Source organism: Pempheris klunzingeri, chromosome 20, assembly GCF_042242105.1.
Source record: "Pempheris klunzingeri isolate RE-2024b chromosome 20, fPemKlu1.hap1, whole genome shotgun sequence".
Lineage (NCBI taxonomy): Eukaryota > Metazoa > Chordata > Actinopteri > Acropomatiformes > Pempheridae > Pempheris > Pempheris klunzingeri.
The window spans coordinates 13783799-13898803 of record NC_092031.1 but is presented as its reverse complement, the minus strand read 5'-3'; the positions used below and the strand labels follow the sequence as shown (position 1 = coordinate 13898803).

The window sequence follows — 115005 nt, the reverse complement described above, 5'->3', positions numbered from 1 at the left end:
GAGCCCTAAATGCAACACCTGCTCCTGTAGCACTAAAGATCACTGAGTGCCAAATGCAAATACCACACTGCTACTATAATCCCAACACCAATGATGTTGCAGTAAATTCCTAATAGACGCAGCCGCAATGCTGCATTCTCTCATGATATAATTTCCCAGTGGAGGATTTACAGCTGCGAGGCGAAATGTGTGAAGTCAGAAACTTGCACCCATAATATGAAACTGGCCTCTCAACAGCCTAATTTCTTTATTTTTCTCTCGCTCTCTTTTTTTTTTTATTGTGACTGAAATTTTACTATGATAATAATTTGTGGCTTTGTTCTGGCTAGCTGCTTGGCTGAGGCCTGTGGGGAGTCGGGAAGCAGTCCAGCCCCCAGCAGGCCTTTAGTGCTGCTGGGCTCCCAGTAGTTGCAGGCAGGGTAGGACATGACCAAAATGATGGGGTTGGACAGCAGCTCCGCACCACGCTCAACCCACCAAACGCTCTGTTTATAATTTGACTGCAGCTCACATGTGATTCAGCTGAGATGGAAGGTGAAATCTATATCAAACTGCACTGTAGCACATGGCGACTCTATTAGATTTGACTGAAAATACAGCCTTGGTGGTAGGATATCCACTCTTCTCTCCTCCCACTGTGTTTTCCTCCACCTGTGGATTTACTCTGCTTGAGAGTGAGTCAATAGAGGCTGAAACATGGAGACAGGGTTGCTCTTTGAGCCTGCGGTCACCATTTTCTCCCCACTCCCACATTATATCCACATGCACCTTGTGAGTTTTGCTGAGTCTGCAGCCTGCACCACAATCCCGCCCTCTTTTTGGCTGCTTCATGTTTGTCTTATTTTGTAAACCCTGACATTCAGTTAGAAATAATATGAGTGACGTGTGGGCCGAGTAGTTTTGCTTCACATAAAACTGAAATCAAACATCCTTTTGGATGGAGAGTCTTTTCTTCTGTCTCCTTCAGGTCAGCTACTGGAAATATCCATTCACATTTGTTTTTAGAGTGATCACATATATTTAGTGAATACTGCTCTTGTATCAAAGCATCCGTCCAAGTGCTTTTTATTATAACTGTGTTATTAGATATCTATAAATCTTAATGCACTGTTGCTATTCTCTACTTAAAGTTACTGTACACAGTTATCTTCTAATTTGGCAAACTTATTTGTTGAAACTCGGACTGAGGAGTGTTGAATGATCAGTAAGGTTTGTAGTTGTGCCTCCAGAAACATGCCAGAGTCAGCATGGCAGCATGTGAACGTAACCTAGTGCATGGACACGGTGTAAATAGCCCATCAGTCTGTAAACACTTTAATAAATTATATTTAAGTGTCTTTGATTGAAATTCTGCCAGTCGATAAAATGTGAAATTAAAGGAGCAAAATTGCAAAGATCAGAAATTTGTCACTCGGTGAGACTTATTAATTTTTCATTAGTCGGTACAGAGGAAAGTGATGCTCTAGTACACTTTTTAAAATAAGAAACTGACCTGTTGGTCGTTTATTCGATTAATTACACACAGTCTATCTATTAAACTCGGCGAATCGTTTCATTATTGGAATTATTGTGAAACTAACGGAAATTTAAACTTTATTTTTGGCGACAATTACCCACATTAAGTTTATAAACGAAACAATGCCAAATCTCATTTTATTTGAGTTATTAACACCAGACTAAGGCTAATAAGGCTAATAGGTGTAACTCTTATTTACATCATATATGCTCCTGCATTGGCCAATAAACATACCAATTCCCTTTAGATCACATCCATAAAAGATAATTATCGAACATTCTCTCTTGAACTAAATTGTCACAATAAAACAAAGATTTTACTCTGGAAAATAAAATATTTTCTTTCTAGCTAAACGCACCATGAATCATTAAATATCCAACAGCAGGTATGTTTTCAGTAAAATATGAAGTCTGCGTTTTAACACATTTTCTTTGATGGTATAAATGACCCGCTGTATTCTAAGATACAGATAAAGTTTTAAAAAGTCCCATTTTCTCCACATGACAGGTTATTTCTGAATTTATGGAAGGAGGCGTCTGCTGGCTGCAGAGCGGCATCCTGTGGGCTATCATATGTTAATGAAGGTAATGGTGGAGCTCCAGTGACAGCTGGCTGCTGAGGACCAATCAGAGGGCTCACAGATGGAAGGCAGTATGTTTGAGGCTCCGCAGGCAGGAGGTGTTTGAAGAACCATGTCAGCTCCTCCAATGATGTAAAGAAGGATCCCTTTCGCTTTTATACGATTTTTTGCTTCCTAAACAGCCGTGAACATGCACACTGTAACTTATCACAGCCGAAAACTTTTTTTCACCAGCAAAGCTTTGGACTTGACTGTGGATTTGTTCCAGGTTTTCCTCGTTGCCCGACAGAACTCATGAAACCCTCTTCAGAGCGACGGGTTTATGGACTCTCGTATTAGCTAATGATGTCTATGGGTTTCATGCCTGACAGTCTGAATGCCTCAGATCCCTCCAAATCGGCCTTTCTAGAGTTTGGCCACGGACATCCGGCACACCAGCAGCACTCCCCCGGACTCTCTCACATTTACCCTGTTCATGGAGCGCTGCACGCTGCTGGGCATTCTCAGCACGAAAGTCCTTTTCCCGGCAGCGCGTCCTATGGGCGCTCTTTGGGCTACGCCTACCCCGGCGCGGTGAACGCTCATCCCCCGTCTGCTTACATGTCCTACCAGCACAGCAATCACAGCAACAGCAGCAGTCTGGCCCACAGCAGATTAGAGCAGACAGGTATGTGAGAAAGTCAAACCGAGCTGGACTGAATAGTTGTATCATTAATGGCCATAACATTCTGATTTGCCATCATTTTTTATGCGCAATTACGCATCAGGCGTCAATTTCCATGATAATGATGATATTTGCCTCACGAGAAAAACAGCTAACTTGACGGTTTAGTAACTTAACAAAAATATTCATTTAACTGTCATATATATATATATATATATATATATATATATATATATATATATATATATATATATATACACACACATATAGTCCTGTGTTGAAAGTTTATTTAAGGAAGAGACGTCAGCAGGTATGTTCTGACTCAATCCCAAATGTCCAAACAAGGCCCAGCATGCACCCACCTCTTCTCAGGGATGCTCCCTCTTTACCACTCATGTTATATAATGAAGGCAGATGGTGCCATTAATTTTATTGACCATAATTTTCTGTGGGAAAGTCCAATTATGGCCCATGTTGCCTTGGCCTACCTCAGGAACTCGTTTTTTAGCCTCGCTGTTGGTGCACATTAACAAAACGATTCCAGAAAAGAGCGCTTTCATCCTTTCATCTCTTCTTGGAGTTCTCCTGTTTCCCTCTTTAAAAGTGATTCCTCTTGCATGCTTTCATGTCCAAGTGTTAAGGTAACATAATGATCCGGTTGTTGTCAGTGCCAAGTGAATCCCTCACTAAAACATTACTCCTAAGGTACAGACGACTTCATTTACCCAAACTATAAGCAGACCATTTATGGCCATGGGCCATAATATGACAGTTAAAAACAGGCCGTGTCACCTTTATGTTTACAGCATGCAGTGAAGGACTTGTCAGTTATATGACACTATATTTCCTGTACTCATATCTTTAAAACTGAACCTTCCATTGTCTGAGGTGGTTAGATGTGTTATTCCAGGAGATCTGGGAAAAATCTGCTCAAATGTTGGCCAAGAGAAAAGTTATAAATCAAAACTCTTCTTTATTTCATCAAAATGTTTGTTCTCTGTTCAATCCATAAGATCGCGAGAAGTCCACGGTGACTGAGAGCAGGGACCTTCGTCTAAATGGCAAGGGGAAGAAAATCCGGAAGCCTCGGACTATCTACTCCAGCCTGCAGCTGCAGGCTCTGCACCAGCGCTTCCAGCAGACCCAGTACCTGGCTCTACCGGAGCGCGCCGACCTGGCGGCCAAACTGGGCCTCACCCAGACTCAGGTGGGCCTCGGGATAGAACTCACTTTATGAGCTTGTTATTTATTAAGATAATAAAGAAAAGGTGTGCCTGATATATTTGCTTGTCAGCAAAACCTTCGATCCTGAAATATCAGGCCTGTAATATTCATCATTTAGTGGCTTATTACATAAAACCATTTAGCTGATATTTTATATTTTAAAGTCTTGAATTTATCCAATTTTTAAGCAAATGTTGGTGAGAGAAAGGGGGAAACGTAGGAAACCTCCTCTCTGCTGTATTATTAAGGATCACGGCGCTTCTGGAGATGAAAGGAAAAACCAAACTCATGTGATTTGTAACTCGATCCTTTAATGCATGCCTTATTTACTATACTTAATTTGGTGCCTGCATTTCCTGCGTTAGCCCTGGTCATTGAAGTGCTCTTCGTGAATTAAGCATGACCCCAGTTACAAAATTATAAAGAGAGAAAAAAAACTCAAAACGTTGCAGATCTGCAGAATTAGGGATTGTCAGCTGTTTTGGAATAGCTTATTATAATAAACTCCTTAGGAAATTAAACCAGTCACTAAGGTTAAATTGAATTTATTCTTTTAGTTACTTGGTTTATTTTTCTTTTTTTTTTTTTTTGCATATGCAAGAGCTCAATAACGCAAAAGCTTGTCATTATAGTGCGTCTGCGTAAAAGTGTGAAATATTGAAACGGGCAGTATACATGGGAATAATTTCACGTGCATCTTTAAACATATTTTGGAGACAAACAGGTGCACGTGGAGCTGTCATGTATCATTCTGAAATGGGACACAAATGAGGTCTCCTGGTGTCCTCTCTCTCTCTCTCTCTCTCCCTTTTGTTCTCTCTCCACTTTCATCAAGAAAACGACGAGTTTGCAGTTTCAAAATAACAGATAAACAGATGAATCATCTGTCATTATCCGAGCGGCCTCCTGCTCGTTTTTTTCCCCTAATCCCTCAACTTCCATCCCCCAGTTGTTTGGTGCCTCTCGTGCCGCTGTTGCTTAGATGTTTATAGGGTGATTCACTGGGCCTTTTGATGCAATTTATGAATATTCACAGCATTGTTCTCGTGTATAAATAGCCGTATTATATGGAATCAGCAGAAATGTCAGTGACCTACCACAGCGCTCTTTGGGCTGTTTTTACTTCACAATATTTTTGGTCTCGGCTTGTTGCCGTCATGCACCACTGGAATCATAAAACGGCGAACAATCAGAGAGCTCAGTTTTAATGGATTACAAGTGCCACCCAACGGTACGGCTGAATGGCTAACAATGGGCCAGTAGTACGCCTGGGATTTACAAAAACAACACAGAAAAGCTGAGTTTTCCCTTTTATTGTTCCCAAATGTTCACTTCAGGCCAATTCTGAAAAGTGTATTGACTTTAATTGGGGGAAATGTGCTAATAAAAAGCCCCTCGCAGTATTATGTCCTTTATATTCCTGCTGATTGTTAACCGCAGTGACAATTATGTGCATTTTCCCCTTTTAGGTGAAAATATGGTTTCAGAATAAGCGCTCCAAGTATAAAAAGATCATGAAGCATGGCAGCGGATCAGAGGGAGAACATCTCCACAGCACCAGCTCCATCTCCCCCTGCTCGCCCGGGTTGCCCCAGCTTTGGGAGGTCTCCATGGCGAACAAAGGAGCCCCAATGCACCCAAACAATTACATGAACACTTTTGGTCACTGGTATCCAAACCATCAGGACGCGATGCCCAGGCCTCAGATGATGTGAGTGGATTGCTTTTGGTGCCGAGCAGGCCAGGTGCTCGGGGCCTGTATGTGAGGCGCACTTCAGATTACACTGAACTTTTCTCCAAGGCCTCTTCTCAGAACTGCTTAAACGTGTTTAAAAGTGTGTTTAACACAATTTACGTGTATTTCGTGTGCGTTTTCAATTTAATTCTAACTGCAACAAAAATCAGACCAGGCCTTGAAAATATATTTTTTATATTTGTTACAATGTCACTGCAACTTCTGGTGCAACTCAGTGAAACGTGGACTTCTAGTGTGCAGTTTAACCAGAAACTCTGGATAAAGGGATTTTTTTTAAAAACTCAATTGTGTGCGTGGGTCTGCTTTATTAGAAAAGAGTTTCAGCCGCACGATCCAACGAATGCAAATGAGCAAAATGCAAATAAATAGCTGTTGAATTGACGTTATTATGATTAATTTCTTGTGTGAAGTTTCGTTTGCCGTTTAACTGTGGATTTTTTGAAAGCAAATAGGTGAACGTGTGATTATATTCATCACACTGCTTAGAGATGTGTACATTAATGGCAACTGTGGCAACTTTGCTTATTAGCAAAGGTTTGTAAAGGCCTCACTGGTCTGTATCTGGGATACCAGCTGTCTGTTGTCCAACAACAACACAAGACCATAACAGCAGCACTTCTGCGCTGCGATGGACGAAGACCTGCACATTTGCATGGATTTCCACTGTCATGTTTTCTCAAAACGCGCGGGGATTGATTCCTTTAGAAAATAAAATATTGGATCCTCAGGCTTTCATCTTATTCGCCGTTAATCTTAATTGTAAAATGAATAATGATTTAGCCCAATTACTTTAAATTACAGCCACCAGAATTTTCCATCCTTAAAGGAAAAAAAATGTTTCCAGCATGGCGAACTGAAGGGATGCGGGGTGGCATCTTTACGCACGGTGGTTGTGTTCAGTGTAACTTTTACGCACAGACAAACTGGCCATGGTGACACATACCTTTCAAATCTAAATAAATGTGAAAATCAGCATTGCAACAGGAAGACTATTTGAATTTTTAGAATAACCGAGTTTGAATATCTGGGTTACATTTTCTGCTTTCTCTAAAATATGCTCACTTTTATTCGTCGAAGAAAAACCCTTTTTTCTTCAGTTTTTAAAGAAGATCTGAGGAACGTTCGAGGCAACATCCCTCTGTTTTTTCCACCAGAAAGGGACGCGTACCGTGAGGAGAAGAGACAGGACGTGCACGCCAGCATTTTAAAGATATTTTCCTCCACTCTCGTCTCGATTGCAAAAGAAACTCGCCGTTGTCATGATGGAATGACAAATGACAATGCCTTTCCTCTAATAAACTGCGCCTGATTTATAGTCGTTTACACTGATTTGCACATTCTGGCGCTAACACTGTCTAAACACGGAGAATTGGTTATTTATATCTTTGCAAACCCTGCAGCAATCTGGCCTGATGGTATGAATTAAATGAAGGGGTTAAGCTCTGATTAATGAAGCCGAATGGTGCGTTAAAGAAACATCAAGTGACTTCTTTTTTATCTTTTTCATTCGTCACCCTGCTGCCTCGGCTGTCTGGCAAACATTAGACACAATTTGTCTGATGTCACACACACAGGGGGATTAGAAAAATAACCAACCAATCATACAATCAGTTTTTGTGGAGACATTTTCTCCAGATATTACTGGTATGCCTGGGAATTACATCCATCAAAATACAAAATATTTCTGTTGCAGGTGTTGCTCCTCGTGTGTGATGTCATTTTAAAGGGTCATGACACGTATCTTCTCCGTGTTTTCACACCTCAAGCTTCAGCAGAGGCTCTTTAGCACAATGCATGCAAAAGGATAGTTTTAATAAATTAATAAAATGAATTAACTGAGCTTTAATTATGCACATTTCTCACTGAATTTTTCTGTAAGTTTAAGATAAAAACTGTTTAATTATAGTAAGCCTCTCTGGATACTCACACATGTTATTGTATTCAGAAATAACATACCGCCTCCTAACTACATTGGAGCTGCTATGATCACCACCCCAGCAAAGCACTCAGTCATACAGGCCACATACAGCCCTGTCTTACCTTAGTCAGAGGAGTGCAGCCTTGTTCGGGAGGTCTAAAGCCTGCAGTGATGTTTCTCTGAAGAACAAAGCCACATCACAGTCCTGTGTTTTCACTCCTCTGAGCTGATTTTCTCACATAACGACAAGCATTGTGTTACATTAACATCTCCTTCTTTATATATACATACACCCTCGTGCCCTTTCCCTCATTCCCGATGATTATGTGCCTTGTTAAACATGCGGGCCCTGGGAAAGAAGATGCGAGAATTGCTCAACCAAGTGACAGGACATCAGGGAAAATTATAGGCAATTTCACATCTCCAGATTAGAATAATGGCTTGTGGAGTTGGACAGACAGAGTAGGACCTTTCAAATGGAGGCCAATTATCATGCAGGCAGATTGAAGGGAAAGTGAAAAGGCTCCTCGTGTAATAGACAAGCCAAGAGGAGGGGACAGAAGGCAGGGAGATGGGTTGAAGGGTGATGATAAAGGCAAGTCTGACTGTATCCGTGCTGTGGATGGCCCAAGCTATTAGATACAAGGTGTCTGATGGGTTTTAATTGCAGCATAGCAGTAAGAGGGAAAATAGCTTGTTATTAAATCCCAGTCACTTTGAATGGATGAATGGCAAAGCAGGTCTCTGGGGTGATTATTGTTATTAACTTGAGTGATCTGACATCTCGTGTAATTGTGAGCAGCTTCCCTGTTAGAGAGAATGAATGCATGATTTGGTTTCATCTGAAAGAAGGCTTGTCTTAGTTTAGGGCATGATGCACACACACTGTGGGGGGATTAAAGGATGGAATACAGTTTGGCAGGCAGAAAGGCATGAGCACACACACACACACACACACACACACATGCAGATTCAAAACACTAGATTTAGACATGCCAGACACACACAAAATGTATAAAAAACCAGAAAATACAACTTATTGTCTTTGTTTTCTATTCTTTAGCAGCATTTACAGGCTTTAATGCCTGTTTTTCATTGATTCTCATGACCGGAAGCAACGTTTTCATCTTGCAGGTCAAGGTGAGCACAGAGCCCTCACCACAGGGAAGTTTTTATCAGGATGTGAGGAGCGGCTGTGAAGCATCAGCACACAGCCTGGTCCGGCCCTGGCCTGAGGTCAGCCAGGGTTCACGAGTCCACAGCTGCCAAGGATGCCATTCTCCCGTCATTTCATCCCAGTTTACAGCAAAATGGAGAGAGTGAGTGATCCTAATGCAGCTGAGGCTCGGCCCAGGCCTAAGGACTAAGTGTTGGACAGCTGCTGGAAGTCTTTCCATGGATGCGCTTCAATTCCCGACCTCCATCTCAACCCATATCGCTGCACCCCAGAGACAAGTGCCGACACTGCACTGTTGACTGCTGCAGTTGAGGAGAGGGGGTGGAGAGGGGCTTTAGAGGCCCGGGCAGCGGCTCTATTTACGGTGCTGTGATGTTGTGCCATGCAGGATCACATTCAAGTTCAACAGTTCACCTCCATGGCTACTTAAACTTGTTAATGTTTGGAGATGACATATATGGACATGTCTGACAGCCCACACACACAAGTGCAGCCTGTAGTGAACACACGTTTGTCTTCAGCACAAATGTTTCCCCTGACAACCGCAGCCAAGGGCCACACATGCTGAGGGAAGCACTGAGGGGAGGTCACATGTACTCTTGATGATATTTCATTGATATTAAAAGGCAATAGTAATCATGTTGCTTTTGTCAAATCAGCACAGTGCACTGAAATGATGAGTGATGCCATAGACAACTGGTGTTGAATTCAGAGGTGTTTTTTTGTGGCAAAACATTGTAAGAAAGTGTGTGAATTATAGAAGAAAACATGTACAGTTCTATTTAAAATAAACAAAATGTCACAGGTGTCAAAGAAACCAAGACGTGAACTAAAAACCTTTATGGTTATTGTGACAAAGAGAGAAAAAAAATCAATTTGACTTTGGTCCAAAGGTTTTTTCAGTGTAAATCTCACATTATTGGAATCATTAATATAAATGTAATAACAATTTCAAATGACAGATGAAAAAAATTAATATTAGTTCGTATTTATTTATATGGATTGTAAAATGATGCCTTGACGTCCCTAAAACATGTCAACCTTTCCAGTGCTGCCATGTAGGTTTGTACATAGAATAATAATAATAAAGTAAAATAGCTCAAGGCAGGCTCTAGACAAATAAGCATGAAAAAGATAGTCACACAAAGGAATTCTGTAATTATAGAAATACATGTTTTTCATGATATAGTATGTAAATGCATGTAGGTACTTCTACCAAAAGGATGTGATAATTATATTTGATTCTAATGTGAACAAATCTCTGTCCAGTACTACGTTGAATAAACATTATTAAAACATTAATAAAGTGACATTCCCTTATTCCAATATATTTTGTCTTGATGCATGTAAATCCATAAACAAGGGAAATTATCCACTTTAAGAAAAATAAAATTCAGGGAACACTGTGAGGCTTAAGATGAATATTTTTTAATCCACATTTGACGCTGCAGTCTTCTAACATGATTGTTGTGACACAATTTTTTTTATATCATGTAATAGTTTCCTACAGTAACACCTAGAGTCCTAAACCATCCCTGTCACTTGGGGCGGTAGGAAACGTTATTTCACCGGATACGTGGGTGCATTTTGTCTCAGTGCAGAATGGCGTCTTGGTGGTCCATGTGGATAAGATCGCCATTAGCGGTTTCCTCATCGTGTAATTGTTTGTGCAGCATATTTAATAATGAATGGTTTCTGTGGGAAACGTTCTTGTCCACTGGTGTGAGTTATCAGTGGCGAAGACGCAGTAAGTGAAGTAGTGTTTGTCTGACTGTCTCATCATCGGAGTAGTTTTCATGCTTCTATTAGTTAATTAATATCACTGTGCTCAATTTCCCTGGTTTCACATGTGCCTAACCGCTCCCAGTAGGCTGTTTGATCACCCTGGATGTCCGTTTTCAATACAAGCGTGTATGTAGAACCATAAATTGTGGGACATCTCCTTAAACTTTGGGTTAAAGCGCGTCATCACATGAATGGCCACTGAGCTCGGGTGTAAAAATCCTGTTTATCAGCAGTGTTGGGTCATTCTTCAGGAGCGCTGTCTCACCAAACGCAATAGAATGAAATCCATTCTGTAAAGTGAAAATCAAATGTTTTTTTTAAACCTTCACCATTTAGTAGCTTCTCTATCCACCCTGCTGCGCGTGTGCGCGCGCGCCTGAGATCCCCCTGGGCATCAGACTTGCTTTCACCACCCACCACCCACGCTCTCTCTCTCTCTCTCTCTCTCTCTCTCTCTCTCTCTCGGTGAGCAACGAAGTGAATTCTCACTTGTTATCTGGCAACAGAATAGTAATAAAACCGAGTGACTCCAACATGTCTGCTTGTGTGTCGCCTCCTGCTGCAGTGCTTTGCACGCAGCTCAATAATGGTGAATCAGTCAATTCACCATTATGGTCCTCTAACTGTCTGAGTCAGTGTAATAAATTACATTGTAGATCACGCGATTAACCAAATATCTTGCAAGGACAAAACAGTTAGATATCTGGACAAAAGTCAGTTCAAAATTACTAGTGCATGTAATGGACACGCTGCCACTTCCACAAGAATCCTCTGCCCAGTGTGACATGGCACAGACACAGAATGTTATTCTGTCAAACGGAAGAGTTATTATTTAGACCAAAAGATGAGTTGGTTATAACTACATGTTCATTATGAGCATTTAAGAAGTCTGTAACTGTTTTTGTGGAGTCGCAGCTTCAAGATTCTGAATAAATCTGTTAAATAAAAGTAAAGTTATCTAGATTCAAGGTGAGTGATCTAAAATAATTTATTTGTGTCATAACAAATGTTCACACAGGTGAAACCGACTCGTAGCGAGGACATTTTGACCTTATAGGCCCAACATTTAATTATCTACACCTTTGTCCTGCGTCCCAAAGAAGGCCTGTTCATAAAGGGGCTAGACACACAACATGCAAGTAACACCTTTATTCAATTGACAGGAAGGCAATAAGTGAACTAATTACATGAATATGAAAATGGGGTTGGAAGCACCACAGTGCAGTCGTTCCGTTTCAAACAAATATGATCATAGTGGTTCTGCATATAAACACATATTTACAGCCTTCGACGGTTTGTACAAATCCATATAAATATGACCTGAGTTTTTCTGACGCGCTCTCTACAAACCCACATGCCTGATTTGAATGTAGCGTGGATCAACTGCACAGTTTTGTCAATATTCGGTTTGTGGTAAGGTTACTTGTTTTTAAAAAAAAAAAAAAAAACAACTTTGCATATTCATTTACAAAAGAAGTTAGGGAAATACAACAGAAGCGATAAATAATTTAAAAAAAACCACGCCAGATGTCCGTTAAATATGCTGCTACAAGTGATCAGAAATCCCTTATGTGCTTTGTGAATGGAAACCCAGTTCTGAAACGTTCTTGGTCATCCAGAAACCAAAAGCAATGTTTCACTTCAGGTCTGCTCCCGGTCCCGCTCGACCTTTGCTCCGCAGAGTCTTTGTGGAGAGACCTCGTTTGAAGAAAAAAAAACTGAGGGGATAAATCTGCTCTTGAGTCATTGCTAATAAACAGCTCCCACGCTTTGCTGCGGGACTGGGTGGTGCACGGTGCCCGGGTGCTGTAGGTGTGATCCCTGCTGGTACCAATGGTTGTTATAATCCTCCAGGTATGGCGGCGACGAGCTGTGCGTGGGCTGCGGGCCCTGAGGCCTGCTGATCGGGGTGTTCTGAGGGGTGCTGTTCTCCCACACTGCGGGGGAAGGCGGGGAATTGCAGGCCATGGAGTCGCTGGCGTTAGGACTGTGCTCCAGGGGAACCTCGCCGTTTTTGTACAGTTTCTTGAACTTGGACCTCCGGTTTTGGAACCAGATCTTGACCTGGAAGAATAAGTGTGAACATTAACTGTAATGCAACAGAGAATTCAAAGATACAGTGCCATAAAAATATGCATAATAATATGTATAACGTCTCATAAATGTTGCCTTGCATGTAAACTAAACAAAAGCACCGTTTGTAATATTTTACTGAGAGAAAACAGAGCAGTTATTTGTTTAACTTGTACCTAAATAAGGTTTATCAAACAGAGAGGCACACAAATCCAATGGCTGCTGTGCGTAATTACGCACCGATGGATAATTACAGAGCAAATTATTGGCCATATGGAGAACCCCCGGCTCTCGTGATTTTAATGGTAATGATTAAACAGAAAATATGAGGTGTTACACCGGGTCAGGAAGCTTACCTGCGTCTGAGTGAGGCCAAGCTGAGCAGCCAGCTCCGCTCTCTCGGGCAGAGCGAGGTACTGCGCCTTCTGGAAGCGCCTCTGCAGCGCTGCGAGCTGGTAGCTGGAGTAGATCGTCCTCGGCTTGCGGATCTTTTTCGGTTTTCCATTAACCATGCGGACCTCGGGCTCTGGCTCTTCTTTCACTAAAAACCACAATAAAATACTTCAGTAAAACAGAACTTTAAGGGAAAACTTTGAGCAGTCATAAAGTGTGAAACATTGAGCATGATGAGATAAAAAAGTGGGACCAACACGACAGCATGCAGTTATGATATTATATGGAAATTCTGCCTGCGTAAAACTACGTGTGACTATTTTATATTTATAAATATTTTTTCATGTCATTATGGCACAAAATTGCTTCAAAGTTGAAAACTAAAATATGGCAACAAAAAACACAAATGTCACAAAAAAAGGGGGGAAAAGAAAAAAAACTAGATCGTTTAGACAGGATCATTTTAATTTGTTGAATTTCCAATTTTGGCAGGCCAGTGCTGACATATTAAAATTGATGGGGTGAATATTATTAGCTTTATTCAAACCATCATTGTTTTATGGCCAGATGTTAATGGCTGGCTCATTCTCAAACAGTCTGTTAACGCACGACATGAACAGCAGCCGGCAGATCAACCACTGAGCAAGTGTTTTTCCTTTTCTTTTCCTTTTTTTTTTTAAACCTACAAATGCACAGTAAATCATATGGGAGACCGAATATTACACCGGCCTTGTGAGGTAAAACGTATGGAGACACGTACAGAAAGCATGAGCCATGTCACAATGTGTATTTATTGTCTCCATTTCTAGCAGAGAGGTTTCCCCAAAAAAACTAAAGGAAAAGATCACAAGAAAACGCACAAAATAAACATGAATATATATCATAAAAAAGCACAAAACAGCCGACGATACAGTATGGCGAGTGTTTTCCTATTCAACCAGGGCTCTTTTAAAACACTACCCCACGCACACTGGACGTAAACACTGTAAAATAACCGGGGTGATTATTTCAACATTTACCTGAGCTCGGAGGTGAGGCCTGCAGGTGATCTCTGTTGTAATGTCCGTACTGTCTGTAGCTATTTGTGTAGGAGTATTCAGATTTGGTGGCGTACGCTCCGGCGGCTCCCATTCCGTTCAGATTAAACTGATGATGGTAAGAGTTCATGGGTTGTCCGTACGCTTGACTCTGATAATATTCGTGTTGGCCGTGGGCTGTCTGTCCGCTGTAGTAGCCCATGTCCGTCACTGAAGACTCGGGCAGAGTAGGGGAGTCCTTGGAGTTCGGGTGGCAACTCATAGATCCTGGTAGATCGGTCAAAATGCACGCAATCTTCTTCTCATACGTCTGCCCGGCGCTCATGGTGAAAGCAGCCCTCCAGAGTAGAGAAAAGTCCACTGGCGGATTATTTCGTCGTGGAGTGCGTAAAGCAAACTCGCAGTAAAGAATTGGCGTGTGCGCGCTCTTTGAACGCACGGCTTTGGAGAGCCTGTAGTCCACTGAAACTCTCCCAGCTGCAGAAACTTGGTTGTGGAACCGCTCAGCCTCTGTGACACAGAGTTATAGAGAGCTGGGCTGGAAGCTGCCTTCCCATTGGCTCTACTGTTTTCCCCCCTTTTTGCGCTCCAGGCGAAGTCGTGGTGAAACCCAGCCTTCAGCCAAGGGCGCCTATGCACGCATACCTCAGTGCCCTGAGTGTTTTTTTTTTTTCCTTTAGATTTGCATTTACCTGTTCTCTGGATGAACATGCAGCTCTGTGGGCCTCCAGGGACCGTCTGTCCAAAAACAACACTACATATAGGCTAAGTCTAGTTTTCCTCAGCAACTGCATCATCTGCAGGGTGGCACCAAGGTGTTTCAACACAATAGCAGCCAGGACTCTTTTTCTAAAGCTTAATCCTGCAGCCAGACCGGCCCCTTGATGTTTTTATGCAATGTTTTCTTAACAGTGCCTAGAGATCACACTTAATTCAGCCCATTGAAAGGCTGCCAGCCAGCCTCCCACAGGCTCACCATTGTCATTCAAAGGTGCTGGCGGACAGTGAACTTAACGTGAAACAGATGGAACAGATAGGTAAAATACTCGTTCAACTGATAGCGCCTGCGGGTGAATTCCTCTTCACTGTCCGTGTTGTGTGTGTGCGTCCGTGTGTATAGATGCAAATCCGATCAACACTGTTAGAAAATGGAGGTGAAGGGCTGTAGCCACACAACAGACAACATGGGAGGCAGAACAGTCCGCAGGAAGTAGTCTCGTTATGATTTCTTCAGAGGAAAGTTCTGCTGAGGAAATATTGGGAAATATTGTTTCGTTTGGTATTAAAACTGGGAAAAGTTTCACTCTGTTCGTTTTGTCTGCAGCCAATGTGCCGTCAACTGAAAACACGGTGCACAGCGCCCCCTGCTGTCACCATCCGCACGTGGAACTTCATTTTTCTGTTTGAAAAAAAAATTTATAAATGCAGCTTCACACAGTTAGAGATGAACAAAACAGTGTTTTAACAGCTAGCGCCAATATTTCCAATGTTAATTTACCATTTCTCACAGATCTCAGTGTCAAGGTTTTAAATTACACTTCTGATAAAATACATTTCAGCTTTAGCCTCTCATGTCTGATAGACTACCGCCCTCCTTTGGCACGTTTCTGTAGTACTGCCATGTAGTTTTAAAGGGTCAGTTCATCCAAATTATCTAAATTTAAATACGATTTAAAGGAAATCCACTTATTTCTAGCAGTAACTGTAGACAGCCACATAGATTCAGTTTTGCCTTATATGATAGAATCTTAAACTGTAGAATTAACAAGAAAAAAAGTATGTGAAATATATTGAAACTTCAAGTTACATTACATTTATTTAGCTGACGCTTTAATCCAAAACCACTTACAATAAATTCACTCAATCCTGTGGATACCACCCAAAAATAGCAACAATCACACAGGTATATTTGCCCAAATTTAAGTCTGTTTCTGGTCAACATGTTTTGACTTTTGACTTTGACTTAAGGCTGAAACATATAATCTGAGACCTGAGCAGAAGTGAGTAGACATGTACCTCTCATGTGACTCAACAACAGCAATAACAGGTCACTCAGGAAGAGTAACCTGTTGAGTCACGTGATTCCTGGAGCTGTGATCAAGTTTCCTCTGTTGCCTTTTGGGGGCGCTGACTCATAAACTTAAATTGTGCAGTTTTGAGCCACTGCGGCCCGTGGTCCAATTTTCATTGGCCTGCAGGAAATTCTAAAATTGTATTGTAACACGGCCCACACATGAAACTTGGGCTGGACTGTATTGTACTTCTTAGTCTCACCGCTAGGTGGAGTAACTGTCTTGAACGAGGCAGCTTCTCTATAAAATGAGTAATAGAAGAAGAAATGTGCTACAGGTGACCCAAAATGGCAGAATTAAGGAAACGTAAGAGAGCAAGTTAGTGTAGAAAGTTTCAGACGTGGTGTGCGATGAGAGCACAGCTAATAACTAATGGTGATCACTTTTGTATTACGGAGGAGCTGCTTGATCTTAGAAGTCTAAACAGCACCACGACGGGTGAGGATGTTTTTGAAGCTGTGCCAGATGCAGTTGGCATGATGGGACTTAAATGGGACGAGCTGTGTGGAGGTACGACGGATGGGGCTCCAGCTGGGACAGGCAAGAGCAAAGGACTGGCCTCTATGGTGTCTGCCGAGGGGCAAGAAAGTGGAGGTAAGGCTGTTGATTCGAGCACCAGGGCTCTAGCACAGACTATTTCAAGCTTCCGTCTCAGATGCTGATGCTTTTCTGTATGTGGCCCTCAGTGAAAAAAGTTTGGACACCCCTGCCTTAGAGCATATTTAATGTCTATGAGAGAGGCCCTGCATGTCTTAAGTTGTTAATTTGCACTTTAAACTGCTGCAAAACAGTCATGGAAGATTATGATGAAGATGATGTGACACAAGATAAATGAGGAAATAGAGACACATTCAGTCAATGTGCAGGAAGATACACACAACCCTCTCCTGCATGTGGACATCCAAATTAGGCACTGATCACAGCACAGAAATGTTTCAAATGTATGGGTAGAATAAACACACACATTGAAAAATACAAGTGTTAGAACAAAAGATATGTAATATAACAATCTGCTTTACATATTTAAAAGGGCTACTAGAAAGCCACAAAATATCTCACCAAGGAACAATCTACCTGAGTATGTTCAGTCCTGCCAGTCCTCTGTGAATCATATTGTAGTATCACAAAAGATCCAGTAGATGGTGTGTATGTCTTACATTTCTGAGTGGTGCTAATTTAAAAAGACTGTACAATATATACACACACACACAAAAACACACACCTCATACAAATATGGTGAAAATGTACAAAACAGGTAAGGTTAGAGGTAAGTTAAGGAAGCCAGCTTGAGCAGTTTGAGCAGTTTCAGGTCAGTGCCAGGGTCTGAGCATCTCTTTAAATAAAGAGCATTCTGGTACCAACACCTGACTCCTCACTGAGTCTAAACGCCCTGTCTGTGCTCTAAATTGGACTTTTCTCTTAACACTTAACACTTTTGTGTTAAGTTTCTGGGGACTGTTTCCCTTCTTTTCTCCTTCTTCATCAAGGCTGGACCCATAAGGTCCTTGGAGACACTGTACTTGATGTAATGCTAGTAGTATCTGTTATGGGATTTCATAGTCTGCCCATTAATACTAGAAGAATTCCATTCTTGTGTCTACAGATGAGCTCTCAAGTAGGCTCCGTTTAGGAAATTACTATGAATTACAGCTACTCCCTCATTGTTTCTTTCCAATTTCTGTTTTTCTTCTCTCCATGTTATTGCAGAGACCAGACCCCCTAATCTGCAGACTTGGTCTTTGATCCACAAAATGTCATTCCAGACACCAGACAGTGAAGAGACACCCGAGCTCCAACCTGTATGCATAAATTGGTAGACAGTGTGGTTTACAGTCTGATGTATTTGCCCCTCCGTAAGGTCTAAATGTCTGAAGTCTTTAGCTCAAATCATTTTCTGTCGGAGAACAAGTCATTTATCTTCAGGTGAAAATCTATCCTGCGCAAATGAACTCAACACACCTCTTTGTGAGGCAGCCAATCAAACCCTCAAAACACAGCAACATGAGACAGCTTTCAGGGGCATGTTTTGTACTATTCTAACGTAGTGTGTAAAAGTGGAACAGCTGGCTTGGTTCCAACACAGGACAAAAGCTCAGGCCTTGTACAGAGAAACCCGGCATGGCAATTACCAGCTAACTAGGGTTTGGTCTCATCGCTGTCGAGGTAAAAAAAAAAAAAAACCTTACCTTTTGTACTGCACATTACAAATGAACAATTTTCCCTTCAGAGGAAGTAATTTTCTTCCCATTTCCAACTTCTCAAATGTTCCTGAGAGCCATCAGTGTGATTACAGGAGCCCCTTTGGGCCAAAAAGAGCAAGACTTATGGTAGTGACCCTCAGGCATGATGTAAGGGAATCAGAGGTATACCAGTCTAGAGAATTTCTCAAGGCCTTGACAAGGCCGGAGTTATCAACCAAACCATATTCAAGGTTCACTTTAAGTACAAGGTGTTCCTCTCTCTGTATCGCTCCTTGCAGCGTTCTCCCTCACACTGTACACAGTATTATGAAGCCCTCAAGGCAAATATTGTTCTCTTTATTTTTTTCCTTGTGCTCAGGTGAAGATATTTCTGTAAGCACACGACTTATGCAAGTTGATATACATAGAAATACAGATGGTGCAGAAAGGTGATTGTTGTAGGACAAACATGCAGAAAGGCCTACGTACCTGCAAGACTTAACAAAGGGAAACACATTTATGTATACATCTACTACATGCTGCTCTTCATTTTCACTGTAAGGACTTCTACTGCAACACTGAGTGCTGTATTTAACCCCCTACATACGTGAACATCTCAAAGGGATGCCCATAATGTGCATACAACCTACACTGCAGAGGATGTTTAGATCGTAATTATGAGGGGGCCGGTGACATCACAAAAACAAACTCTGCTCATTGCTTCCTACGCCCCCGCACCCATCAATGCAATTTAATCTCCCTTTGAAAACTTCAAGGAAGCAGCGTGGAGCTCCTCGAGATAATGAAGCGCCACTGGCTAGTTTGTGCTGATCTGATTGAATGCTGGGCTCGCTGGGGGAGTCAGGACACTCTCATGAGTGGGAGAACTGGAAGTCTATTAACTGCTAACTCTCTCTTTCTCTCCCCCTCTCTTGCTCTCCCTCCTTCCTCCTCCCTGATTAGAGATAAAAAGAGAAAATGGCAGTGAGTCAAGGACTTTGAGCCATCTGTGTAATGTAGACCTGTGTGTCCAGACAGGGAAAGTCACCTGATGCTCTTTACCTCTATGCCTCTTTCATGAGTAAACTCCTGTCAGTCTTTTCCCTAAATGTTTCCAGATATCTATTAAGTACCTGATCTGAAAAATGCATTATCCAAACACTGACTTAACATCTACAATATAATAGCAGAGAGTGAAACTCAAAGCCATCAGAAAACTACAGTAATTGGCTTTTCTCCGAGACTGGCCAACAGTTCGGCGCTCCCATCACTCCAAACTAAAAATACTCGGCTTGATCTGGGATTTCTTTGGAACAAATGATGGTTCCAGCCTCCCAGTGGCGTTGTAAGTTGGCTCAGCTACATGGGACTGAGGCCGTTCTCAGGCTGCTTCACACCAGCACAGTGCACGGTGTGTGTGTGTGTGTGTGTGTGTATGCGTGTGTGTGTGTTGTTGACTAAAGGGGACCAGAGGAAAGAGCCCAGGTAAGGCCGTGGTAATGTGTTCCCGAGGGTCCACAGCTGCCAAAGGAGTCAAAAAGCTAATGGAAGACACATGTGGCCAGATGTTAAAGGGCATGCCCCTTTCCTCAAAACATACACATTCACACATGCACACACGTGCACGTGAACATATCCAAAACACCTTCTGAAGCTAAATGCCCCCCTGCAGGACTGCTTCCGCCCACGCTGGCTCTCCTGTGAGCTGAAAAACACAGTGGGTCCGCTGCTTTCGGCCATCTGCTGCTCTCAATGGAGCACTAATGACATTTGTCTCTCTGTAGTCACGCTCAGCAGTTTACACACTTCCCTTACTTGAACCCTGTTACACGCATAGTATAGAAAATCTTTAATGTGAATGTGCAAGTTTGTCTGCTTGTTTTTGCTATCGTGTGCACCTTCTCTAGGTCTGAGATCATCTTTTTTTCTTCCTGTAACCATTGCACCAGCTCCCATTGTCCTTTCAGTTAAATGAGTTGAGTCTCACACTTAAATCACACAACTATGCAGTGCTGTGCAAAAGTTTTAGGCAGGTGGGAAGAAATGTTGTAAAATAAGAATGCTTAGAAAAATATAAAATTTTTCATTTTTATCAATTTACAAAATACAAAGCCAAATCAATATTTGGTGTGACCACCCTTTAAAACAGCATCAATTCTTCTTGGTACACTTGGTACACACATTTGCAATGTCATGATATATGTCAGAAAAACGTTGTAATCAGGCTTCCGGCTGTGGGCACGTACTTCAACAAGTATTTAATCTGTAGTATGTCTGAATGGAGGGATGTAAACAAACAACCTCCTGGATGGAGACAACAGGCCTCTGACCCAGGCAGCATTCCATGTCAATCAGCATTTTCAACAGTGCACTGCACTAATTGAGTGGCCCGGCCCTTCTAGGCCACGAGGAGAGCCAGACACACAGCGAGCTGGACGTTGGCAGCCTGTCAACCCACCAGTCTGTTCATTTATAGACATAGAAAGACACCATCAAAATCTGATGCATCCTCCATTCAAAGCCCTATTCTGGTTCTATCCTAAACTTTATCCGCTGTGGGTTTCTCTGAGTTGTTAGACATCTTTCCTTCCTTTGATCTCTTTCTCTCCTCTGCACATCCCGTGCTCCTCACTCCGTGCTCCTCACTCCACCCCAAGCGCCGTACAGAGGCATCCGTACAAGTGTCCCAGTGCTGGCAGCCTCAGCCTCGCTGACAAGAAAGCATCTATTCTCTGGATCCACTTTGGCAAGACTGGTGGAGTAAGAGCGGCCTGTAGAAACAGCTGTTCAGGGAGTGATCAAAAGCAAAAGAGAGACCTCTTTGATTACTACATCTTTGTTCGCCTTCCACTCAAACTTTCGTATTCACCCAGGCCACTCTCTGAGCGGGCTGCAAGCCAAGAGAATGTATAAGGTAGTAATAGTATGCTTATTGGAGTGAGAATATACTTAAATCTATTTGTGTTTTAAAGCCATCTGCTGCAGAAAAAAAAACCCATCATCTCCCAGTGATACTCATTAAAAACCATAACATTTGCAAATGTCTCCATCTCCCATGGCTCTAGCTGAGTCCCCACTATCCCACTGTTTATCCTGACCCCTCACCCCTTTGTTACCATCTCTCTTGGTACTTATCACTGAAGAGCGAATATGTAGCCTTGGTTACAATTATACTCTCCTTGAGACTGCTGTGTTGAAATGCCCTCTCCCAGGATTCTAGCAGGAAGCTCCACCCTGATCCAAGCATGTTTGTTTTGGCTCGGACTGAAACGCATGGAGGACTAGATAAAACTGTTTCCCTCTATCTGCTGATTAAATCTACCAAATCTGCAGGCAGGATGACACCAGTTTGCATCTTAAATTTCTAGCAAGGTTTTGTCAAAAGGGTCACAGTAGGTGTCAAGAGAAGTGGTTTTTAACACCAACTGTGTAAAAGTAGTTGTTAACAGCTGTAGAGTAGTGGATATGCATTTGTAAAAGAGTATAATAAGAGTGTGCAGAAGTGTCTGTATTTCCATGAAGTTAAGCTCAATCTCAACATTCAAATGTACAAGCCAGTATTTAAACTAACAACAAAATGATAAAATATTCAAATAGTTTTTACCACCGTAGCGCCCAGAGGCACATGTAAAGGTCGTGACGTGAAGCACCTTTGTGTCGGTGTTTGTCATAAACCAAATTCAAATGCCTTTGACTGGAAATCTTTTGTGAGGAGGAAAATCACAGAAAAGTCTGTAAGACATCCACCTAGTCATTTGGTGGGCTTGTTAACACAATGTAGAGAGCTGTCATTTCTCTGGGCATGCTTGAACACGGCAGATTTTGGGAGTTCCCGTTCTGCCCCCTTTTCCTCCTCAGCTTACACAAAAACTGCACCATGGTTTCTCAACTCCATCTCGTAAACTTGCAGTCATGCCCCTTAAATCAAATGTGGCAGGTTGAGTCAGTCAGGTCGTTCAGTCAGGTTGAAACACACAGTGCGTCAGTCTACAGCCGGTCTAACTCATCTGATCATGAGTAAGTTTCTGCATAAATATTTGGCTCCAGGAGGTGAGTGCCCTCCCCCCTACCTCCACTCCCTTGTCTCCCGTGTTGGCTTTTGTACTAGATCTGGTGTCCTCAGGGAAGTGATGACAACATAAAGTCTAGTGTAGGAAACAAAGAAAATACACCAGTGACAGTGACTCCCTACTAGGAGTACTTGTGATGCTGACGGTGCTTCTACAGTTGCCTGGGGGTACGTGTACAGAAGTGTGGAGTAGCTTGACTAATTTAAAAATAGAAGGAAAAAAAATACAAATTATGATCTCAATAGAATATATATACGAATACTGAGTCAACTGTAACATCTTTTCACCGGGTGCTGAGAGTGAATGAAAACTAGCAAGCAGAAAACTTGAAAAAGAACTAAATGTGATGGATGAATGGCTGAAATGACTAATGAATGAACAGTTCATTGAGTCAGCTTAAGGTAATAGGAAAAAAGATGAAATAGCCCAATTAATGGACATAATGGAGCAAGTAACCGTTGAATAGCTGAGGAGGCTGCCCCGTAGAATGCTCTCTGGTGGAGACAACATGACACAGGCTGCCCTTCATGCTAGAAAAGGGGTTGGAATGCATCATAACTTTCAGCTAGTGCCCCGTCGCATGCAACTGGTGCCCTTTTTATTTTAAATCTTTGAAATCTTGAATTGTGCATGCTCACATAACAATCACTGTTACCTTTGAGAACCTTTTCATCCTAACAATGGTTACCTCAGGTGCTGGAGGCTACTTGAAGACCACAACCACCCACAGTGCTGCAGGTCACAGTGTGAGGGACGGTGCCCCCAGACAGGCCTCTCTGTGTTTGCCTTGCTGCTGAGTCCCTGCCAGTGTCCCATGCTAATGAATGGACATTTAATGATCTGAGAGGGCCATTCAATTGAGTGGAAAATGCGCAGGTCTGTAGAGTGCAGCTCCACTTGTCGTAGGAAACAAAGGGCTCGGCACCGTATTCACACACACAGTAGAAAGGGATGGAGTGGATTCACACACTGGCTTGAGAGGAGGCTGAACACACACATACACACACTGTGTGCATGGCCCATGTAGTTTTCACAAGGCTTTAGCACAAATCTCTTACAATAAGAGCCCATCTACACAGGCTACACTGCTTTTTAAGACATTTCATCTATCCAATCAACTAAAAAGTCTGTCTAATGTGAATTATTGTACAGTTAAACAGTATCCACAGTGATTATCTCCTGCTTCTTCATCACAAAGTCACCTGAACACACAGACACAGACTTCTAGATTTACAATCTCACGAGTTTATTAACACTACAGCAGTTTTACTACCCATCAAATCTGGACCATCTGCCAACCTCAGCTCACTCACAACAAACAAAGAGCTTGGACCACAGGTTTGGCTTTCAAAAACCAACACACATGTGTTCAATATAAGCCCATCCTTTAATGTTCCAACATTCAGTTGCGGGTAGTCATAAACAAAATGGCACCATGTGGTTACGGAGGTCCCACTGCAAACAATCGATCAAAAGACAACAGGAAAAGAAATCCACAGAGTGTTTATAAGAAGTCTAAGGGATGACCAGTGAAGTTTGCGAGGGTAGGGCAACTAGACAGCCTATATGCTGCACAGACAGGAAGGAGGCTTTATGAGGAGCGTTGTAAATCATAGCAACTCGCTTTACCACAGCAGGGAGGACGAGCGATGTGGGAGCAAGCTAGCATTGTGCTTGCTGGTCAGATTTACTGCAGTTACCCACCAGATTGTGCCATTATTCAATGGTCTGTCTACCAGATTACATTAGACCTGGTCACAGCACCATGCATCAGATTTACTGCCCTGTGTATTCACCCATTATCCCGGGTGAAGAATAGTGGGGCACTTAATAATTGGATTAAGTGAATGTAGATAGGAATATAATTATCCAGTTTGTCAATGTGGCAATGTGACTTTCAGAGACAATTGGAAGCCAATAGTCCCTATCCTTTCATGATATTTCATCTCCAGAGATAAGGCTGTTGTGTTAACTACAATAAAGTGTGGCCATATATATGTGTGTGTGTTTTTCTGCTGTGGACACATAAAAAAGCACTTTCTGAAATAGACGACTGTTTGGGTCCCGGAGACAGATAACTGCTCCTTTGGTAAACATTGCAGACAATTGATGGTTTTGGCTTCACAAGGTGGTTAAGCATCAAGTTCTGAGTTAATGTGTCCCGTGAGAGGTGGGGAACATTTTGACTAAGGTGAAATGCGCTCCTGACCTTTTTGAGCCCCTGCAACACGCAATAACTAGTGCGGTCTGAAGGGGAAAAAAACACAGTGAGAGTCCTGTTATGACTGAGCTTTGGCTAAAGGTCAAGCTGGTGTCATTCCCCAGAGAGATAGCTCTTTCACCCACCTAAGCTGCACTGAATGAAGAAAAAATATGTAGTTTTAGGCAGTTTTTTTGTAGGTTATTGCTTCTCTGTCTTTCAGACTGAGAGCTCATGCCCAAGGTTATCAGTCCTCTGGGCACACAGCCAGATCAAACCCAGACTCCCCTCAAACATTTCTTTCTTTACTTATGACTCCGCACAGAATTATTCCTTTTAAACAAAAGTCTCTCCACGAAAAGAGAAAGGAATGCTGGATGGGTTGACTCCCCACTTAATGATTAAACATTACTGAGAGTGCACCTTTGTGCAACAAGTGGTTTAATTTCATTTTCAGCCTTAATAAATCATTAACTCAATCATACATTCCAATCACTGTTAATGCAACATTTCCAGAAAGAGGCAGAAAGGTTTGGAAGGGCGTGTGTTATTATTGTTTGTGTTTTTCTTTGCTACCAGTAATTTGTCTTCTTGCTTTAGAACACTTTAAAAGCTGAAAACTGGGCAGCAAGATGAATTAACTACTGAGTTCTAAGTGCATTTTTAGCGAGTTATAAATTCCACTAAGAAATCTAGGAAAGGAGTCTCACCTCGACATTTTAAACGTTCTGATACTGTGAGTTATTGTACAGTATATTGGTTTCAGGCATGACACCATATGGTTTGTACCAAAATAACTTCATAAAGCTACGGAACAAATGCTATTTGCTTTATTGATTGACACTACTCTCGCATTTATATGGCAAACTGCACCCAGCAGCCAGTTAGCCTAGCTTAGCATAAATATGAGACATGTGGTCTTCTCATCTAACTCCTAGCAAGATAGTAAGCTCATTTCCGAAAAAGCAAACTATTCTTTTAACACAAAGAAAGACAAACTGTGAAGGGTTCATTGTTATGCTGGGAATATTGTATTTATGACATGAGTTCATGTAACAGCTGTTTTGTTTCCACAACACGGAGACTATGTCCCGCTGTCTGCCATCGCTCTATCTGTCTGCCTGAAAGCTAAGCTGAAAAACAGGTGCCACTGGACAGTGGGAGAGTGCTCGGCGCCACGCCTTCCTCCTCAGGCTATACATTCCTACACTTAGCACGAACTGGAGAGCTGGAGAACAGCAAGACCTTGTGTGGGTCCCAAACCCCTGCTGCATTTCCTTCCTGCCACAGACACATGCAGACACGCAAGAGCCAAAAACTCAAGGAACATGCACATGTGGATGCTGACATACAGCCCACGCACTCAAACAAATGTGAGCATATATGCTCATAGATGTTTCCATACACACACACACACATACACACCCACAACACACGCAGTATGTTTATATTGTACACATGTATGAAAACATACAGAACCACCCCATAAATTAAGATTTAACAGGGGGAAAAGAAATGCTTAGCAACCCAAGAAGTCACAACACACAATTTTGGCGTTATTGTATGGGTATGTATCATATAACATCAGGCCAGTTGTTCCATATTAGATATATGGACTGAACACATGTGGTCCAATGGGGGCTGTGATAATGAACTTACAATAGAATGCAAAGTGGTATTTTGGAAGATAAATGATCGATGATTAAAATCACTTCAAATGCCATTTATTGTTACAGTGTATCATCACTCCCTTCATACCAAAAGTGATTGGTAGATAAGCCACAGTCAGTTGTTTCCCTGCTGTCGTGGAAAGATCTGTCTAATATGACTGGCCCCTCACTGTGGACTGCCCCCTTATTTCTACAAAACCGACTAATTTCTTTCTGAGCAAACAGAGGCTGAGAGCTGACTGGGTAATTCAGGCAAAAGCCTGGAGTATGGAACAAAATGACATACTATTAGATTTTGCCCATGTATTATTTATATTTTCTGTTCTGAAATCAGATTTCATTTGTGCCAGACGGTTAATGTTGCAGCAGGAAAAGATGGAGTTCATTGTCTTTCGTTTCCCCAGGGTTAATAATGAAAGTTGGTGGTATTTTTATACAGTTGAGTATTATTTGTGTTGTGTGTCTGCACATGTGCAGCCGTCAGGTATCTACATTAACATGTGTATGTATCTGTGCTCGATTCCAGCTTTACTGGACAGGACAGAGTAGATCATGTTTTATTCCTGTAAAAGGTCATCTGGACCCAGCAAGAGTCATGGCTGGACTTTAAACAGAGCTCACAGTTTTCCTCGACAGATGCTACCACCGCTCAGAACATACTGGCTTCATAGCAACTCCCAGCTCCATGGCAACAGCCGGCTCTGTCGTCGCCGTGCAGCGAGGACTCTGTGTGAGAGCGTGCTGTGTTTCATATTCAACCAATGTCCTGCTCTGTATGTTATGCTCGCCAGTCCAGCTAATGTGGATTAATATTCATGGAAATTCAACACAGGGCTGACTTCTAGTTATTTTGAGGCCACTGATATTTTGTTCATCTGGTTTATTTTCATGCTCACAAGGCCACACTGTCCTATTCTCACACTGGTTTCCTCAGTTCAACCCACTGCCTGAAGATTTTACACAAAACCTTTTGAGTGACTCCAGTAACAAGTCAGGGAGATAAGTGTAATGGGACCATTATGGAGCATGCTGATGCACCCAGTCTATTCATTTGCGCCGCTCTGGCTACAGCGATCTGCAATGTCCAGTCCATTTCTATTATCACACATTAAAATCAGGAAGTCCACATAGCATCCCATTCACTCACCCCATCCCATCAGCCCTCAGCACTGTTTCAAAGGATGCTTTGAGAAGACTCTGTGGTGCCGTTCGGGATACACAAGAGACCACAAAGCAGAAGGAAAGTTGAGGGAGAAGATGTTACAAGCATGTAGGCTTAACCTCCTCAATTAAATGGATATTATGAGGCAGAAAGAAAAACATAGGAGTAATGAGAAGAGGAGGAAGGGGGAATTCTGTTTTTTTCTGGGGAGGACGGAGGTGGGTTTGGTGAGGAAAAAACAGGAAACTGGGAGATAAATTGCAAATTACATTCCATGTGTCTTGTGTGGGCTAAGACTGGAGGGTTGTAAGGGTTGTAGAGCAGAGGACTCTAAGAGCCACAGCAACTGCATTCGGGTCTTTGTCCCCGTGCTTCACAGAGGCTGGTGTTGGCTTACAGTTGGGTCAGGGGAATACACATTTAAAGGCCGGAACTCATTTTTTCTCTCCACTGTAGTGCTGCGCAGGGACTGAAACTGAACTCGCTGCTCTCGAGAGAAAAGTTATCGGATACGGTTTTTGCGCTTACATTTTCATCACTAGGCCGCTGTAGCATGAATGTCCAGACAACCGTAACTGTGATTAACAGTTGGCTGTCAGTGTAATTACACACCTTATCTTTTTCTTTGAGTGAAGAGGAATGCAGTTTGTCAGTATCAGCTGTCCCATTTCCAGAGTGGCACTTTTCACATGTCAAAAGGGCGGGTCTAACACCCAGAGGGGTTAAGGATCAGGTGCTCTCCAACCTTTTCCCAAAACTGCATGGGAATCGATCATATAGAGCAAAATATAGGGGGAGGTCAGATTGCTTGTCTCTTGTGGTTTAAATTCCTCTCTGTCAATGTCAGGAGTCAGGGCAGTCAAGCAGGGTCTTTATTTGCATGATCACATGGATCTGTTCGGCGTCAGTGCTGTACCAGATGCATGTCTTGATAAGGCAACAACAGGATGTTGACACTGTATACACTGGCATGTTGTGCGCTCACCTTTGGGCTGAAAAGCCTTCACTTGCTGTATAATATGAACGTAAACACAAAGGTTAAACCTGGATTAACTCTTGAGACGGGGTATATCCGTCCGTTTAGGCCAGGGTTGTAAAATTTAGCAGTACTTGAGGTTTTTTTTGATGATTTTGTAATGATGTAGAGTGACAGACAGAGATAGATAAGACCTCCAACAGTAGATTATGAGGCAGATTTGCAATGTATTATACTTTGTGGAATGTACCTCAACCTGTTGATTTGCAGTGTGTCTTCAGTTTTGTTACATACATACTTCTTGTTTCCTGGAATCAAAAGGAAACTTACATTTGGTTTAGAACAGTATGTGGTTTCACTATTTGACACAGAGCATGCAAATTGAGGATCTGTGAACACGAACAGTACAGCAGACAGTATTGAAACAGTAACACCTGAACATGATTTGGGAAAGAACACCAGTTCCTTTAAATACAGGTGGTGCGTCTTAAGGTGCACAGAAAGTTTTCGCAGTCGGTCTGTGGAATGTGTGCAGTGAACTACATTCCCCATGGGGCATTATTTCACTGGGGATGGAGGAGAGATTACCTCTGGGTGAGAGAACCTCCTGGAGCATGAGGAGATGCAGAGTGGGAGCTCAGCTCATCAATTAGAGGAGGTCAGTGATGCCAGATCTCAGCCGGGAGTCGGCCAATAAAGCAGACACGATGAAAGATCGCGCATTGCAGCGGCGATACAAGCAAAGAGGGAGGAGATAGAGTTGGAGTTGGTCTCTTGACACCCGGGGGCTCCAGAGGAAGATGGTGTGTGTGTGTGTGTGGGGGGGGGGGGTCATGGAAGGGAAAGGATACTTTAAAAAACTCTGGCCTGTTCCATGAACTCTCTAAGGGGATTAAGGGTTTAATGAACTGCCTGTTGGATGCCAGAGGTTTGAGCGATAGGCAGTGGAGCAAGGCAAAGGGTGGCTGTCACAAGAGTGCTCATGTGAGGGTGGGCCATGCTTCTATTAGTGGGCTTGGAGGAGTTTTGACAGAGGGCCTGAATCTCATGATATAGTCCCTCCTACACAAAACACAAAATATCCCGGCATTTAATTTATACATTTAAACGCATTCAAAAGCTTTCGCCTACCCTTTCTTGCAGGTGATAGGTGCAAAAAAGCTACAGAAACAGACACAACATTCATAAAAGGGAAACGCTGTCATTTAATTGTAGATTGTAGATACAAAGAGGAGAAAGATTTTCTAAATTAAACCTGTAAAGTTGAAAACTTCACATCACCAAGTGCCACACCAGCCATGAAGGCGCTACTTCAGCATGCTATTTGTAATGTTCTCCTAAATCGTGCAATTGCAACTTTTAATTCTCGTCAGGCAGAGCAGGTGGAGAGCAAAACCTGTTGTGAGTGTGTGACAGAGAGAAACGGAGAGAGGGAGGGGGGAATGAAAGGCGAGAGACGGAGGTTTCACACAGCTCACCACAGCCTGCAGTGCGAAGAGTGCAGTTCCGTGCACTTGTATCAAACGGGTGTAGAGAGCAGAGAGGAAGGAAGGAAGGGCAGGGAGGAGGAGGGGGGCAGCAGTGGGAGACAGACACCGACACCTACACTGAGTGTGAGCAGCGACAGACGGCTCTCAATGGGGAGGTCTCTGTAAGGCGCAGCCTACCTGTTGGAGCTCATTGCGGGAGACCGCCTCGCCGGACCCACGCTGATCGTGGATCTGCGGGAAGCCCACTGCACTTGCGAGGGATGAACGGCCCAAACATGTCTCCGGGACTGTTGCTCTGCGCTGTGCTGGCTGTGTACCACGGGACGCAAACCTGCAGTGGATTTAATATAGATGAACGGTTTCCTGTGGTCAAAGAGGGGAAAACCAAAGGGAGCTTCTTTGGATTCTCAGTGGCTCTGCATCAACAGACGGAAGGCTCCAGAAAGTACCTGTGAGTTGTCATCTGTGCATGTCTGACAAAATACTCTTCGCTTCTTTCTCATTCAGAGGTTAAAATACTGTTCGCAATCAAACAGGCTACGCACCTGCCTTAGACCGGGAGGCGTAACGAAAAAACAACCATTTTATCCGCCTCAGAGACGCATAATGCGCTCACTTACTGCGCAAACCCGCGCTGGAGCTTCGGAGTCCACGCTATATATTGCGTTTAAACACCTGACCTGCGTTTATAGACTGCGCTTACTTGTTAAATGCGTCTAATGATTTCGTTCCCTTCGCCTGCACGTAAAGTAGTTCCTCTCATGGCAGCCACCTGTTGAAAGACACCGGAGCGGCTCGCATCTCTGAATGTAGTCAGGCCTACTCTCTGAGACACTTTGTGGAACATCAAGAATGCAGGTGAAAGGGGATTTGATGAAGATCTTGAGGGAGATCTGTGGTCACGTTAAAAAAAAAAAAAAAAAAAAAGAATAAATAAAAATCTGTTATGCATTTCAGTCTATTTTAAAAAGCCTTCTCTGACTGACATGAGGCCAAAACCTTCAATCATCTAGTTATTGCAGATGCAAATCTCCAACCATGTTTCAATCCTGTAGCTCAAAATGCATAAGTGACTGAATAAGACACGCTATAATTCCTGTTACATGCATTTCTCATGCTTTGAGAAGGCCTTGTGGTGAAGGAGCTCATCCAGGTGAGCCACCATCTGGGGAGTTTAACACACAAGCAGAGGTGCCTTTTTAAGCATATGGAAAAAATAGTAATACTATTGTATACTAAGTTATTTCTGACAGTTCATGGGTTCTTATGCTGGTCACTGCTGCCATTATTGGATGCACAGAAAGCTGTGGCATAGCTGCTCCACTTTCTTTCCACCCATCCCGGGGCTATTACATCAAGCACAAGTGGGTTTGTGTTTCGCAATAAAGGTTTTCATTGATGGCGCTTGCAGGTTGTTATTACCGAGACGTGAAGGCTCATGTGGAGCTGGTGAGTGTTTGGGAGGATTTACATAAAAGGACATGTTTTTAGTTTTAGTAATAGTTTATGTTCACGGATAAGAATGTGCGTGACGCACATTTCCTGTCTTCCTGTGTAGTTTCTTTAATAAAAGATCCTCAAACTGTATCATTGTTTAGTGTAAGATTTCCCTCTGCCAATTACAGTGTCGTCCTCATCCTTTCCGCATCCACGATCACACAGCATGCTCATAACTTGCTCTTATCTGTGTCCTTATTCTGCTTTGAAGTGTAATACAGGAAGAAGATTGCAAACCGGGGCCCACTTCCTCTGTGGTGTCACCAGCTGAGTGAGTCTGAATGTAAGCTTTATCAGCCTAATCTCTGTGAAGTGGCGGATTGATGTGCATCACAGAGATTTCCCCACTTCACAGAATGGATAGCACTGTCCAGCTGACACTTGATCGATGTGCCATCTTGCGCCTGTCCCCAGACAGATAGAGTCCCCGTCCACAGGCTGCAACCCAAGAAGGGGTCCACATGGCCGTGGTAATGGGACTGGAGGCCCGTAGGGACGACAGCGCTGTAAAAAGTCTCATCAGTCTGCTGCTAGCTGAGAGGTTTAAACAAATGTGTGCTCAGTTGACCATGATGTGCAAAAGATAAGCTTGTACAAAATACCTAAAACATAGTAAACTCAGCAGGGCCACGGTGAGGTGGGAGTGCAGGTTTAGGGTATGCTCTTTTTCCTTTTTAGTTTGGTCAATATAGGATTAATTTCAGGAAAGATGCTGCACACGAGCTTCTAAATTAACTTTAAAGGAACGGTGGAATACATTTTGGGAAATACACCTTTTCATTGTCTTGCTGAGAGTTCAGAGAGAGCGATATCGAACTTCTCATCAGGTAAAAAAGTAAAGAAACGTATTTCCCAAAACTATTCCTGTAAATTTCTAGAAGCGTAAGACCACGTAAGTGATTTGGATTGTCTGATATGTGGCTGCTGTATTTGCTTGCCTCGTGGTTTGTTTTGCTGTCTTATGTCAGTGACACTCTCGCCCTCGATGTGATAATCAAAGGGAGCGTTAACCAGAAGAAGAATCCATACTTGTTAGTTCATGAGAAAGATGCGTGTCTTCTTAAGAAATGTTTATTGTAATGAGCACCATGTCGACACGTCTCCTTTCTCAGGTGTCCTCTCTAACATCCCATCTGTAATCTGTGCAGCCCTGCAGTACGCAAACCCGGATGTGTACATGCTGTGATTGTGTAAAGACACATCACAATGTGCTGATGGTGTTTCCCACGTTTGACTAGAGCTGGTTTTACTGTCCTGTCTGTTCCCTGTCTGTGTTGTCTGGCTTCTTTTGTGGCCCCAGATCTGTCTCACCGCACCACAGAGCAGTTTGTTACATGTTCCCTCATTATTGGAGCAGCCAAGAGTCTGAATATTTGAAAAATGCAAGAACGAGGCGTATAAACCAGTCCTGACATGTGCAGTGTTTAAAGTGGCCATTTTTTTTTGCCTACGTATGAGTCAAACAGAGTCCGGGATAAAAGTCAAGACAGAGGGTTTCCACTCCCTGTTCTGCAATAAAGTTTTCCCTTAACCTCTTGAGATGCAGGCTATTATCTAATTAGTCTAAATCTAGCTGTGAAAAAAATGTATTTTATATTGATGGGGGTACATGGCCCATTAGTGGACCAACATTGCTTCGTCTTGGGGCTGCACCTGAATAATCTAAGAGCTACCTGAGGCCAATTTGTACGGGGTATTCACCTCCCCACTCCCCCCTTCTCTTTGAATCACCCATTTACGGTCTCAGAGAGATTTTTTTTCCTGAGAGAGCTTTTTTTGTTCTCTGTTATAGCAGGGAGGGGGGGACCGGGCGGTCAGCTGGCCACCTATTGGCTCTTCCAGTCCCCTGACTACATGGTATGCTTGGAATGTATCACCCCTCTCTGCACAGTCACAACCTGCCAGGTTTCAGGTTGAGACAAGACAGGAGTGTGAAGATGTTTCTGGGGACTATCTGGAAACACACACAAACTGTGTAACATCATTCTGTGCAGCCTTCAGCTGGTTGTTTCTGGGAATATCTGTGACTTGAGGAGAAGAATTAAAATCTGTCTCTGACTGGTGAATATTTAGTTGAAAAGCAGAAAAAAAGCGTGAAGCTATTCACAGACTGGTGTTTTTATACTCCAAGGCATTTCCATGTGCAGTATATTATTAATTATTGGTTTTTAATACCTAAGTCTATTGACCTACTGTGGCTTCAGTGAAGTCAGTGCACGTGTAAAACTCAAAAGTTAGATTGTTTTGGTATCATGTAACAGAAACAGGATGACCTCATGTGCTATATGATGTGCTGTAACTAATGTAAATGATGCAGGTGGGTATGTCTAACTTGGCTGTCTTCCAACATTCCCCCTCATAGAAATGCTTGTGGTCTTTGTGTCAGACGTTGGCCCATCAGAGCGCTATTGTCACGCCACACAGAAACACTTTCAGATAGCAGTCTGGTGTTCATACATCGATGACAAGAGAGCCAGCTGGAAGTGGATCTGTCCCTCTTTAAAGAAGCACTGCAAGTTTCATTTGACAGACATTTGATCTATTTATTTGCTGTCATGAAATCTGAAAGAATTGTCCAAATGTGCTATTTCATACAGATGTACTGTAGTTAGAGCTGCTTAAAAAGCATAATGCTGGAAGAACAGTGAGCTACATGAAATGCTTCCCTGGTCACATCGTAGCAATAAGGATGACGCTCATACAGTTTATTTTTGTAATGGTGTATTGTATGGATATTTATGTTTTACCACTTTCAGATGAAGCGCTAGGTTGTTGTTTTTTATTCATGGTTCTTTTTATTGGGAACTTTTGCTATTGAGAAGTAATATAAATAGGTTTTGGGTTGCCAGGTTGTAAAAGCTCAGTCGATTGGTCAGACCATTTGACCACTTACTTCTGAAAAAAATGACAATATGGACCAAAATCCATTTAATCCACTTGTTAATGCTTTTGACTTCAGACTTGATCTTTAAGAAGCCTTTAAAGACAAAATAACATTTTTTAACTGCAGAACTGATGGAAAAAGAATCAGAAAGAGAGAAACCCATGAGTGTGTGCTTTTGATTCTTGGCAACACAAAATTTGTACTAATGGTTTGTAGCTGATTAATGAAGTGCTGGTAAATGTTTTATGAACCATTACTAAATTCATCAGTTGCAGCTTGTGAACCTTAAAGCTTATAGATAAAAGTGGTACTCAACAAAAATCCCATGAAATCAAAAACAAGCTGAAAAAGTGTGGCAAAGAGCAAACAGAGAGACAATTCAGAGTGTGTTTTGAAACCAGTGTGTCTGTAGCTTAGAAGTTGGATTGGAAGTTATACAAAGTTCTAAGTCTAATTTACTGGATCCCAAGCTGAGCCACCACAACCGCACAAGACCTCACTGAAGTTAAGTTTGTCCATGGTGACTGGCTCTAATCTGTATGCTGTTTATTGGCTGTATCCAATCAGTTGGTAATGGCATGAGTTGCATTTTGTGCAGCAGCAGAATGAATGACGGCTTCTAATAACACGTTGAAATGGATCCCAGCGGGACCCCGTGCCTCCTGCTAATCTCCACAGAGGAGATTCTCTATGGTGAGGCTTTCATTGGAAATACCTGCAGTGAAGACTGTTTCTATCTTAACAAAAGTGTAAGAGATCCCCCTTTTCTCCCCTGGTCGTACAAATGCCCTCAAACAGCATGGAAAAGAAGCTGGTATAGCTGGGCCTCTGTGCTAATGAGCGCTACCTGGAGCTAGAAAAACTATATGCTTCAATGCCTTTCCCTCTTCATGCCATTTTTCATTGCTGAAAGTGAAATGCTCCTAAAGTATTGGTTTACACTTGGTATGTGTATGTGGAAGTCAGTATTTGCTGTGACCTGTCTCTCCTTAACAATTCAAAATGTATTGACGACATGTTATAAGATGCCTCTTATCATATTTGTTGTTAAATGTAAATCACTAAGAGTAGATGTAAGACAAATGTCTGCTCCAGTGGTTTTTCTTGGAAGTCTTTCAAGCCGCTGCAGGTAAAAACAGATGTGTCATGCACACACCTGCACTGCTTTTATATAAGCGGAGTAATATCTGAGTGAAAACTTGGCACTGCGCAGGCACGCTAACAGTGGTGCTGTCTGCTCCATTCTAGCTGTGAGGCAGTCCACCTGTAATCCCTTCTCCACACACACACACACACACACACACACCTCATACCTCACACAACCCCTCTCTCCCTCCTTTACATCCAGCTGGGGTCAAAGTGTTAATGGAAACCCTGTTACTGATACTGTGAGTCTCTTGTGGATTCTGCTATGGCAGCATGATGTGAGTGTGTGGGATAGATGTGTGCTGCTGTGTGATGTCGGGTCACTGAGAAACATGTGCCCAGGCCCAGTCCAGCTGTGTGAGTCTGCGTGCTTGGATGCATACATTTGTGTTGTGTATTTCTCCCTGTCAGTTTGGTAGATAGCATGTTTGTGTGCGTGTGTTAGTCATGTATAGCAGAGCTGTGCTGTTTGCATCTGTACACAGTGGGGGGAGGCAGTCTGACATCACTCATCATCGACAGCAGACACTGGGTGAGCATAGTTAGCAGACCAAGTTATAGGCGTAGGCCAAAATAACATTGGTGCTGCTGGAAAAGGTTTAATTAGTTGCTGATGAAAAGTGAGTTTGTTTATTATCAAGGGATGACCCGCCATGTTTGATTTGTCACACTGGCTCCAAATGAGTTTGCTTTCTTGTTACTGTTTCACTAATGGCAGATGTTGGTCTTCAAACAGGATGTTTGTCCAGCTGAGATACCCTGCCACCCTGTGTGTGTCTGTGAAGACCACGGGTGCAGACTGATATTTTATTTTATTTAACTCTGTCTAATTGCTCCATGCTATTCCCTCTTTTGATCAAAGGTAATGTTTGTGTGACTAAATCATCATTTATAACAGTGAAGCTGACATTTCATTTTTATGCATGCTCTGTCTCCTTCTGCTGTTTAAAATCTCTAGTCATCACCATCGGCAGCCACACTGTGAGAGACTTACAAGGCCGAGGATTTGACAGAGATGAGAGGGCAAGGCAAGAAAAGCTCTCTCGCTCTTCACTCAGTCAGTGAGCTCAGAGAAATGTGACGCTTTAAGGCTTTTAGAAACAAAAACAAAAAAGATGGAAATGGAGCAGTATTCTGACTATGGACTGCTGGCTTTGTGAAATTACTCTTGAAGCACAGCTGGCTGCAGTGGTGTGCACGTTGTTTGCTAGGTGTGCCCACTGTTTAGCACTAACTTCCTTTCACTGAGTGCATGTTTACTCTGTTAATAATTCCCCTATTTGACCGTTATCTTGAAGGATTCGTCTTAATATAAGAGGTATACTGTAGTCAAGTCCCTGTTGTAGGACTGTGGATTTTGAATGTAGCCCATTTAGTGTGCTGCTGTTTGTTAAGGTTAAGTTTTTGTGGTTGAATGACAGTTCAGTTATTGTTTCTTTACTTTACTTTACTTTTATGCATCATGTAATCATTCTGTCCATTTCAGTTCCAAATTCATTATATTGAGCAAACTGTTACTAGTTATACAAGTTCTTGTTTCACACTGATGAAGAGTTGGAATTGAAAAGTCCTGAGATGCACAGTTTCTGGGAGAGCAGGTCTGTGTGACCAACACTTTACTGCTTACAGCAGGTTGATCCATTGCTGTTTGTCCAGAGAAGACTCATCTGTTTGCCATGTTCTGTACATGCAGACACATCATCGGTTTGTTAACCACAAGGTGTGCTGTGGGTGTGCTACTGGACTGTGATCAGTCCGATAGCAATGTGCGTGCCCCCCCCCGCTGCTCGGTGAGAGTGTTTCCTGAAAGTGTAATTGTGCTATTGTCGGCCTAATACAGTGAAACGACACTGGCTGCTGAGCAGTAATAGGAATAAAAGACACACACATAGACTGACCCCTTATAGCCAGCGCAGTAACAGCGGACCACACTGTAACACACCAAGTCCATCATATCAGCCTTCCTCTCATCCGACGGTGAAGTCATTATATCCTTACAAGAGCATAAAGGATCTCAGCCTTGCTCTGGTCTTGTCCTCAAGCTTAATTCAATCTGAAAATTGAGTCGCTCCATTCAATATTATCTCCATTTATCTGCTTAGTGGGTCTAAGTGGCAATGTTTCCCTGGAATCAATATGAGTTGTCTGTAGTACTATAGCTTTATACCATCCTGAAAAGTACTGAGGATGCAGCATAGGTGAGTGTGTGTGGTGTTTGTGTATCTGTGAGTGTTTGTTAAAAGATTTGGGATTAAGGGTGAGGATTTATAGCATTTTGTGTGCCTGTTCCTTGCCTGTACTTGTTTGGTAATTTGGGGACCAGCTATCACAGTATATCGATGCAATTCAGTGGTGCACTGCAACGTTGGTGGTGACCGTGTGTGATGCTTTTTTTCACTCAGTAACTAACACAGAGTTTATCAAAATCACACAAAGCTCTTTTGTTCATGTTTTGCGTGTTTGTTTCACTTTTAGTCTTCAGCAAGCAGGCTCACGTCAAGTTACTTAGGAAAAACCCACTTTTTTATCCTATTATGGCAGCGATGCCAGAAACCTGAAGTAAAGGCTAATGTCTGTTCACCAACACAACACAACAACTCACACATATGGCCTTTCAGCTGAGGACCACCCTGTACAGCCACCTAAAGACAGCAGGTATGTGCTTCATGTGCTATTGTGAACATGGACTCCAGGTCAACGGCTAACCTGAACTAAATCCTGCTGTGTTCTTGTTCTCTTGTGTGCAAACTGATTGTTGTAGATGGAGACATCATCGGCACGATTCCCTAAAACCTTTGCCTCCTCTTCAAATCACTGAGCCTCCTCAATGCTGTTCATTTTCACCAATCCTCCCTTTGTACCGTCATTCAATAGTTACACCTGCATGTGTCTACTTGTCTCCAATGGGTCTGACAACAGTAGCCTCACGCATCACATTGTCAACTGCAGAAGAGTAAGATTTGTGGCTGCGCTGCATCATCTGTGGAACAGCTGGTTCATATAACTGTGTTGAATGCTGTTTTAAGAATCTTTTTTAAAGCGTGTATTTATTGCATATCTTTAAAAATGCTTCTTAAAAGAATTGCATGTCTAATTGTGAGAAAACATGCCCTGAGGTGCTCTAACATAAAGCCAAAGATTTCTTTCTTTTCCTTTGCTCTGAGGCCCACAGCCACACCCTATGACAAACAGGTTGCCCTAAGCCTTATCTGGACAGGTGATCCATCACTTGCGTAAAGCAGACACACTCAAAGCTATAATACTCGCCTCAATACTCTGAAAAAACACACCTAAATACACACTGTCCACAGAGGCCTAGAAGCCGAAAGTTCCCTCTTCGCCCTCGGTCACCCACTTTGACATTTAAGGTAAGGGCCAGCAGGGTGAGGAGTTGTGTGCCAGTTACAGACATATCACGTGTCTCATCACACTCCTGTTCACACTGGGCTCAGATGAAGATGAATGTTCTCTAAATGAGACATTTTGCTCTCCTGTAAACACGAATGACTGGCTCTGCACAATGTCTCTTCTTGTTAGTGTTGCAAAAGCGTATGAGATTGAGAGAAAATGTCATTCAAAAGGATTTAGTCATCTTGAATTGTGGCTTGAAACATCAGTGGCTTGATTTTAATTAACTTCCAGAGAAATACATGTGTTGCTCTGAGTGTCTTGCAGACAGATGTCTGTTTACCAAACTGTCAAAACCTCACAGTGTTTTCTCTTTTTTTCCTCCTGTGAGACAAGGAGCGATCACCCTTTTTCCTAGCCAGTCAGCTCTCCTCCTCCTTCTTCTGTGACTCCCTCGCTTTTTCAATACCTCCTCCCCCTCCTCTGTTTTATTGGTGCTGTCAGGAGCTTTGGTGGGCAGCCCTGATAAAGATAACTAGATAAGTTGACCTGTTTGTTTAACTTACCACCCCTGATATGAATATACAGCAGTTCATCCAACTGCCTTCGTCTGAGAGTTTCTTGCTCCAGATATCAAGAATGCAGCCGTGCTCACCTTGGCTGGGTGTGTTTGCTGCAGTAAATGTTTGGTTTAGCCAACCCATCTGATCACTTGTCAGGCAGAGGGGGCGAATTTCAACATGTCCTCAGAGGAGGAATGCAGCTGCCGATTGCCCCCCTTCTCTTCTCTACCCTTCCCTTCCCTGGACCCTTGACAGCCTGTTTATGAAAAGGTGATGAGCAGGGAGGGAGATAGGAGGAAAGCACACATTGTTGCAGTTGGAGCAGGAGTGGATATGAGGTGTGTTGTCATGGCTGAGTCAACTCTTGGTAGCTGAAGTTTTGATGATTTCTATATATGAGTTGAGACAACCTAAAAGATCCTTTAAATCCCCACACGTAAAGTGCCAGACGTGAGATCATTCATTTGAAGAGAGAGGTTTTCATCTGATAACCGTGATATGAAGGACTGGATAGTATTAAAGGATTTGTCTACCTGCCTGACAATTATTAATGATCCTATGTAAAGTGAAATTTAACCATTTAGCCAGTTAGCTTAGCTTAGCACAACGATCAGAAAAAGGGGGAAACCGCCAAAGTGGGTCTGTTCAAAGGTCACAAAATCCACCTACCAGCACCTCTAAAACTCTTTACTCACCATGATATATCTGTTTAGAAAGTATACAATTTGAGCAAATAAGCCTATTTCCTACAATGCCAAAACATTTTTTTTTAAATTAAAGTGTTACTTTCATCAATTGCAACATTATAAACCTGCTTTTAAAGGCTTGTCTGACCTGATGGCATCAATCAGCAGTGTCTAATTTCCACAACAAACACAGGTGACCCACGTGGCGCTGATGCGACAATAAGACAACAGAGAATATGCTGCATGAGTTTGCTGCAACAAGCTGCCAGCCAAGGTTACCCAAGCCTTCCTAAAGCATGTGGGATTAGCCCTGGACTCTGTGCCCCAGTTCTTCATAATGTTTTTCTGTGTGAGCAAAGTTCACACTACCTGGCCTCTAAGTGTTTTATAACAGTCTTGCCATTTCTAGACGCTTTGGCTTGGTTTTCCCACAAGAAAGGCTGACCTTGTAGGTGAGTGTTTAGAGACACTGTGTGCTGATTTAATGACTATGGATGTAGCAGAAAGCACATACCTACTTCCTCGTGTTCTTTTCTGTAGTGTGGGAGCACACACACACACACACACACACGCATACTGTAAATTACAGAATGGGCTTCCACACCCACAGTGGGACTCTGTGACCCTGATTCTCCACATATGTGTCAGCCCCACTAACTACTACAAACCTCTGTGGAATCTCAGATGCTGTCTACATTACTGAATGATTACCTGAACCAAGGCCTCTTCCTGTCAGTCCACTGGAAACCGCTGGCCCTCTGAGGCCATCTTGACTATTCCTGGTTGTCATCACTGTGGCAAGATAATTGATTCATTATTTCAATGCCCATCTGGTAGCAGAAAGATGAGATAATTATACCTTTCTATTTCAAATGACAGCTGGAGGATGTCTGTTTTTCATGCATCAGTGGAAAATATTCAGTGTAAAGGCAGAGGAGGCAATGTGGTCACTTTCATATAGTTCTGGCCCAAATCGCTTTTCAACTAGCTTGCGATGAAACTAGATAAGAGTAAAATTAATGCCACAGCTCCTGAAGTCGGATTAGAAATGCTGTCATTTCACAGATGGTCAAGTTTCAAATTTGTAATGTGGTAATACAATCTGAGATCAGCAGCAGAAACAAATTCACATGACTGACTTCATGCAAAGACAAACTTTTTGAGTCTGTTCATGTTCAGGTGACACATCAAAGAGAAAATATTTTTGTCTGGGCTCTTGAGATGTTCTCATGATTAGAAACCAAATCCTTATGGGGGCATTTTGTCTTGGTAAGAGTTTGTATAGATACAGAAAATTGTGGTGGAGTTCAAGAGCCTTGTGCCCAGTTTCAATGTGAGCTAGCAAGGCTCTATAAGAACAATATTTTGCAAAGTGTATGAAATATTTTTTCATGTTAGATATCCATGTTTAGACATCAAGTAGTTTAGTATGCCTCAGTGTCCTGGCATGTTTCCCCTCTGGCAGCACCGTGATCCTCAAGTTGGAGCAATGAATAGTTGACTCATGAAAGAGATTTTGATTTGAAGGCACAATGACCTCACTGTAAAGGTGTATTTCTAAGTCTACAGCCATTATCTGTATTTATTCTTACGTATCAGTGCGTGTAAGGGAGGTAGCTGCCCCACAGTTAATATGCCCACAAGCTTGACTAACACCTTGACTCACCATTTTCTACTTTCCACCATTCACCACTCCCAGTAACATGTCCGGGCTCCAACCAGCGGTGCATGAACACTTTCCGAAAGTTCAAATGAAAAGAAGCTTAAATTCTACACTTTGACCTCACCACGATATGCTTTTATTTCCCACGTAGTAAAGCAGGCCATGTGTCACACACACTGTACACAAGATTGTCGGCACCTTCTGCCTACAAAGTGGAGCTGATAAATCTTGTGCTGACAGTAAATAGTGTGTCCCAGCACGGAGACTTGAAGAGGAAGTAATCCCTCTACTTCAAAGTCCCGTGGTGTGTTAAAAGGTGCTGATGTAGGGAGTGCCTGGGTGAGTGGACAGAAAGATCACCAAGAAGCTCATTTGTCTATGTGTGTGTGTGTGTGTGTGTGTGTGTGTGTGTGTGTGTGTGTGTGTGTGTGCGTGTGTGTGTGTTGTGCCCAGACTTGTCACAGGTCTCATGATCTGACTGCTCAACTCTTTCCACTTTTAATTCACAGGTCAAGTGTGTGTGTTAGTAGAACCAAATATATACCGAGTGGCTAAAGTATTGCCTTTAATGATACATATACTTTATTGGGGCAAATTATTCTACTGAGGATGATAATGAGCACTACATCTTAAACCTGCAGGATACCTTTTCTGATTATCTGTGAAATCATCCATGGTGCTGCTCCTGTCTCTATGTTGTATTGTCTACTATCATGATAATGCTCTGATATAATCTAACAATCTTACTCTGTCGTCTCTGTGTCTGTGTCCAGGCTTCTTGCAGGAGCACCCAAAGAGAAGGCCGAATCTCTACAAAATGTCAATGAAACAGGTGCTGTCTACTCGTGTCCCATTACAACAGACACCACTGACTGCTCCAGAATGAACCTGGTCACCACAAGTAAGAATGATGCAGAGCTCTCAGAAGTCATACAACCTTTTTTGGTACTTAACAGCCACAGTGCTCAAACTACAAATGTTAACCTCATGGAGCAACTAAAGCAGAAGTCACAGGGTCGTTATGATTTATCTTCTGGGCACCATGAATGTCTGTACTGAGTTTTAATAGCAAACTGTCCTGCAGCTGTCGAGATCATGAAGTCTGGTGGATGGACTGAAAAACCAAAAGATGAGGCTCCGGCTCCTAGAGCCACTCCACCAGTGTGAAATTGATATCCTATCCAGAAGTCAAATTCCAAAAACCCACATTAAAATCCTACATTTCTCATAATTCACCCAACAGCATATTTTTTGTTGGACCCTCTGAATAAAATTGGCTCATAAATTATCTCGTCACAGGTGCCTCGGTAGCTCACCTGACATAAACTGAGTCCTGACTCCGCACAGCAGCAGCCTGGATTTGAGTCCAAATTTAGTCCCCAAGCCCACACACAGGTATCTCTGATGACATCATCAGGAGTTGCTTTTCCAGACTTGCCGAAGTGTCTTAAGAGCCACAGAAGACATCATACATGGGTTTTTACAGGCTGGGCTGTACTCCCCATAACAAGTAAACTAACATTCATGTGTTAAATTGCTGGAGTTTCCCTTTAACGCATATTGCTTGCCTTAGACGATTTCCTTAAGTGCTCCCTAAATAATAACCTGCAAAAGATAATCAGCTAGCTTTGTCTTTAGTCACTAAAGATGGAGTGTGTCAAACAATCTCAGAGCCTAATCCCCTGCATGTTCCATAGCATTCACAATCCTCTGCTGCACCGACGCGATGAGCTCCAGGATACGAAAACAGTGGAAGCGCATCCTTACTTAATTGAAGGTTATTAACTGATAGACTTACCGCTCTGCTACCTGGAGCTGAACAGGCCCCCCAGACACTAAAAGTAAGAACCATAATGAAAGGATTACTCATCACTTTTGATGTTGAGGTTGGGGTGACACAACTGCATTTTTGTGGTTGTTATATGTCAGGGCATGATCCACGCTGAATGAAACTTTACTGTTTGGGTTGGTTTTCCTGTGACTATTAGCTTATGTACTGGTTTGTTTGGTTGTGAAATAACAGTAGAAACCTGGATTTGACATTTTAAATAAAACATTTCAATAATTTGAATATTAAGCTCTATTTTCTACACTATATTTCCATGTTGCTAGCAACCCTTTAAACCCTTTATTGTAATTCACACATCTGACTCACCCACAGCAAGCCCATCTGAGATGGTGGAGGGAATGTGGCTGGGTGTGACCGTGGCCAGTCAGAGAGGCCAGCCGGCGGGACGCGTGCTGGTGAGATGACATCCTGTTTGACTTATTAGTCAGCGTCACAGGTGGCAGGTTATGTCTACGTAACATTCACTGTAGCGCTGAGGGGAATGAGGGTGACATAAAACCCTTTGTATTGTAAGATTTAGTGTTACAGACGACACAGTACGCTTGTCGCAATATTTACTGCCGCATTTGGCAAAAAGATATTACACTCAACACTCACACACCCATGACAGAAAGACGTGTGCAGTAATACTGAAATCACTATCTAAGATATTATATTTTTCCAGAGGGAATTTTTTCCCCATTTAATATGATCTAAAGAGGAAATAAGTTTCTTTTTTAAATAAAATATGATGTTTTAATTATGTCTGTATATGTTTGGTATGTTTCTATATCCCTATCTATTTATATATATAAGATCATTTTGCTTGGATCTTGTTTTGAGTTGAGTTGTTTTCTAAAGAAAAATATCTATAAAAACAACAAAAAGACAGCTATATCATATTACTGCCCACGGGGGACATTAGGTTGTTTTTTTTTTGTACAAATGCAAAAAAGAATCTTCCCCATTAGTCATTGCTTATTGTTAGGACACACTTTGCAACAGAAATCAAGACATTCTTTTTTTTTTAAATTAGCTCTGGTTTAATCTAGGTATGAGATTTGACTCAGTGAAATTATACAGTCCAACATCCTAGCATACACTCTCTCCTCTGGTGTGCAGGCATGCGGGCATCGCTATGTGAAGATCATCCAAGGAGGCACGGAGGAGCAGCGGCGTATGATAGGAAAGTGCTATGTCAGGAGTAACGACCTGACCTATGACTCCAACGATGACTGGCAGAGTTACAGTTATGAGGTCTGCAACCCCAACTTTGCCAAGGAGCTGGAGGGGATGTGCAGCATGGGTATCTCGGGCGGCATGACAGACACCGACGTCTACCTCGGCGCTACAGGGAGCTACGTGTGGCAAGGTGGCTGCTGAGGGATTAATGCCAAAAAGAGTGTGTTTTGTTAGTTAAAGTTGAAGTAATGGGATGGTTTCACAGACATGGATTAAACCCTGTGCAAGTCTGCTAAATTCTAGTGTTAGTCCAACACTGGGATTATTCTCTGTTTGGGAAACCTGGCCATTGTGCATGAAGTTGGCATAACATTGTTGTCTAATTCTTCTTTGTTTTAAAGGAAATGTTCATGTAATCTGGCGAGATCCGGATCCAGACAATGCCTGGGACTCAATAGGCAAAGACTTTGGTCAGCAGACAAAACGAAACAGTTATATGGGTAAATATACAGTATGTTTTTGCATCAGGAAACAAAAGCAGTTAATGCTTTTAAAGCTTTTTAACCCTCTCGCAGTCACATGGACATCTAGCTGTCAGTTTGAATTGCAAAAGAACCAGAAAAAACAGGATGATGTTTTTTTTATAGATGGTTTTCAGTTCAGAATAGACTCATCACATTCGGTTTTATCCGTGGTATTCAGAAAGGCCCGAGTTGCCTTTATGATGGTAAGATAACAGTTTTAAAGTGAAGCTGTACTGCTTTTTTTCTTCCGCAGGTTATTCAGTTATTGAAGAGAGGAAGCTGCTCAGCCATGACAGTTACACAGTGGTGACAGGGTCTCCGAGGGACGAGTCCAAGGGCTCTGTGACGTTTGGGACACAGACTGACAAAAGCATCGAGACGGCGCTCATCATCCTCGGGGAACAAGTGGGCTCGTACTTTGGGAACAGCTTGGCTGCCACTGACCTCAACAATGACAAGTGTGTCTCTGCACACCACACTGAAAACAAATCTCAAGCCTTTTCTTTCTTGTATAGTATATTTAGAATTTAAAGCCCCACGAAACCCCCCCCCACACACACACAATGCTGCTTGAGGATAAGGATTAAGTTTAAAAGCATAATGTCCATGATGTCTTTGGTTTTAGAAAAACCCTAACTTGTAAGTAATTTTTAATTAATATCTAAACAGTGTCCTCCAAATGAATAAATTAATATTTCCCATCCTTAATTGCATGGGACCAAATCAATTGTAGTGGCCCGCTGAGCTGCTTATAATTCTAAATCCACACATGAAAAGAAGAACAGAAGTGTTGTGCTTGCGTTTGCCGTGGATTTTAGTGGATTTTCTGTAACTGTATCTTGTGCTTTTGAGCTGCTGCTCATGCTCGAACGCTCTGTAGCTATGATCTGCCCTGTTGTGCAGAGAATGCATGACACTGATGTATGTATGAGCTGAGATGAGAGAAGAAAACCTGTCAGACATCTCCCTTAATGCATGAGTGAAACATTGTTTTGTTTGTAGGATTTTAAAGATTATTTACATTTGAGAGGTCAGTGATCAGGGACATTTCCTCCTCTGGTATGTCTGTATGTACATATATTTGCATATTTAAGTATATTTATGGATATTTCCTTTGCCTTTTACAGCTGGAATGACCTGATTGTGGGAGCCCCATTTTACTTTGACCGTATGAAGGATCAGGGAGGAGCTGTGTACATCTTTATGAATGAAAATGGATCTTTCCAAAAGACTGCCACCATGGTGCTGAAGGGTCCACCAGGCTCTGCATTCGGCTTTGCAGTGGCTGCCATTGGTGATGTCAACCAAGACGGATTCCATGGTATGACTATGAACGCAACATTTGTTTTACGCTGACAGGGGACAGAACAGTTAGTACCACACATTTCAAAAGTGAAAAAATGTTAAATAATTGGACCCAAACTGCAGGTTCATTGATTAAAAACAACTACAACATCATGTACAATGTAAAATGGTAATGCTGGTTAATGAAGTGTTTCCATTATTTTGTCTACCCCTGTGTTTAACACTCTAAATTCAAAGTTGGTGCAGTAACTGTGAAAGGCATCATGATGGGAGGAAGTATTGGGTTCCCCTGTAAGGCTTTGTGTGATTGTTTTTTATGCTTTGTTGCCAAGATATTATCTGTATGTATTTCCGACTATTTAAAGGCTGTGCAAAGCTGCTACCTCCAGTAATTTACTAATGAGTAAATACATGTGCTATGGCCACCTAGAGGACTCATATATTCCATGCAGAAACCTGCCTCAGCGTCTTTCTAGCAGCCTGCCTTTGCATGTTTCTGTTCGATATGTCACTCCCCTGTTAATGTGTGCAGACCTTGCAGTGGGAGCTCCTTTCCATGACACAGGAAAGGTCTACATATGGATGGGAAGCAAAAAGGGAATCGCACAGGAGCCCAGTCAGGTAACACCAGACTTTGAGCCATGAATTCACTTCAGATATAATGTAGAAGGACCCAGGTTTATTGTGTTGGTCTCCTGTGTGTCGTTGCTGCCCTCTATAGGTTATTGAGGGGAAGTCAGTGGGGAGCAGAGGATTCCAGACCTTCGGCTACTCCATCAGTGGAGGGATGGACATGGATGACAACAGCTACCCTGACATCTTAGTGGGCTCTCTGGATGACCGCTTGGCCCTTCTCAGGTAGGAACAAGAGACAGGCTAAACAGAAACATGGCATTGTTTTTTGTTTTCATGGTGACAGTTGGATACAGTTATACCTCTTTTTTTTGGTTTTGTTTTCAGGGCTCGACCAGTCATCCACTTAACTAAGAACTTCACTGTCGAGCCAAAGATTGTGGACCATAATCAGTGTCCTGGAAACATGCCGTGGTGAGATGTCTCCTCCGAATTTAAATTCTGAAAATGGCTTGTTCGATTCTTCCTGCAAATAGATTAATTTTTCTTTTTGTTTAACAGCATTACAGCCACTCTGTGTATGTCTTTCACTCTGAGCAATGGCAACAAAGACTTCAAGAGAAATATCAGTAAGCAGTCTTCCTTTGCTTCAATTACTGATTTTTTTTTAACCCTGGAGAACCCAAGAACCCTTTTCTTCTTTGGAAAATTATGAACTATGCATTAAATGACTGCTATAAGTTCACTGAACACCAACATATCCATTTTTTCAATTTTAACCCTTTATTCCCTAATTTAGGATTAGGGCCAAATTTGACCCATTGGGCTTTAGGTGTATCATTTCAAAGAATCACAATAACAAACACTGTCAATGCAAACTATTTTAAACTTAGGAAAATAATCAGTTAACCACACAGCTACATTTAACAATGTTTTTTTTGCTTTATTTTTTGCATGTTAGAACTGGATTTCAAATGTACAAACACACTTTGGCCAATGGAAACAAGAACACAAGGCCAAAAAACTAACACCATGGCTCTTTGCTTATCAAAAAATCTGTTCTGCTAGAGAGAGGAGCTCACACTAGACATTGTGGTAGTCTTTGAAACAATTTCTTTTTTTGTTGATGCAGAGAGGAACTGCACATTTTTCACAGTGCATTTCAGTTTTGAGGTCCTTGCACACAGCACATCGACGGCGATTTACTTATTATATATATTTATATATAAAATCAGTAATAAGTTATTATATTATTATAGTTATTATAAGTATTAGTCTCTGGCCCTGTACTACCGAGGTAACTTAGTAAAATATATTATACAAATGAATTTATTTCAAGGCTTTAGCCAAATACAGGACTGTCACCAGTCTCCATCTACAAAGTCACTCAAAGAACCAAAGGGTCATTTTTGACCCGACATTTTTTAACCCATACACCCAGAGGGTCATTTTTGGCCCATCGTTTTTTGAACTAGCTCAGAGTTGCTAATTTATCCAAAAAGAATATAAAACTTACTTCTAGGCATTCTGCAAGCTAATACTAAATAGATTAACAAAAAATACACAATTTTACCAACCACTGGTTTGCTGAGAAGACGATTTTGTTTGGGAAGGTTTCCAGCTCAACGAAACAGCATGTGGTCAGTCATCTTGTCACTACCACTCTGGCTCATGTCAGTTCAATATTCATCCACTAAGTGTCTCTATGCAGAGGTCAGAAGTGGCACTCTGGGTTTTTGAAGATAAATTTGACAATTTTTTTTTATGTTTGTTCATTTTGGGTAGCAGCAATTAACAGTGGCCAAATTTGACCCCGTGGGTTCTCCAGGGTTAAATGACAAACCATGAATTCTTCATATTGTCTATAACTGCTGTGTCATTTACAAACCACATAAACTTACTCGCTGTGATCTATAAAATACTGTGTGTGTTTCTACCTTGTAAAGCGGTAAAGTACACTGTGGAGGCCGACATGGAGAGGAGAAGAACCTCTCGTGTTCGTTTTCTGGACAATAAGGATGACGCAATTACCGGCCTCCTAAAGCTGTCATCTTCCAAATCCAAGTGTCATTCTCTGAAACTGTTTGTAGTGGTAAGGTCTCAATGCAAATACATCATTGTGTGTGTGTGGGGGGGTGTATTAACTGATATGTGTGTTCATGCATTTGGAACTATGGGTTTTATTTCCTGCTGTGGACATTTAAATTGTTTTATTTTAGAGGGCGTTGAATTGTCATGTGCTTATTAAGACTGATATAAGATTCCTGGATGATTCTACAGGCGCCTGTGAGGGACAAACTGGAGCCGGTGGTCTTCTCCGCCAGCATGTCCCTACATGAACAAAAACCTAAATCTGGACGTTCCCTGCAGAACCTGGACTCCTTCCCAATTCTCAGCCAGGAGCAGAAACTCTCTCAAAGAGCTGAGGTATGGAGCGGTGTGCGCAGTGCATTCATAGGTCACAATTTAAATAACTCTTGACAGTGAAGCACATGCATGTGTGATAGTCCCAGTGTAAGGTATGATATCATCTTATTTATTCCATTTCCTGCAGATTAACTTCCAGAAGGCGTGTGGCTCAGACAACAAATGCAGCAGTAACCTGCAGATGACAGCCCAGTTTGTTGACAAGGGGGAAAAGCCCTACCCCTGGTGAATTGAATGTTATTAAAGCTACGAAAGAAACCATTTTAAATGACTGTCACACATTGTGAATAGTTTGATATAAGCAGCTAAGGTAAACAATGATGGCAGTGATGGCAGTAATTACAGCATAAAGACTGGGAAGAGCGATATAAGGTGTTATATCTTGTTAATTTAACCTGTATAATTACCTTTGGACAGAGTCAGGCTAGCTGTTTCCCTCTGTTTCCAGTCTTTATACTAAGCTAAACCATCTCTGGGCTGTTGCTTAATATTTAGCATACAGACATGAGAGTGGTGTTGCGAGGCTTATTTACTGAAACCAATGCAAATCATTTTTTATTGTTAGCTGTTACTGATACATGTGTACAGTAGCAGGCAATGCCTGGCTATAAATAAGATCATAAATATATTCACCAAAAATAATCATTGAAAAGAAATTAATAAAAAATACATGTTGTCCATGTGTGCAGGCAGGGCAAGGCCCAGGTGCTTCAGTTCCACAGCACTATGAAGATAATAAGGCTGATGGTGGAGGTGACCAACTTTCCTGCTCAGGGGAGGCTGGCTGAAGACGCCCACCAGGCCATGCTCAACGTCACCATCCCCGACGCGCTGAGATACTCAGGCGTCAGGCCGTTGGTATGTCCACTGGGGGGCAGCAGGCGACTGACAAAATATCCATTCTTCAGTTATTCCTCATGTTTGTCATCAATATGTAAAAGTAGCTTCACTTCAATTCTCTCTTTTGCACATGCATCTTCAGTCACTTCACTTTGCTAAATTTACACTGGCTTTGTGTTCAGGACCATGATGTACAATGCACTTTGGACCACACAGTGATTTGTGAGCTGGGAAATCCACTTAAAGGCAATGAAAAGGTAAGTCTGGATCATTGATTTTCCGTCATTGATTTTCCTCTCACAGATTTGGACTATTTTCCTCTGCTTTGATGGGTTTGACACTTCTCATTCTTGTGTTTTCATTATCAGGTGTCATTTTCCCTCAAGTTTGAGACATCAGGGATCAATCTGTACACACAAGAGATTGTGTCCCAGCTTCTTGTGTCCACGTAAGCGCTTAACACTGACCCATTATTGTCTTTATCTATATCTAAAGCTTGGGTCCCAGTTTTGATTTCCTCATAGTATTTTTAAATGTAGTACAAAATTGAAGGTTGCATTGTAATTGTCGGTGGTTATCATGCCTCAAACATAATGACTCAATTGTACACTGGCACACAGTGTGGTAACACTGTGGTTTCCTCAGTCTTAGTGAGCAGAGTGACCTGAAGCCTTTGCCTGTGGCCCTGCTGATTGAAAACACCATCCTTCCCTCCTTCTCCATGTGAGTCCTTACAACGCATGACCTGCTGTATATACAGCAAAGAGCACAGAAATGCCATGGAGACTGAAGCGCTGAATGTCACTTCCCATTATCTTCCACATCAGCTTTTACTTGTGGAATGTACAATTATTTCTAACTATCACCCTGTCCAGAGCGAACTTGGTGGTGCAAACGCAATTCGGTGGGGAGGTGATGGGCGAGTCAGCCATGGTCAACAGCAGTGACGTGGGCAGTCTGGTGGAGTTCACCTTCAATGTGAGTCACCCCCACCACTCAGACTATATTAGACCTCCAGGGTTGTATATTGCATCTACAATATGTGTGCTACTCACCCACATTTCCTTCATCCCCGCCCTGTCTTTGAGGCCAAAAGTTTTAGACCTCAGAAGTTTAATATTGCGTGGGGAAGGAATTGTTATGTGAGCTTTGGTTTGTGGTGTGAGCATGGCCAGGGGTGGATGCTATTTAGGAGTCACACAAAGTCACAGTCAAGCCCTGACTGCTATTTCACACCATACTGTTATTTCATGCCATCTGTTTGAATTCTACTTTAATGCTGCTGACACTTTTTACCATCAGGTGAACATGAGAGGACAGCCCCTGGGGGACATGGGGACCCTGGCTGTGGAGTTCGAGTGGCCCTATGAGGTAGCCAACGGCAAGTGGCTGCTGTACCTGACGAAGATTGTAGTTAAAGGGGATTCAGAGATGGAATGCAACCCTCCTGGAGAAGTTGTCAACCTGCTTAACCTAACTGTAAGGCTCTTTTTAGGCTTTGGTTAAAAACCACAATATGCTCCTTTCCCTCAAGGTGATTAAAGTGTATTTAATTGCCGTCATTTCCTCACCTGGTCAAGTTTAAACAGGCTGAGGTAACCTGTAAACATGAAACAGTAATGACAATGCAGATTGTAAACTGCACACATTGAAATGTGTTCATAATCAGCTGGGTTTCTATCTTATCTTCCCTATCTCTCTGTACTGTCAATTTCCCAAAACTTTTTTTATATTATAGTTTTTTCCTGCCCACACCCATGACTTGTGTAAGTAACCAAATGTCTCACTACTGAAATGCCACAAACATGGTTAAATATAAACAGAGAGGTGCCGTCTTTAATGAAAGGCCTAGAACAAAAAATAAGAGCAAGACCAACCTACAGCCATGTTAGTAGCTTTGTGAGGCTGTACTGAGGCACAGCAGCACTTTGAGCTAAATGCTAAAGCTAACATGCTTACATGGTGATATTTAGCAGGTATACTGTTTACCACGTTCAGTGGTTAGTTTGTCAAGAAACCCTTAAAAAAAACGGAGGCCTTTAACACTGCAGTCAGGGGCACTTGGGTTTGTTCAGGACAATCCTGGGTGTCCTGAGTCCCAACAAATATCTGTAAAGCACTAAAATGTCCTGGTTTTCATCATTCTCTGCCAAATTATCCTATTTTTGACCACAATTAGACTAAATATTTTAACATTATACTTGTTTTCAGCATTTATGTGGACGTTTAGCATGTTCTGTCCCACTCCTAGATTTACTCACTGTTTAATTTTGTTGATTTTAGCGTTCAGATATCTTTACGTAATGTTCCTTAACAGTGCACTTTCTGACATTAAGCAGGACTAACCTTACATAAACCTAGCTGCCAGTGAGTGTTTTATACTGTTTACAGGCTTCTTACATGGGCTATAATTCATCTGGACGTGAGTGTGAACTCAAGCAGTCTGAGCAGTATGAATAGTAGAACAGTGGTGTGAAAATGGTCTCAAAGCCAAACCACAGACGTTCAGAAATAATTTTTGGAAAAAAAAACATCTGTGTCGCCATAGACAAACCTCACAGAGCCCCAAATAGAAAATCTTAATGTGTGCGGCCTACATATAGACAGTGGAAATGACAATGCTATTTTGAGAAGAATTTGGTAATGTCTTTATCAAAACCAGTAATTACCACAAGCCCTCTGATGTCATGTCTCTGTCTCCTCTGCTTCCTTCTCTCATCTTCTCATCTTTCCACTCCCCCTCTCTTGTCCTCCAGTTGTCAGAGAAGGAACGAAAGCGAACTAAACGACAGATCATGGTGGATGATGTGGATGATGCGACCCAGCCACAAATTATTGAGCCTCAGGCAGCCATCACACTGCTCAATACTCACAAAGAGACCTACCTGTTGGTAAGAAACTGACGTGCCTTATCAAGTGCTCTCATGAACAGTCATTTGAAGTATATATCACTTATATTTCACCATCACAGTGAATCTCCACGTTTCACCAGATGTTACCAGATGAGCTATCACAAGTGATCAATAGTGATAAATAAGAACTTTTCACTCCAAAGACAATTGTATTTTCATGCAGAACGTTACTGAATGCTGGAGTAAATCTGGCAATCAAGTTTAGGGCTCCTGGACTTTACAATGAACACAGGCCTTAATAATAGATAATCTCTAAACTGTCAAATCCTCATTGAGATTGTGTACATCCTGAAAGGAAATCCTGCAAAATCTAAATGATTCGATTGTGTGTGTTTGTTCATTGGTGTGACAGTTTTTCTTTCTCATCTTGTGTTGAAGGAATGCTCCAAGGGATCAGCACGATGCGTGACATTTACCTGTCCACTGCTCAACATGACGGATTCAGCCAAGATTTATGTCCGGTCCCGTTTATGGAACAGCACAATGCTAGAGGTCAGCTCACCATCTACAGCCCGCACACACACACACAGATACACTATTATAAACCTTGTATTGGCCAACTATTCTATTAACCTTCCCTGTGCTTTTTTCAAGTATTGTTGCCATTTTAAAGTCTTAAAGTAAATATATCTATTATGTTATACACATGTTTTTCTAAGGTCCTTGGGAAGAGTATATCTGGAGTTGGGGCTTCTACAACCTTATGACTTCTTTTTGAAAATGTGCTGATGCCCGCATGTGTGTCCCTGCAGGACTATTCCAACGCTCTGAGAGTTACGGTCAGAGGCCACGCCACACTGAAGCTCATTACAGACAAACCAACCCTCAGGATGGACAGTCAGACCACCAAGGTGCGTGATGATGATGATGATGATGACGACAAAGATGATGATGACAGCAAAGATGATGATGATGATGATGATGATTTGACATGACTCTTACCTTTCTTGTAGTTCACAGTAGAAATAGAACCAGTGGAGGGGGTGGAGACACCCTATGAGCTCCCGCTATGGATCATCATCTCTGCAGCAGTGGCTGGAATTCTGCTACTGGGAATAATCATTCTTATACTGTGGAAGGTGAGACTACCAATCATTACTGCACCGATTACACTGCAGAAAGCTGAATAGCTCTGAGTCTCCTCAGGTGTGCTTTTTCACATTCACACCAACGATCTCAGGATTGTATGATAGCTGTGGACCCATTCATCTGACTGATCTATAACCTCCATATTGATCTTCATTAGTCTAATCTTTGACTTACCCCTCCTCCATGCACCCACCACCCCCAGTGTGGCTTCTTCCAGAGGGCCAGCAGAAGGGAGATGTATGAGGCCAAGGCCCAGAAGGCTGAGATGAAGATCCAGCCCTCTGAGACAGAGAGGCTGACTGAGGACTACTGAGGCCCCCATGGCCCCCCCCCCCCCCAACAGCACACACCAGTGGGGCTTTTGGGTAACAACACCCCTACAAATAGATTTCCCTTGGGTACTATTAATTCAGCACTAAGCTTGGGGTGTGATTCCACTTGCTTGCCACTTATCTTTCTCTTTCTCTTTTTTGTCCACTATTTGTATCGACCTAATGTTGCTTCTCCTTCCTTTTCAGGCTGATACTGTGCATTGAGCTGCTGATTACTTTATATCAAGTTTGTCTTATCCGTCTTCTGCATCTTACTCATGGTTCATGTTTTACCTAACTTTTTCCTCAGCCTGTGAATCCTAAACCTCCTTCTCAACCTGCCATTAATCCCAGCTCTCCTGCTGTTCAGGTGTATCCTCTTTAATGTCACCTCTCTCTCTCTCTCTCTCCCCGCTAGCTTGGATTCTTCAAGCGAGCCATCTACTACCGGATAATGCCAAAGCACCAGGGGGTGAAAATTCGCAAGGCTGAGCGCTATCAGTTCAATCTGGGATTTCAGCCTGAGGAGCCACAGAAAAAGTATTGGATCACCAACTGGACAGAGATGCAGCATTACTACTACTGAGGCCTTTCCTGTGGACCCACTCGTCGTCACGCTGGTTTGACACGGGCCAAACAAAGAATACTGGGCTCAGTTGAGCCACATAGACAGTGCATGGACCAACTGTGGATAGAGCATCACATTTTTTTTTTTTAACTTCAGTAGATTTCAAGTTTTTCAGTGCAATATACATTTTGTTTCAGAGATTGTAATTTGTAAGTATTTTTGATGAATGCAGTGTTGTACATTGGAATCTGGGTTGCATTCAAGAGTAAATTGTAAAATTTTGATTATATTGCAGGTTTGCGCATATGTTTTCATTTCTTTTTTTTCTTTCTGGATCCTCTACATTTGCCGATCATTCATCATGTTTATTTCCAACGTGTCTGTTTTCCTCTCTAATCAGAGGAATGAGTCTATTGATTTTCTCTGTGATTGTGTACATCGTTCCTGGTTTGTCCCCAGGCTTCACTTTGTGGTCAGTGGTTGTAGAATATGTGAAAGCTTTTAAACCTACATCAGTCATTTTAGAGATCAAACTCTCCGTAGAATATGCTACTCAGCATACACTCTTTTATCCATGCTTTCTGTGAATGTCCATTTCAGTGTTTGGCAAGCATTACATAGGCTGCTATGTCAAATGCAGTTGTGGTTGTGGAACTGTCCTCATATGCAAAAGGTGACTTTGTATTTTTTAACAGAAAAATTATTTCCCTGATTTCAGGGAATAAATGGCTCTTATTGTTGAATAATATATTTTTTAGCCAGCTGGACATGTTGTTATCACCCACATTATATTCAGAGTCATGAAAGCACCCTTGTCACAAGTTGAAAAGCAGTTGCTTCTTGTCTGTATGTAGAATTAGCCAACATGTGTTGATGAGATAATGGGAGCACACTTGATTTATTATTTATTACACTTTCTTATGTTATTACAGTAAAGAACCTACCCAGATATCTTTGTAAGATATCACATACAGGGAGTCATGACACTGGATTGAATCATACGTGATGTTATATATTTGTCTGGAGACCTCTAGCACAGGTAGCTTCGTCATAAAATGTAAATAGTGACAAGTAACGTTGGTTTAATGGACTATTTGAATGAATGCATATGTCATTGGCCTCTATTGTTTCACTGTCCCAAAGCTTTGTATCTTTTGTATGAGACAGTAAGCCGACACTTGGATTGTTTCCAAGATATTGTGGCCCCCATTGAGGTCAACCTGCAGCACTGACAATAGACTGTACCAGGAGAAGGCAGTCATTGAACGGTCTCTGATGGGACTGCGTGTTGCATTACCACTGTAGCCCCTGTTACCTGAGAACCCGCAGGTTGTGACTGTGGCTGCTACAGAGGCTGCATTGACTCTGTGAGCAAAGAGGGAAGGGCTGAAAACAATGCACGAACTTTGTTTTTTTTGTGGTGGTGTTGTTCTTTACTGTGCAGTTTCAGTGTAATTAAACTGTTTGTAACAACTTGCAGTTATTTACTTCATCATCATTCTGTGTCTTCCATACTACTCTCTCATCTTTCTTTAACAAACAGGCAGAATAGATATTCATTGTCTTTATTATAGAAATGCAGAGGATCCAACAAATAAGAAACAAACTCAAATATTCAAAAATGCTTACACAATTAATGACATTTACAAACATTCATTTAAAACATTTCCTCCCTAAACATTCAAATATTGCAAATAAATTACAAAGTTGTAATATTTTTTTGCATAGGCAAAACATAATTTGACTCAAAGAGTATAGAATAAATATGCAAGACTAGACAGGGAGGCAGACAAAAAAAGAAAAGCAAATTTGATCAGATGTGCTGTACAGTACACAAAAACACTGATGTTCACATTGAGGTTGGCACTGTGCTAGCTACAGTAAGTCAGGCCTCACTTCAGCCCAGCTGCCATCACCGATGACTAGTCCTTCTGCTTGAGCTCCATCGTTGATAAGGACTTCTCAGGTTTTTTTGACTTCCTGTACTTGTAGGCCAATAGGATGGTGGCCACCAAGAGGATCAGACCAGCGACCAACAGGATCCACTGGCCAGCTATGGCAGCTGAGCCGTCCACACTCATACCCAGGAAGTCCACTTTACTAGTTCCAGCTGCTGGATACATAAAAAGTACAATGCCAGACTGATTATCTGTCACTCTCACAAGTAGAAAAATTAAACAAGATATTACTTTTCCTGCCAACAGACGGCGCACATCAACATGCCTGAATCTGTAAACTGCTGCAGTTATTACATCTGTTGCAGATCAGTTATCCAAGTTGGACCGGACAGATCTCAAAGCGCTGGCTATGCAGCTGTGTAACTGGGTAATATTCAGGACATTTGGATGTTTCATATCAGTGACACTGCTGCTAACACTGTGTTGTTAGCAAAAACTCTCACAAAACGTGTCTTCGAATTTCAGTATCGGTATTAAGGCCAAATAATAGCAATCAAGAACATGTGAGACGGGTAATAATTACTTAGAAAGGAACAAAATCACTATCTTTTTCCTTGATCCTCTTCTTTCCACACCCAATTAATCAGTTTTGCATTTAAATTTTGCATTCCTCTCTTGCGTGACAACAGCTGTGTTCTCTTTTCCCCACTATCTCTCCCTGGCTCTGAGTCTCATCAATCTAATTTGTACACATCCTTTCAGCAGGATCTCATCAGTAAAACAAGAGGGGAAGGAGATTGATTTCACTGTAAGCCGCAGCAGGAGCAAAACAAAATTAATGCCTCTGTGTGTTTTTTTTCTGGGAAGGAGTTCAAAAAACATTTGGCTTCAAGATTGGAAAACTTATTTCTAGGGAATAGGCTTACCTACATGCATGCGCTTATATTTATATTTCTGTGTAAACATCAAAGTATGTGGCTTCCTGAATGTGTTGAACATACTTGGCGGTTTCCAGTCGTACTCAGGCCACCCGCGTATCTCATTGTTCTTGTTGTTCTCCTCCTCCAGCCAGTTAATGAGAGGTTTGAAGTACTGCATGAGTGGCTGGGCACTCATTTTGGGCTGGCCGGTGATCATGGCCATCGCCTCGGGCCAGGGCTTACTGAAGCCCAGCTTCATCACATCACTGCAAACAACAACACAGAGAGGAGGGTCAGAGGAGATGAGGATCAGTAGCAGGAGTGTGTTCTAGAGATTAATACACACATGGTGTGAAGCATGTTTTCACCAGCTGCCTGCACTTAAAACTCTAATCTCTTATTTCCAGCCTGTGTGTACATACATGAAATCCATTTTCTAAAGGTTGAGAGAGTTGAGATTTGAATCTAATCATATTTATATATGATATCTTTTGTAGAGACACTAGTGAGTCAATGTCATTCTCTAACAAATTTCAATATGGGTGGGCACCGGTGTGTGTTAATGTGTGTACTAACCCCATCAGCTTCCCAGCTTCTTTAGATTGGTAGATATCACAGGTATGTAGAGGCCCAGTATGCTTGGCAGCATCACACAGAGCTTTGTGGAACTGAAACTGTATGATGAAGCTAACAAAGTACCTGTGGAGGCAGAAACCAGAGAAACACTAAACAATCAATTGTTCACGGTGGTTGATTTGTTTGAGCCATGTGAGTAAAAGCACATTATGTTCTACAGTGTATTTATCTTATCTGGCCTGAATTTACTGGAGTTGCTGAAGCTGTTATCAATCCATCAATTTACCTGACGTAGGGCACGTTAGCAGGGATGTGGAACTTTGCACCAGGGTCGAAGTCATCCTCAGTGCGGGTTACAGGTGGACACAGTCCCTGGTACTTCATTCTGCAGTACAGAGAAAATTATTATCTCTTTATCTCTGAAGTAAATCAATTATTACACAATCAATCTGTCACTTACTGATTAACTTTATCTAATAACTAATAAAAGATAATAAGCGCTGCACTTCATAATTGTGAAAATGCTGGTGAAGCTTACCTAAGGTTCCACCATTCTTTGTTGTACTCAGTTGGTGGGATACGTCCGTCAAATACCTTCCATCTCCACTGATCCATCAGGTAGCCAAAGGGTAGGAAGGCGATCTTGTCGAGCGCCATGCTCATCAGGAAGTTGATGTCACTCTCTAGAGGGGACAGAAACACAAAATCATGAGCTGAACACTGCGCTATAACATCACATGCTTTAACAGAGCGACACAGCACTCATGGTCGTGGCCACTCACCGTTGTTGTTCTCAACTTTGTCCAGGAGGCCGATGCTCTGCAGGTGTTTGGGTGTGGCCACAGACAGGGCTAGCACATCACCGATGGCCTCGTGGAAGCCAGGGTTTGCTCCATCGCGGAAGGACACAGGCTGGTCTTTGTACTGCAGGAAGTACTGGACGTGGCCCATCTCGTGGTGCACTGTGATCAGGTCATCCATAGTCACGACAGTGCACTGTTTGATCCTGGACACACAAACAATGACATAATTACAAAACAAAGAAGCTTTACATATTACATTGTCATGGCTGAAAATTTGTTAGGGAAGTCTGAACCTCATGTGGAACTGATGGCACAGAAACTTAAGACATTGTATATTATATACATGTTACTTATTCCCCTTTTTGTCTCATCCCATTTACTGAATTCAATTTGGAGCTTTTTAGAGATGTTATTGATAGTTTCTGATGCTGCATGGAAGTGCTTGTGTGTGACTGGCTATATTCATTTTGAGTCTATTTTGAGAGTGGATCACTGTTTCTGCATTAAATTTATAAAAAAAAAAAAAAAAGACCACCATGCTGACAAAGCACTGATGACAGCCTACCAATCAGTCAAGTTCAGATGTTTTTTTTTTTTTTTTACCTGAAGTCTTTTCGGTTATAGAAGTCCCATGCAGAGGCGTGGCACACCACCTCACGTCCGTCTGGCTTCATCAGCATGGATTTCTCCCAGAACTCTCTTGGCATTGGCAGCAGACCCAGGGAGGTGAAAAATTTGTCGGACTCCTGGAACATTCTGACGGCGTTCCAGCCCTGCATGGGAAATGAAGAGTATCAATGAAAACGTGGATGTATATGTAAACATATGCAACAGTTTTGCAGGCAGTGAGATATTCAACATTTGAAAAGAGCAACAGCTATGTTTAGAGATTACATGACTGCACAAAGTGTAGGATAGGAGGAAACATGCTGGATTCCTTCCAAGATATGTATACAGCATGTTATTTTTAATCATGTCAGTTATGGATGATGATAAAATCATCTATAGTTATCCACAGCTTGATCCTCCACTTTGGACTGCACCCAAGTCTTATTTCACTGAAACAAACTGTTCCTTGACCTCTAAAGCTGCATGGGACGTGGTGGAAGAGTGTGTGTCAGTGTGTGTTCATGTGTGCAGCAGCGATCGTTATGTAACAGCTGCTTCATGTGTTTAGTCACCTGTGCCACCATAGCTGGAGTGGCATCAACCTGCGTGGCATGTGGGTAGGGCATGGCCAAATCCATTATGCCAGACCACGTCTGTGCCCACATGTTGCCTGGAAGGACAGAAGACAGCATTCATATATCATATTTCTATGTATAAAAGGAGGGGACAGGTCGTCCTCTGCTCCGGCCCGTGTCAAAAAAAGAGGGATTTGTGTCTGTGAGTCAGTCCAATCCCTAACTGTGTGGAACTGTCACACACAATCTCGCGCTTGATGCCTCTGAAAGCAAATTAAATCCCGTCTAAATCCAAATTTATCTTCAGCCCATGAAAGAATATCAGTGGGGTATGCTTACACACAAAAGGAGAGTCTGGGCTAGAGTGTTAGAATCCTTTAAATTCCATAGTGAAATACTGACTGAAGTTTGGCTTTGGCCTGCGAGCTTAGCCTCAACTCCTTAAAGTCTCGTTAAATCAAAACAACATTTCTGAAGACAGTTAAAAGTCCCGAATATTGTACTTAAATACAGCCATTATGAAAGGTTCTTCTTGTTGCTCACCCAGCAAATGAGCAGGAATGGGTCCCTTCAGGTTGATGTGCTCGGAGCCGTACTTTTTGTACAGAGCCCTGCGAACATAGGCGTGCACATTAAGATAGAGGGGCTCCAGCTCCTTCCACAGAGCCTCCAGGTCTTCCTCAAAGGTAGGGGTCTCATACAGGGAGCGCCAGAAAGCCCCATTGTCGGAGTGACCTACACACAGAACCAGTGATAAAAAACATACTCATTAGTGAGGTGCACTTTCTAAGTCTGTAATGCAGGCGGTGCAGTCTCATCAGAGTAACTTCAGACCAATTCTAAAACGGCTCTCAAGGAGAATTTCGAGGTGGATGTCACATTACTCCTTTAAGGTCATACCATTGAGTGTGGCAGCTTTGTTGGCCAGTTCAACATATCTTTTGTAATCCTGGCGAAGGACTTTGCCAGCAGCATCTCGCCATCCTTTCCAGGCAAACAACAATTCATCATAGTCCCTGGAGGTTGCCATGATCTTCTGGAGATCTGAAAAACAGCACATTCACTAACTTTTACCTGTTTTATACTGTGCGAGGCAACAGAGTCATCAGATCTTTTCAGGTCTTCTCAGGTGTTACATTTTTCTTCTTTATATGCTGCATTTACTTCATTATTCATTATATATATATATATTTTAGCCATACTCATCATTACAGGATTGGGATATATTCTATAGTTTCACCTGGATCCAGTGGATGGCACTGCCCATTGTCCTTGCAAACCTTAGCCACACTGTACTTGGTCTCCATGTTGGATAGGAGAGTGTTGTACTGAAAAGTTAGAGACATACAGCGAGCATTAGATCCCACATCAACAAGTATTCTGTTTTAAAATTTGGTAAACAAATGTGTCAGCTTTCTAAACGGTGCTCAAGCGGAGGGAAGAGGCTATGAGCACATAAGAGGAACTTGTGTTTGTTTGCAAAAGTCTTGAGCTAGCCGATACTTGTTTGACAAATGTATTCCTTTATGCACAGCTCTTGGAACTCTGCGTTGGACCCAAACAACACTAGAATTTCCAAAAAGCATAACACACAAGCAAACAAATCCCTGCCGGCTGGCTCTTGGTAATGCAAGTTGCTGCTCCCAAGCAGGAAAACAGGTTTAAAAGCAAATAATCTGTTCACTTGTTACTGTGTGTTATTGATCTTAAATTCTAAAATTATTCAGAGAAAAAGTATTGAAAAGGTTGGAAACTGTTCTCATGACCTCTGTAGTTGGTAAATAATGCTTATCATATGAGTGAAGTTTTGCCTGTGTACACTGCAGGTATCTCATCTTATGAGTTTATCATATAAGACATCTGGCATATGTCCACTGTGTGTTATATTTTGATGGGAAACAGCAGGAATTTCATGCATGCTAATGTTGAGAGTAAGGAAGCTTAGTGCTTTTATTCTGTGTGTCAGCCCAGAATAGGCTGCATATAAAGATATATACTGATGCACACACATATATATTTTTATACAGGCAATCATTGTGGTAGTGTCTTCTCTGCATCCCTGGTGCATGCACATTGATGTGTATTTATTATTGGAAATTGCTTTTCTGTATCTGGTTTTCTGTCTGTTGTCTGGAAAGAACTGACCATTTCCCACTGTGATTTAACTCAACCAATAAAACTATTTCTGCCTCCGGAGCAGCTCTGTCTTGAAGAAGTATTTGGAAATTTCCTTCACACCTCTTGCAGTTCTGCCGAGGGCAGAGCAGCCCTCTCAATATCGCTGAGCTTTTTCATGATGCGTTTGACGGAGCTGTCCTGGAAGTCAGTGGTGTCGTACTGACGGGCCCTCTGTCCATACTTCAGCGTGTGGGCTGACATCTCCAGGTTTGCCACAAGCTACAGAGGAATAATGAATACTCTTTAATTTTTCTATTTTCACATTATATTTCAGTGGAAGATGGATGGAAGGATGGATGGAAGGATGGAAGGATGGGAGGATGGAAGGATGGATGGATGGATGGAAGGATGGAAGGATGGAAGGATGGGAGGATGGAAGGATGGATGGATGGATGGATGGATGGATGGATGGATGGATGGATGGATAAAAATGCACACACAGGCACATAGGTTATAGAAACATGCAAACATGCACATGAGTTGATTAGTCACTCATTGACTCAATCAATTATGGATTCATTGACACATTTTTGATTGAGCAACCATTTTATTGATTCCCTGAGTTAATGCACAAAATCAACGAGAGTACTTCACATTTGATTGATGACAGATTAGGCTTGAGCAGTGTTAAGGTGATCACAGTGGAGTCGGTCAATCAGAGGGTCTCACCATCGCCTCCTTATTGTCTTCATTGATGTCGGTGTTGTACTTCCAGGAGGCTTCAGTGTAGGCGTTCCACACCACCTCGGCCGTGCTGTTATACTCATCCAGAAATTTCATCGCATCAAGCTCATCTGTGTTCTTGTCTGGGTAAACAAGGTGAGGGGTGGGTCAGCTGAAATAAGACTGAAAAACACTATCACACAAATTACAATGTGTGAATTGCAGTGATACAGTGATTCACCACAGGCTTTTTTGAAATGGAAAAGAAAACTCTATATTCTTATATTCATGTGCTTGTAGAGCAAATCTTGGACCAGGCTGATAGTTGTTTATAACTATGGCAAAAACAGTTAGCACCACTGCACCAGATCTAATCCATCCTGCACAGCCACCATTTCTTTGTTACACTCTAAAGAAAAGAAACTACACTTTCTTACATGCTGATTATTCTAGCTCCAGATAATATTCCTCTCCAGATAAGGTCAATGTATTTCATCTTCTCTTATTCTGCTATTTATAACATTCATTTGGATCATTTGATCATTCATTTTTCCTTGCTGTGCTTCAAGTCCTCTCTTACCAATATCCTCAGGGTAGCCCTCTGGGATGGGTGGGACCCAGTCGAAGTCAGGCCACCCCAAGACCTCATTGACATTTTGCTTTTCCAGCCACTTAATAATGGGGTCAAAGTATCTTATCAGTGAGCTGGCACTCATCTTGTTGGTTTCTATAGCGTCCTGGAGCACCTCAGGCCAAGGTCTGGAGGAGCCATCCTGAAGGATTTTCCTGGAGGAGGGAGGATGAAATCGTATGACACCTTCACTGCTTCCTCCAACCATTATTCTATGTTCTGCATAATGAGCTAGATCAGATCACTTACTTTAAAATTTGACCTGCTTCTTTGGAGTGGTAAATGTCACATGTGTGCAAGGGACCAGTGTGTTTAGCTGCCTCGCACAGTTTTTCATGAAGCTGGAACTGCAGGATGAAGCTGACAAAATACCTGCAGGAGAAAGAATTGCTGTCACCACACACAACACACAAAAGCTTTAAAAGCAGGTGATGTCATATATGGTAGGTTAAAAAGAACTGATTAAAAGTTGCTACAATTAAGGAAATATATCGAAATTAAATTGGTTTTATTTTCTCTAGTTTGGTAAATATATTTTCTATACTTAAATACGCTGCTTAAAATACTACAAAACTGAAACTGACCCCCAAGTTTAGATGATTAGATGCTGTAAGCATGTTTTTCAGTCCCCACTAAACAACATGTTCCCTTTCCTCTGCAGCAAGCTTCCTGCTATTGTGGTTTTAAACCACACTCAAGTGCCAGAAATTCACTTATGGTTATAGAACACAATGCCTTAATCCCCAGATCATTAGCATGCCTACCTTATTCACATATTTCCCTGGTGCCCCACACTCATTGATGCTGGTCACAATTTATGGATCTTAAAACTGTAAAGCTTTTATATGTTTAGTAAAAATGATAATATCAATAGCCCAAGCTGATCGCCTTTATTTTATCTTATCACACTCTGTGTGTAAATCATTACATAGCGGTGGGGCTGGAACAGGGTGCTACCTGATGTATGGTGTGTTTCCTGGGATGTGGTATTTTGCTCCCGGATCAAAGTGCTCCTCTGTGCGCCTGGTGGGTGGGCAGATGCCTTGATATTTTGTCCTTTAAAATAAATGAGAAATGGATTTACACCAAAATGACATTGGTTACGTAACCAAGACATGAGCTCTGGAAAGCTATTTAGCCTGGTATAACATTTTTTGTGTCCATTAAATGTTGCCCCTTTTCCAGCAATAAGTCACTTCACACACACACACTCACACACACACACACACAGACACAGACACACACACACATAAGTGAAGTTTCAGTGCCAGCCAGTATAATTACAGCTTTCTACTGTTACTTCAGAGCAGCTTGACTGAATCTGTTTGGGACTATTTTGCTGACTCTGACTAAGTTCTGCTATAACAGTTTTTTTTCATAACAATGCTAAATGACATTCTGCAGTAGGCTGCTATTTTCAGCACAATTTGATATTTTTATTGATATCTGATATTTGTGAGCCAAATATCAGGAGGTGGTAGTGACCAAAAACGAGGTAAAAGAAATGAATATCAGGCTTTCATTCATCAGGTGAAGTGAGATATGAGAATGCTAATGCTAATAATCTATAAACTGCTGGCTGTGTAAATGAGAAAAATTCACCATATCAACTTAAAAGGTGATGATATGTCAATGCAGTGTTTACCAGTGGTTGCTGCTGCCCCCAAGCGATCAAAAATAAACAAACAAATAAATAAATCTGTTGCCGGTTTGAGTCATTTTCTCAACATGTCTGAAGATTCAAACGAGGAAATACTGTTAGCAGGTTAACTTAGCTAAGCACAAGGACTGGAAACAGTGGAAAACTTCCATTGTTCAAAGGCAGTACTGTCCTGAGTTGTATCCAGAATCATTCACTTATTCACTTTGAGGGTATCATACTACCAGTATGACACCTACTAATGAGTGATTACAGACACAGCCCTGGACTCTGGGAAGTTACACAGTTTGTTGTTTTTACACTTCTGTACAGATTAAACAAACCAGATACAGCGTGTTAATTAGTGAGCTGTGGAGTCGCTAGTAGGTGGATTTTGTCACCTTCGGACAGAGCCATGCTGGCTGTTTCCCTTTTCCAGTTTTTGGGCTAAACTAAGCTACCCAACAAATAGCAGTGGCTTCATATTTACTGCACATTCTCTGCAAGAAACCTAGATGAGAAATATCTTGTAGGTATTATGCCTGAGTATATGAGCTTACCTGAGGTACCACCAGTCAGAGTTGTACTTTTCTGGAGGTGTCTTTCCATTGAATACACCCCATCTCCACTGGTCAATGAGGTAGCCAAAGGGAAGGAAAGCAATCTTCTCCAGAGCCATCTTTAACAGGTAGTTGGTATCAGTTTCTGGAGAAACACAATGTAGCAAATCATTTTGTAAACATTTCATGATGAACAAGATATTTAAGAATTCATCTAATTGCCAAATACTGGCAATTCATCCGCATCTGTTCTGTGCATTGGATTTCATTTATGTCTGTTTTTTTTTTTTTTTTTTTTTTACCAATGTCAGAGGTCACAGATTCCAGCAGACCGATGCTTTGCAAATGTTTGGGTGTAGAAACGGAGAGTGACAAAACATCGCCAATAGCCTCGTGAAAACCAGGATTGGCTCCACGACGGTAACCCACAGGCTGGTCCTTGTACTGCAGGTAATACTGGACGTGCCCCATCTCATGGTGTACAGTAAAGAGCTGCTCCATCGTTACCGTGGTGCACTGCTTGATCCTAAACAGGATGAAACATCAGTAGATTGATTAATGACATCATATTTTCAGGTTTAGCAATCAGTGTATTAGGACTCTTTTCTGTTGAATATGCACAACACATATGAAACTGTGACAATAAAGTTCTGACTTTCAGAATAAATTTAAGTGTGTTTAATCTACACCCTATAAACCTTTTAGACCTCCATAAGAGTAAAAAAAAGAGATTTATGAGTCCTCCACTGCTCAAACTATGGATGTAAAGATCCACCCATAAAACTCAAAGTTAGCACTTAAACAATATTATCTGCATTTACATGCAGCCTATGATTGAGATCAGTTTAAAAGGTCAACTAGAATAAAAATGCTCCAAATATACACCTCAGTTGGAATAAACAGGCCCAAACTGATTGAAATTTCAATCAGCTACTGAGGGGTAGTTTAATAAACCAATCAAAAGCACAATTGGACCACGTAAACAATTTAATGTGATTACTTTCTGGCTGCACTCTTGCTGAGCATGCCCTCTATCTCGACAAAAATGCTTTGGGGATTTATGTGTTTCCACTTCCAAAAAAATGGCGTCTTTCAAGCTGAACTCGACCCCTACAGAGCTGTTTTTGATACAAACTCTTAACAAACTGAACATGATTGCATTCCTAGATACAAGCCCACGAACAAATGAACAAATGGATGTTTGATGAATAGATGCATGATGTGTTTATCACTTCTGCGCATGTCACACTCATGTAAACACCATATTCTGTTGTCAACAGTTGACCCAAAATCTTTCATCCTGAATCAGAGCAAAAACAATGTAAAACATGCAGTATTACTGTCCGCCAACCTCTCTGTTAATCAAGGGTTACTTTAACTCACTCACTAACTTGTAATTAAATTAATTCATTTTACCTGAAGTCTTTGCGGTTGTAGAAGTCCCAGGCGGATGCATGGCACACCACCTCTCGACCTTCAGGTTTCTCCAGCATGGATCCACTCCAGAACTCCTCAGGCATCTTCTCTAAACCCAGAGACGTGAAGAACTCCTCAGACACGCGAAACATGTGTGTGGCATTGTAGCCCTGTGAAGAGGAAACCGTCACGTAAGTCACAATTCAGCTCAGTGCTACCTGATAAAACTATGATCAGAGATTTATGATTTGTGGTGGCATTTTTCTGCTGGTGTGATCACTGTCTGTGAGACTTATAGAATGATATACATTTTTTTTCCCTTATACTTACTTGCTCAACCATTTCACCAGTCACATCCATGTTGGGTTTGTCAGGAAACGGGATCATCATACCATAAATATTGTTCCAAGTCTGGGCCCACATATTTCCTGAGGGCGAGGAGGAAAACACACTTAAGCACCAAATTCTAATGGGATCCTCCGGTCAGAGGCACCATAGGAAATATACCATTAACAGTGATCAGATAAAGCACACAAAACTACTTAACACAGTAATGTCTGCATCTTAATACTCCCTGGTATTGTCCCTGGTATGTGCTGACCTTGTGTTACATTTAGGGATTCAACTGTTTTAGATCAATTAAATGAATTCAACTTTGTTAAATACCTGTATTTGTTGAGCTATACCAACAACTATTTAATTCATAATCTCTCTCAGGTCGTCTCTTTTGTCTCTTTCTGAAACTACAAACTAACTCAGCAGTTTTTTTACTAAACTATTTTGATTTAATTAGTCAACTTTACCGTAAATTAATCTGGGACATGACTTCACCTTCTCCCAAATCATTTGGTAGTTTTTTATATCATGCAGGACTTTTTCATCGCTGTTGTCATCAGATAACATATGCAAGCACCATCAAAAGCTTGTGTTGTACCTAGAAGGTGGGCAGGGATCGGGCCTTTAAGGTTGATGTACTTGGGACCGTACTGCTTGTAGAGCTGGCGGCGCACAAAGGCATGCAGGTTCATGTAGAGGGGTTCAATGGTCCTGTAGAGTTGCTCTATATCCTGTTCAAACGTATCAGAGTCGTACCAAGAGCGCCAGTCAGCTCCAGTGTCGGCAAATCCTAAACAGGACAAAATGTTATTGTTCCCCTTCCCTGTTTCACTCTCGGTCTTGCTCTTTCCTTTCCTCAACCAGTCATTTCTACTGCGTTACTCTCTTTTTCTTTCATTACATCATTCTCATAAAACGAATAATTTATTTGGAGAATCGAGAACCTAGTGGTATCAAAGTCAAAGGTTAAAGGGAAGCTCTTACCATCAGCTCGAGAGGCTTTGTTGCTGAGGTCCACAAACCTGGGGTAGTACTGCCTGAGAGGTACACCAGATTCATTGTGCCAGCCCTCCCAGGCGAACAGCAGCTTCTTGTAGCTTCTGGAGGTGGCCATGATATCAGTGAGGTCTGCAAGATAAAATAACAATCAAAACACACCCTCAATCATACAGAAAAGGATGGAATATGAAGAAAAGCTGACATAATCTGGTTCGCAAACAAAAGAAATTAACCCAAAAGCTGGATGTTTTCCCTAAGGCATTCAGATGACTCTGTGCTCTCTCTGCAGGAAAATGCCAGAACAGAAGCATTATCCAAGAGATTAGCTTTGAGTTATGCCAACTCCATGACACTCTGAGCGTCATGTAAAACAACATTTGTTTTAAAAGTGCCTGAAAGAGGAAATAAAGGTGAAAGAAAGGAGAAAGTTGATGACCACAGAAGCTGGTTGAAACGGTAGAAAAAGACATTAGTGACAGTCTGTTTGTTATTTTAAACACACCATGTCTTCTGTGAAGGGATGTACCACATACTTTGAATAACCCTGTTCCACCGTAGTGTTTCCAAGATTAAAAAAAACAATTATCACTACATGGGCTCCACCCTAATAGCAGTAAATTGTCTTATTTATGTTTACAGGTATTGAAATAATAGTTTTTGCTCTCTTGCCGTACGGTGTGTGTTGGCAGGCATTTTTAACAGTTATTTTTGGCAGTTGTGGCTAAAACAAAGAGCCATTGTTCACAATTCATGCTGGCAACGTTAAAAGCAACTGACATGCTGTTTCCTATATCGCCTGATTATTTGAAATAATTTTGGCCATCCTGTTACTTTTCCAAGAGCAAATACGATTTCAACCACTTACAACTGTGCTTTGTTTCATATTCCTCAACAGTGCTCCATTCCAGCTCCTTCAAAATAACATCTATATCATATGGTTTATGCATTTTGAGCCTTTATTCTGTGTTTACTTACGGGGTTCCAGGCTCCAGCTTATGTTTGGCTGTGGATGCACCTTGGCGGTTGAATAGATATTGTCCATGGTGCTGAGAATTGTATTGTACTGGAGACAAGAAAAATAGATTGGATGTCAGTGTTTGATGTTCAAGAGATGTCAGCCCTGACACAGTGACAAAAACATAAGCACACAGACTCAAGTCAATTTTCCCATTAGAAAATATGAACCAGAAACAAACCTCCTGTCTTTCTATCTCGGGCAGGTTGGCAGCTCCAAGTACCATGATCTTGTCCATAAGTTTTGAGTCATACTTAGGGAGAGAGTTGAGCAATTTGCGAGAGAAGACCTGCTTGGCTTTTAATCCCCACGCTGAAGAGAAGGCCTGCTCTTCAAGGGATGCGTTTACCTAAAGACAAAAGGAGAAGGAAGTGAATGATTGAGCAAGTGATATATTGAATGTCTTAATTTCTTCAAGTACCCAGAACAGTGTAAAATTTAAAGGTCTGCCAAGACAGGCTAATGAATGTGTATCATCAGTCGTCTTTATGTCCTTCACGACCAAGTATGGAACACAGTGACGAAAAGGTTGTTTTTTCCTTGCAATATTGATGTGTGTCAGGAGAGGAAGGTGGGAAGCAATGATAACACTGGGACATGGATGTCTTTGTTGAGTGGTGCTTGAGGAACCACCAGCGGCTCAATGTGGCCAAGACAAAGAGGGAGGCTTATTGTTGACATTAAGAGAAGTAAGATGCAGATACAGGGGCAGGAGTGATTTGCAGGGCCTAATCTACAGGGAGCAACAAAACTGAGATAAATCTACTTTTCGAGGAAGCTCAGGCTTATTGATTATTATATTTAGTTTGTCATTACACATGCCATATTTTTTGTATTTTCGTCAGCATACAGCAAAAAGACACCAAGACAGACCATAAACTCTGTCTTGGTACCAACAGCTACATTTTCATACCAATATCTGATTTCTACCTATAAACAACTGTTGTACCTCATATAATATAGTGCTGACTTAATACTGCTATTATTGTTCAGATTGGGTTTTTTTGGAATGCGTTCTGCAATAACAGTGTTATGTTTTTATATATGATTTCTTTTTAGTCATGCTAATAGTGTGTATCGACAATAGTTTGGTTTCCTCAACAATCGCCAATATGGCCTCTCAGAGGCATGGCTGTACTCTCTTTTTATTCAACTCTGATACCTACAGCATGTTCCTCAAATACATATATTCATACAGTGGATGTCCTTACTTAATGTCAGGAGCTTTTCTTTATGGCACTCTGGAAGGTCATGGACAGACTATAGGCAATCCTGCTATATACTGACAGTGCTGGAGGAACAGTCAAGGCTGCTGCATGGATATAATATATGTGTTTTATATGACCCTATTTGAAATGATGAACTACAGCTGCATTGTTACAGCATGCAACTATATATACTGCTATACTGCCTATGTACTCCGCCTTTAATATTTTATTTGCCTGTTTTATTTGTGGTGCAATTTCCATGTTATGTTACGAAATGCAATTTTCACTGTAAACTGAGCTTGCTTGGTCACACTTGGGGAAACACACACAAACACTAATGTTGATGTCACCGCAGAACAATGACTTAATGCTCACAGGCTTGCTCAACACACATCCTGATAAAACAGAACAGTAGCTTCATTCCAGTAATGTTTTCATTAAAGTCTTTCTTATCTGTCTTTCTCCCAGCCTTCACTAAAACAACACATTGCAGGAGGGAAAACATGGTGACAGTGAGTTGAAGTATTAACTCTGACCTTTGTGCTCTTCCTCTCAATCTCTGTCTTTTCCTCAATCGTTTTTTCCAGCTTGCCATCATCCACCCATCCACCCAGATAATCACATTCTCAAAGAAACACGGCAAAGATAAGACTGAAATGCGTTTTTTTTTTTATTTTCTCTCCCTCAAGGTTAGTGTCATACATGTTGCAATCGCAATGTGTGTTGTACTGTAAGAATTACAGTAACTTCCCCATTAAGAAATCTTCATACTCATTTACCCTTTGAACACACAGAGCATTAGCTGTCTTGCACTTTGTTCTGCATTTCGTGCATAAAAGGGACCATGACACGAGGCTTATTATTATTATTTAAATCCAAAGAATTGAGAAAGAATTGAGTGAAATACCACATTGTCTGTGACTGTTAGCTTTTAAGGTAAATACATTCATGTTAGTATGTAGAGAATTATCTGAAGATATTTGCATCTGAAATAGTTAAACAAAATGCCTCCGAAATGGATTTATAGTATTTCACAATAAAAAAGAACAGTATATGTAATTCTTAAATTTCACATTCAAGTCAAGTGTGAAAAAGCTGGCAGTGTGCATTGAGATGAATGACTGAGCCTCAGGTCTAATTGTGACACTTGAAGGCAGCTGGTGTTTCATTCTGGAGCTCAAAGGACATCAGTCATTGATATTCACTCTTATCGGTTTATTTTCAGCATGATTATAAGCTTGTGAGCTGATCCTGACTCTGTTTGATCCTCTATGCGTCTAACCTGAGCCTCATTTGCACCAAACCAAATCACCCTCATCTATGAAGCTGTGAGTGTGTGTGTGTGTGTGTGTGTGTGTGTGTGTGTGTGTGTGTGTGTGTGCATTTGCATGTTTGCTGCGTGTGCATGAGCAGAGTGTACATGTTGAAGCCTAATCTAATCTGCTAGTTTACTGGTGATGTAATGGACTTTCGGTGAAGCATAAGTGGCATGCCAGCATTAGAAAATCTCTCTGTCAGGCTGGATTGCCATGCTCCCCCTGGCTGCCAGATCAGATGGAGCTCAGTGCTCTGATCCACTTTGATCCCATCTTTGAACTGAAAAATCGTGCTCGTGCATGGCAACTGAGAGCGTGCTCATCCATCACCTTACATCCTGGACACGTTCTGGAGAGCAGAACACATACTGCAGCCTGACCCTGTTGACACTGGTGCGGTGGGGGCCACATCTACACCTGTTCAGTGTGTGAGGAGACCAGTGTTCAAAGCCTGGATAGTGTACTGAAATCCTGTTGTGACAGCTGTCCAAGCACACAGAGAAAAAAAAAACAGAGGCTTTTCCCTGAGGTTGGACAATTATTGCTATCATGAGTTTGTATATGGCTGAGTTTGTATTGTTCACACGCATTCATGAATATGGGTTTGTTGCCTGAAGGTAAAGTAAATACTCTTTCACACCTCTACAGTTTCATTGGCTCCTGCAAGCTGCTGGTGGGCTGTACTTTCCTCCTGCTTTATTGTCGGTATCTTCTCTGTCTTCAACGGTTATGCTATCGGGCATATGGTGAGATGAAACTCTAAAATTATTGAAATCTGCCTGTCTCATGACTTGCGTTTGAAAAGCCCCAAGCTAAAGGTGAGGCATTTTATTGGCTGCAAAGATTGCTACATTTGGCCAGTGTGTGTAAAACCGCATCCTGTAGTGGGTGCGTCCATGTGGAGAAACTGTATTAGCCAGAAAATATGAACCAGACAGTTGAACAAATAAATAGCCAACATAATAGCATGCAAGACCCCCTAGAAATGTATTCAAAACTTGAAGACGCTCGCACAGCATGAATTCAAATCTGTTTTATATTTCCAGTAAAACACAAGCTGAGTTGGCTGCGTTGGGAGGAAACTGAGCATGTATTTCTGGAGAGAGATGAATAGGGGTGATCTCCAAGTCAAGCAGGGCTCAGCTCACAGAAACCCTTGACCATGCATGCATTTATGTGGACGAGGTGCCAGTACTGGCAAGAACTGATCTACACCGGCCAAATTCATACCAGTGTGAGGTAATGGTTCAACTTACATGACACCTTCTAAGCTCAAGACTCCAGGAGTTGTCCTACCTGAAGCTTAGAGTTGTGTTCAGTTATGTTGGTGTTGTAGTTCCAGCTGGCAGAGACGCTGTAGAAAAGCACCTCCTCAGCAGTGCTGTTGTAGTCACTGAGGAACCTTTGCGCGTCTTCCGTGGTGTTTGCATATTCCCCTGGCATCCACTCTACTGGCAAAGCATCAGAGAGTCCCAAGACTGGCAGCAGCAGCAGGACTGTCCACAGAAACCTGTCCACTCCAGTGGCCATAGCTATTCTCCGAGAGAAAAACACGGGTGGAGGAAAAAACTAAGTGAAAGACTTGGAGCTAAAAATACTCTTGCTCCAATGAAGTGAGAGTACACCTTCACCCTGGAGCTGTTGTCTCATCCACTCCTTCAGTGCTCTCCTCTCCAGCCTGGCTGCTGGTGAAATGCACAAAAGCCACGACGAGCTTCCTTTAAAGTGCCAGTTTAACCCAGCCCACACTTGTCTGCAGCCTTCCCTCTTACCACTTCACAGCACTGGACATATTCCCCCCCTAATTTCCTCCCTTACTACTATCTTTCCCCCTCCCTTCTCTCTACTTTACCAGCCCACCAGGGTTTAGATGGTTGGCAGTATCTTTGATGAGATCCAAGTTCCTGTAACTGTAGAAGATGAGAAATATGACATGACACACCAGTGCAGTGTGCCTGTCTGCCTGCCTCCTACTTGCCTGTAGAGCAGCGGATCCTCAGTAACCAGCACTGGAGTGTCTGGGAGGGACTCCACATACTTTGCTCTCAGAATGAAAGAGAGAGGGGATGGGGGAATGAGACGGGAGGGAGGCGACAGGATTGAAAGCTGAGGGCTGAAAAGGCTGTCACAGATTAGCAGAAAAAGTGAGATAGAGGCACAAAATGGTGAAAGGGGCTCACCTTGAACTGTGTCTTTTATACAGAGCCTGAGTAGTATTCAGCACAGCTTCCTCTCCCTAATCAGAGGAACAAACACACCCAATCATTACAAATGGAAACTGTCTGTTTTCTCATGCAGTCAGCAGTTAACTGATTACCACTCTACATTCACAAAGTACCTCATTCAAAAGTCCTCAAGAACCCCATAAAAAACATTTTTTGACAGTTCTTTTGTAAAAGCGAGGGGGTGGAGGGATTTTCAAGCTGTCGCCATTCTTGGCATCTTTATAGTAATAATCCAAAGAGTATAGTCCCACTATACTATAGCATGTCATAAGACCAATTTCATTGGCTGTTGCACAGCAACTGTCAGTGCAAATAACGCAGCTTATATCAGTCACTGCCTGACAGAGCTGCACTGGAGTATTCATCAAAGTGAGGGGGAAATATTCCACAGAGCCATTTATTTCCTTCACTTGAGGGAATAAGAGACACGTGTGCACTTTTTTGTCTTGTCTTACTGAGTAAATAAACTAAATCGACTGAGCTGCTCTTAATCCCAAATTGAGCTGTTATACCATCTCATCCTCAGAGAGAGCGGTTTGAATGAGCTCATAGTGCGCAAATCTTTCAGTGCAGATTCAATGAAGGAATGTTAAATCCTATTTTACACATGATGGACTATTTACGAAGCACCCTGTACAGCGTTTAGAGCAAAACACAAAGAACATTTTTAGCACACTTAAACCTCCATTAATTAGTTTTTAGGGGGAGTGTAAAAAACGGATGTATTTTGACCAATTGAAGTTATATTCCTAGATTTTATAATTAATAGATAATTATATTATTATATTATTATATTATTATTAAAAATAAATGTTCCTACTATTTCTTGTATGCATTTTTTCAGTGATTACCTGTCTCTATAGTAGTTTTTATTGTTAGTGGCGGAGTCCACCATTCCCACACCCGATGCTGATTGCCTTAACTACAAATAAGGGGTTCACAGGAAAAGAAGGCTTGCATGTAATTCAGTACAATTCTATTCATTGATTACAGCCTTTATCTAACTATTCACTCTTTGAACGCTGTGCTTGAGCAGTATTTAGTTACTGCTAATGCAAACAGGACGTTGCTTAATTGGTTTCCAGTCAAATTTACCCTGTAATCCCTTTTATGCTTTCTGATGTGACGCTCAATTGTTAAAATCCATCAGCTACCTCTGTTGCTAACAAGCAGCTGATGATGATTCACCTGACCATGACTGGGGATTTGCTCAGATTACTGGAATTGGTTACACAAGAATTAAAAATACACTACAGAAAATCCACAGGGAAAAAAAACATATTTTATGTTTCCTTGTAACTGTGCCATATAGAGAAGAAACTGGTGACAAATCTGTCATGTGTGTTTGTATAATTTCTCTCTGACAATAAATACAATTAAAACCTCCCATGATTACTTTAGACATTGTTACATAGTCTGGTTGAGTTATGTGATTTTTTTCACAGCCAAAAACAAACGAAAGACGTCCTTCCAGCCCACTGTTGATATTCAAATCTCAAGTGTGAACTGTGTTGAGTCTGAAAACACCGACAGTTTGCTAAAAGTGCTGTCATAAAACCAGGGAAGCTCTGTGCTACTCCATGAGGCCACTCAGAAGAGAGCCGTGACTGAATGAGGCCATAAAACATGATACCGTTCCATGTAAGTGATTTTAGATTGCACAAGCAAGGGATCATAAATCTGAATTACTTAAATAGCAGAAAAACAACTGCTTTGCTCTGTAATTAAGAGTTTGGTGTGAATAGATCAGATTTCTTTTTGCCAACAATCAACAGCAGCTATCAAAAATGAAATCTGATATATTTACATATTTCCAAGGTTCATGTCAATCTACAGGTACCTGCCATGTTGATTTAAAGCAGTTGGTGATATTCATGAGTCAGTCAAAGTATCCTCAACCTTGGCATTCATGACTACAGTAAATTAATACTTATTGGATTTACAATGTCTAGTAGGTTCTCATAATTCTGCAAATGTAAACATCAACTAAAACTAACTGAAGGTGGAATAAATGCTGCAGATAAGGTGTTTTTCAGATATAGATGTAATCTTGCTGACATTTTACTTTTGAGGTGAATGAACTCTTAAATTGCAAAAGGCTGAGCCTATTATGATTGCCACAATCTGGTTTACAAGGCATGATGTTACTTGGATAGTTATCATATACTGTAAGCAGTTCAGGGTAACAGATCTGCTTCAATCGACCAAAGAGTCATCTTGGATTTATTAAGGCATGTCACAGATATTGTATCTTTAAAAAGATAATATATCTCAAAAATATCTCCAATCTGCTGATCATACTTGCTGATGTCTTTGGAAAAAATGAGGCACATGTCTGACATGTGAACCACCAGGAGTGGGCTGGCTACTTATTGACAGAGTGCATCCCAACCGGGCTGATAGAAATGGATGAAGCATTGTGATGAGCGATCAGGCGACTGTAGGTGTGTAAATCTAAGTTACTGTGGTGAGAGACCTATGATGCTTAGGTCATGACAGTGTCAACTCTGAAAATAACAATCCACATTAAGTCTAAAGAATAATGTCTTGAGCCAAAAATAATCTTGTACCTTTGATGAGAAAAGAAATATATCACAAGATTTTTATTCTGTATTTCAAAGTCAGTGGCTTAAAAGCTGATGAAAGTTTCAGAAAAGTGTAGCAGGTGCCCGAAGACTAATTGGAATTTTCACAGCTGTGTCTGCCTGGAGACAATAAAGCTGTCCACAGAGTGTTAACTGCTGCCTTGTGCTGTATGTGTGCGTGTGTGTGTGTGTGTGTGTGTGTGTGTGTGTGTTCTGACAATGTAGTTTTCCTGCAGTCGCCAGCACAATAATTGAATTTGGCCTGTCCTTTAATGGAAGTCTGTGAAGTGTGGAGAGGCTGTGATGGCCCAGAACATCCAATCTTCACAAACGGGCATATGTTGCACACCATTGGACATGGATGCTGCTGTGCAGTATGAGTGTGTTTGTGTACTGGAGGGTATAAGATAGTATAAGACATGTTAACTCTGTGTGGCAGACCTAAAATGCATTTTCTTTTCCTACATTTTGAATACCTTAAACTCCATGCACTTAACAGCTACTATTCCAGTTTAGATTAATCTGCATAATTCAAGTGTTCTGATTAGCATCATATATCAAGGTGATGATACTAATAATCACTTATGCCTCTGTAGATGGTAGATAGTTATCTTAAACCATTTTTAGAAAAACCAATGGATTTTAGGGTTTTAAAAAAATTGTAAATGTAATGGGAAAGTTTAAATATTCTCAATTCCTACTCTGCAAGCTCTGTTGATAATACACAAAAAATAAGAATGGAAATAATTCTGAAGTTAAAATTCATGTGACTTTTGAGGGTCCATGTCAAATCCAGGTTTGGATTTCCATTTTAGGACAAAAGGCAAAGCTGTGGAGCTGATTTACCTCATCCATTCCATATTTATACTGGAGAAATCTCAGGAAATTTCTGAGTATCATAATTTTGGCTCTGAATAATACAGTCTGTGATTTTAGTAATCTGAGCCCATCAAATTACACCTCGCAGAGAATGTTGCTTGTCTTTGCTGTTGTTTCAGAGATAACAACCCCACTTGTTTGATATTTTAATGTGTGTGAAAGAAAATGCATTTCACACCTTCTGCTAAATGATAACTCCATTTGAGAGTAAAATCGTGTTTCACAACTAGCAATTACGTCTGGTTTCACAGTTGGATAGTTTGGGGCGCAAACAAGACTGTAAAACAGCAGTGTGCTCTTCATGCAGTCCTGACGGACACTGATGTTGGATTTGGAGTTCAGTGCAGTTAATCTGGAGCAGGAAGGGGCCCCAGTGATAAAATGTCTTCTCAGATGGTCCAGGATAAACACAACAAATTTGTTTATTAATGACAACTTTTCACAAATGTGATCTCTCCAGCATTCGGATTCCAGTGGATAAAGAGTGCATCTCAACAAGGCAATCAGTGTGCATGTGGAGTAATGACTGAACAAGTGATTGAGGGTTACAAAACCTCTGTTGCGCATATGAGGCTCAGAAAGAAAATGACATAATGTCTGAGGTCAGCGAGAGGGCAGGAAGGTAAGTAGTTCTTCCTCTCCTCAGCTGCAGTACGTGTCTCCACAGTGTATCATATGGTTAGCCCACGTCTGTTACAGTGTCTGGGCTCTATGTGAGTATACTTTACCCACTGCATAAAATCATGCATGCAGGTGACAGAATTATGGCTATTTGTCATTACCAGAGACTGAGAAAGAAACACACAAGTTGCCGAATTTCTGTTGAAATGCACAAAAATAAATGAATAAATATCTATTAATTTCCAATAAATATACAGTTAGTTCAGGTTAAGCAATGTGACATTAATCAGTGTTATCGTTATTGTAAGCAGGTAAGCAGTAAATCTGCAACCACTTAATTCTTTCCATACATAAATATGTATTTATGGGATCTTGATTATTTGTATATAAACATGATTCCAGATTGTGCTACAATCAGAGAGAACGTTTAATAAAGAAATTAAGTCGTCCATAATCTGTTATCAGCAGAGCAGGATTCTGGTGATTCAACAACAAACTGATAACAGCACACTATCAACACGATAGTGATCCAGATAAAAGATAAAAGATAACAAAAGAACATTAGCAAATCATTTTCTTGGAATTAATTTTCACATCATTAGAGAGAGAGAGAGAGAGAGAGAATGTTTTCTTAAAGCGTTAAAAAAAAAGCAAGCCACATTACAAACTTACTGCAAGAAGGGAACAGTACATGTAAATATGGTAAAGATCTGAACTGATGGATATTACCATAAAACTTCCCCAGTTAACTTCTTACAATAACAAGATTATATTTTTGCGTGACATGTTATATTTAAATGTGCAAATCAGCCATTATCTAATTAGATATGCAGTGATTTGCATGCATTTCCAGAACAGAAACCTGAACTTTGTATAAAATCGGGGTCAAAGTTCTTGTTTCCTTTTGCTGACATATGAACACCTGTAGTTCTTACAGAGGAACTTTTAGATTTTTAAATGGCCACTGTAAACAGTTTTTTTCCATGTTTTTCATGGTGACTTTAAGAACTACAGACCTGTGGCACTGACCTCCCACATCATGAAGACCCTGGAGAGACGCATCTTGGAGCAGCTCCGGCCCGTGGTCAAATCATTTTTGGACCCCCTACAGTTCTCCTACCAGCCCCAACTTGGAGTTGAGGATGCCATCATCTACCTGCTTGACCGCGTCTACACTCACCTGGACAAGACGGCGAGCACTGTGAGAGTCATGTTTTTTGACTTCTCCAGTGCTTTCAGCACCATCAGCCCAGGTCTACTGGGTGAGAAGATGTCAGCGATGCAGGTGGACCCCGCCAACCCGTCCTGGGTTGTGGACTATCTGACTGGCAGACCACAGTATATGTGCGCCTGAAACTCAGTGGTCAGCAACACCGGGGCCCCACAGGGGACTGTTCTCTCTCCTTTCCTCTTCACCCTCTACACCACGGATTTCAACTACTGCACAGAGTCCTGTCTTCTCCAGAAGTTTTCTGATGACTCAGCAGTGGTTGGATGTATCAGCAAGGGTGATGAGGTCGAGTACAGGGCTGTTGTGGACAACTTTGTCACATGGTGTGAGCAGAACCATCTACAGCTCAATGTGACAAAGACAAAGGAACTGGTGGTGGATCTGAGGAGGACCAAGGTGCTGGTGTCCCCTGTTTTCATTCAGGGGGTCAGTGTGGACGTTGTTGAGGATTATAAGTACTTGGGGGTACACATTGATAACAAACTGGACTGGGGGAGGAACACTGATGCCCTTTATAGGAAGGGCCAGAGCCGCCTCTATTTTCTGAGGCGGTTGAGGTCCTTCAACATCTGCAGGACTCTGCTCAGGATGTTCTATGAGTCTGTGGTAGCCAGTGCTATCTTCTATGCTGTGGTATGCTGGGGCAGCAGGCTGAGGGTAGAGGATGTCAATAGACTGAACAGACTGATCCGCAGGGCCGGTGACGTTGTAGGAGTGAAGCTCGACTCTCTGACGGTGGTGTCAGAGAGGAGAATGCTTCACAAAGTGGGAGCTATTTTGGACAATGTGTCCAACCCACTCCATGAAGTGCTGGTTAGATATAGGAGTTCTTTCAGTGCCAGACTAATTGTACCACGATGCACTACAGAGCGCCACAGGAAATCATTCCTGCCTGTGGCCATTAATCTATCTAACTCTGAGTCTACATGTTGTTGTATGTTATTACTATTATTATTATTATCATTATTATTATTACATGATTCAGCTCCTCACTCTGTGTGTACATGTTGTTGTATATATTATGTTATTATTATTATAATTATTATTATTATTATCATTGTTATTATTATTATCATTATTATTATAATTATATAATACATCTCCTCATTCTGAGTGTACATGTTGTTACATATTATTGTTGGTAGTAGTAGTAGTATTAGTATTATATAACACATCTCCTCACTCTGAAGGTACACGTTCAAAATACAGATTAAGATTAAGATTAAAATTGGAAAATTTGGTATATATAAATTTGACTGAAAAGACAAAATCATTTGGAGTCAACAGCCTTTAAAGATATGAATAGACAAAGTGTAGTAAAATGAACATCTTTCTTCTTTTCTGTCTGATAGACGACATGTCATGAAGGCAAAATAGCCCAAAATCTCAAATTTGGCCAGTGCATGAAAAAACAGTGTTTTTGCCTGTGGTGTCGCTTTGTAACATGCCAGGAAAAAAATCTATTTAGGTGTTTGAAATAGTTAGTACCATTCACTGTCCATGTTAGGATTTGTCTTCAGATTTGGTCGATGATAGAAATAAGGTCAATTTGTTTAGAGTTTGACTTTCTAAGGCTGTACTTTCACACAGCGGTGCTCTGAGCTAACATGCTGACATTTAACAGATATAATGTTCACTAAGTTCGCCATCTTAGTTCAGAGTGTTGGCATGCTAATATTTGCAAATCAGCACTAAACCCAAAGTACCGCTGAGGCTGATGGGAATGTGTATGTCCATTCAATAGTTGTTGAGACAGTGCAGGAAAAAACAAAAATGACCTCGTGGTGACACCAGATGAAAAGCCAGGAGATCACCTTTGTCAGACATCTTCTTTTATTAGCTGGTACTAGATTATCAGCACTAAACTAATATTAGTGCGCTTTATCATATGGCTCAGTTCGGTGAGTGCCAGCTGATGTGATGAAAGTGTCCTGATAAACTGACACATGAAAGATCACATGCACTAATCACATGTCTTGTTTTGGACTGGACTCTAAGTCCAGTCCAAAACTGGTGCCCCAGGCCACCGTGAACTTTTGCACACACACACACACACGCAAACACAATCAAGGATGTTGTGCTCAAGTTGTTTATTCAGGATATCCTTGACAACACAATGCATTCTGGCTCGGCTGAGCATTTTGTCATTATATAACAGCGTCCACTTGGAAATTAAACATCATCCAGTCCTGCTGATGCTGCGTTAATCTAATGCCAAAAAGTATGAGTGACCTTTTCCCAGCATCATCATCATCATCATCATCATCATCATCATCATCATCTAAAACAGACACCAGCTAATAAACAGACCTTGGGAGGCTCTTTTTCTCTAAACTGCACTGACCTCTAGTGGAATTTATAGATAAATACAAGCGATACAAGATATATACATTGATGTCATATTATAGATTTAATTCTACATGTTATTGTCTATGTAGGCCATAACAGTATATAATGCACACTATTTCTCCTTCATATGTGGCTTGGGCATGACTCCCAGTGGATGTGGACCCAGTGCAGGCAGCCCTGTCCCGGGACCAGCTCTGCTCTGACACGGTGAAAATCTTCCCCCTGCGGTTATTCCGCGTTCACCAGAGACCAAACACCTTCCCCGCCCCGACTCTCTCCAAAGACATTTTACCTTCTCCACTAGCAGCGTAGGTGAATTAGAGATTTAAGCAGCGTTAAATGGGAGAAATGACGGAGCAGAAGAACTTTTCTGAAGTTATTTCTCAGATATTAGAGGAGGCGCCGGCTGCCCGGAGTGCGCTTATTGACAACCACAGCAACCTCCTCCGAGTGGCGGATTACTGCGAGAGCAATTATGTTCAGGTGAGACACACTCATTAACAAACACACACACACACACACACACACACACACAGCTGGTGTTTTAAAGCGTAACTGTGTGATCATCTTAAGTCTTTACGAGGAATAAAAAGCTAAATGCTTTAGGAGCTTCCAAAGGTGGAGTGTAACTAAGTACAAGTACTTTACTTAATTACACTTTGGAGGTACTTGTACTTAACTTGATCTTCTCCACTTTCTGCAGCTACTTTACATTTCAGAGGAAAATGTTGTGCTTTTTATTTCACTTGAGTGTAAGATCTTAATCTGTTAAAGTGAAGTAGCTTTGCCTTGACCACATTAGAATGCTGATTACCTTTGTAATGTAAGTCAAATTTTGAAAGCAGGGTTTTCACTTGAAATGGAGTGTTTTCATACTGTAGCAGTAGTACTTTTGCTCGAGTAAAAGATATTAATATTTCTTCCGACTTGTCCTGGTTAAATGAATAAATCGTTCCTCAGGCAGAGGATCCAGCTAAGGCTATGGAAGAGGCCAAGGCTTTGGCTGCCCAGTCACTGGCCAGTGTGACCTACCAGATCAACAGTCTGGCCAGCACCGTGCTGAGGCTGCTGGAAACACAGGCCATGCAGATCAAAGATATGGAGTCTTCAGTCAACCTGTTGTCATTGGTGAGGAAAACCTTTGACTTAAAATACACCTGTGCTCTACCCAAGAAAGCAGTGCGACTCCTGTGTAACTGGCAAAAAATATCCAAGTCATAGTTCACAGAAGGTTGCAGCTCTCTGCTTTTTCATTGAGGAATGTTTTTATGACGGCTTCGTTCTCAAGAATTAGTGAACTTGTTGTGGGAATGAGCAACCTTCAGGAGCTCCAGCAGACTTGTAAGTTGCTGTGTTAGCAGGACACTTGTTTAACCTTTAACCTGTTGGCAATTTGGTTGTTTAACTCCATTTTTTTTTTTATCATTGCTGCATCTTTATACGAGATATTCTTTCAAGGGAACGAGTGATGTGACAATAGAGTTCTTGTGTGTTGTTGATGGAGGCTCTGCACACTGTGCTCTGGTCCAGGCTGCCGCTATCCACTTCGAGAAGGTAGCTAGGAGAGAGATCGGCGCTTTTACCACTCCCAAAACCAGGCTTCGCTCCAAGCTGTTGGCCCCACCGGCTTCAGGCAAGGAGCCAGAGAAAAGCTACTTAAGAGCACCGATATCGTACTCCATCCTGGACTCCATTGGACACTGTTTTCAGGTAAGTTGGATACCGAGTTTGAGTCCACACACCTTTCATTATTTCCCCAGAGATTAAGGATGTACAATCCATGCATTCCCATTTTTCACCAGTATAACCTCAGTAGGATGACACTAGGGTGAGATATAGTATAGATATAGTATGACTGACTGTGGTGTAGAGATGTGCTATGTCATCCTTTTTTTTTTTTTTTTTTTACCATCATTCATCTCCTCCCCACAGGTTACTGAGCAGCAGCCCAGAAAGAGAGCAGGGACCACAGACAGCATACAGAGCACTGCAGACATCCCTGTGTATGTCGACAACATCCTCCTTTGGCTTTTATAGCAACACTTTTCTTATAGTCAAACACACTACTCTACAAATACTGATTATGATAATGTGGGCATAATATCTAACATTATTTGTACAATTTATGATCATGTCTGAAAGGCTTCTGCAACAGTTTTGGGAAAAGTGCTCATTTGCTCAGACTACAGAGACTACAACAAGTGAAGGGTCTGACCAATAATTAGATTCATAACTCACAGTAAAATGTCAAATTGTTGTTTTTTACATTTTGGTTTCTGTATAAATTCAACGAGTGAGATAAAACATAGTTCGAGTATTTAGAGGTTACTTTTGGAGAGTGTCAGGCTGTTTGCTAAGCTAAGCTAAGGGGCTGCTGGCTGTATCTTCATATTTAGCATAATGACATGACATGACAGTGGTATCTTCTAATCTAACTCACTTCAAAGAAAGCAAATACAAAAAATGACCCAAAATGTCAAACTATTTCTTTAAGTGGCTACAGTTGTACCACTATCAGTGTGTCTTAATTGTTTGTAGTGGCTGAAGGTTTATTTTCTTGTTGTCTTGCATGCAGATCCAGTTTTGGCATCGCTGTGCCTCCGCCGTCAATCCCCACCTTGCAAACCGTCTCCAACCCCACCAACGACAGCATGCCTCCCCCTCCTCCTCCTCCCACTGCCGATTTGGATCCCAATATGCCTTCTCCTCCGCCACCTCCCCCTCCCTCCATGGACACTGGCCTCCCCCCTCCGCCCTCCTTGACCTCACCCACATGTCTCCCCCCACCTCCACCGCCAATCTCTCCGTCAAGTGGCATATACCCTCCGCCTCCTCCTCCTGCAGCCGGAGGTGCCCCTTTTCCTCCTCCACCTCCTCCACCTCCTCTGGTATCAGGAGCTGGTCCTCCTCCACCTCCTCCACCTCCTCTGGTATCAGGAGCTGGTCCTCCTCCACCTCCTCCACCTCCTCTGGTATCAGGAGCTGGTCCTCCTCCTCCTCCTCCTCCTCCGCCTCCACCCCCACCAGTGTAAGGAGCTGTGCCCTCTCCTCCTCCACCAGCCCCTCACACTGGCACCCCAGGCACTGTTCTACCACCTCCTCCTCCACCTCCCTCTTTCTTCCACTAATGAACATCATAGTTCATGTTGTTGAATGGCTGTACTTTCGCTACAGTACCTGAGATTTCTATATCTGGTAGTTAACATTATGAGCAGGCATGCTGGGTTTTGCCGTTAGATGAATGTGTGAAACATGTACAGCATGAGAGATGTTCTGGAGCCGGCGGTGAGGTTAAGCATGAATAAAAGCTTGAAAAGGTGTTTGTAGTGGTTTGACCTTGAGCTGTTTCATCTGTGCTGAATGGCAGAGTGCGAGCACCAAATGAAATTTTTTTCTGGGACAGAAAATCCTCCTTCAAAGTGAAACCTTGGGCTGCACAGAGAGCTGCAGTACAGCTACCTCCAGCATGTTCCAACAACACCTTGACTGCATTCCTAAGAAACAAGCTGAATCTTGTGTTTCCCTGTTATCCACATTTTTTCATGTATTGTGATTTCCCTTACTTTTTGCGTCTGTGTTGTTTATTACAACATATCCTAATCAGTGGAGGTCAACAGCCTTTAGCCCGATGCTGTCATTCCTCTGTGTGGTGAGAGCAGTGTCAGTGATAAGTTGTCTACTTCACTGGCTGTAACCTCGGTGAGTTCTGCTACTTTAAACAGGTCAGTGAGACTAAAAAAATGTCTGTTGCAAGTCAACACTCTACTTAACCTGCACTACACGGCTTGTACCTGAAGGTAAGCTTTATTTTCAGCATGGAAAATCAAGTTAGTCAGGGACAGCTTATCCACACTTACTAGATAATTTTCTCTGCTGGCCCATTATTACAGAGCCATCAAAAATGGACAGTAATGCTACTGCCTTTCATCGATGCCTGTTTGTACTTTAATCTACCCAATTTAAAGTCCATAGTCTTTCATGTAGCAGCCACCCACGAAATCTACACAGTTTTAACTTTGAATGTAATGTAGACAAACTCGCCGCTCTGCGTGAGTACAAAATCTACTGTTACATTAAAAGCAGCATTTTGAAGCTTTCACACAAACAGTAATTATGTCTGCTTTAAAGACACTCATGTTTATGTGAGTGTGATTTAAGGATCCAAGGAGATAAAGAGCTACCTTTGAACTTTCCACGCATAAATGTATTGCAAAACTGAACGCCAAATTACAAGACAAACAGTAAGCTAGCGTTACAATCTTCAGGTTTAAAATCAGATCCGTCCTGCTGAATGACAAGGCCTCTTCATTTTTTACTTTTCATTTTCCTCAGGTGTGAAATTACAGCATAAAATTGCCATGGGCTTTTATCCTATCACCGAGTAAGTATCTCCAGCATGCTAAGATTTGACGTTGACTTGCTTTATACCTCATTGCACTCATGCTGCACAGCACACTTACTTGTCCTTTATTTCAGGATCCCCATGCTGTGCTGTGGTATCGTTCTGTTGATTTTTTGTTGCCATTGCGCAAAGAAACAAAGAGAAGTGAAAGGCTGGCCCCTGAGGCTTAGTAACTCCTCATCTGTATACGTCATCCCCATATATGAAGAGGAGCAGGAGGGAGTAATGGACACATATGAAGCTTATTTTCAACCTCCTTACAGAAATCCTCCCGTGTACTGCTCAGGAAATGTTGGCCCACCTCCTCCATACTGGGTACAGTTCTGTTCTTCATACACTCACATTCATACATATATTACATTTCATGATGGGGATGCTCATGTAATTTAGATTGAGGGTTTTTATCTGCTAAAAATTATCTCCAGAATGTTTTACAAGGTGGCAGAGATTTCCTCAGCAGTAACCAAATTGCCCTCATTGCATTTAAATGTCCCCTCTTGTCTTTTCCAGGTTGAACCATCATCCTATCCAGACCCACCACCATCATACACAGACCCTCCAGCTTACTCAGGGTGACCCTGATCTTCCTCATCCTCCTCATCCTCCACTTGAAACAGCCCCTACCCTAAACATGCTGTTCTTTTTATTACAGGATTACAGGGAGGGTCCATGGAATAATATGGGTTAATGAGACTTTGATATGTAATCCACTCTGTAGAAAGAATCATTTTTATTTGACTGATAGGCTGTTTACTTTTTGGCTTATGTCATGTTCAAATTAAAGTAATTTATACTCATTGATAAAATGAATTTAAGTGTAGTCGTGCTTTAAATTTTGAAAAGAAAAGTTTTCATGGGTTTCCGGCCACATAGTGCTACAAATTCAGCCATCACTATTCGAGGGTAATATAAATATGTAAATATTAAACTACACGATTGTTATTTGTGAGCCATTATGACAAAGTTTGTATACCATATGTAGAAACAGAACAAGATTGGCCTCTGAGGAATTCTGACGTGCATGGTTTGCTACAGAAACATTCATGAATGATGTTGTTCAGCATACACGAGAAATACGCAAGACACAGAACACACCTCGAAGTCACCTGTGTCTTTAAAAAAGACAATGATGCAGTAAAAGCTCATCCTGTTGTGTCCTTCCCTGTGACACATTATCCTTTGATAGCAAGTCACAGGTCAGGACAGTTTCAGTATGTTTGGGATCTCTGTATGTTTGGGATTCTTAAAGCAGGTAAGGACTCGTCCCATTGTAATGTAACGGTAAGAACCCACTTGTTTTCTTTGTCAACAAGAATGATGTAACTTCATTTTATTTGTTCTAACAGCTGTAATGAGCAACAGGTTTATAGGATGAAGGTCCAGTGTCAGTTCTCAGACACTATATAGTTAATCAGTATGCTCGTCGTTCATGCTGCTTCTTACGGTCTCGACGTCTTGATTTCAGTATTTTAACTGTCAGAGCAACCTTTTAAGGTTTTAAAGCACCTCTACTGTCAGTGAAACTCCGCAGGGTCGCTACATATCTCAATCCTGTGATTGGACAGTTGGTAGTCAAAGGCTCATGTAATTGTTCCAGCATGCTTGTATAAACTAAGATGGAAAGGCTGACATACTATCATATCCTGTGATGTCAGCGAACACTCACTTGTTGGTTGTTGTTGGTTACATGCCCAAAGACTTTATTTTGAACCAAGACCGCTTATTTGTTTTTGTATTAAATCTGCTACTGCAGATGTTTGCTTGTCCATGCCTACAAGACGAACTTAAGACAAATTTAAATTTAAGTGTGGTATTCAGTTTGCATTATTGTCATTTAAAAGACTTGTCACACTTTCAATGGAAGTCTGTATTTCACATCATTTTATTGTTGTTTTCCCTCACAGTAATGTCAGCAGGTTGACATAACTCCAGCCATGACAGTGGTAGGGAATATCTTTACACTTATGTAAGTAGTCAAATAAAGTCAAGAATGAATCTCTCCATACAGGTAGAGAATTGCTCACTTGAGACACAAAATAATGAGGTCTTGAGATGATGGAAATTGTGTCCCCAGATTCCCAGCCTTGATGGTGTTCATCGCTGTGGTACTCCTCTGCTTCTATCTGCACGCAAAAAAGAAAAGAGCAGCATATGATGTCACCATACCAGCAACGCAGGACAGCAACACACCTTCAGTACTGTGTACAATATCTTCTCCTGATGATCAGGCAGAGGAGGACACACACTACGACAGATTCCCTCCTCGATACAGCACTGTGGATCACCCACCACCGTACTCACTGGTGCGTGAACCCTCGCTGCAATCAGACACTGTCAATTTATTATTCATGATTATACCTCAGATATTGAAGCATCAATGGAGTTAAAAATGCTGAACTCCTAGATTGTTCTGAGAAGGTAGTATGTGACAACTCGCCAATCAACAAACTCCAATTAAACGTCTCTGATAAATCATTTGAACATTTCTCAACATTTTTTGAGACATGCTTATGAGCTTTGTTGCCAAGAGTTCAATGAGCAGATTGCTAACACTCACCTGACATGAGCATGTTTCAGTCTTTTCTATTACTCTGTACTCTATTAAATGTATTTCCCAAAATGCAAAACTATCTCTCTATCAACACTGAGAAATGTTCAAGAATGTCAAGAATTAAAAACTAAGGATTCAAAAATCCCCACATGAGCAAGCATCAGGTATTAGGCGACAGTGTTTTTGTGTTTTTGTGAATTGTGGGTGTTTGTAGACATGCCCTGTCCTGTAAAAGGAGGAAGGGGAGGATACACTTGCATTTGGCCGGGAACAGATTCCCATTCAGCTGGCAGCTGAGGGGGACACTGTAGGCTCATATTTACTTTCTCCAGTATTTGATTTGAAATGCGTCGAAAACACTGTGTACATTTTAAAATGAAATGTGTTTCTACAGGCTAAGTACAATTTTACTTTGAACTTCCCTTTCATGCAGTTTGACCCCAAGCTGACAAGCATTTGGCCGGGGGGCCCGCCGCCTGCCTACGAGATGTATCCAATCACGCTGCCTCTGGCACCTCATCACTGGACGACACCCACAGGACCTCCAACCCCACCTTCCTCACCCAGAACCCAGCACCAACCACAGCCACAGGGGTCACAGCAGGCCTCCACTGGCTAAACTTCATTTTAACAAACGCTTGAGGACGCACCCTGTGTTGTTTCTGTGTATTTTCAAAAAATAGTATTGACATCTATTTTATACAATGTTGTGATTTTAACTTAAAAATAATCTCCTTTTATATTAACTGTAGACAGTGAAGCAATATTCTCAACATTACCAATTTTAATACATTTTTATATGAACATCAAAACTACAGTGTAGTTGTCCAACTGCATCTACACACCAGCGGAATCATCGAAGCACCAAGTGTTTCTTTATGTTATACTATACACTCTTTATTACAATACAGTACTTACAAGTTTGAGGGAAAGTAAAATAAATATTAAATAAGTTGCCAGTATTATTTTTTTCTATGTTCTAAGAAGGAACAGTGATAAAGTGTTTCCTTGGCTTTTGAACCATATTAAGGCAAAAGTAAGAATGAATTTTGAAGCCACTGATAAATATTGTACTGCTTGTACATCAAAAATAACTTAAAAAAATTAGACAACTTCCATCAATTGTCCCATGTAATGTTAAATAATATGTTTGCCTTCATTGTACAATCAGTGCATACTGTTGGCTACTTCGTCGGTTCTTCTTCTTTTTTTTTTAAGTGATCTCTGTGCTACAAATAAAACTCCAACAGAATCAAGCAGGCAGTAGTGACTATTGAGTGAGTACTGACCAATGCGCTCGATCCTCTCACTGTCAAACAAATCACACGCTTTACCAGCATAGGACAACAAATGTACAATGTAATCAACATTGAAAAGTTAACAAACTGCAAGATAAATGCAAAATTTCTCAATAAGAGAGTTTTCGACTGCTCTCACTGGGTTTACATAGATCCGCGTGTGTGTTCATCTGAGTGTGTGTGAGTAGATGTATTGCATGTATGCTTTTGTTTAAAATCGTCTATTGCTGTTCATTTTTCAAACTAGTGGAGACACACAAGATAAAGCACATTTCTGAACACATACAATCATACTGTATGATCAAATGGTAAAATATAGAGAATTTAATACAAATATGACATTTGGTATCTCTCCTTAACCAATCTGTCCTACCAATCCAATGTAAACATTACACTACATAAAGTAGGAAAGGCTAAAAATATCCTTCAACAAAAACTTTCAATAGAGCACTGTTATCTGTAAAACATATTCTTTACTCTAAGTCTATTTCCACTAACCCTAACATACACACACGCACTCACGCTATTGCACTAAACCTCATAATCAACTGGAAATCCTTCAACAAATATCGATAAAATAACTCCAAGTTTGACAAATAAAATACAACTTGACATTAGGCTCAACAGAGGAACACTAAGTTTGTACAAAAACGCTCTACATGAGGCTGGTCATCCGCTCTGAATCATGAGGCTTTGCCCTTCACTGCAGCCCGTCTGGAGCTCCGTGTTAAATCGTCCTCCAACCTGAGGCCCTGACACTTTGCTGGTGAGCTCTTGGTGACCTTCAGAACACCCAGCTGACAGGCACCCACTGCTGCTCCGTCAACAGTTTCTCCAGCGCCAACCGTAGACTTCGGAACGCCGCCTCCAGGCCGTCGTTTACGATGCAGAGGTCAAAGTAATGTCCATAGGCCCGCTTGGTGCGCTCGCTCTCATCCACTGTCCTCTTTAGTTCAGAGTCCTGCAGAGAGCGGTGCAGGACAGTGACATTAGGTGAAAATACACCATAAGCAGTATGGATGGTAGGACAAAGTAAACTGTAAAACTGGTGCACAATAAGCAACAATAGAAGTTAATGTTTTGGCCAAAGTTTTGATGGAGAATATGTGTTTTAGTAGGACTCCATTTGTGATGGTGGGAGCTGAATGACTCACCGTTAACTGTTTTGTAACCACTCCTGACTCTATCGCTGACCTATTCATAGCTTTGAGAACTTCAAAATCCGGGGCTTCGATGAACACGACATATGGCAGGAACTCTGACGTTCGCAGGACCTTGAGAGCCTTCAGAGAAAAACAAATGTATATTTCATAATCACTGCATCGCTCACAGCAAGCAATGGGAATAGCTGAAACAAACACGATTACAAAGAATGAGAACGTGATTGAAATGCAACTGCAGCATCTGCATCTAACTAATTTATCAAGTTAATGTGTGTAAACGAAATTAGCTGAGTGTTTCCAGCGAGTAATGCAGGTCATTAAGAGATCCTTTTTGATAAATACTGATGATGTGCTTTGCCTGAAAATACTTCAGTAGCAACAAGCTCTACATGATTGGTCTGAATCTAGAATTTCATACTTAAGTCATTAACGCTGGAAAACATGACAAATGACGAATAGAAGTTAAGATGGGAGAGAATTAGAGGCAAACAATAAAGGCAGAGGGAACATGAAAGAAAGTAAGCATGTATGTGAGCTTCCTCTACCTGTGGGTTGACGTCCAGGATGCAGATCTTTCCTGTTTCTATCACCTCATGAATGGAGTTGATCTTAGTGCCGTACAGGTTCCCGTCGTACTCGCCGTGCTCTAAGAAACGAGCATTTTTTATGTCGCATTCCATTTCACTGCGGGTCATGAAGGAGTACATCTGGCCATCCCTCTCATCCACTTTTGGTTTTCTGGAGGTGACTGAAGAAAATAAAAGAGGCAGAAAAACATCATTCATCAAACGTCAGAGAAATTACAGGTAAGTATAGTGAGAAGCCCACACTGACAACATCAGCTTAGTATAACATCATGCTCAAACAAAAAGATTGCAAGGTACTAAATGACAGATAGATGTTGTTTCATTGTATGGGGTTTAGTGTGATGACGAATGGCTGCACTCACAGGGGATAGTGGTGCCATACCGCTGGGCATCCGACACCAGCAGCTTGTTTTTCAGACTGCGACGGCCAACCCCCTGCGCACCAATCAGAACCAGCGTCTTCCTCCTGAAGGGTGGGACCTTGGCAACCTCTTCATAGATCCGCAACTCATGGCGATCGAATTCTAGTCAGAAAGAAATAATTAGGGAGGTGAGGACAAATTTATTTTTGATAAAAAAAGAAACAAGTCATGCAATTCATGAAAAACAGACTGTGGCGACATACTTTGTGTGGTGAGTGTAAAGTACCTGCATTCTTGGTAGTCAAATACATCATCTTTTTTTTCTTCTTACCGCCCATCCCAGCACACAGAGGACCTGACGGCAGCAACACACAAAACACAATAAACCCTTCAACCTTGGTGCTCATCTCTGCCAGTGTCAGCCACTTCAACAAAGCCCCTGTTAAAATGATGCACTTTCAAGGTGAAACATCTTTGAAAGCACTGCTGGGTCGTAAATCCTAAATCTTAGAAGGTTAAAGAGAGACCGTACCACTAGGTGGCACTGCACACTAACATTGATCAGTCTCTGAAGCCAGTCTGCTTCCTGAGAACACCTGTGACTAGGCGATCTGCTCAGCTCTGTTCAATATGGCAGATTATTTAGCCACTGAGGCAGAATGTCTTATGAGCGGGCACGTACATGTGAACACAAGAGCTCAGCTGTTCTTTTTCATGTCAGAATTCAACTCATCAAGCTGCGACAGCAAATAGTCCGCGCACCTTAAGGCCTGCGTGCTAATTCTAAAGTATTCTTTGTAATTTACGAAATGGCTCAACAATTTCAGACCCCATCATCCAAAAAATAAGCTGTTGCAATTTTATATTCAAACCATGCTCTCAGTTGGTATGAAATGTGAAAAGCGTGCAAACAGACAGATGTGTCCTTCCCAGGCTCCAAGGGCAGTACAGTCAGGCTGTCATCTTCCTCTCCTCCACAAGTGAAGGGCATGCGGCTGGCTGTGACTCACCACCTGTTTTGTTGGTGCTGAGGACTCTATATGGAGCAGATAAATCTGAAGGAACACAGCCTCTTTTCACTCTACATCTCATAAGAGCAGAGATGATTATTGATCAGATTTGGATTTACGGGGGTCTTATCACCACTCCTAAATCAACGCTCCTTCTCGGGCATTGCTGTTTGTGAATGTCAGAGTCTGCAGCTTAATAACCAGCAGATTGGATCTGGCCGTCTGAGTCACGCCGATGCTCATTACCAGTTCTCCAGCGCACACTGACAGAGTAACAGACTGGAGAGGTGAGAGGAGGATGAGCACCCGGTGCCAGATGAAATGCTTGTATGATATGGAGAGGAACAGATGTTGTCTTTGTTGCCAGTGTGTTTGTGCAGTGAGGAGTCTGTGTCGAATCTGCATAATGAGAAGTGCTTCTCTGCTATGCTGCGTGCTGCTGAGAGGTGTACCTGTGGTAGCGAGCTCCAGATCTCTCTTCACAAATGCTTTCCTCTTCTCCTCAAGCAGCTGGCTCGGAATTAAACCTGCACTGCCTCCCTCTATGTGACAAGCCTGTGAGGATAACACATAAGCACAAACAAGGACTTAGCTAACAAGCGAACAAGCCCGTGAATGAAAACTCTTCAGGTTTACTCCAAGATGCATGAAAATGCTGAATATCTTTGTATGGGGTTGAAATACACTGGGGCTGAACCAACCTGCCACCAGTTGAGGTCCTCCTGATTGAAAATCTGCAGAATGTCTCCACTGCAGAAGCTAAGCCCTGCTTCCTTACAGGGAATCAGGTTATCATGGGACGGGTCATAGTCAAAGTGACACTTGACGAAGGCCTACCAGGATAGAGATGTTGAAAACAGAGAACGTGTCAGCAGTGTTGTAATAAAGGATGTCAAAACCAACCAGTAAGACTAAAACAAAAATACACATTTAATTGAATAAACAGTGCAGAAATGTATACCTATGCTGTCTGATGTGCTGTATGAACAGTACATGATCTGTAGAAGATGTATTGGGTGGGTCAGTATCCATCAGTATGAAACAGCCTTGCACACATAAAGTCTACTCCATCTCTCAGCTCACTTTCCCCGATATCTCAAGGCTACAGGATTCAGCTCATAAACCAAACCCTGCATCCCAACCCCCACTGACAGGACAAGGATTCTGGGTGACAGACAGACAGACAGAAGGACAGACAGACAGAAAGAGAGAGATGGAGAGAGAGACACAGAAATAAAGAGAAAGAGAGCCAAAATCTGTAGCCATGGCAACCGCCCCCTCCCTCCATGCACTTGACGCCTGTTCTCCTACTGAACTGATGCATGAACATAAAAAAAAGGCTGCCAGCCCTTACTGTACTATGTGTGTGTGTGTGTGTGTGTGTGTGTCTCTCATTCCCCTGTAAGGACACCATGGATAGACAGACACACACACTTAATCACACACGCACACACACTTCGGCAGTCTCAACTGGCCAAAGGGAGCTGTCAGTTGAGTTTAGTCACCATGAGATGACCAAGCTCGAGGCATGAAACACAGACAGCTGGATTACACTCACAGAGAAGTTTTGGGAACAACTTTAATCATCGCAACTCAACATACAGTACAAAATCCACCCACACAGCGCTTTGCAGTGTGAGGACCAATCAAATCATTATTTAATATCTCAAACAGACAGCTGCTATTATGTGTTCAAGTAGTCACTTTGATATCCGGAGCTGAAACCACAAAAAAAAAGGAAAACTAAACACTTGTACACTCTGGTCTCACAAAGCGAGGGTCTCGAGATGATGTACTGCAGAAATGTCTCCTTACAGGAAAGCTTGCACCTTTTGAAATGTCTGAAAGAGCCATGACTCAGAGCACACTTTTCAGTAACTAACCTTAAGAAATGGGAAGGTTTCTTAAAGCATTTCTGGCTGATTGGTTGCTGCCCTCAGTTTTCTACAGGTCTTAACAAAACGGTGGGAATATAAAATTAAAAAGGCTGACCACTGTAGCTGCTGCCACGTGTAAACCTGTCGATTCCAGTTTGGGTAGTTTGCATGTTGCTAGCGAAGATTTAACCAGAAAGTTAGATAAAGTTATTACAAACTGGATGACATGGATATCTGTGCCAAATGTCACAGCATTCCATCCAATAGTTGTAGAGACATTTTCACTCAAAACCACAAACATTAACCTGGTCTTAACCATTAACCCAAGTCCAGGAATCAGCAAAACTAGTAGGAGACATCCTCTGGGCAACTGTACAAAATTACATGGTAATCCAAACTACAGTGGTATTTCAGGATGGATAAAGTGGAGGCATCAACTGACTGACAGAAATAGAGAGCATGGCTAAAAATGAAGTCTCATCCAGTGGAAAACTAACTTTTTACTTCCTGAGACTTAACAATATGCTTCAAATACATGTATGTCTGTGGTAATAATCCTCGCACACATAAACCCTCTCTACATTATTTTCTTGTAGATTATGCTCTAGTATATTTTGGTCTGGTGTAAGAAATTCATTTGGCATGGCCTCTTCAAACTCTAGTGTTCCTCCTCTCTACCGCTGAGATCAATCAGTCACAGCGCCTTCTATTTCTCCTCACAAACTGGGTGCCGCGGCTTTTAGAAACCAGTGTTTATTAGTTACCAGAGACACTGAGTGTTTTTCAGCTGTTATAAAACACTGTCATGAGTAATTTCCGACACATATTTGATATTCAACAAAGTAAAATAATCTCTCTGATGTGAACTTTACCACCATAGGAGGAGAGTACAAAATCAAAAAGATCTTGAATGGGGTAAAAAAAAAAAAAAGGCAAGGACTCCAGTGTCATGAGCTGTCTGTGGGATCACTCTTTTAATGTCTTCTTCGTGGAGACTTCCATTATTGATCCATTATATATAAGCAAAAAATTACTCTGCACCTGGATATGTGACAAAACTGTAATGCAGGTCTTACAGCCAAATAGCCAATGTCATCTCCAACGTCCCGCTGCAGAATGAGATATATGATGCTTGGCACGGCACACAAGGTTACAGACAGCAGGGAGGGTGCCAGGGAGGACAGTGAGTGGCACTCATTTGATTGATGAAAATGACAGTAGCCTTTCAAACTTAGTCCTAATTTTCTGTGCAATATCTATTTTGGGATGAGTGATATAAAAACTGTATTCTACTTTGAAAGAGTGTGAGATTGAATGAGGAAGATGACTAAGACATTTCGGAGAAAAGGAGCTGCGGTAACTCTCCCAAATAAGCACAACAGGGAAATGAGCCTTATGTGCCCACTGTGATTTAGAACACTTTGCTTGACTGTGCAAATGTGAAACACAGTGTGTTTTTTTGTGTGCGCTCCTCAGCTGACCTGTCTTGGTGTGTGTGGTTCCTGGTAGCTGGGCAGGATCTTCAGCACCACGCTGCCGCTCGCCTCCTTCAGCATCTCCTGGAGCACTTTGGGGTCGTTGCCCACCTCCTTGCCGTTCACCTCCTTGATGATGTCTCCCACATGAAGCAGACCTTGCTGGTCGATCATGCCACCATGGAGGATCCTGGCAATCACCAGCTCGCCGCTCTCCACTCGAAACGTCACTCCCTACACAAGCGTACCCACACACAATCTATCTATCTACTATTCACAATCTACAATTCTAATAGGCATTTGTCAAGTGGGCCAATTAGACTCAACTCTGACTAGACTGTAACAGTTACAGTATAACTTTTATTCATTGTTGCCAAAATGTAGATAGAAGGGTCAGCAGTTCAAAAGGTAAGTAGGTGAAGGTGAGGTTAAGTGGTATAAACAAGCTGAAATATCTTAAGCTGCAATAAAATTTGGATTATGGTGCACATATTGGCAGCTAACCTAAAGTAATGTGTCAAGTGACCCTTGACTCCACAGACAGTTGGCAGAGAGGTTTTGGGTACAAAGTGAGATAATAGAGCACCTGGCAAAGTTATCACTGAGTCTTTAGTATTAATCAACAATATGTCAACCTACTGCTGGTAAACCACCCCGATTTTGCGCTACAAGGCCGTGTAAATCTGTCTTTAACAACGCTACAAAAAGATCTCATTATACTGAGTGCATGTGCTGCTCCCAAAACACAAATCATACCACTTCTTCAGGAGTTTTATCTGTCTACAGTCCGTCCTGCCTCAGTGATTACAATGGGTTTCTCCTTAAATGAGCAGACTTACCAGGTGCTCACCAGACACTTTACGGATGCCCACCATCCTGACTGCGTCTGGGGGAACAGGCTGGTTGTTGAGGGCCGCGTCCATAAATGAACAGGGGCTGGGGGGAGGAGTCTCGTAGTTCTTGGACGCCACAGAGTCGTGGGTCTCCAGGAGGGACTGTGAGCAGAACAGCAGGTGATGCAAACAGTGATGATGGCAATGACAAATCGTCTTTTTCCACTACAGAAGCTTTTTAATAGAATCACGCTATACTGTGCAAATCAGGTGTTCTTGCTCTGGTCTATTATCAGACGCTACATGGTCTGAAATACATAAATTACTGTAGCTCCAAATCAATTTAATCCATGCGAGCACAACATGCATCATTAAGCATGAACATCACTTAGAAAAGTAATCAAACGTTTAGCTTGAGTGCCTGTTAATCAAAGTTGTGCGTGCTGTGAGATGTGAGCCCTCTGCTCCAAACCTGGAAGTGAGGCTCCTTCAGGATGCGGACTAGCTCGTCAGCGGCCTGACTCCTGTGTGTGAGCGGGCTGAGCTCCTTGAGGATGTCCTGGACCAGCTCCATGTTGTTCTCCCTCACAGCCTCCAGCTTGGGTTCCTCAAACTGCTCGTGGGCCTGGGATTTAATAAATATAAACCAGATGTAACAGATGCTCCTTCACAGTATTTTCATGAAGCTCCGGTCTTCAAAGGAATTTATAACATTTATTTCCATTAGTGCTCCTCCTCATTGAGCAGTTAATGCACCTTTGCTGAGATATAATGAAACCATTTTGGATTTCCGCGGGACTGTTTGTTTTGATTCACTAATACCGAAAAGGGCACAATGCCAAACAGAAACCTGAAACCAACACCCTGCTGGGAAACTGTGTGTACTCATAAATCTTTAGTGAATGATAAAAAACCAAGATACATGAGCACAAACTTGAGTCAAATCTTGTGCCCTGTAGGTTTTTGGCTGTGCTGCTATGAAACATCAATATTTAAGGGGAACATTAATTTTTCATTTTCTTCTGCCAAGGACACATGGTTCAACATGGCTTCCACACCTCTGGTCCAGGGTTACAGATAGAAAATGAAAGAATTTGTCCTTTGCTGTCTGCTGAGCTTTGGATCATTTTGCATCATAGACCAGGGTTTTGGTTTGAAACATTTCTGTCTTATATTTTTGACATAACTGGGGTTATACATCAAAGTTTTTGCAAATAAATGAGTTGAGGTTTCTGTGCAGACACAGGATGAAATGTTAAAAAAAAAACAGATACTGTAATAACCCTTCAGATCCTACAGAACCTCATTACATCGACAGTTTTAAAATACAAGCAAATTAAATCATTTAAGGGAGCACTACACTAGGCGATATTGTATTTGAAAATTCATATTGTCAAACGATCCCATGGAGGATTTCTCCGGTGGGACTGCCGACTACTCTGGCAGCCTCATTGTTTGTTTGCTGAGGGAAAGAGGAAGAATCCCTGCTGAGAGACAGGATATGGTGTACGAATACACACAAACAGATAAAGATATTCACAAATGCCTGCATGTACACAGTCTCACACACAAATCATCATGTGCACTTCAGTACACACATACTGCATGCACAGGGACACAAGCACAGCATACATACTCGCACAGAGTAGAGTTATTTGCACATGGACTAAAACATAAGCACTCCAGCCTTGTTCTGTAATACGCAGCAGCACCGCGCTCATTTGGTGTTTTGGCAGAATTCTTTGTAACCTGATGGAGCGAGCGGTCAGTATCTGGCCCTTGGACAACATGCCAGCATGGACACTATGCTTTATGGTCACACTGCTTTGGGAGCCGATAACAACATTTCTGAAGCGTGGGTCTGTTGTGACACCACTTTAAATCTTTTGGTTATATTCCAAGAGGTGAAATTACTATTTATGTCAAAAGTTACTAAGACAAGAATTTCTTTGTATGCTCCAATATATTTTGCATTTTATATAGCTTTTCCCAATACCAATTGTTCAACAATTACTCTGTCGAGGACTGAAATTTGTGGCTTTCAAAATTCCCCTTCCATTGTACTGTAATTACAAGACACTAGTAATCTCCCTCCTCTCCACCTAGACTATAGCTATAAAGGCTAATGAGCACTGCTGTTCTCAAGGCTCAAAGAAAATGATAAGACAGTGTTATAAATTCTGATTCTGATCTAAAATACAACTATGTCTTATCTGAGATATGACAACTTGAATTTATAAGCAATAAAACACACCCTAAGGTTAGTACACTAAGAAGTTTCACTACTACAGCCTTACTTGGTCTGGTACAACCAGTGACTTATGATGATTAATGTTAGCTAATGTTGGCAAACTTCAAATGGATCTTGTATGTAACTGACGACACTGACTCAGGTCATTAACTGTATGACTCATCTGTACTTGAGCTACTGTTACAGGATGATGGCATATGCCAAAATATAGAGCAATTGTCACTTGTGTCCAGAGTTTGTAGACACTGTGTCACATTGGCTTTGACTGAGATGTATCATTCAGTAGCATTTCTCCTTAGTTTGGTTTAAATGCGACTTGCACCATGTCAATGCAAGATCTCCATTATATAAAACATTATATATTAACAGGGGATTGGGATTCTCTGAAACCAGCGTTACTCCACAGTGAGCATTGAGTGCCACATTAGATAAGGTGAGAAGAAAAGCTTTTATACATAATTTCTGTGTTTCCGCACTTTCAGCTAAAATGTCAATAGCTGGTAGGAAATGGGACAGCAATTTGACCCCTTGTCATGTAATGACTGAATTGTTTTGCACAAGCTGCTTTGTATAGAATCAAAATTCATTGTTTTGGAGGCCACATAGCAGCATTTTACAAAGGCCTTGGAGGGTCATTTACAGTCTGAGCAGGGAAAATATGATGGCTTGGAAATTAAAAAGCACAAAGTGTTTAACTAAATGTGTAAAAGCAAGTGCCTGGTCATTGAGCTGTCTTAAAAGGTCTCAATAGCCCTGACTGCTCAGTTAGACATGCAGCTGAACACTGTGTCAGTGCCACAGTCATAGCTGATAATAATCAAGCACTGCGGAAGCCCTTTTGAATGAAGCTAGCCCCTGTTGTCAATATCTGTTCATTCACATTCATTACAGAATTGCGGGTTGTGCTGATTGCATCATTCTGTTGTGAGTGCGGTGCAATCAGCACAGTCACCATGCCATATGCACACTCGCATGGCCGCTCGCTCCGTCCCTCTACCCCTCTGTTAGCATGCTCTTTCCACTCTCAGCATATAAAACGATAACTTGTTTATAGATCCACCATGGGGTCAAGAGAGACTATCAATTTGGAAGACCTTTTCACATCCTTCAGGCATCTTTACCCATAGCTTGCATCAGCAGATTAATCTTTTATGAGAATGCTCATGAATACACTGGTACCAGCATGACCTCTCTCAGACATACGGTGCAAACAAGAGCCAGTGTCATGCTCTCACACTCACACATACATACACAGTTTTCTGCAATGGAAATCAATCAGTCTTTAGTGAAAAGAAAGCAGAAACAAAGAGACAAACAGGGATAGAAGGGAGCAGAAGAGGCTCCGTTTTCAGAAAATGGGAGGCTTTTGATGCAGGACTCTCTTCAAATTTCCTGACCAGAATTGCATCTGAGTTACTGAATGAGACACAGCCTTTTACGTCTGGCTCTGTCTGAGTGTGACAAGTAGCCTGCACATCAGTGCATCTCACTGGTAAGAGGACCCTCATGGACACAAACAGCTTCCATCTCAGCGCAAATAAGCATGTGTGCAGTATTAGAAAGATAAATATGGCAATCAATGATGTGTAAAAGAGAGGCAAAGAATTAATTTAAGTGTATGATGTAAATTGCATACTTTTTTTCCCTGCATAGTTTTGCAGCTCGCAGCAGTGTACGTTTTCTCTCTTTCACACTTTTATTTTTATGAAAAGGTTTGTGAAATTGTGCTCTTGGTGGGAAGTGGAAGTCGGAAATCTTTGACAACAGAGAGAGAACATGAGACGCAGTGGGATGAAAACTCTGAAAAGACCGTCTGCAAGCACTAAGCTCTTTCACTCTTCTCCCATCACTTCAAAAATGCTGCACTCCATAACAGCAGCAGCGCTCTCCTCCATGTGGGAACGGAGAACTAGTTGAGATTGGTTTCATAAGAGGGACTTTGCACAAGGAGAATGACATTACATTACATTACCTGCTTGTTTGGAGAATGTATACTTTTAAAGGGATTAAGCTTGAATTAAAAACATGTAGCATGTTTGGGCCTCATTATCTTATATGCTGTAGGTTTCTGACACAAATATAATTAAACATAGAGTTCAGGTGCTCATGACACTGCAAAAGATGAAATACTAGAATCAGGTGGATGTCAATGTCAAGAAGAAAATTAATACCGCAAAGCAAAATAATCTGATAATTAAAATGGTTAAGAAGTTCTAAGTACTTCAGGTCAAAGTCCAGAAGTTGTGGCGAGACCTGAAACAAACAGCTGATTGTGCTGACTTAAAGAAGAGAATTGCTACAGAAGTGTTAGCACATGTTGTAATCCTTTTTCATTTCATACAGCACCATTTCATGCAGCATATTATTTGATAATGAAAACTTTTACATTTCATACACAGACATCTGAATCTTTCAGAATCCAACAGAGGGTGAATACTGTGTGAAAGGGGTGAATAGTGTGAATATATTCTTCAGACATGTTTAGGTTTACTGTTTACCTGTGTTTATTATTCCAGGGGGAAAAAGGTTTTGAGATAAATCAAAAACAACAAAAGACAATTGCCAGCCATGTCTGAGTTTTCTTAGATAAAGGCATCGTGTCCTTGGAATAAGTTTGCTGATTTGCTTCCATCCAGGACACGCTTTAATCCAAAGTCTGGGCAAGGGCCCAAGAGAAATCTGTACAAACACAACATGGATTTCAAAATTTATCTTTCTCAGTCTTACAGATACACAAGCTGAGGGCAAAAAATAACAACGCATTTATATCACTACCTAGGCATTTAGGCGTATGTCTAGGTAGTGTGGCAGCCCTTTTAAACCTGCTTGAATATTGTACTACAAGTTCTTTTGCAGTATTATTGTGTTGAATTACATGGCACAGCTGGTTTTAGCCACTATACAGGATGATGTACTACTACTACTGAGATAGTGTTGCCACTTAATCGTTGATTAAAATCTGTCGTTCCTTTTCCCTTTTTAAAGTGATGTTTATATGAGCAGAGGAGTCCCTTATAAATTTGAAAAGGATCTGTAAAAAGTCTACAGTCGGTCCTTCACAGAACAGGGAAGCTGTGGTCAGTTACAATGAAATCCAACAATGATCACATTTCATGGTATAAAGAATGAAACACATCCATAAAAACCATTGCAAAGTATAATGCAGAGAACTCACCTGAACCATGGATAATGCAAGTGGGCCATTTTCGATGTATGCGTTATTATTAACTAAAGATCATCTACTAAACAAGCATTCAAACTAGTATTTAGAGTAAATAAATAAGTGGACAATCTAATGGCTGCCATTCATTCCTTGATTCTCCATTGATCACTGAAACTGCTGCTCCACCTGCACTTGTCAACTTGTCAAACATGTCGAAGGTAAGTGTGCTGCTTACTGACTGCTATTTGAATCCTTTGCTCTGCTTGTCGACAGAAATGTTGCCATGTCTTGTTAAAATGATTGACGACCGGGAAACAGAGGAGACTGTCAGTCGAACAAGAAACGAAAGATGTTATTTCTTTGTTGTTTGGCTAAATAGTTTAATATGAAGAAAAATCCATAGCTATTTTACTGGTGGTCCAACCTCCGTATGGTAGCATATTCAATATGCCTTTCAATAAACTGATAGATCTTGCAGCAATCCATCCAACCTGAGCCATCACAGACAGCCTACGATAACTATCTGAAGTTACATGAGCCAGAGGTGTGTATTAAGTATTAAAATACAACATCAACATTACAACAACATCAGCAGCTCTATCTGCTGTGTTATTAAAACATGATCCCCCATCTACCTCTTCTGCCTTGACTGTAACTAGGAGAGATGAGGAGGACAGCGATCATTAATGGCAACCATCTGGCCGCCTTTGTCCTCAAAATCAAAACCCTCCTGATGTTGCCTCTATCCCAGGATCCTGTTTCAGGTGCATCAAACCACTGAGAAAAGTTATGAAACTACTCAAAGAAATCAGGATTGTCAGGTAAAGATCGCGCTGGCGACAGGATTAAGCAGCACAGAGGGGAGTCCCTAATTGGCTCTTCACATCTGGTTATGCATGTGTATGTTGCTGCCTGTCCAGCATGATGCTGAGCGAAAATATAATACCAGATTTCTATTTCATTTGCTCAACCAAGCAAGAGCATTAGCATGGTAATGTGATTGCACTTGATGAATTCAGGCTGTCTTTTTAGGATAATTATTTCAAGCTGAAATTTAAATTTTAAATGTAATAATGGATGTGAATATTAAGTTTCAATTTTGCGGCTTCAGTTTTAATGAAACTTCTCATAATGAGTGCAAATCTCTGTGAAAACAGAATGATTATGAATGTTATGCATTACATGTCACTGTAAACGCAGGAAATTGGCACATGCAAATGATTTTGAAATCAAATTTTAATGGTAAGGCAAGTGTGCAAAATGCAACTGTAAATTTGCCTACACAAAATTTCTATACTTTTGTAGCCGATGCACTAATTGGCATCCAACTTAATATAACTAACTTCTGCTGTTTGGATGCAATTTTGATTTAGTTACATTAAAGTTGAAGTCCTTTCTCATTAACTTATCCATTAGTCTGTCCATCCCTGGTCCAATCCCCCGGTCCAATTAAAAGCTCTGATTGTGTTTTACTGTGTGTCACACATATTTAATAGAGCACAGTGTAAAGCTGTTCTCACCACTGGGCTCTCCATGATGCCTTTGAGGAAGATGAGGTCCAGGTCGTTGGCAGTTGTGGAGCTTGTGCTGTCACTCAGTGTGTCCAGGGCCTGATGCATGGCTGCAAACACACACACACAGAAAAAAAAGAAGAGAAAGAAAAGAGTTTATTCACTCCTGTCCCCTCCTATGCTACAGTTACCGACGGGGAAATAGACTGGAGAAAGACAGAGTGTGAGAGAGAGAGAGAGAGAGGGCACATTTACAGTAGTTCACACTGCATGGCTGAACGGGAAGAGCTGGAGGAAAAGTGAGCAGAAGGGAGGAGGGAGGGAGAGGAGAGATGGGAGCTGCCTCACATCCTCTCCAACCAATTTTACCTCTGTCAGTCACCCTCCTGTTAAGTCTGTCAGAAGATACAGTAGCTTTCTCCCACAACTCCCAACTTCCTCCCTCCCCCTCCTACGCACATGTTCACACACACACACACACACACACACACACACACACATCCACGCACACACACACACTTAGAGAGAGCATAAACATTGTTAACAGTCTGCTTATGATTTTTTCATTGTTCATAAGTTTGTACGCCTGCATCAAACTACAATACATCACTTTAGATGGTGGAAAAGACTAAATGGCAGAAGTCAATGGTGCTTTTATTAATTCTTTTTTCTGCTTCAAGGTGCATCCCTGATGATAAATCCATAAAGGAAATAAATGCATACACACGCAGCTCTATCTGAGAGGTGTAAAATCAAACTGCTGAACCACAGACATCATTCAATAAGACGACCAATCAATCAGCAGATGGAAGGTGACGTCAACAATTTAATGAAGGTCATGGAAGCTTCAGTCTGGCTTCAAAGCCGGCACACTGACATCACCTACCAGCAGGCATTACTCACAGCAGACCCTACTGTCAGAAGAGTGAGCATTTTTAATCTCAGAAAATAATTTGTCTGTTGTAATTTACTCAACTGACACTGAGGCCTTTGTTTCCAAAGCTAAAAATACAACACTGGCTTTTAATTTTCACAAAGCAGGCAAACTGACGGTCCACCATAGCCCCTAAATGACCCATCATAGGTCACATGTCCTTATAAGAGCACAACAAAGCATTAAGAAGTGATTGGATCAATTACAGGGCTGCTAATTAGTTTTGTGTTAGAAGACTGTGTCCCAAATGCTTTCTATGAACTACTTGGCACCATGAACTCTGCAGACATGAGCACACAGTACTGCTCACACTAGACTATGTGCACCATTTGCAGTGCTCTGTGGTTCAATGTATGTTTCAATATAAAATGCATTTCTGTGTTCTTCCTATTGAGCTGAGTTATAGGAGCGGACCAGAAAGCTAACATATTTAAAAATGTATCCCTTGCGCACCATTACAGGAAAACTGAGATCGATAGTCATGTAGATTGATTGATAGCCATAAATTTTAAGTGACCGTTGGCAGAAAGCCCTGCAGCCATGCTAATGGCTCTGTGAAGCTATTCTTAGGCACAGCAGTGCTTTGAGCTAAATGCTCACAGGTCTAATGCACCACTTTCACCATCTTAGCTTAACATTTTAGCATGCTAACATTTGCTAATTAGCACTAAACACATAGTAGTATAGTAGTATATGAAGCAAATGGGAAAGTAATTCAGTTTTCTGGTATCTGTACCAAAACCAATGTGTTTGATCATTTAAAACTGATGATGGTGCTACATGGAACATTAAGGAACTATTAAAGTGATTACAATTCCTCCTAAGCATGAATGTCTGAGTCAAATTTCAGGCAAATCCATCCAACAGTTGTAAACATTGTTGGATGGACCTCTGGGGGGCATGACTGTCTGCACCACACGTCTGTATAACATATCATGGCAATCCACCCGACAGCTGTTCAGATATTTCAGTCAGAACCAAAGTGGCGGACTGACTGACACTGAATCTGCCATAACTAAAAACCAATAAACCAATATTAAACAAAGAACAGTGAAAAAGTTTCAATGATTCACAAAACATAACTTCATGGAAGAATTTTTAGAAAAGAGACCCGTGACTATTTGGGTCCATGAGTGAGGCTCTAGTCCAGAGCAGCATTACTCTAGTCAGTGGTTTCATTGATGTGCAGCCTGAAGCCGTTCTATCAACAATAAACAACTAAATTATTTTGAGGACTCAAACACCATCATCTCCAGCAGAATACGGTTTATTGGCAAACTCTCTTTTTCAAGTTGATATCAATAGAAAAGAGTGAAAACACAATTCAATGGCTGCACATTTGAACAATATGGACTTTGAGTTTTTTACCAGCTGTCATGGTTAATATACAACACAAGGTGTGTGTTCCTGTGTGCAGGTCAGGTCTGTCAAGAAGACGGCAAATGATCCGTTTCTAGTTGGCAGAGCACAGTGGGAAGGTTTGATAATGTGCTTAAAGAGGACTGATGAGGTAAAAGATATTTTGAGAGTGAGCAGAAAACTATTTTGAGCTATTTCTGTGGTGTTTTGGAAGAAGACAAAAAACTGTCCTGATCTTTGCTTTCACTCAGGAAACGATTAAAAGACAGAAAGCCTTAAAGACAGGAAGGCCAGAGGAAGGCCACCATGGTGATTACAGCCCATCCGCCCTCTCTCTGAATAATTTGATGAGTAACTTTATTAAATAATTACACAAATTTCCCCACTGGAGTATTGTTTTTCTTCTATTTTCTCTTGAACACCGGCTCTGCTCAAGCAGGAAAATTGCCAGATTCGCGCCTGGCACCGAATATCTGACCAGCAGGCCCAGCTTACAGGTCCTGCATAATTCTCTTTAATCACTGCAACTGTACGCCGGTGTTGTTGCCACACAGACACTTTTCCCGATGTTAGCATGTCTCTGTTTCGCCTAGACATGTGGAGGTTTTTTTCTTTTTCTTTTTCTCATTGTTTTAATGCTTTCCACTGTTTCATATTCTTTTTTTGGATTCTTACACAACTTCAACATATTTAGACAAGTCTCCTCTCCCCTTTCACTCCAGCACCAATCAGGCCTCTCAATCCTGATAAAACTGACAGCTGCTTCTCCACATTAGCTCAAGGGTATTAAACATAGACGTGAGGACAAACGAATGGCCTTAAGTTGCGTTCAAATACTCAGTCACAGTCACAGAGGAATGATGAGAAGGTGTGAAAGGCAATGGAGAATAATTTTTTCGGTGCCAAGTATTCCTGGGGTCATTCTATTATTCATAGAGAATATTAAAAATCCAACTTGTCCTCTTTCCTGGGTCTTGCTGCCCTTCTTTTCTCTACATACAGAGATAAATAGGGTTGCTTCATGGCAAAGACAACAGAGAACTAATCATGCAGGTCAAAACTGTGCACAGGAAAAGGTCTGAATGTCAGACTAAGATACGGTATTTATTCTCTATTTTTCTGACGGCAAGTTTCTTTTGAAAACAACTTTCTCTTTAGCATTCAGGTGGCATATTTCATCATGTATACCGCTGCTGTCAAAGTCATCCTCCCTTGCATAAACCTGCATAATCTACAAATAAACCTGCACAGCCAGGACCAAACTGCATTTTTTTTCATAACAGGCAGTATTGATCTTTCTTTTGCTGGTGTCTCATATCAGCTTCAAAGTCTCACACAGCCATTTGCGTAATAATACACTGAGGTTTTTTCATCCTCTGAGCATTCACAGGTGAGAACTCAGGCGATCAGTCATTTTTCGCTTCAGTGCATGTAAATTCCCCTAACTACAGACTGTAACTTGATACCATTAGAGAACTCCATTTAGCAGGTGAGGGCTTAAGGGCACAAAAAGGGACTCAGGTGTGCAGACAGACTCAACCAGCTACATGTGCGTCATGTGTTCAACAGAACCTCCTCTTCCAGGGAAATGTTCTAAAATTTAAAGCTCTTTTCATGCTTGAGAGGGTTTTGTTTTTACTGTATCGCACTAGGATGTGCTTAACAGATTTATGGGGGAAACTACTGAGAGAGGAGTCCTAGTAGAGTAGATTAAAATCCCCAAAGAGTTCCTAAGAGACTGAGATGCTGCATAAAAAACTACAGAAGACATTTAAGCAAGCCAACAAATGTGGTAATGATTAACTTCGTTTTAATATACGTTTCGAGAAAACCTTACGGTGTCATTCAACTAATAAAATGTGGCCTCCTGCATCACCCCTCAAAAAAAGATTACCAGAATAACAGCCTCCTTGCCATGGTGAGAGCAGAGGATCACAAGGAACCCAAATTAAAGGTGCTTTTGTCTATGAAAGCCTCATCTGAGCGTGACTTCACCTCCGAGGAGCGTTACAATTAAACTCAATGTCATTGAGGCAGCCAAACAATCCGGGCTGTTATTGTTTGTGGTTAAAGCACAGCAGGGGAACATGAACCTCTTAGCCAGCGCTTAGTGAAGGTTGTTCTGTTGCTATAGAGCAGTGGTTAGGGAAACAGAGAGAGGATGGGGAGGGGAGCTGAGGGAGAGTGGAACATGGAGGAAGAGATATGGGAGATGCGGTTTTGTTGTTGTCTCTCATGCTGAATCCTCGTGGGGTCTTCAACACCGAGGAGCGCAGTACGCTGCTGATTCTGCTTCCAGTGTCAATGAAAACAGTCTGCTCTTCTAAAATTTCTTGAGATAAACAAACTGTCTCAAAATGCAACTACTATGTAAATGTACTCCGCAGAAGAATCATAGTAAGTGAAGGGTAAGGAAGACCAAAAACTACCTTAATAGGTTTGTTTTTGGTTTCTGCCAACTCTTGAAGGAAATATCTGGAATTGTAGCTGCTAGATGCCAGGTGAATTTAAACAGTGCATTTTTAACCACCTGCTGCGGCTGAAAACGAGGTTCTGAGAGTGATGAGCTTGAATCAAAACAGCTAAGTTGTGACCCAACAGCTATACAATGAGCTGAAACCCCCCTATAAAGCTACAAAGGGAAGCTACAGATCCAGCTGATAATTCTCTGCAGGTCGTCTTCACATTGTCATTTGATGCATTCATTACAAAAACATGGATTCTAACCCCATTAATACATAATGATTTACAATATTCTCAGGTGTAAAACACAAAGTCTTACACTAATCACAACCTCTATTTTTTACAGTAGATTAGAAAGTACTTCTATTTGCATCCACGTACATTTTTAAAACAAATCCTGAATAACTAGATGGGTAAGACCTGAAGTAGATCTGAAGTAACAAGACAAAACACCAAAGCAGCAAGTGTGTTCCACTGAAACAATTCAATATCAACAAAAATAACCTCCTTAAAAGATGATGAGCTTGACTATTTTCATCTAAAAATTCTGTTATACCATCTTTATTTATACTAGTTTGGTTATTTTTAAGAGGTCCTTGATTAGAGGGCTGTGCAACGAATCATGCGGAACTAATCTGTGTTCTCGTGTTTCTTCTACAAAGTACTTTGAACAGACATGGTCAATGTTAAGCTTTTCAGTCTGCAGAGTGACTGCAGTAATAACACCTGCTTTGTGCTGTGAAAACACTGACAGATTTCTGAGCAGTCTTTTTCCCCAAAAACTCATTGGTATTCTCATTGTTTCCTGGACACACTGTTGGAGGTTCCTGCAGCTTTATTTCTCTATCACTCAATTACAATGACAGAAAACAGCATCCTGCAGATGATGCTGAAACTATTTCAAATTGCCAAAGTCACCTCTATATAATAAAACACCGTTGGGTCTCGACAGATATTATTAAATACTTTAAGGTTGCCCTCAGATTTGATTCTGCTCCCTGCTCCAGCAAAATATAATTACTATCAGTCCCTCAGGTAGCGAGAGATGAATGTCGAAGACGGTAGTGGAGAATTATATTGGCGTATATTCCCTTGTGTGCCCCAGAACCGTTTAATCATTTATGAGTGAAGTATATGATTAATTTTTCCTTATGGTATGTGCTTGATTCCTTCCATTTGATGTCCTTGTAGAGTGCAATCAGTCTGAAGTATTTTCTTCTTCACTTAGGACAACAATACAACACATGCCGAACACAACTATTACAGCTTACAGATGAACACTGCTCTGGTGTATGTGTGCTCAATTAAATCAACATCCTCTTCATGGAGCTTCAATAAAAAGACAAGCTGACAAGTTCACCGAGCACTGTGTGGGCACATCCATTGTGTAATGCACTTGTGCAGTCAATCTGTATGTGTGCGTGTGTGTATGTGCAACTTGTACAGACTTGCCTTCAAATAAATAGCTCTCCTCATCTGGTTAGCATGTTCATAAACAGCAGAAAATTGCGTTACTTGAATTATCTGCTGTATAAATGCATTTGTGAACAGACGCATAAATTCAGTATCAGTCAGTTACTAAGGTAGGACTTTGGGCACGGTCACATAAATGCAAAATTAACATTGATGGATATTCCCCTCCTGTTTATGTCCATTCTATGTGAGCAAAGGGATGAATAAAACATCCGCTTCCGGTGCTGAGAAAAATTTGCAACGTAAACTTTGCGTGGAGTTCAACTTTGGTGAATTTTTGACACGAATTTTGCTTTGGCAAGTGATGGTCATTCACCTGCATTCATGTATGTGTGAACGTGCCCTCAGGGGGCTTGATGACAACTTTTAGCATTGAGAAACTTTAAGTCAATACAATGTATGGGAATTTAAAGGTCCTGCATGCCCCCACAGGTGTTTCAGCAGAATGACAAGACCAGGAGAACTGTACAAAACTGTTATTCAGATTTAGTTAAGTGTACACTACTATCTTAGTCATATCATTTTAGCTTATTTTAAAGTACCTTAATCAGTTATATCAGTGGTAATATTGGATTTTATTCAGATGTTTTAACAGTGGTGTGTTGACACATCTTCTGATATTTCTAACTTGAAATTTCTAACTTGAGCTAACATGAAAGGTCTTTTGTAATTACAGTCTAAACAATGCAATGTGAAAACAGCGTGAGAATGATTAAGGTTGTTTCCTCATCCTAATAGGTTCAATAAAGCTAAAGAAGTGTGAGAGTGAGAGTCAGTCAACTACAGTGTGTACACGCCTGCACAGGTTGTCCTCAGGGACGTCTAATCAGCCAAAATAATTGAAATCACCTCTACTGTGGATCTACGGACGTGGGTGGACTGTGGATCTTCAGGGTCTTTAACTTGGCCAAGAAACAGAAGAAACTAGAAATCGTGTACTTTATTATCTGGTTGAGTTCATCACATTTACCATAACAAAATCCTTTGTATCCTTAGTTTCATTAGTTAGAACTGTTACATGTTTGTAAAGTCAGAGGAAACACTGTAACCCTGACCTGTCGAGAAACTTTAGTGCTGCCATTTAAGCAACATTGCCATGGTGATGCTTGTTCAAAGCTGGCATGATATGGATGCAGGCTGGATCGCCTTATTAGCTGGTTGAAGGTCACAGCTCGAGATAACACTTGTGATATTTGTTGACATTTTGCAAATGGACAGCATCTCCCATTACGCCTCAACCAAAGGCCCCAGAAAGTTTGGGTGAGAAATGATTTCATGTGAAGTTTTGGGGGAAACTAACACGAACAAGTTTATTGACTGAATTTGCTGTCAGGCAAACATTTTGACTTTGACTGTACATCTATTTTCCCTGCAGCAGTTAATGAAAGAGCAAACAGAGATCATCAGGGTGTGATACGGATGAAATAATTGCCGGTGTCACCACATTATCGAATACCCTCAGCCAGAACAGAATTAAATTGTCCCATCCTCTTGAAACCCAGCGATTATCTTTGACAGCCTAATCCTACCAACACATTGTACTCAATGATCCATCATCTGTGTTTGAATACTGCTTCATTAGTCCAGTAGGCACACAGAATACTCCTCTGACAGTGTGAGAGTTCGGTGGGAAGAGAGTCTGTGGAATATACAGAGCATGTGTGGAGAGTATTTGTGTGTGTGTGGAGAGAGAGGGGGGCAAAAGTGAGTTATTTGAAGGTTGTGAGTCTGACACTTTCAGGCGTGCTGTCTCTGATCAGGACACTGTTGCATATGAATGACCCTCTACCTACTCACCATGAATGTACAATGCACGAAAGGTCTCTCTCTCTCTCTCCCTCTCTCTCTCTCTCTCGTTTTTTCCATCACTTCAGAAGGCATTTTCTTAAGCCTAACCTTAACTTAACCCTGTCCTTACCCTGACTGTAAACTGAGCCCTCACCCCCCCCCACACACACTTACTCACTCTCTCTCTATGAACTGATACACAAGATGCGAATGCTTTGACAGAAAATGTGATTCATTATGGCTGTCACTGATATCTTGTCAAGCTGCATTACATAGCAGAGAATAACTTGCAGCTCGGTATACTGTGTGACATGCAATAGACTTTGCCATGATGTAATGATGCTTCTAACCTTGACTAATTTAACAAGACAACATCGCATGGATGTAAGCACAAAAAAGGAGTATATAAATAGATCTGGACATACACTCAGAACATATAACTGTGTAGTATGCAACTCAATGAAATAATAATGAACTCCATCAAATATGAATAGGATGTATGGCACTCCATGCTGTGAGCAAACATTATCTGTGCTTTATCATTCAATATAGGAGATACATAATTCCTTTTACACAGGCGCTTCCCTCTTTTAATGACTTCGTTTTTTCTTGTTTTCTTCATTTATCTCAAAGTCCGTTCCTCTGTCTCTCACTCTCGATGGCTCTCAATTTACAATAATGCTTCTTGTTGTAGATTAGATTATAGAAACTATGGCATGTCTTCACTGCACCTTGCGGTCTCTCTGCATCTCCCCTCCTGTCTTCGTAGACTGCTGCCTCAGATTCCTGTACATCACATGCCCTGGGTCCTAATCTGCCTCTGCTCATCTTCATCACACTCTGGAGGTTTGGACCAGCACATCAGGAGCAGGTGCAATGCGAATTTAAAACACCAACCTGCCTTCAATCACCAACATATACGTAAGCATACTGCCGCCTGCTTAATTATATCTTAAAAGTGATTCAGAATGTAATTTCTCCAGCTTCTGTCCTGTATATCTTCCCTAACCTGTGACTAAACATGTACCTGTAGACCTCATCTGCTTTATAAATCACCCTGCATCCCTCACACACCCAGCAGGTAGTTACTTGTGTTCTTACCTTCTCCCCCCAATTTGATTTCCAGGCCCTCCAGGGAGTTGGCTGAGTCCCCCTCCTCCAGGGAGAGCCTTCCAAACACGCTGCCAGCCATGATGAACAACACCTCTCTACAGTGCACACACTCACAGTAACACACCCAATACTGTATCTGTGGCAGACTGAGAGATCTCACTCTCACTGTCCCTATCCCTGATTCTCTCTTCTTTATGCCAAAACAGCTTCTCGCTCTTTCCTCCTTCTTCACCTGCTCTGGGCGTGAATGTGTAGAAGCTATGCCTGGCTGAGCGTCTTCTCCTCCGCATGAATGAATGGAGAGGAGAGAGGGTTGTGTGCATGAGCAAAGGAAGGGGGGAGAGGGAGAGGGAGAGGGAGGGAAGTGTGATGCTTTCTCTAGGAGGAGGAGGAGGGAGGAAAGGAGGCCGGGCGATTTTCCCTCCAGGGTTTCCTGTGGGGTTTAACTAGGGGAGAGAGCAGCAGACGGTTGGCTTGTAGGAAGGAGGATCGGTAGAGGGGGCGGTGCGTAGGGAGCTGACACATATATGAGTGATGACCCTCCATTACTAAGATCACAGACACAGGTACAAACACAGCCAGCCTTGCAGATGCACTGTAAGTGAAGGATGTTTATTGAGAGATTTATATTTGCGCTTTCTGCTCATAAAAAGAGGAAAGACGCCTCTGAGTTCCTTCGCTGACAGGAGCTGAGAAATACCTTCTTGTTTAAAATCAAAACTGACCCTTCGAACCCAAGCCAGCACAAAAATAGCCTTGCTGAAAATGCTGCTTTTTAAATTTAAAAAAAGACATGAATTGGTTCGGAGGAACAATTTACTGTGTGTTACTAAAAATGCCAGTCATCCAGACTCAGCCCTCGGCTGGTGTA

The 115005-nt window shown here is 41.7% G+C and overlaps 6 protein-coding genes and 2 long non-coding RNA genes across 13 annotated transcripts; 5 read left to right on the top strand and 3 right to left on the bottom strand.

The window, feature by feature from the left end:
* Positions 1-2438: 2438 nt before the first annotated feature.
* On the top strand, positions 2439-5699 carry dlx4b (distal-less homeobox 4b). The gene is made up of 3 exons (XM_070852138.1): positions 2439-2763; positions 3774-3967; positions 5454-5699. The coding sequence occupies exons 1-3, from the start codon at positions 2439-2441 to the stop codon at positions 5697-5699; spliced, it is 765 nt and encodes a 254-aa protein (XP_070708239.1).
* A 6362-nt stretch (positions 5700-12061) lies between these two features.
* dlx3b (distal-less homeobox 3b) lies at positions 12062-14626 on the bottom strand. The gene is made up of 3 exons (XM_070851884.1): positions 14106-14626; positions 13050-13234; positions 12062-12684 (listed from the first exon to the last, which is right to left on the bottom strand). The coding sequence occupies exons 1-3, from the start codon at positions 14446-14448 to the stop codon at positions 12370-12372; spliced, it is 843 nt and encodes a 280-aa protein (XP_070707985.1). The 5' UTR covers positions 14449-14626; the 3' UTR covers positions 12062-12369.
* A 15418-nt stretch (positions 14627-30044) lies between these two features.
* Positions 30045-55247, top strand: itga3b (integrin, alpha 3b). Its single transcript, XM_070851276.1, has 26 exons — positions 30045-30394; positions 42504-42631; positions 43892-43974; positions 44681-44930; positions 45142-45240; positions 45518-45722; positions 46392-46585; positions 47102-47190; positions 47291-47427; positions 47530-47616; positions 47704-47771; positions 49089-49234; positions 49423-49569; positions 49697-49794; positions 50259-50427; positions 50592-50666; positions 50778-50857; positions 51055-51132; positions 51285-51387; positions 51712-51888; positions 53166-53300; positions 53700-53813; positions 54074-54172; positions 54275-54400; positions 54613-54775; positions 55140-55247. Exons 1-25 carry the CDS (start codon positions 30204-30206, stop codon positions 54721-54723), a joined length of 3189 nt encoding a protein of 1062 aa, XP_070707377.1. The 5' UTR covers positions 30045-30203; the 3' UTR covers positions 54724-54775; positions 55140-55247.
* A 1593-nt stretch (positions 55248-56840) lies between these two features.
* On the bottom strand, positions 56841-74371 carry ace (angiotensin I converting enzyme (peptidyl-dipeptidase A) 1). Of its 2 annotated transcripts, none has more exons than XM_070851274.1 (25): positions 73928-74371; positions 70289-70456; positions 70068-70155; positions 69078-69221; positions 68692-68883; positions 68088-68185; positions 67758-67927; positions 66644-66867; positions 66342-66486; positions 65100-65198; positions 64392-64514; positions 64092-64297; positions 63518-63654; positions 62909-63067; positions 61911-61998; positions 61571-61714; positions 61214-61405; positions 60668-60765; positions 60090-60259; positions 59466-59689; positions 59222-59366; positions 58970-59068; positions 58684-58806; positions 58189-58373; positions 56841-57402 (listed from the first exon to the last, which is right to left on the bottom strand). In XM_070851274.1, exons 1-25 carry the CDS (start codon positions 74159-74161, stop codon positions 57212-57214), a joined length of 3846 nt encoding a protein of 1281 aa, XP_070707375.1. In that variant the 5' UTR covers positions 74162-74371; the 3' UTR covers positions 56841-57211. The 2 variants fall into 2 exon arrangements, with proteins under 2 accessions (XP_070707375.1, XP_070707376.1); XM_070851275.1 differs by having other exon boundaries at positions 56841-57399.
* Positions 74372-82860: 8489 nt separating this feature from the next.
* abi3b (ABI family, member 3b) lies at positions 82861-85839 on the top strand. The gene is made up of 5 exons (XM_070852399.1): positions 82861-83004; positions 83482-83649; positions 84052-84231; positions 84454-84524; positions 85097-85839. Exons 1-5 carry the CDS (start codon positions 82861-82863, stop codon positions 85551-85553), a joined length of 1020 nt encoding a protein of 339 aa, XP_070708500.1. The 3' UTR covers positions 85554-85839.
* A 343-nt stretch (positions 85840-86182) lies between these two features.
* Positions 86183-87540, top strand: LOC139220353 (uncharacterized). Of its 2 annotated transcripts, none has more exons than XR_011585757.1 (4): positions 86183-86318; positions 86854-86902; positions 86998-87238; positions 87434-87540. It is a non-coding gene; the product is annotated as an uncharacterized lncRNA (long non-coding RNA). The 2 variants fall into 2 exon arrangements; XR_011585758.1 differs by having other exon boundaries at positions 86188-86243.
* Positions 87541-88086: 546 nt separating this feature from the next.
* LOC139219631 (uncharacterized) lies at positions 88087-90730 on the top strand. 2 transcript variants are annotated; one of them, XR_011585731.1, is made up of 4 exons: positions 88087-88175; positions 88828-88889; positions 88998-89226; positions 89908-90730. It is a non-coding gene; the product is annotated as an uncharacterized lncRNA (long non-coding RNA). The 2 variants fall into 2 exon arrangements; XR_011585732.1 differs by having other exon boundaries at positions 88087-88204.
* Positions 90731-91128: 398 nt separating this feature from the next.
* On the bottom strand, positions 91129-114213 carry mpp2b (MAGUK p55 scaffold protein 2b). Of its 3 annotated transcripts, none has more exons than XM_070851556.1 (12): positions 114123-114213; positions 105014-105114; positions 98552-98704; positions 98086-98241; positions 97253-97480; positions 94596-94727; positions 94347-94449; positions 93171-93239; positions 92885-93046; positions 92481-92683; positions 91927-92055; positions 91129-91733 (listed from the first exon to the last, which is right to left on the bottom strand). In XM_070851556.1, exons 1-12 carry the CDS (start codon positions 114211-114213, stop codon positions 91557-91559), a joined length of 1704 nt encoding a protein of 567 aa, XP_070707657.1. In that variant the 3' UTR covers positions 91129-91556. The 3 variants fall into 3 exon arrangements, with proteins under 3 accessions (XP_070707657.1, XP_070707658.1, XP_070707659.1); XM_070851557.1 differs by having other exon boundaries at positions 114150-114213; XM_070851558.1 differs by lacking the exon at positions 114123-114213 and adding an exon at positions 105270-105291.
* Positions 114214-115005: the final 792 nt, after the last annotated feature.

Bases quoted from the DNA above. Each gene is read 5' to 3' on its own strand.
- dlx4b (XM_070852138.1), top strand. From the start codon at position 2,439: ATGATGTCTATGGGTTTCATGCCTGACAGTCTGAATGCCTCAGATCCC. The intron at 2,764-3,773 runs GTATGTGAGAAA...TCAATCCATAAG, and splicing joins CAGCAGATTAGAGCAGACAG to ATCGCGAGAAGTCCACGGTG. The intron at 3,968-5,453 runs GTGGGCCTCGGG...TTCCCCTTTTAG, and splicing joins TGGGCCTCACCCAGACTCAG to GTGAAAATATGGTTTCAGAA.
- dlx3b (XM_070851884.1), bottom strand. From the start codon at position 14,448: ATGAGCGCCGGGCAGACGTATGAGAAGAAGATTGCGTGCATTTTGACC. The intron at 13,235-14,105 runs GTAAATGTTGAA...TGTGGTTTTTAG, and splicing joins GGCCTCACCTCCGAGCTCAG to TGAAAGAAGAGCCAGAGCCC. The intron at 12,685-13,049 runs GTAAGCTTCCTG...TTATTCTTCCAG, and splicing joins TTGGCCTCACTCAGACGCAG to GTCAAGATCTGGTTCCAAAA.
- itga3b (XM_070851276.1), top strand. From the start codon at position 30,204: ATGAACGGCCCAAACATGTCTCCGGGACTGTTGCTCTGCGCTGTGCTG. The intron at 30,395-42,503 runs GTGAGTTGTCAT...GTCTGTGTCCAG, and splicing joins GAAGGCTCCAGAAAGTACCT to GCTTCTTGCAGGAGCACCCA. The intron at 49,570-49,696 runs GTATGGAGCGGT...CATTTCCTGCAG, and splicing joins AACTCTCTCAAAGAGCTGAG to ATTAACTTCCAGAAGGCGTG.
- ace (XM_070851274.1), bottom strand. From the start codon at position 74,161: ATGGCCACTGGAGTGGACAGGTTTCTGTGGACAGTCCTGCTGCTGCTG. The intron at 64,298-64,391 runs GTAAGTGATCTG...TCCCTCCTCCAG, and splicing joins GAAGCAGGTCAAATTTTAAA to GAAAATCCTTCAGGATGGCT. The intron at 61,715-61,910 runs GTGAAACTATAG...GCTGTTTTTCAG, and splicing joins GTGCCATCCACTGGATCCAG to ATCTCCAGAAGATCATGGCA.
- abi3b (XM_070852399.1), top strand. From the start codon at position 82,861: ATGGGAGAAATGACGGAGCAGAAGAACTTTTCTGAAGTTATTTCTCAG. The intron at 83,005-83,481 runs GTGAGACACACT...ATCGTTCCTCAG, and splicing joins GCGAGAGCAATTATGTTCAG to GCAGAGGATCCAGCTAAGGC. The intron at 84,232-84,453 runs GTAAGTTGGATA...TCCTCCCCACAG, and splicing joins CCATTGGACACTGTTTTCAG to GTTACTGAGCAGCAGCCCAG.
- mpp2b (XM_070851556.1), bottom strand. From the start codon at position 114,213: ATGGCTGGCAGCGTGTTTGGAAGGCTCTCCCTGGAGGAGGGGGACTCA. The intron at 105,115-114,122 runs GTAAGAACACAA...GTGTGTTTGCAG, and splicing joins AATCAAATTGGGGGGAGAAG to CCATGCATCAGGCCCTGGAC. The intron at 92,056-92,480 runs GTAGAGGAAGCT...TTTTCTCTGAAG, and splicing joins TCCTGGACGTCAACCCACAG to GCTCTCAAGGTCCTGCGAAC.